We start from the raw sequence: 144,179 nt of genomic DNA on the forward strand, positions 1-144,179 counted from the left end.
TTCCTAGATTAAATTATTTCTATGAGCAATAACTCACACCAAATTTCGTGAAGATATGTAGTAAAATTCGGAAGTTTTCCATACAAGCCCTTGATTCCAATCGTTCAGTTGCAGCTTCATGATATCGGCATTTCCGACAAATGAGCAGCTTCACTGCATCTGCAAAATTTCAAAACGATATCTTAAACACTGAAGGACTAGTTCGTATATATACAGACAGACAGACGGACGGACAGAAAGACAGACGGACGGACAGACTCAGTTCAACATACTGATCATTTATATCTCTACTTTATAGGGCCTCCGACGCTTCCTTCTGTCCTTTCCCTTTTAATACTAAAATATGGCTATATTACTTCATAACCATGTTTGATAACGACTACTGATTTCCTTAGGTTTCATTGGTTTCGACCAAGCCAAGCTTTTATTAATTAGTTATTATATGTACATAAAATTATATACTTAATTGCTATTGTTTCCAAGAGCCTAAAAAATTATTTCGACCAAATTTTTACTACATAAATCAAAGAAAAGTCAGAATATGACACTTATAAAATTTTATAATCGTCATAATTTGAGTTATGCAATAGTTAATAATCTTAGTTTCACTACTACGATTTTTTCATGTCTGAGACATTTTAATCAAACTACAAAAATCTATATTTTTATCATATGATAAGGTAATATAAACCAATAGCGATAATTTTTACTACCGAATATTATAATGATAATTGAACTTTTCTTGGTTAATTTTACTGAAGCATCTTCTATTCAGAAACATGTACTACAAACTCAAGCAAAGGGACGGAGAATAATATATTGGGTATGTTAGGTGAAATTGACTAATATAATAGTATCCATATATTAGAAATATGACTTGATGGAATTCTGCACCAATTGTATACCTTTTATAAAAATAAAGACATATTTTGATGCAATTTCTTTCACCCATTCTTAATTTCATTAAGATATTTCACAAATTGATCCAATTTAAGTTGCAACATGATATCAAAATTTGTAATTTAGTTTTTGCTTACACTGAAAAACCGAAACGGACAGACAGACCTACGGAATTCAATAGATAACTCAATATAAAAACAGTGAACGAGGATGTGGTTTTAAGTTTCTAATTTTAAATAAAATGTTTTTAGTTAGATACTTTCATCGAGATTAATATAAATGGGATCTCAAATATGCCATCCTTATGTGAATGCAAAAAGTTAGAGGACTTAGACTATAGTGACTACGAAAGACAATTGTCGTTTTTAATACAAGAAAGCTGATGACAGTAGTAAAATTATATTTATTCTTAAACACATCTTTATGTGAACTTTGTACTTATTACTTTCAGCTTTGTTAGCGATAAGTAGAGTATGTAATTTCAGTAACAACGACAAACTAATTTATCATCAATTTAATGAACAAATACAAACTATAAACTCGATATTATATAAAATCGCTCTTGTGTTGCAAGAAGATAAAAAATGTTGAGCATATGTTGGCGTTTTTAATACTGGAACAGCACTAACAATGCATATGAAAGAAAAACAAATAATTTTTGAACAACACAAGAAATAGTTATAATCGTTATTTTAGTTGCGTTTCAATAATAAAACGATATTTACGGGCATTATCCTGTGGCGACTGCACAAAAGAGGCATATTTCACATGATAGATAATTAAAAACATAAAAAGTGTATAAAAACGTATGATATAATAAATTGATTATGAAGATGAAAGCTGTTGAGTGCAACAAGCAAACACCTGCATGCTAGAGATTATACATACATACAAACGTACATACATGCATGTGTATGCACGCTTCAGAGATGGAAAAGTTAATGGTGAATGCTCATGATAAAACTTAAATATCTAAGATAAACTCAACAGTGTAACATTTTTTTATGCACATCAACCATACCATACCACACCACCATCACCATACAAACAGACACACTCACACACACACATGTACAAAAATTAGTTATTACTGCAGCAGCACATCGTCACAAACGCGTACAAACTTTCGGTTGTCACCATTGTCGGCGGCGAGGGCGTATGAGCAACTTCCCACCCACGACGACAAGCAGTGAAAATCACCGCTGGAAATTTGAGCCAATGGCAATGCTGCCTATTTCCTTCCAGCATCCAGCGCTGAGTTCGTTCGTTCCATATAAAAGGACGTATCCTGTTGCTGTAAACATCATTCAAACAAGTGTGCTTCTACGATACAGTTGCAAAAGCCAAATACCATCTACATTCAATACACTCTTTGTACGTGTCAAACACAAGTGACAGTTATTTTTGAATTAATTTCAGTGAAACTCACAGCACAAAAAAGCAACAGGTGCGTAGAATACAAGTTGGAGTACTAGTTTTTAAGGTGTAAGCGTGTAAAATTGTGTGTTTTCAAACTGTTTTTAAAATAATGTTTACAGTAAATAAATGTTGGTTAGCGGTATTTTTTTCATAATTTTGTTTTTGTTTTTTTGTAGTAATACAATTTCGTAATAAAAAGTGTGAATTGTGTAAGAGTTGTGCAAATACCAAACTAAAATTGATATATAGCTTGAAATTAAACTTGTTTACACAAATTACTACTAAGGATCCACTTGATTTAGTGTAATATGCGTGTGAAAAATTTAAATATCCTTAATTTTTAACATAAATTTGTGAAGAAAGTAAATATGGTTTAGAACAGTGCTACATAGTTATATCAAAAAAATATGAAATAGTACTAAACATACACATTTACTATCTTTATGTGTATAAATAATAGTTAGTTATTTAAACTTAATTTTTTTGAATACATTTTAAAATATCTATTTACACTATTCAGTATTGACAGCTGAGACTTTTTTATTCTATATCGCACCGCTTACTCTAGAGACCACTTACACTTGGCTTCAGATTTCACATTTTGAAGTTTAAAAAAGCTTTAGCAATAATTGAAAAATTAAAAATAGTTAAAAAAGTATTTTGATAAATAACTTATGTTTAAGTGTTTAAAAAACATTAGCTGTCTACACTTTACTGACTTTTGAAGAGAGGTGAATCGAACAAACAACTGGTATAAAATGACATAATAAAATGTCGATAGATTAGCAAATAGTATAACAATATAAGGATAAATAAAAAATAATTTGAAATTATTGGAATTAAAAGTTCATACTTTTTATTCAAGTAACTTTTTATTTTTAGAAGTATGCAGAAATTACTTTTTTACAGTAAAATTACTAAATGGTTGTGTAAATTTTAGTATTTTAATCTAAAACAGATAACTTTCCATCCAAAAACTTTTGTCGATTTTTTTTTTATGTGCTCCTTATTCTTTTTACATTACTTAACTTAAAGAAATTAAAAAAAACTTGTTTCCTTTTTAATTTTTTTTTTTCAATTTTTTTATTTTTATTTTATTTTATTTATTAATTTTTAATTTTAGAGATTTACAGATTGAAATTAATAATAAAACAATTTTTTATTTACCTTTAGATTCAAAAATTTATAATCCTCACGGAAAAATATACAGTAAAAGTTGAAGTAATTTAATTACTTACAATTTAATACATAATTTATTTTAAACAGCTTAACAATGTTACAAATTTCAAACCTTTGCCACTTTCTTTATTGGTTTTACAAATGTTACCTCAAAAAGTTTGGAGATTTCGTACTAATCAACCTATTTTACACCGGAATTCGCCTTAAATTGTACAATTACAATTAATTTTCTCTAATACATACATTTATATTAATATTTGTCTACATATGTACTGCACGTGCTGTGGGGTACCACACATATTGTAACGTTTTAGCAGAAATTGCTATGTAAGCTTCATTAAACAAAGATGCTCGTGCTGCGTATGCAACTGAGTAAACCTCATGTACGCTGAACTATAGGAATTTATGCAGGTGTCTTTCACACACACACACACACACACGTGCATATATATATATTGAAATATCATATATTTGCGTGTGCGCAAATTTCATTCTAAACGTGACAAATGCCTATGAGGCGTCAAACATCACAACAGTCAATATGCGTCTAACCCTTTTTCCGGCAATTATAACACGCATGGGGGATGGGGTCATATGTAGAAGTTCACGCAAGTGAGGAAAGTTTCTGATTGCCATTCACTTGGGAGTGGCCAGGAACGATTCTTTTGCATATGACTCAAGCAGCTCACGACTTCCGGTTTTAGACCAAGTATCCCCTGGGTAGCTAACAGACATCCGTTTGGAGGCGAGCTAAAGTGAGAAGGCGAAGCCCGCTTGTGCGGTTGTGCGTAGGGCTTGGGACCCACCACATAAAAACGAATAACCAGTGAATAAGAAACACAGGCCTCGGATGAGAAACCCCCCTTTTGATGACGACCACGGCAAACGTATAAAGGACTATGATTTGAGGGCATGCACCTGGAATGTCCGGACTCTTAATTGGGAAGGTGCCTCTGCCCAGCTGGTTGATGTCCTCATACAACTAAAGGCTGACATCACCGCCGTCCAAGAAGTGCGATGGACGGGACAAGGACGGAAGAAGGTGGGTCCTTGTGACATCTACTACAGCGGCCATATAAAGGAGCGCAAATTCGGTGTTGGATTTGTGGTGGGAGAGAGACTACGTCGCCGAGTCCTGGCATTCACCCCGGGGGATGAGCGTCTTGCCACAATCCGCATCAAAGCGAGGTTCTTCAACATATCGCTGATTTGCGCCCACGCCCCAACGGAAGAGAAGGACGATGCGACCAAAGATGCTTTCTATGAGCGCCTAGAACGCATCTATGAGCGCTGCCCCCGCCACGATGTCAAAATCGTGCTTGGCGATTTTAACGCCAGGGTGGGTAAAGAAGGTGTCTTTGGCACAACAGTCGGAAAATTCAGCCTCCATGACGAAACATCGCCAAACGGCCTGAGGCTGATCGACTTCGCTGGGGCCCGAAATATGGTTGTCTGTAGTACCAGATTCCAGCATAAAAAAATTCATCAAGCAACGTGGCTGTCCCCTGATCGAAACACGCGCAATCAAATCGATCACGTTGTGATAGACGGAAGACATGTCTCCAGTGTTTTAGATGTGCGTACGCTCCGAGGACCAAACATTGACTCGGACCATTATCTAGTAGCAGCAAAGATACGCACTCGCCTCTGTGCAGCAAAGAACGCCCGTCAACAAACACAAGGAAGGTTCGACGTCGAAAAGCTGCAATCACAACCGACAGCCGAACGATTTTCTACTCGACTTGCACTCCTGCTCTCGGAGAGCACTCATCAGCATCTCGATATAAGGGAGCTGTGGAACGGCATCTCAAACTCATTGCATACCGCTGCAGCCGAAACAATTGGTCTCCGGCAACGCCAAAAAACCAGTTGGTACGATGAGAATTGCCGTTCCGCAGTGGAGAGAAAACAGACTGCCTACCTCGCAACGTTGCGATCGACCACAACACGTTCGGGGTGGGATAGATATCGAGAACTGAAGAGGGAAGCGAGACGCATTTGCAGACGTAAAAAGAAAGAGGCCGAAATGCGTGAGTATGAAAAGCTTGAAAAGCTGGCCGACATGGGTAATGCTCGAAAATTTTATGAAAAGATGAGGCGATTAACAGAAGGTTTCAAGACCGGAGCATTATCATGTAGGGACCGAGAAGGTAATCTGGTAACGGATGTCCAGAGCACACTGGGATTATGGAGGGAACACTTCTCCGACCTGCTCAATGGCAGTGAAAGTACAACACCAGGAGATGGCGAACCCGATTCCCCAATCGATGACGATGGAATAGATGTTCCATTACCCGACCATGAAGAAATTCGAATAGCAATTACCCGCTTGAAGAACAACAAAGCGGCGGGGGCCGATGGATTACCGGCCGAGCTATTCAAATACGGCGGCGAAGAACTGATAAGGTGCATGCATCAGCTTCTTTGTAGAATATGGTCGGAAGAAAGCATGCCTGACGATTGGTATCTTAGTGTGCTCTGCCCAATCCATAAGAAGGGAGACCCCACAATCTGCGCCAACTACCGTGGTATAAGTCTCCTCAATATCGCATATAAGGTTTTGTCGAGCGTATTGTGTGAAAGACTAAAGCCCACCGTCAACGAACTGATTGGACCTTATCAGTGTGGCTTTAGACCTGGAAAATCTACAATGGACCAGATATTCACCATGCGCCAAATCTTGGAAAAGACCCGAGAGAGAAGAATCGATACCCACCATCTTTTTATCGATTTTAAAGCTGCCTTCGATAGCACGAAAAGGAGCTGCCTTTATGCCGCGATGTCTGAATTTGGTATCCCTGCAAAACTAATACGGCTATGTAAGCTGACGTTGAGCAACACCAAAAGCTCCGTCAGGATCGGGAAGGACCTCTCCGAGCCGTTCGATACCAAACGAGGCTTCAGACAGGGTGACTCACTATCGTGCGACTTCTTCAATCTATTGCTGGAAAAAATAATACGAGCTGCAGAACTAAATAGAGAGGGTACAATCTTCTACAAGAGTGTACAGCTCCTGGCGTATGCCGATGATATTGATATCATCGGAAGCAACAACCGCGCCGTTTGTTCTGCGTTTTCCAGACTAGATAAAGAAGCGAAGCGTATGGGTCTGGTGGTGAATGAGGACAAGACGAAATATCTCCTGTCATCAAACAAACAGTCAGCGCACTCGCGTCTTGGCTCCCACGTCACTGTTGACAGTCATAACTTTGAAGTTGTAGATAATTTCGTTTATCTGGGAACCAGCATTAACAACACCAACAATGTCAGCCTTGAAATCCAACGCAGAATCACTCTTGCCAACAGGTGCTACTTTGGACTGAGTAGGCAATTGAAAAGTAAAGTCCTCTCTCGACGAACCAAAATCAAACTCTATAAGTCGCTCATTATTCCCGTCCTGATGTATGGCGCTGAAGCGTGGACGATGACAACATCCGATGAGACGACTCTTGGGGTTTTCGAGAGAAAGGTTTTGCGCAAGATTTATGGTCCTCTAAACATTGGCAACGGCGAATACCGCAGACGATGGAACGATGAGCTGTACGATTTATACGACGACATTGACATAGTTCAGCGAATAAAAAGACAGCGGCTACGCTGGCTAGGTCATGTTGTACGGATGGAAGAAAACACTCCAGCTCTGAAAGTATTCGATGCAGTACCCGCTGGAGGAAGCCGCGGAAGAGGACGACCTCCACTCCGGTGGAAAGACCAAGTGCAAAGTGACCTGGCTTCACTTGGTGTTTCCAGTTGGCGCCAAAAAGCAAAAAGGAGGAATGAGTGGCGCGCTCTGGTGGATTCGGCTATAATCGCTTAAAGCGGTTCCTACGCCAAATATATATATATATATATAACACGCACTCAATCACGTGATCGCATAATTACGTGCATGTACATACATACATATGTATGGGGAAAGTGATTAAAAACCACGAAGTTGGTGTAATTAAAACTACCCACGGTTATTACTAGTGAAATTTGCTATAGTATTCCTAGAAATTTTGGCACACTGATATTATGCTAATTTTAAATCCATGATTAGCGGTGTTTATCGCTCAAAGATATGATATAATAAAACATTTTGAGTTTTAAGCACGAAAGGTAATCAAAATAATTAATATGTCACATTATGTTATAGCATTTGTATACATTTTGGATTTCCAGTACCAAATCATTAACTGAATTTCTGCTTACACTCTTATAAACACTTTACACAAATTTACAGTTAGAATTGCGTATGAGAACTGTTAGTGCAACGGGGCTTTGTTAAACTTTGAAATTTTTAATTAAATTATTCGTAAGAACGATTCGACATCCGTCGTAGGTGGGTGAGTTGATCAAATGACTGCCACTCGATGGTACATGAGTTGATTGAGTTGAAATATAATGTTTATCTTAAATTTTCCAGCAGTACTTTTGATATGAAAAGTCGTTTAATAGTATTCTAAAAGCTACAAGGAGTAGATTTAAAGCTTGTAAGATCCTACCTTTGTAGATTAACCATAAAGCACACATTAAAAGTAGCATAAGGAACCCGATGAAAGCTATAGCATAGGTACAATCGTCAAATAATCATCGTATTATTACATATTTCAGTTTAGTCCACCATTTATACGCATGCCCTTCGGCCTTTGAGCGACAGCTAATATTCATAATATAGTCAAAGTAAATCAAATTGCTCCCGTAAGTATGCAATACAATGTTGTGATCGCTAAGCAACCGATAATCACCTGCTAATGCGCCATAAAGTATGCAACACTTTCAACATTTCACACTACACCATACGCAAATCACGTGCCACTGCCTGTGGGGCACACTTCTTAAGAACCATACTTTATTACGATTATTGCAAAATTTAACTTTTCTTGCCTTGGCTTACTATTGTCATTAATGCTCGCCTTTCTTCTTGCTGGCCTCTTCGGCCGTTTCACAGCAATACCTGTGCTGTGTACAAACGGCAAAATTGATAGCGCGCAGATTTGCAAGATGCAATCGTGATGGTAATTTTTATCCATTATCCTATTATCCTACCAACTTAGTGCTGTTAGAAGTTAGTGCAGACGAGCGTACGCACTCATATGTATGGGTAGTGCGTCGTATGTCATTTGCTGGCTGTCAACGAAATACAACACGGTTGTTTGCCGGCAAGCAAATGCGTAGGGTATTTACGAGCATATGAAGAGTGTGTTGACTAAGTTGTTATAGTCCTTGCAGGGCAATAAACGGTAGTTTTTTTTTAGAAAAGAAGTAGAGTTTTCATGGCGAAAACGACCATAGCATAGAGTACTTACTTTTGTTGAGCTTATAATGAAAGAGCAGCTTTTTTGATCTGCCTGCTAAAGTTGTGAATTTTATTGCTATAATTTTATTACAAACTTTTATTGATATTTCTCGGTTGTTTTTAGGTACTGAATTTTTTCTATACCTTATAGCTTATGCAATCCAAAAAGGCATATAATTGATTACTTAGCTATTTATTTATTTTTGCACTAAAATTTAATTTATGTATTCATTGAAATTTCAAATACTCACTATGCTTACGAAATATATTTATAAGGCAGTGGAATACATAGTTTAGTTTCGAATTCTCCAATTTATAGGCAATATGCATAACATTATTACTCGTACATGCCATACATATTCATTTCCATATAAGCATATTACGAAATCAAATTTATGACGCGCTAGAAAGTGTCATCTATACATCATCTATAGGTGTATCTAACTGGTTAACACATTCTACTGGGTGCCTACTATGAATGTGTGTGCGCGTGGCACTGTTTGCTGCAGCTCCAACCTGCCTCAAATATATAGTCGCCTAAGTATATTTATTAGCCGACAATTTGCACCTTTGCTTATAAGTTCTTCGAAACTGCACTCTGTACCCACGATTGTGTGCAAGCATGCATACATATGCATGCCTTTGATTATTCGACTATGCATTGCGCACGTTGATGCGCTTGAAGTGTTGCTAGTTGCATTCACTATTTTTTTTCTTCTTGCATTTACCCACATGGGTGTAGTTGGCACCTACGTGCATAGGTGTGCAGACATTGTAATGGCACAAGCCTTGATTTGATGGATCTTTTGCACTTGCCTGTGTTGGCATTTGCTCTATTGACGACAGTTAATCCAATGCAAACAGACTGGAAAATTGCCAGCTAGGAAAAATATGTATTTTAAAATTGGACCTGTTCAACAGTAGTTTCGTATAAAATATAGGTAAAACCATATTTATTTTGCTATGCTGAAATTGACCCGTCATAGTGCTCGATATTTCTTAAACGCGCTTTAAAGTGCTTGTAAATGGTTTTATAATAAATTTAGATGTTAGACAAAATGGATGTCAGGCTATCATGAACTTTATAACCAAGCATTCGTTTAAATAAAGCTTTGTATCTAATACCAAATTTCATTTAGGATTTTAAATAAGTTGAAATTAAGCATACGAGTATACTTTAATACTTTGACATTCACTTTAATTTTAGGTTAGAACTATTAAGAATACTTATTGAAAAGAAAACCGACCATATGTTACTTGCTGGTCTTTTGTAAAGTACCACTAGATGGAATATCAGTAACTTTTTCTTACTGGGTTTTCAAAACAGTGGAATTTCGCAAATAACTTCCTTAGTTACTTCACATTGTGCGCCTTAAGTTAATATCCTTAGCTATTCAAAAAATATAATATGATTAGAGAAATATTTTAATACTGCAGTGAATGGCAGTGACTTTAATGTATGCTTAGAAATGGATCGATGACAAAAATCAGAGTTGTGAAATATGAAAAAACTGTACATTAACAGTTTATACATTTTTTATATATGAAATTTAAAGCCAGTCTACTTTCTTCGTACAAGTACAAAGATATTAAAGGTGTTTAACACTAAATTACTGCATTCGGTCTGCTGAATCTTCAATCAATGTCTAAATATCTATAGGTTTGTTTTTTCATCCATTAGATAAATGAGAACCTATAGTTTACTCATTTCTATTGTCTCTATCTCTGATTCGATATCCCTCGCTCTGCCTTTCAGTTGGATTTAATGTATAATATTAATAGACAGATATAACCTCTTGCTCTTGCTCTTCTGTTTGATTATGCCAATCTATTTGATTTATGCCAATTACGTGTTCCATTCGCCGTTCTCAAGGTACGGTGAATCGAAGACAACTATTAACATTTCTGCATATTAGCCTCACTGAATGCATAGCCAAGTCCATATGGAGATTAGTTGATTTATTGATGGTATATAATCAAAGGTCCGTTCGCAAACGACGCAGCACTGAATAGCATTTGTAATATATTGACATAATTAGTAGATATTGAGCAAAAAAATAATTACCATGAAGAAAAATTTGAAGAATTTAAAGCGCAAATAGTTTCAACCATAAAAACTGAATTAAATCTCTTTAACGTAGCTGGTTGAGAAGGGCGCTTACATACATTTACTATTTATTATGTTTTCATTTTAATTTCAAACTAAATCGAAGGGTAACGTTTCTGAAAGTTCAAATGCGAGCGCCATTTATTCCCAGCAGGAAAAAAGACAAATTGTTGGTTAGATACAATGGCGTGTAATGTTGTGCACCCTTTATGCAATGGAGAAGCAAGAAAAACAATACCCTTGTTGTACAAAGAAACTCAAAGCGTATCTATTGTGGTAGATTTTGAAGAACTAACACAAAGTATGCAAATAAAATATTAAAACAGACAAAGAAAAAGTTCGCTAAACGAAAATACGAAAGGGTGATGTTCATATCACATTACTGTTATACCGCAAGTATAATGGCTTACGATTTACTTATTCTATGTTGATAATTTGCTGCAATTTTTTCAAAATAAATAAATAAAGTTGAGAAGTGGCTTCAAACTACTAGGACCCTCAATTATTTGGTGACCATCAAAACACAGAAATATAAAAAGAAGCTCTCCTAACTATAAGCCAAGTTGAGGTTCAAGGTGAAGTAACAAAAGTAAAAGATCCTCTATTGATATTCAGTCAAGTAGATATTCAGTCGTTTTCATGTGCTACGAATAGTCTTGCTAGATTAAATACGCTGAGAAATCGACTCAACAAAAGCAGGATCAGCGTTATGGAGCAGATGTAAGCTATGCTTTGATAATTCAGAAATCGCTTAATTAAATATCACTAGCTTCTAACAAAAGAATATTAAATTCTCAAGAAGTCTATATGTGATCGAATCGATATCTGGTCTTACCGAGACGATGTTAATTGATCACTTCAGAGGTATGACTCAACTCTATTGTACATTTTATTTTTTGGGGGGCTTTGGAAATTATCAGTATGCAAAGAATTTTCAAACGATTCAGGCCTATACGGGACCTTTGAGTTCCAGAAAAATTTACTAATGATGAGAATAACCGAGGTAGGCACGTCCCAGGAATCTATAAATATGTACCTTATATTAACGTCTATATGTATCCTATATCGAATAGCATTGCTAAGCGCATTAGTTAATCTTAAAATTTTGCTCGAAACCATTATTCAAAAGAGAAACTACTTTCAATATTCCTTCAGCATGTCCAGCCAAATGTTCGCAATTCTCTGCTTCACCACCCTTCTTATCGCTGCTGCGCAATCCAGTAATGCCATGGCGGTGCCACCATTCTGTCAATCAGGCATGGTCGAAGATATGCCACCACACATCCAAAAGGTCTGCTCGGCACTCAACAATTCGGAACAATTGGCTACAGCGTTGAAATCGTATCTGAATAGCGAGGCCGCAGGTAAAATACCACAGTTTGAGATTTTGAAAAAATAAAAATATTTTTAATTGATAAATTCCCTCTATACATTAGCTCTGTTGACCGATCAGGCGCCACTCAAGCGCTCGGATGTTGATCACGTTTTCTTGCGTTTCGGCAAAAGGCGTTAAATTTTCGGCAATGCTACCAACCGTACAATGGATTCTATGATTTACAACACAAACACACACAGACACTCAAGCACGACCGCCATGTGAATAACCAACAACAACAACCGACAAATTAAAATTAAAAAATTCGCTTAATTTCAATTAAAATGATTTAACTATAAAATTTATTTAAAAAAATATAGCTTAATTTTATGGCAATTCGAAAAATATTGCAAATTTGCAAACAAAAATATTTTTAAATAAAAAATATATATATCGTTATATACAATTAATTAAGCATAAAAATATTTGTATGCATGTATAATACAAATGCTTAAGTTGATCTCTTTATAATGAATTACAATTGTCTGTACTTGTACATCTGGAATATATACTTATACATACGCGTATAAACACCAGAAATACATGGGAGCTTTTAAAAATTAAAAAAAAAATATTATAAAACAATTTTTAAAACTAATTGTTGTTTTTTATTATAATGTATAATTCTTGTTAGGCAAAAATAAACGAAAAATAAAACAATGCATAAAAACAAAACAAAAAAAGATAAATATAAATGTATTTATTAAAAATATTTAAAAAATACCACGAAGGAGCAGAGACAGCAGATATTTATAAATATATACATGTATATAAATATATCAATATTATTACTCAATATTAAAAGGCATCATTGAACACAAACAATTTTTACATTTAACATTTTTGGCGCATATAAGAAATATCTATTTAGTAATAAGTTATCGAAAAAAAATAATGCAGACCCGCAAATAAAGATGTATTTTGCAGCAATTAAACACATACATATGTATATATATAGTAAATGTAAAAAAAGCTATAATTTTCAATAAAGTGAATCGTTTCCTCTCAAATATTACATAAAATAAAAATATACTGTTTTTTCACTAGATCAATCAAGGATTCAAATATCTTATTACTAAAGACAGTGATTACTCGTCAGACAATATCGAATCAAAACACTCATATTAACTGGCAAGGCAAAATTGTTCATAAAATTTATCATCGTTAAACGGTAGCTCTACTCGGCTCATAACATCGAGATGATGGCGAAACAGTTTTATATACTGTTAAGAAGAAAATTTATATTATATCCATATTTTGGAGTTTTTATTAGCTATATCCTGTAATTCATAATAATACTTTTAATAAGTTATTTTTAAGGATAACTTCCAAGAACGAATTTTTTTGTTGAATATGTGTCAGGTGTAATTTCAGATACCTGGGATCGAAAATTAACCTATTAATCTTACCTTACACTTGCCAAAGATCTCGACACGTTTGAGGTACCTCGAACCGCACTGCGTAAAGTAAATAGGGGCACCCAGCAAGGAGTCGTCCTCTCTCCCTTGCTTTGAATCCTGGTGGTGAACGACCTACTGAAGGAACTAGACGAACAAGGCTGCTATGTGATAGCCTATATAGATGATGTTGCTCTTATGGTCAAAGAAAAATTTCTGGTGACCATTTATGAAGTAACCCAACGATATCTGCGGGTGGTTGCCAATTGGGCGAACAGATGCTGCTTAGCCGTTAATCCTAGTAAAACCGAATTGGTGTTATTTACGAGGAAAAACAGAATCCCGGATGTCCACCTCTCTCTGATAGGATTTCGGCTTAAACCTGTAGAAAAGATGAAATACTTGGGCCTCATTTTGGATATAAGGCTATCCTGAAGACCTAACATTGAAGAAAATATTAAGAAGGCATCGGTTGCCTTATACTGTTGCAGAGGAGCCATCGGGAAGATCGGGTGCCTCTCCCCAAAGGTTGTGGCCTGGCCCTACGAAACCATAGTCAAGCCAAAACGGTTTTCCGGAGTACCAGTCTGGCGGAAGCGTTCGGAAAGCGTACATTTGCTAAGAAGTTAGAATGTGTACAAAGAGCGGCTCTCATTAGCATATGCAGGCACTAAGAACTACACCGACACTGGTACGCAATGCCCTTCTACTTATGTATAGCATCGGTTGATATTACGTGTATTGCCGCAAAGATGGCTATTCGACTCAGAGAAGTTGGGTATACCAAAGGTCCCAAAAGTGGACATTCTGAAACTCTCGATCACTTGGACTTGGACTGGAAATCTGGATTATAGTTTTGCGGAGCCTCTATCCCCATTCCTACAAAAGAAATGTGAATGGGTCGTAGCCAAGCGGAGGCGGCCGCCAACTGATAGGTTACTCAGATGTGCTACCTCTGTCTAAGGAGGATCGCAGGAGATCCACTGAGCTATTAGCTCTTAGTAAGGTTTAGCTAGCAGTGATAATGGGAGTATATTGCTGGCCACTGCCCAATGAGGTTACATGCCGTGGGGCTAAATATTCTGACGGACGCAAATTGCCAAAGTTGCATGGATGAAGGGGATATTGAAACGTCAAGACACTTTCTCCTTCTTTGTCCAGCTTTCAGAACAAGCTTGGCAGAACAAACTTCGAAGAACCAGCTGAAGTGTCCCGACTACAAATTAGTTGCCTACACAAATTCGTGAAAGGCTCAAAGCGCTTTGTCATTACTTGAGTGTCTTGGACATCCATTTTGAGAAGTTTGCGCATCACAAAGGAGTAGCTTTAGTTATCCAAGTAAGATCTCTTGTTGCACAGGAGATCGGCCACTCTAACCTAACCTACCTTACACTAAAAATGTGATCGATCACTCTCACTATGAATTTCCTTAGATGTATCACATTTACTTGATTTCTTTACTTGGGCGGTGAAATTGAGGTGATGTCATTGACTCCTGGCAGGGAGGATGAAGGCTGTTATATATCTGATCATGGTGAAATTCTCCCGGTAAGTCACTGAAGATCTTTCTTAATGCTGTAGAATGTTTTACTGATAGCTGAAATCAGACTATGAACTGAAGAGTGAAATGCATTTTACAAAATCAATTGATGTCGAGGCGTATAAAAATATAAGAGAAATGTTTTATATCGCTGCAATAGCAACAACATTAGTATCTTAATACTTTTATCTACAAGTTAATGGATAGTGTTTCGCTGTTTTTATTGAGTTTTATCTGATGCACGAAATCTTACGTTTGAATACAAATATATTTATGTGATTATGTACTGAATTTGATTTTGATTAAATTATTATTTATAATTAATGTAAAACGTATAATTAAATACTTTTTAAGATTTGTCATTTAATTTCTCTGAACACGAGAAATACAATTTTTAACAACATGATTTATATATGTATATAATTTATCTATATTAATTATATAACTAAACTCCAATATATAGATGATAATATAATTATAATACACCTATGAATATATAAATACATCTAATACAATTTTACATACGCTTATTTCAAATATCTGTTAAGAATTTTAATAACATTTACGACTATGTATTAGGAATATTAATTTCAATTTGGAGATGACGACATCAACACAAACATAACCCATAAATGCAACAGGCCCACGTACATGAGCACAAATATGCGCATGAGTGGATAACGGCGAAGGAAGGCGCCTAAACGTATACCAGCAGAATCGAGTGAAGAGTAGACACGTTTAACACGTCGAGCCACACGGTTGTCGAAAGGATTCTCACGCATTAGAAGTGGGAATTGAGCTTTGACTACACAGATAAATAAAGTGTAATGTAGTATAGTATGAATGTATACAAATATATGTATATGTATTCGTGTACTTACTGTCATCAGTTGTGTTGGAGAGAAGTGAATTGCGCGAAACCGCTTTACCACTGTGTAAATTACTGTTATATGCATATTGCTGTTGCAGTTGATCTTGCATTTTCTCCAATTGTATACGCAGCGCATTCCGCTCGGTTGTGATGCGTTCTACAGTTTGCTGTTTATCCACCAAAGTTTGTGTGAGCGCCTTAATGCGTTCATCGAAACTATCCACCGTTGCACCATCGGTGGACTGCAACGTTGTCTTGCGCCGCAGCAATTCAGCACGTAGTTGTTCCAATTGGGTCTCCTTTTCTTGCAGACGCGTCGCAGATGCAGCCATTTGATTGCTGAGCTGCTGTCGTAACTTTGCCAACTCTTGCGCCTGTACACGTTGCTCTGACTCTGTTGCTAGCAAACGTTCGCGCTCTGTACGCAATTCTTTCCTTAATGTTTCTTCTGCAGCGCGTGAATTCGCCATATATGTGGTGTGTTGTTCATTGACCATTTGCCAATCGCGTCGTAAATCCTCTAATTGCATGCGCAATGTACTACTCTCTTCTAAGGTTTGTTGATGTTCATGTTTCAAAGTGTCCAACTCCATTTGTAACAAATGCGGTTCAGTTTCATCTTCATTTTTTGTTACTGTACCAGCCGGCACGCCGTTAGCCTTTAGTTCGGTTATAAGATTGTCTTTCATTTGTAGTGAGTACTGTGCTTTATGTCGATATTCTTGCAGCTCTTTACGGAGCTGTTCCGTTTCCTTCATTTGCATTTGCAGTTTCTGTGCCACCTCAAAATATTCTTGTTGTAGTTTAGCTAAATTCGTTTCGAGCTCTGAAATGGTGTGCGTATATGCACTGTTTGAATTTTGCGCTTTACCCAGTTCATTTTGTGCTTGATCACGCTCCTCAGTTAAACGCTGTAGTAGTGCTTCCAGTCCCTGTATTTTTGAAAGAAATGCTGCTTTCTCATTATCACGGTTTAGTTTTGCCAGTCGTGTCCTCAAATCGTCACGTTCGTTAGTTATTTCGTTTAAGGCAATTTTAAATGCCATCAATTCTTGACTTTCATGAGATGCAGTTAGAAAAGAACCTTCAGTAGCCACTTTTTTCAATATGTCATGTTTCGGAGTTGTTTCCTCCACTTCAATGGCCACAGCATCGGGACGTGAATTAATAGAACTACGTCGAGATGAGACAGCAGAGTTTATGTGCCATTCAACTTTTTCACTGGCTTCCACTGACTCCGGCAATGAAGTGTGAAATGATGGATTTAATACATTTGTATCACCCTCTACTGATTTACTCAGATTTGCACTACCAATAGTTCTTCCTTTTATTGGTGAAAACGATGATTTCAATGAGAGTTTGCTATTGGATAAGTTGCGTCGCATTGTTTCCAAGGCATTACTTTCGCTACTATCACCATCGCTCCCTGTAGTTGCTGCAACTTGCAAAGCTGTAGCGGCATTTTGATCTAGTTTGTTTAAAATAGTTTCGGCTTTGTCTGCTAAGCCAGATATCCACGCCATTTTTGTGTTGTCGTGGCGTTAATTTGTTTTTAATTGAAAGTAAACAAATATGTTTTTCGCTTCACAGTATATTTTTTTATTAATGGTTGAGGGGATATTTATGACAATCAGCTGATTACGGGAAATTTGTAATTTTGCCCTAATGGTGGAGTTACTTATTTACCATATACGCAATAGTCGTAGGAATCGTAGGAATATGGCAAAATTGCTAATTTATGTTGTTATAACTTAATTTGTTGGGACTCGGCTATACAGTTACCGGAATTGATTATATAAATTATCAGTGTAATGGGATCAGAAGAGGATTTATAATTTATAATTAAAGCTTTCGCTGTAACTACAGAACAGACTACACTGGCTACGGTTCTACGTAACCGCAACACAACGTTGACATCTAACGATATCTCCAAGAAGGGTTAGGAAATTGTTACACATTACTTTGTCCGTTTGTGCTTTAACAGCAAGAGCTTTAGGGTCCGACGTCATTAACGAATGTTTATATATCGTCATGTCGTGTGAATAGTGTCATAGAAGATAGAAATATGTTTCGTATGCAACAATCTTGTATGGACAAGAGCTTACTTGGTACACATAAACCTGTAAATATTACTCGGTCGTCTGGTCATTATACAACCGCTGCTGTCATAGTACTGAACACATTCTGTATTTCCATATATATGTCGATCGGTATCACTATTGTTTAGGAACTCCAACCGCTGTCCTGTCTATGGATTATTCCATTTTGCTTGAAGAGCACTTCGCCACAGTGATCAAATGCATCGTAAAGGTTTAGTTTCTGCAAAACTTGGCGAAAAATTTGACTTCTTTCGTCGATAAGCCAGTTTGAATCAATTAAGTTGATCTTTTTTGATCATTAATTATTATTAACAAGATGGAACATGATCAAGCCCTACCAAGGTGTAGATAGCATATATTAGTGTTATTATGAATGTGTTTAGGAAAAATGCTTACCTTAAAATGTTAGCAGTTGCTGGGAAGTCGCTTATAGGCTTTTAAAATATACATATATTATTTCAATTGATATAAAATTTATTAAAACCACGAAATTATTTTGTAAAAATATTTATTGTGTCAGCTGCAGTACAAGCGCTGGCTATTTTTTACACATAAACAGAAAATAGTAAAAAAAGGACTAAATAAAATAAACGACTCATAAGAACAAACAAAATTTTAACAAAGGAAATCAAATAAATTTCATTAGAAAAAATTAAAACAATAAAATATTCGTTTCAATCAGTATTTGTAAGTTTGTGTCGAAGCTCTTTGGTTTTTTCAACTTTTTCTTTTAATTTAATTATTTAATATAAATTTGTATATAAATCAGTCTTCATATTACTGCTTTTCTGTATTACTGAAGTTCTTTTGCTTTCATTAATTTCATGTAAAATATCACAAACATGTTTATTTTGATATCAAATCTAATATGATTTTTAGTCAATTAATATTTCTGTAGAAAATAGCGCTGATATTCAATCGAATAGAATTGTTCAAAATGTGCTTAATTTTAATTCGCGTTTTGTTATTATATATTATTTTTTGCTTTATTTCTGTTATGCATTTGTTTTGCAAGTTTTTTTAGTGCAAACTTTAAGAATATTTGTAGTTTTTTTTGTATTCTTTAAAAACTTTATCTAAGGAAGTGTTTCTTGACAATTTCAACATTGCATTGCATTGCATTTTAAACGTCTATTGGAATGTTTTTTATATTTTTTATGCATTATGTTTATTTTAATAGAAGCTTCGAGCTTTATATATATTTTTTTTTTGTATTTTTGCATTTGATAAATTTGGTGTTTTTATATTGCAATACTAAAATCAGGTTTCACTATATGCCTGATGTTCTTTTTAATGTGCTTATTCGCCAACATATTTTGCAGCAGATATTAATTGATTTTTCATTTTTAAATGTTCTTATTGAAAAATTCCGCTTGCATTAGCAAGTGTGTTGTAGAAATGCGTTTTCAGATTTTATTTTCACTCAACCATTACTTTGAGTTGGTTTTTATGTTTTGTAATGCATGTTTCATTCAACATTGGAACGCTGTTATTACTTCTCTCGTTATTTTCGTTTCTTAAATTTTCATTTTATCCATACTATTTATTTATTGCACTTATTTAATGGTCTTTTGTTGTTTGTTTTTACTTTAATTAAAAAATTATAAATTTTTAATAATAATAAATAAATGAGATACAAACAGAAATAGTTGTAAACTTATATATTGGTATAATATTAACAAAAATTAAACAATTTCAACAAAACATATAGTTATGTATGTATGTGATTCAAAGGAATTTAAAAATTACCATCCTTGGTTTATCCATTTGAATTCTTTCTTGCATCCGGGTTGAGCAAATCTTTATATTTTTTTTTTTTCATTTTTAATTTGTTTCTTTGTTTCATTTATTCGTTTACGTTTTTTATATCACTTATAACGCCTTTTCAGCCTGTAAAGCAGAGAACTAAACTAAGAAGTTATTTTCTTATATATATATGTATATGTAGGTTGCAATAATATATTCCTTTGTCAATGGCTTTGAGCATTGCGCACCTCAATTAATCACAGTAATATCACAATTTGTTATTAGCACTTACCATTCTTCACTTTCTATTAGTTAATATTTGTATCTGTTATCAAACTTAAATTTTAGTTGAGCGGTTTACGAATTACTTCTCAGCTCTTGGAGCTTCCATAATTGTTCATTTAAAAAATAATATGCATGTAACTCGTCATTGCACGAGTGAGCTAATAATTTAAAATAAAATAACTATTTTTTAGGCTGCACATATGGCTCATTTGAAGATGTTTGTTTTTGACATTTCATATTGTTCTAATATGTTTGAGTTTCAAATACTTTTGTCAGCTTTTTTCGGTAATATTTGATTATTAAATTAACCGTTTGCTGCATATTGACAACAAAAAATGTATACCCTTTTCTACATTTATATATAGATATCTAATTCAATTATTATTTTACAATTTGACTTCTTTCCACGAATTTTATACTGTAATAATAATATAAAGTGGCTTAAGTTGATTTAAGCAAAGATAAGAAATTTGATATCTCGTAAATATTAAAAATATTCATAAAATCAATATGTACACTTCCCCGTGTTTAAAATTGTCTTTGATTTTTTTTTTTATATTTTGAAATCTTGTCTTCTGAACAAGAAATAACTTTTTATCGCAAATTGTCGCTTATTGCCTACTGAACAAAAAATAACTCTTCATCGCATATTTAGTTACTGTATGATATCAATTTGAGTGATTTTTTTTAATTTTATGTTATCACTGAAACAAATTTCTTGTGGCATTCATTAACGTTGCAAATGTGTTTTAGACTGTTTGAAGTATTTATAAAATACATATTTTTTAGTTCATCAGCCTAGGATTGTGTATTACTCATGAAAACTTTTTGAAAAAGTTCAGTTATAATGTTCGCATGCCATAAATATTGCAACGTTTAATTATTAAGTTAATTATTAAAATCGACGCTTAACACCCCCAATATAAAGAATTTAAATAATAATTAAAAGAAAAATAAGTTTACAGTCAAATAAATAATTTCGTCGTTACTTTAGATTCTTTAAAAACTTTTGATGTTAGTTTATCTACTATATAACAGTAGTGGCTAAGTTTTCACTACTTCTCTTTTTTAAGTTTTTTTTTGTGTTCTAAGCATTGCACTTGTACAAAATTTTTAAAATTTTGTTTATACCAAAATTGGCTTTTAGTAAAATTTCACTAATAAAGGTCAACGTGCCTTTTTGCCTAAAACAAATTTAAAGGTATTTCAACTGTATTTGTTTTTAGTTTTTTTTTTTTGAGTCACGCTGATATTCATTTTTAAAGTTAAACTATTTTGTATACTTTTATCACAGTTGCAGTTAAATCTTTTCAATTACTTATACTAAAACTTGATATCACACTTTAGTTGCAATATAAAATTAAAATAAAACAAAATTAACATAAGTTTAAAACAGAATGTTGTGAAACTTTTTTTTTTTGTTGTGTTCACTCTTTTAGCTGTTGCGAAAGCGAATTATTGCCGCTGTATTCACAAACATTATTGCATATATTAATTGCTTATTGTTGTTTTTTGTTTTGTTTTAAAATATATATCTGTAATTTGGAGTAAAATTAATCAGTTACAACAATTTGGGTACTACTAGCATTTTATTGAATTTTAGTATTTATCTTTTATGTATTTTTCGTAGTTAATATTTGATGTACCAACTTGCAGCATTGCTAAACATGAATTCTCCATTTTAGTAAGTAAAATAGTTACTAAAATGTTCTAGAATGCGTTTATATGTTTTGAAGTGTGCTTGTTTGATATATATTTTTCATATGATATATGTTTTTAGTAATACGCGTATGTATGTATATTTAGTTTTACAGTGTATTATCAAATATATTTTTTTTTTGTTGAAAATAAATTGTTTATTTCATTGTACAAGACAAGTTCTATTTTATATAAAATATGTGTAATTTGTTAAGCCATTAAACAAAAATAAAGTATAAGTTTGTCCAATTCTCGTAAAATATACAATTTTCTTAACATTTCGGCGCATGAGAATATCAGTTTGAGCTTAATACTAAATATCTATCGCAATTTTGCAGTATGCAATTTGGTGGCTACTACAATTATGAACTAAACTACTGGTTTCTTAAATTTTACGATCATGCTTTTGCCGGAAGTCGTTAAATACTTTTGCTTTTTCTCTTTTACATTGCCTGCTCTGAATTATAAAAACAATAATAATATAATTTTTGCTGCTTGCAAATTAAAAATAATGAGTTTTAGTGCAATTCATTTGTTATTTATTGCATAGTCAATCAATAAACTTTATTCTAGTCAAATTTTTAAAATATAAATCGAAAGTCAATAGTCAATAGTTAGCCTTAAATATAAGCTAAAATAATTCGCCCGAATTATGTGAATATTTGCATAGCAAGTTACTTCTTTTGTCCGTTTAGTTTTTGCTTTATTTTCGTGTTTTTAACCGTGTGTGAGGGGATTCTTGTGATTGATTGGGACGCTAATGGAGGGAGGAGTTACGGGACAAAATTCGCTTTTATTATGTATTAATTTATGGCAAAAAAAAATTGTTTACTTTTCTTGCTTAACATTAAACATTTAGTGGTTCAAATGGATTATATATTATGCTCCACATACGTATGATATCTTAGTGCACGTGTATGTCAATATATTTTTGCTTTTCAGTTTACTCAGAACTTTGAATTTTTGTATGTTTCACCAGCAATTTCTTTCAACGAACTATTGTATAATCAACCATCTACACGTAGACTTTTCATTTTCAAATCTTACTTAAATCTATACTTTAAATATTGAAATTAATTTATATGCTCTTCGTATTTGGCGTAAACTCTTAAAATTTTCACTTTCACTTTTTATTCACACAACAATTGCAACAGTTACTGACTCCTTCCTGCATTTCACTTTAATTTGGAAGTTTTTTACGCACAGCGTTGAATTGTGTCCCATCGTAAAGCAGGTTTACATTTCTCTTTTAATAATATCCAGCTGCATTTGAATAACCTTGCTGGTACTGTGAATCTGTTTTTAGATGAATTGGGAAAAATTGGCAATAGAGTTAGAAATCTTAAAAAATTATGTCCAAATTCAAATTAAATAAGACTTTCTACTATAAATGTTCTCTACAAGAAACTATTACTCGAATTGTATGATTGGCAGTATATTATACTTAAAAAAACGTAATTGGCACTTACCATAACCAGCGTAAGCGCGCTCATCATAAGCTTGCTGTCCATGTTGGGAATAGTCTGCCTGTGGTGCTGTATTGTAATCAACAGCTGGCGCACCATACTGTTGCGTATAATCTTGGCCGTACGTTTGGTAACGCGTATCCTGTTGTGTGCCATAGCTACTAGAACTGAACAAATAAATAAAAATATAGTTACACAAAATCTTCATTGCAAATAACTAAATAATTTATACCTATAGGTCTGATATTGGCTTTGATCGTATTCAGTGCCCTGTGTGGAATAAGCGCTACTAGCCTGTGGTGCCGCTTGTGCATGTGTTGCATACCCACTTTGTCCATAACCATTGTAAGATGATTGTGCTGCTGGTGCAGCATACGATTGAGCATATGGATCAACAGCTTGTGATTGATCATGTGTTGCATAACTATGATGGCTATAGACGTATATTAACAATATTTTTAAGTTTTATTAATTGTACAATTACAATAATATACCTTTGTTGTTGATGGTGACTAGGTGGAGCACCGTAATTGGCTGGTGGAGCCATCGGAGCTGCGTGTTGCATTGGCTGGTGATACTTTGGCACCATTGGTCGTTGTGAATAGGGACCACCATCGTAACGACCACGCTTTGGTCCCGGCGGACCACCTGGTGCACCACGTTTCAATGATGGTACTGGTGCAATTTGTGTATTTGCACTATGCGGTTGTGAATGCATAGGAGATCGAGAAATCGATTGGCCGTAGCCACCACGTCCACGCGGTGGACCTCCGCGACGCATCGACATTTGACCATGTTCACCACCAGGACCCATGCCGTGCATTCCACCATTCATGTGTGGATTATATCCACCACGTCCACGAGAGAAGGATCCACGTCCACGAGGTGGTCCGCGGGGTGGTAAACTACTTACACTACCATTGGAACTAACTGCAACTGGCGCTGCAGCAACGACTTCAGGTGTTGTAGCGCTACCATTGCTTGCTGCTGCCATTTCTGGGGCGGCGCCATCAGCTGCTGGGGCTGGAGTGGCTGAGCTTGCTGTTGGTACAGGTGAAACTGTTTTATTGTTTTCAGCACCCGTATGTTGCTTTGCTATTGTGTGTGTATTGTGAAATGTTCATTGATATAAACAAAAATCTAAAACAAACGCTTATACTTACGTTGAGCATATATGGGTGGTCGGCCACCGCGCATTGGTGGGCCACCTCCGCGTGGCATATAACTTCCTCGACCCTGGTAACCTGAACCTCTTGGTGCACGCATACCACGTCCACCTGGACCCATACCTTGAGGTGGGGGTCCACCACCGCCCATCATACCACCACCACGACCCATATAATGACCCCTACCCATGCCTCTTCCGCGACCGCGTTCAAAACTTCCACGCATTGGTCCACCTCTGCCGCGATATCCACCACCACGTGGTGCTGGTGGACCTGATGGCGCGACCATACCTGATGGGGGTGCTTCCATTTTAAATGTACTTCAATTTTGCTTCGACAAAAGCTTCAAACGATTATTTTTAAAACAAATATTTTCTTTTATATCTTCTTTTATGAATACTATGTACATTCAACCCGGCAGACGTACTGAATAAAAAATTTCTTATGCAATTATATCTTTTTTAAATTACTTGCTTGCGCACTTTTTACTTATGATGCTAAGGTATACACTTATATTGATGTTTATTATAATTTCATATTATTTTCTGCACTTTTTTCCACAAAATTTTCAATTTTATTGGCAGAAAAATTTACACCATTCAAGAACTTTGTGAAAAAATATGGCGTCGCATTTGATATCGATTTTTGGTCATCAGGGATGTATTTAGTGTACGAAAATAGCCTCTTGTTATGGTTGCCACGACTAGAACAATCCACAAAAGACAGTCAACATTAATTAAAAAATATACAATATTTTTATTTTCAATGATTCTGAATGTTTGTACGTATATTTTTTTCACCAGTTTTTTTAAATTATTTCTTAATTAACTCTTTAATAAATGTATTATATAAAGTTTACAAACAGTGCGAATATACAATATTTTCCTACATGGGCGTCTTTACTGTTCTCAGTTTTGACAGCTTTTATTAAATATTTTGAGAACAGTATGAATAGATTTTCCTCACAATAAATTTCCGTGTTAAAAGGAGGTGCAGTCTTTTTTTAATTTATTAAAATTTGTGCTAATAGTTTCTAAAATATTCACATTTTCTCATTTTAGAAAACCGAGGGTTTCCGCAACATAATAAAGACACTGGTTGTTGTTGGCATACATTGCTGGAAAGAAAGGAATTGAATTGAATTGAGGACTGCCAGCAACGTGTGTTATATCGTTCGCCAAAATTCAGAACCACTAGTGTCTGTATGTGTGTGTAATATAAATTTAAATCAGTCAGGAGGCGGGGGAGCACCAGCAGTGATAGTCAGCAGCTGTTAAAATGCCAGGCAAAGTCGGTGTAAAAATTAAAGCTGGGCGCAACTTGCCCGTAATGGATAGAAGTAGTGACACCACCGACGCATATGTGGAAATAAAATTGGGCAATGTTACCCATAAAACAGATGTCTGTCGTAAAAGTTTAAATCCACAATGGAATACTGATTGGTAAGTGGACATTGCAAGTGACACGCGGGCTATATGAATTTTGCGCTTTGTGTCAGTTTTAAAGTATGTTGTCACTATGATTAAAATTGATAATAACTTGACAAGATAAGCTGGACTAAGTAGCAGAAGAGATATGATGCCAATTGTGTTATTCTTTTGTATTGATTAAACGTTAAATAACTAAAATTATACATTTATTGATAACTTCAACTAATTTAATTTTAATTAAATCATTAAAATAGGTTCCGTTTCGAAGTGGACGATGCTGAACTACAAGATGAACCATTGCAGATACGTTTGATGGACTATGACACATACTCAGCTAACGATGCCATTGGAAAAGTGAATATAAGTTTAAATCCTTTATGCTTGGAAATGTCGGGACCAACAACGCATGGAAAGGGTACAGTCTTATCCGGCTGGATACCAGTTTTCGATACAATGCACGGCATACGCGGGGAAGTTAATGTGATAGTCAAAGTAGACTTATTTTCCGATTTAAACAAATTTCGACAGAGCTCATGCGGAATACCATTCTTCCATTGTAAGCTAAATTGATGTGAAGTCTTTGAACTGATATTTAAGATATATTTTAATTTATAGCGCAATGTATACCCTATGGTTATCGCGCCCAGATGATACATGGTTTTGTGGAGGAACTTGTCGTTAACGACGATCCAGAATATCAGTGGATAGATAAAATACGTACCCCGCGTGCTTCCAATGAAGCTAGACAAGTGGTATTTCTCAAATTGTCGGGACAAGTAAGTGTCAACTAAAATAAAATAGAATTTTACAAAGTTATTTGAGTTTCTGTTATATGACTAAAATTTCGTTTTTGCAAAGGTGCAACGTAAAATGGGCCTAAAAGCTATAAATATGGGTGCAAATGCCGTTATTGGCTATACGCAATGCTTTGACTTGGAGGGCGATGTAGGTGTGGTGGCGCGTGGAATTGGCACTGCAGTGACCTTGATCAAAGATACAAGCAGCAGCCAAACAGCGGCAGGTACCGCAGATAATGCGCTAATTGAAGAGTGAGTATTACCTTTTATAGATGTTGTATGTCTATTTTAATAGAAATACGTTTATCTTCATACATACAGATATGTATACTATATTTTTTTCTACGTATCTATGTTCAATACATGTGTGTTTATATGTGCATGACCCATTGTTGTGTTTGTAGCAACATAAAGCGTTCATAAAAAATTGCCGCTGCCAACGCTGCTGATGATATAAGTTTATGAACAAACAAAAGTGTACGCACACAGTTACCTACAAACACACACATTGAGATGTTTATGCAGTTATTTTTGCTATAGAATGCATGGACAGACCGAACACAAAATTACATTTTGTACACATATGCATAAAAGAGGCCAAGGACATGCATATACAGATGCGTCTTATTAAAATTATGAAAAAAGCGGCAATAGGGAAATAAGAAATTAAGCAACGAATATGCTTTGATATCTATGAAACACATTTATACGCATACATATAGCAAAATAGGCTCCGCGTCGTATAAGTAACATGATTAAGGGGCACACCTAGTGTAATGGCCTAAAAAAAAGGTGATTTTTGGGAATTTTTATTAAAAAAAAATACTTTATCAATTATTTCAAAATTTGAAGAATATTTTTATACATGTTTCAAGAATATACAGTGAAATTTTTGAAGAAAAAAATTAAATATTTTTTAAAACTAGATAATATTGTCTGTACGATACGATAAAAAAATCAAAAATTGACAATATGGCGGCGTTTTAAAAAAAATAGTCGAATTTTACCCAAAATTTTGGTCGTTTTTGGCCTGCTAAAATTCGATTTTTTGATAAGATCAAAAATCGATAGCTCATTGTACGGAGAACTATATATGTAAAAAAAAATTCGATAGTGATCGGATCATTTGTTTGTGAGTAATCACTGCAGCAAATTCGGAAAATGCTGTTTCGAGAAAAACGCGTTTAAAAATAAAATGATCGTTTTCATTGTTACCGAGCGGCTGCTCTTTAAATTGCTATAACTCAAAAACTATTTGAAATTTTAATATGTCATTTTTTTTGTAATTTACCAAAATATGAAAAAAAAAACAAAAAATCGATTTTTTTGAAATTTCAAACTAGGTGTGCCCCTTAATGAAGTAAGGCATGTGCATATGATTATGTGCTGTTCGATTTGTAGATTTATTTTTTCATAATTAATTAAAGTGATGCTATATACTCGGAACATGAAAGTTAACTATATTCTATGCTAGTTAACACCTTAAATATTGTGACGTGTTTAATATTGTATGTTATGTTGTCTACGTACGTGTGTGTATCTATCAAAGACTATACTATATATTTATTAATATATTTTACAATATATTATATATATGTACAAGCACAACTGTGATATTAAATTTATTAATATCTTTTCCCTCTCCTTTAAAACCACCAAAACCAAAACAAACAAATTTCTTCTCACTCCAATCATTTTGTGCGCTGCTAATACAATTCTTTAACGTTGTATGTATGTAAATAAATTCAAATCATATAATTCTACTTATCAACTATCAATATTAAACTCGAATAACTTTCATCAATGTACAAATAAAACGCGATAAACTGTTTGCAACTACTTGTTTATAACATCAAATTGAATTTTGTTTTATAAAATTAAAAATTCGTTTGTTATGTTGTATTTGTAAACCCCTAATGGCACTGCGTACGCAAAACCTATGTGTTTTTTTGCGCTTGCGTACATATGTACATATGATCATTTAAACTCCACGTACTCTTTGTTCGTTTTTCGTTAACGTTACGCATTACGTTCTGCTCAATAACAAAAATTACACCACCTGCCCTTACCCCCGCGCCTGTATTAAATGATATTGCCAACAAATTGCATTTGAAATGATACGTTGTTGTTGTTGGTGGGTGGCAGACGTACCATGAAGTACATAGAATTTCTGACAGGTTCGCACATCAATCTGGCCGAACAGCCACGTCCTTGCGAGTTGCAAATACGCAAATCTCGCTCAACGACACTATTCGATCTGCAGCACGCCAATACGGGCGCTATGGAAGATAATGAAATAATGCATGACCTTATGCGCCAGGAAGATGGGCGCGGTGAAAAGCCGGCAAAAAAGTTACGCCATCAAATGAAACGATTTACACACTCCTCACGCAATATGCTTAACGAAAAGTATAATGCATTCATGCGTAAATTTGGTGAGAGCGTTGAATCCAAGTCGCCAAGCAGCACTTCACGTTCGTTAAGCAGCCTCTGCGCCAGCGGCGGTCTGATCAAAGATGACGCAACTAGCTCAGCTTCGTCGGGTCGCAGTTCAACGGGCACCGCTTACGATATGCGCCGACGTCCCAGTTTCAAGGCTAAATATAAGATGTTTGGCGTTGTGACAACCAAACCGTTCTTGCAGCGCCAAACGACGGTGAAGCGTAGCAGTGGGAGCGGCAGCACAAGTGGTAGTGCTGCTGTCAATCCATATGCCATCCTGCGTTCGGTGAGCGCCGAATATAACGCGCCGTGCAAGACGGGCTCACCGATAATCGCGTCGATATCCGAGTATTCGGATAGTACACGCTCCTCGCCAAACATTTGCGGCGATGGCCACGACGATTTCGATTACGACGAAGAGCAGTTAGCGGCAATGCTTGAGTTGCAGCGTGCGCATGGGCAGCAAACCCAGTTCTATGGTAATAAGCATTACGATTACAACACATCATCACTGGCGAGTGGTAGCTGTGATCGTAGCGATAGTAGTAGCTGTGTGGATGTGGTGGCCGCCATCGGTGGCTATCATCCATTTGACGAATTCACGCAGCACCAGCCGCATCAGCTACAGCTGAACGTAGACGATACAGCCACGATTCATTCATGTTCGCCGCATGCGTTTTCGCTAAACAACTCAGACAGTTCTGGGTCGGAGGCAGATTTGGCGCGTGAATTGGCGCGAGGCGAGGCGGAGGAACATGTGAAAATGCAGAAATATCTGAAGATATGCAAGGATACCGAAGAAGTCGATGCCAAGTGGATACAGCCAAGCGAATTTGAATTTGATGATAGTTTAACTGATTTGACACCACGGCGCTCATTGCTGCGCGACCTGAAGATTTTGTCGCAACATGTGCAGGTGCCCCCAACTGCGTGAATATAGTAAAAATATATTTCCCAAAAACTTTTAATACTTGTTTTTTAACATTAGAAAGCTCGGTGATTGAATATAAGATTTTAAGAATTATTAATTTAGCGCCAAATTTTATACTTATTTATAAAAACTAGTGCGCAGAAAAGTATGCAATAACACAATTTCATTGCCTACAATTAGGCGTTATATTAAACATTTGCACCTATCGGTATAACGAAGTTCTTGCAATGATATAAATTAGTTGTAATAAACTTTTCCACTTCTAATTTGAATATTAAAAGTTTTCGGGAGATATTCTTTGGAGTTTTCACTGATTTCTCGAAATCTCCTCTAATCACATCCGTTCAAAGTCAACTGCTTACTTGCCCTGCTGCTTATATTCCAGGATTTTATACACTCAAAGCCTAAGAAAGTTGAACAATCACCAATGCCATCGCCACAACAACAACGTCGCACTGCAGCGCCTTCTCAGGGAAATAAAAATTTGCTCCTAAAACCGCCTTCAGAGGAGAGTAAAGCATATTATTCCTCACAACCGGAGATTTGTCTAAATTGGGATGGCGATATGTGCGCACCAGCATCACCAACTACACTCATTGCCCATTCACGTTCGCTAATCAATCTTAGACGCAGCGACTCCAATTCGCCAACAACAACAGTTAACAAGGCTAATGGGCCAGAGCTTGACTTAACCACCACCAAAGATGATATGTACGCTACTAATGCCTATGCCTATGGTTATGTTTCGGACTCGGATTGTAGCTCTGCTTATCTGCCAGTCACTGTTAAATCATTCGCTAATAATGCCAATTGTCCTGTATTTAAAATTTGTCCCTCTACCCCTTCACCTTCGGAAACTGATTTGAAGATACCCTTTATAGAAGACGATGCTTCGACTGTGGTGGATGACAGCGGCTCAGAGACCACCGACATACCCACACCGATCTTAGGCAACAGCACACTTAGCATAGCTACCGTTAGCGCTGCAACGCCGCTAGACGTTACTGATTCTATTGCCAATTCCCCTATAACTAACAGAAAGTACGTAGTAGGCAATACATCTTGTAGTAGTATTAGTAGTCCACAGCGCTCCCCTAGTACTCCCAATGTTCCCAATCCCAATTCTATAAATACATATAAAAAATCTACTAATCATAATAGTAATAATAATGTAAATTCACACTTGCTTGCACCACCGCCATTGCCATTGCCATTACCATTGCCGTCATCGCCCACGCTATCATCATCGCGTACGCTAACGTCAACGCAAACGCTCGTAAATGCGCCCGTGCCGCCTACCTCATCGCCATGCACACCGCTACTTTGCACCAAAAATCGTCAACACCGTCCGCGCGAACATCATCATCCGCATCATCATAGGTCATTGAATGAGGTGAATGCAGCAGTGGCGTCCAACAATGCCTTGGTGGCAGCAGCGGCCGCCGCCTCGTCCGGCATCACAGACAGTCCCAGTTTGAAGCGGTTCGCATCACCGGCACAGGCCGCAGTGGTGGCAGCAGCCGCCGCACAGCCCAGCGCCAACACTTTAGCCAGTGCACCGTCATCAGCATCACTTGTAGCGGGAGCCAACAGCAACGCGGCTCGTACCAAACTCGCCGCAAGCCCGTCGAAGCTTGCATTGAATAATGTGGCTACTGCTGCCTCAAGCAATGCAACAACAACTGCGGCTACTGCACTCAACATGAGTATTTCATCAACGGCGTCGACCGTAGACGGTGGTGCGACTAACTCAATACCAGCACCAGCGATTGCGTCGAAGGAATCGTTGCCGACCGAAATGTGTCGACGCTCGTCCGACTCAGACTTGAGCATAACGCCAAAAGGTAAGTTTGATTTTCTTTTTCTCACCAACACTATTGATTATAATGATTAGAGCTTTGCAGTGCAGTGTGTGGTGAGTTTCAAAATGTGTGTAGTGTGCCTGAAAGTATGCTATTTATATTTATTTCATATATTCAACACCGATAGTATTATATAGCGAAAAATATTAACTGTATAAAGCAATTACCGAGTCATCTCATCATTCATACTTTTTCAAAACAGACTTTAATACAGCATAGTTAGGTGTATGTGTTAGAAATAATATATTGTCTTTCACTCTAATTTTCGAAGCATTATTTCTATGACTTTGTTGGTCTTATATCCAGTAAGGCTCAAAACACACCGGATTAGTCAAGACGTCTTGTCTTGTCTGACACGACAACATCCAATAGCTTCATATGTGTCAACCCACATCGAATAAGACGAGACAGAAAACAAAATATGTTTAAAGACATCACTGACGTCTGACAATCTCGCGAAAGTCCTCAGTCTCTTTTTTACTTCTACGCATATACGAAAGCCCTTTGATAACTACTAAGCCTACAAAAAAGTATCAATTCTCAATCAATTTATTTCACAACATAGTCTGTCTAGATACATTCACGCGACAATGCTCCAATTCCTTAAACCCGTCTGAAAATACGTAACGCATAGCTCTTTGGCATCTTTTAGCAGAATCCCAGAGAACAGTGGCCATCATCTTTTCGGCTGCGTTTCCTGCGTGTGAGCCATCTTTGTGCCACCTGATCTTGGTTTATCATATACCGACGTGAATCCACATTAAATCTCGTTAAACCAATTTTTGACGATCGCCTTTGAAGGAGAAGAGATACCGTATGAGACTACACAATAATAATAAATGTCTTTGGACTAGCTAGATCCAATCCAAACCTTGTTCGTGGTTCTTATGTTGGAAAACGATTTCCGTGACTCCATTAAATTAGTCATAAATTGATTCACTAGAACAGCTCGATGCTTTCCTTTATAACATTCCGTAGGGGATGATGTTTTGTCCCACTTTCAAAATAAAGTAAAATAATAATAATTATGATAATATTATGATTACATTAGGGCCTGAAACATAATTCCTTAAAAGGTATAATACATATTGTAAACAAATCAAAAATTAATTATAATTCCTACAATATATTTCATGAATAAACCCTGCTAACTGACCTTATTAACAGAGGTTTAAATTCATATACTCGTACTCTTATTGAAATAACCCCCGTCATTTGTTCTCTCCTCATGCTAACCGCACAAAAACTAACATTTGAAAATAAAAACAGTTTTACATCGCAAAAGTAAGTAAAAATTAAAAAAAAACAGTATGGTCTTGTGCCTCTCTAATTTTTGTCTCTTTGTCTTTGCGCTCGCTCTATTTTACCCTTAATTAATATTATTGATGTAGTGTGTAATTAATTTTTGCTGTACTGTAATACCAATACAAAAAACGTAATCGTAATTTTTGTATAAGGCTACGTGCATAGTAGAGCTGCGAGGCGTGCGTCGATTTGTTCGTAATTTATTAAAGACAATTTTGATTGATCATTTTAATTGTTTATCTCTAAAAATATTTCTAATCATTTTTCATCACGTCTACTATGCTCTTGGCTTTATGCTAATAATTATCGATCTTCAAAAGATTTTATCGATAAAAAGTTGGTGTTTACATTTTCCATATTCGCTGCTCTCCTTAAATGTTGTTCATTGTTCTTTCTCTTCTTTATATTTTGTAGGAGAATGTAGGAATGGGCATTACATACAGTTTGCCACCAAAAAACCGTACAAAACCTTGAAATCAATTTTTTTAAATAGCTGGAATCGCTTATTTTGTCTAGTTTCCCCCTTTCGGTTCACTTAAGAGCATTTTCTTTTATCTCAAGTGTTAAATGGTGTATACGGACTCCAGAGGCTCTAAACGGAGTAAAAAATGTTATTAAAAGAGTAGTACCAAAGATTTCAAAATCTTTTTCACTAGCAACTTGAACTAATAAGCCAAGTAATTTATATAATAATCGAGATAAAAGATTTCCTAAAATTGAACCTGTTATTTGATATTTTCTTTCAATAGCCTCGTTTTCGTGGAGCTCTTTACTGAGTGTTTTCCTGTACTTACTGTCATTTTTTTCCCCCATTCTTCTTTGTGTAATTTAAGAACACAAAAAATATTCCAAAAAATACATAAAATCTTAAATTTTATTATTCGATTTCTTATTGTTTATCGTTTTAGTAACGATGATTAATCGATACAATTTCGACAACACTAAGGTTAAAATGTATACAGCCCAACAATTTTAAATCTGCAAATTAACGAAGGGGTTTTAGTAATTTAGTTTCGAAAACCAATACTGGGATTTGTGCGGCAATTTAATTGAGTTCTACTTGTCGTTGTTAGTTTTTGAAAAACTAATAAAAAGTGACTGTTTATTATTGTATTTGGTATGAATGTGGCATGTTGATTATTATATCTGCATACATATATAAATATATCTCCTCAGAGCATGTGCATACATTATAGTTTTAAAGACATTAATTCACATCAATTTAACTGTCCATACAATGTTTTTACACATACAAAAAATAAAATACATACATACAAGCATATTTGTATGCATATTTGTATACATATTAAAAAATATTATGAAACACATAAAATTTACCTATGAAATTCGAAAAAAAACCATTACGTACTTACATTCTTTTTTACCGAATATCAGAGTGAATTAATTAAAATAAGACAAGTAAGGAAAGGCTAAGTTCGGGAGCAACAAACATACTCACGCAATTTATTCATTTAGTTTTATTAAGATAACGCACAAATTTACCCATAAATTCGGCATAAAGTTCAATAGAAAAACGAAAATCATCATATATATGTAGTATATGAGGGCTGAGGTAATTCCTGAACCGATTTCGCTCATTTTCACCACCCAGGTACACTATATCCAAGACTATAAGTTCACTTACTTTTCCTAAGATATCTCACACTAGGGGGATGGGGTCATATGTAGAAGTTCACGCAAGTGAGGAAAGTTTCTGATTGCCATTCACTTGGGAGTGGCCAGGAACGATTCTTTTGCATATGACTTAAGCAGCTCACGACTTCCGGTTTTAGACCAAGTATCCCCTGGGTAGCTAACAGACATCCGTTTGGAGGCGAGCTAAAGTGAGAAGGCGAAACCCGCTTGTGCGGTTGTGCGTAGGGCTTGGGACCCACCACATAAAAAAAATCTCCCCAATGAAAACATTAATCGATATATGCGGAATAAATCCCACCGTATTTTTGAAAAACCTATAATTAGGTATATGAGAGCTAGGGAAAGTTATGAGCCGATTTTAACCATTTTTGGTACAGAGATACACTATTAGAAGAATAATATTCCCTCTGAATTAAATGAATATATATGAGAGATTTACCGATATTTTCGGTGAAAAACTACCCTTAAGCACTGAGTTCTTTATGGTCGATATCAGGGACCTTGAAATTGTGTAGTCCGATCTCGACAAATGTTCCACAAGTGTTACCTCAACTCAAATACAGCATTTGTGTAATTTTTTATTCCGCCATCTTCATTGGTTCTTAATGTATATATTATAAACTGAAGGAATCAGATGGAATACAAAATTGAGTTACATGGGAAGTAAGCACGGTTTTGAACCGATTTCGCCCATATTCCATCCGTGTCATCAGGGTGTCAAGAAAATATTATGTACCGAATTTCACTGAAATGGGTCAAGTGGTTACTGAGATATGGTTTTTGACCGATAAGTTTTTTCTATTTAAAAAAACAATCTGATTGCAACCTTCCTCTACATATCTTCTGTAAAATTTAGTGTTTCTGATGTTTTTCGTTAATGAGTTAACGCATTAAATTACATCTAAATATGCCCCTCCCTAGTGAGATCCTCTGTACCAAATACTACTTTCATAACTTTATTTATGGCTTAGTTATTACACAATATTGGTTTTCTGTTTTCGACATTTTATGGGCGTGGCAGTGGTCCGATTTCGCCCATTTACCACCAACCTTCTTATGGTGTCAAGAAACACGTGTACCAAATTTTATCAAGATATCTCAATTTTTACTCAAGTTATCACTTGCATGGTCGGACGGACATATAGCCGTCCGGATTTCAAATCAAAGATTTAGTATAATTAATAGGCTAGAAGAATCTGAACATCTGGATTCAGATGAAGTTCTGTAATTGGAAGACATTGTAGTGCCCTGTGACCATCTTGTGAATCTCATAATCATCTTTTGGTCTCATATTATAGTCTTCGCCTTCTTTGAAACATATTGTTCCATTGTCTCTGGTGTGAATTTCTTCTTCTTGACTAGCGTAGACACCGCTTACGTGGTTATAGCCGACCACAACAGCGCGCCACGCTTTTGGCAGTTTGGCGCCAATTGGTAATACCAAGTGAAGACAGGTCCTTCTCCACCTTGTCCTTCCATCGGAATGGAGGCCTCCCTCTTCCTCGGCTTCCACCAGCGGGTAGTGCATCTGGTATGAACTAGTGGATCCATATATCCATTGGTTATGAAACAACGCAGCAATTTTTGGATCATACTTAACCTTGTTGTCCAGAGGCCCCTTTCCTCCCATTCCACCCATCCTCCCAACAGTGTTTTTCTAATCGGGCCTACGTATCTAATATTTATAGTTATGATCCTTGGTAGAAAAAAATGGTAAACGTATTGAAGCATTGTTTCATCGATACAAACTCTTCATTTCATCTATCTATTGATGTGTATGTATGTATTTATGTAAGTCGATGGTGTAACTTTATAACTGAACATCAATGTACCTGTCTAACGCCGCATACAAACACCTACACAGACACACCAACACATTGTCCTAGAATCTCTGGTATATGTTGATGAATATATTTATATCATTTTACATATTATTTATGAAATACAACTTGTTAACTGTGCTTGCTTTCCCTTCGTTTAGGAAATTCATTGTGTGTGGCCAGTGAACGCTTGGTAGCCGCTACAGCGTTGATGCGTCTCAATCAACCGTTAGGCGGTAAAAATGCCAACACGGACGCCATGGATGGCCTATTGGAGTATCCCTTCCTAACCATGACAAAATATCCACCTGGTTTCATATTGCATCTGGGTGCCACCGTAGCCGCGCGTTCCGTGAAATTGCTGGAGCGTGTGCCCAATCCCGATGAGCCTGAGGTGCGCGATTCTTGGTGGACGGAATTGCGCATGGAAATACGTTCGCATGCGCGTGCGCTGGGTTGTAATGTAGTGCTGGGTTACTCGGAAGCGACGACCATATCGTAAGTGGTCATTCTAAAGTATATTCGTATATCTCTTATATCCAATCTGTTTTGATCTAACCATTACAATACTGTGGATGTGTATATGTTCCCCTTATTGATTTGTCCTACTCTAATATTTTGTTTCTCAATTCCAGCGACGATGTTTGTGTGCTCTCCGCAACGGGCACAGCGGCTGTTATTAATATGGCCTACAACCGTTCCGTATCCCAAACTGATATACTCAACGCAGCTGTGAAGCCGGTCGGTATCGGCATTGGCATGAGCAGCACAGGTGGCGCAATGTCAGCATCGCTAGAAGAACGCGAAACGCTCAAAGATGTGCGTAACGGCATTGCAAACGAAGCGATTTCATCGCTCACGAAGGAAACAACGATGTCCTCATCACTTGGAACGTCAATACATGGTTCAGCGGGTAAGAGAAATGCCATATCGGCGGCAAGTATGGGTGTAGTGAAAGGTTCCCCATGTAGTGTATGTCATGTGCCGTACAATTTGGCGTCGGTGCCGTTCAATGTGAAAATGAAAAAATGCGCCATCTGTCGGAAAGGACGTGTACCAGATGTGCTGTTGGCGACACTCGAGGTGCCGGAGCGACTGCATGTCACCGGGCGTGGTTGTTTCATGCAGGCGCAGGTAGTACGTGCTAAAAAAGACCTACGATCAGAGCTTAATGCTAAAGAGATATCGGATGGCTTGCCATTTCTGGAGTATGAATTGCATCGTGTACTAATCAATAAGTTGAAGGCGAAGGGTATGAATGCCATTTTCGGTTTGAGAGCGCAGGTGGCCATTGGTGAGCGCATGATAGCGCTCATAGCGACGGGCACAGCGCTTTTCCTGAGTGCGCTGCCGGTCCCGCAGGTGCCGAAGATAGTGGCTGGCAATTCGTGGACGGACAAACAGAAATTGAATGAATTGCAAAAGAAATTGCAGGAGACATTCGAACGCAATCAGGAAGTTTATCAGCTCAAATGTATAGATCCAGATTTAATAGGCAGCGGTGTGGCAACGCTGGACAAACAATCCGATACCGATGACTCGGATGATGAAGTGATCGAGATCGATTTGAATTGTGGCAATAAAGACACCTGTGTGCTGGAGGTAGACGATATTGAGGATTTGGAAATAATTTCTTTGCTCATGGAAACTTATCCGCCAGAAGGTTTCCACGTCGTCAACACGCAAAGCGTGCCGGGCATGCTGGAAATGGAGGCGGTGAAGAATCTGCAGATGTTCTCGCAAGTATGGCGCGCCAAATTGGATGTCAGCCAAAACATTAGTGGCTTCCCCAAACACTTTCAGCGGTGCGCACTCAAATTGATTATATTATGAGTCAATAGAAAAATATTCGAAATAATATTTATTTCTTTTCCAGAATTTTGCAGACAATTTACTTTAAATTGCGCACAATGATACCCTGTGCCATTTGTGATCTGAGATTCCGACTCGATTTACCGGAGAGTGTAAGTATTGCTTTACAATAACTACAACCTTCTTCTCACAAAATTTCAAAATTATATAATTAATAACATTTCAAACCTACAGGATCAGATACAGCTGCTGGTGACTGGCATGGCAATCGGTCTTGATGATGCAAATAAATTCAAATATCGTCGTAAGGCGGCCGCAACCGCTTTTACGAATGGCACAGCCGCCGATGCGCCCGATACGAATGGTTTAAATGCAGGCAATAAGCGTACGCTACAAGAGGAAGATTACATTTTCCCGCTGGACGAAGATCAAATGGTGGAGACACCAACACCTACATCAAATCTTCCGCCTTACGGCTTAAATAGCTTTAAATTGGCGAAAACTTCACCCTCACGACAGCAGAGCAAGAAAGGCACTCTTGTTAGTCGCAACAATTACGTGAGTGTTTAGTTTCTGTTTACTATTTTGGCTAAAAATTGTAAAATAAATTTATTTCTGTTTTCAGTTCCCATTACGCGATCGCTATGGCGTAGATATTTCACCACTTAGCTTTGTGCCAGGTGGACGCATTGACAAGTATCTCGGTAATTTGAACTTCTTTTTCATACGTGAAACAACTTCAATACGAGAGACTGGCGGTATTAGCGGTTTTGTGCATTCGTTCATAACGGAGGTAAGAAAGATTTTGGTGAAATGCCGTCAAAAATATATTGAGATATTACATTTTGTTAATTATACTCTCGCAACAAAGGGGCAATTTTGATGTAATTTTTTTGGGAAAGTAGCGTGGCCCGCCCCCAAAAATGTTTTTTGTATATATCTCGCAAACCAATAAAGCTACATAAACCAAACCCCCCTTTAGTACTCCATTACACACCATAAAAATAGTTGAAATCGGATAATCACGCCCACCTCTCATACAAAGGTTATGTTGTTGTTGTTGTTGCTAAAAGTGTGTTCACTCACTAACGGAATTTTACAAAAGAGATGGCAGAAATAAGCTGCACTCAGATTTAAAAATACATGCATACTTGTAGAACAATTGTCGAAATCGGACTATAACTTATCAAGGTCCCTGATACCGAACATGAAAAACTCAGTGCCTAAGGGTAATTTTTCACCGAAAATATCTGCAAATCTCTCAGATAATTTAATGTAATTCAGAGTGAATCTATTTCTTCTAATTATGAATCTATTTCTTCTAATTGTTTGACTCTGAACCAAAAATTGTTAAAATCGGGTCATAACTTTCCCTAGCTACCATATGTCTAATTATAGGTTTTTCAAAAATACGGTGGGATTTATTCCGCATATATCGATTAATATGTGAGATATCTTAGCCCAAATAAGCGAGCGTGTAGTCTTTTATACAGCGTCTCTTGGTGGTGAAATATACTATACTATATATGATGATTTTCGTTATTCTATTGGACTTTATACCGAATACACGGTTCAAATTGTATGTTATCTTAATAAAAATATTTCAATACATTGCGAGTATATAAAATGTTCGGTTGTACCCGAACTTACCCTTTCCTTACTTGTTTTTTTTATAACCTATATTTTATTATTTTAACATACAAACAAACATGATCTATTTATAAATATAAAAATTCTTTCTATACATTCGAACTATGCCACTTTTCAGTTACTGGCGGTGGTTCGTGCACACATATCAGCGCTCGGCGGCAATGCCATGGTATCTTTCTATATGAGTGAACTGATATTAGTCGATAATCAGCATAAAAATCAAGTAAATACCAGTCAACCTCATCTATGTTATAACATCATTATTTTGATTGCTTTCATATTTTCCAGGGTCAATGTTTGATCAGCATCGGTGGTGATGCTGTCTACGTTTCCTATCATACCGATGACTGATACACGCGTCTTAAAGGCATATAGCGATTATTTTTCACCAATCGACCAAAAAGTCTATACTATTAAGCGCCACTGGCCGTGGGGGAAAATGACAAAAAGCTCAATAGCAAAATGAATACATTTTAAATGTTATTTAGTTGCTAATCAAAACAAACTACATCAAATGGCAAAACTATACTTTTTATCTGAATAATGCCATGCGTGTGTATTAAATTTGAAGCTTTAGTTTACCTATACAATTACCTATAATTTTGGTTTGCAGTAGACGGAAAGGATTTAAGAGAAATATTAGCGCGATTTTTAAAGCAAAAAATACTGAAATCAAAAATAGTAAAAAGTGCAAACAAATTTTTAAATAACTAAGCTAAAAATATATATGAACGCTCTCCATTGGAAATGCAGGCTCTCTCCAAGAATAAAGTGAAATTTTAAAATAATAGAGTTAGAATAAGAACTGTTATGGATTTGCATGCTGTTTGTTTGCTTGTTTTGTTGTAATAGGTATGAAACCTTTATGCATTGCAATAATTTTTGTACTTAGATTGTGAAATGCAAGCATTTTAAAAATTTCATAGTAAAAACTGAAGTTATTGCAAAAGATCTTGTTTGATTAAGCATTGTAAATAGCCAAACTGAAATGAGCTACTAAACATACAGTGTTTATTGTTGCGTAAATGCTTTAAAAACTTATGTTACAAAAAATAAATTCAATTAAAATCAAAATAATAGACATTTTAGACTCGACCACGCAATATATAGGAAATAAAAAGGGAAAATTATACTTGCAATCAACTTATACTCACCACATGGTGTATAAATAAAAATAAAAAAAAAATATATAAAAATCAATAATAAACAACCCTAAAACGATATTATAATGTACTTAGATATGCTCGTATAAATTATGCGGAATTATATAAATTATGAATTTGTTTTTATAGACTTGTATGTAACTGTTTATTGATTTGTTTATATTTATGAAAGACATTTTTTCATATCCCATTTATTTTATGCAATAAAGAAATTAATTAAATAAAAAAATATTTAATGTAGTTAAAACTTCTCCAAATCATATGAGAATAACAATAATATCTACTTTAATGGTTCTCAAACCATATTGTTGTTCATCTAATATTACAAATTTCTTGCTTGATCGCGTATAGGAAATAATTTATTTACAATAAGTAATCAACTAAGAGCACAGCCTTTTACTTAATATACTAGAAGGAACAGGTAAACAGCCAAGTTAGCTGAAGGTCCTCAAAGTATCTTCTCTTACGATATTTAAACATAACTAAACTACTACTCAGTCTACTTAGCTCATGCTATTTGCCAATGCAAAAATCTTTGAATACCACATCCAAAATGTCATCAGAACTAACATGTCCCGTTATACGTTCAATACATTTGAGTGCATTTCGTAGTTTTTGTGCTGAAATTGCAGTATCTGGAAAAATATCGGGCGCATATTCATTTAGGAAAATTTGTATGTGTTCAATGCAGCGTTCTAGCTGTTGGCGATAACGCGCGTGCGTAATGCGTGGATGTTCAGCCGTTGGTTGACCGCAGCTTTGGGGGAATAGAAAAAAAGGAAAATCTTTAAAAAATATATAATATATTTATAATATGCATTAAAACGTACAGTTCGCATAGTAGTTTTTCGAAGTGTGCTAAAAATGGTTGTGCAACGTCGGCTGATGGTTGTTTGGAAGTAATTGTCAGTACATTATCAATTTGCGTCAACTTTTGCAGTTCCGCCGATGAGAGTAAATCAATTTTGTTCGCTATCAGTTGTATACGCTTACCAACTAATTTATTGGCATCCAAGTCTAATTGTTGTAAATAGGTAGACTGATAATTTTGTGCCGATTGCTCGTTAGTGGAAATATTTTGAAGCAATTCGCGTGCATCTGTTAGTAGTAGTATTAAATCGGAATTCTGCAAGCATTCTTTTGCTCTGCTTATACCTTCCAACTCAACAACATCCTTCGTGTGTTTACGCAAACCGGCTGTGTCTGCAAAAACAACGGGGTAGCCACCAAAATTGTGTGTACTCTCTATGATATCACGAGTTGTGCCTGCTATTGGCGTTACAATGGCGATTTCTCGCTGACAAATCATATTTAGGAAACTGCTTTTGCCAACGTTTGGTGCACCGACAATAGCGGTACGCACACCATTCCTCAGCATTTCACCTTGACGTTGATCGTTTAAATGGACAGTTATTTCGGTTATGATAAGACGCAACTCTTTGGTTAACTGTAACACCACATCATCCTCAATATTTTCTTCTTCGGCAAAATCAATATAAGCCTCTAAATGCGCAGCGCAACGTATGAGTCGTTTGCGCCAATTGTCATAAACACGTGAAAGAGCGCCTGTACTTTGTAACATTGCCTATTAATATGTAATGAAATTAGTATATGGAATGGTGCATATAAAAATATTTAACAACCTGCTTTCGTTGTGCTTCTGTTTCAGCATGTATTAGATCAGCTAAACCTTCCACCTCAGTTAAATCAATTTTGCCACCATAAAATGCACGTTTAGTGAACTCACCAGCCGTTGCTGGCCGCAGACCGGGCACTTTGCCTAACGCATCCAACATTGCCGCTACTACAGCCAAAGAGCCATGCACCTGAAATTCACATGAATCTTCACCGGTGAAAGAAGCTGGCGCTGGAAACCAAAGCACTAAACCTTTGTCAATTATTTCTTTAGTAACTGGATGATAGATAGACTTTAAATATGCATAACGAGCTTTTAATTCATGCCGGTTACCGACTAATGTTTGTAGAGCATGACTGGTACGCGGTCCAGAAACGCGAATTACAGAGACTCCACACTTGCCATAGCCTATATAAAGAAATTTTGTTAGTGTCATATGTTATTTGCTCGCAGAAAACTACACAAACCTGAACTTAAGCTAAATATAGTGGAATCAGCAAGTGCATTTGTTATATTGCTCGAACAACGTGTAAAATATTTACAAGACCTTGTAATTTTATAGACGTGATTCATTTTCAAACAATTGAATTAATAGAGCCAGATACAAATATTTTTAATGCATATGCCTGACAAAAAGTAAACATTCGAACACAAATTTACAAACTTATAAATGCACAGCTGATTAGAGTAGAATGTTGCAAACTGCATTTTTATCGATAAAGTTCGATTATTTTATAGTTGTATTCACAATAGTATTTAGAGGTAGGCAGATAATTGCTAATTAGAATTTTTGCTGTTCACCCCAAAATATATATCCATTTCAAATTAAATATAAATTTTATGTAAACTAATGTAATATAATATTAATGTACAGTATAATGTATAATTTTTATTATTTATAATAATTTAACTCATGGCATGACAAAAAGTCTGAAATTATTCCATAGCAAGATATGATTTCATTAAATATTTTCAGTTAGAGTTTAATCAAGGTTTGTTTTTTCTATAGACTACATCTTTTGCTATTAATGAATAATGAATGTAAATCAATGAAAGCCGTTTTATAGTTTATTTAATTTATTAGAGACTTTAGGAATTTCATAAATTTTATGGCAACACAATTTTTTCGATTCCTTTTTGCTCCAATTAGCCTTTCGAAAGTTACTGTCAGACGGTGTGTATGCGTAAGCAGTCACACAGAAATATTCGCGGCGTGGAGAAAAATAAAATTTAACACTTTAAAAGGTGAAAAACGCAGTGTGTTTTGAAAATTATATAAAAAGTTGAACGTGGTTACTTGTGCCTGTGTTATATGATATCAAATTGTGTGAAATTAATATGCATTTAGTGGAAATCAATTTCCGCAATGCATTGAATTAGTGACCTACGATAGTGTTGGTCTAAAATGGCGTCGAACTTCATGGAAAGTTAAATGGCGTCCCAGTAAAAAGAACGGAAAAGTACACATTGTATAAAGCAAGAAAGAAAATTCTAATACATAATTTTCCACGTTTTTCTGTGTATATAATTTGTGTATTATACATTGAAATAGTAAAAACGAAAAGAAAGTTTTTATGATATTTCAGAATATGGTGCAATATTTGTAAGCAAAAGGTGTAAAAAAGGAAGAGTGAGGAAGGAAGGTGTTACGAGAATTGTAAAAATCAAATGACTCGTCGTAATCACAATCGTTGGCTTCGTCGCAATCGCCGTAGTTTGTGTATGTGTGTTTCGTACGTTTTTGAAAAGCGATGCTAGTAGTAAATGTGAACAAAAAGAACAGAGAAAATAAGCAAGTGAATAACTAAAACGTACATGTAAAAGTTGAAAAGGCGACTTGTTAACGTCATCGTATCATACTGGTAATTGAAAATTTTTATTAAAAGTATATTTATATACGTTTATGTTTATATGTGACCGGATGGCAAATTGGCTGTGGTTATTGCGAATACGATCATCCGACAGATGTATGGGAATCAGAGGCTAGTTAGAATTTTATTTTCATACGGCAATCAAACTGACAACCTTGGAAGTTTTGTCTGAGGTTCATGCTGCCAGACCAAATATTTTTACCGGAAATAATTTTAAAAACTACCGAAGTGTTTTTTGTCCAATGAAAATACTTATAACTTCCGAGGGTTGAAATTGGATAGAATCTTGTTCGCACATTAGAATTGGTAGGAGGATTTCGCGGGATTTACAAGTTTGGGAAGCTGATTAAAACTTTGTTTGTTTTACATTTAGACGTAACCTGGCAGCACTTTTTTAATCTTTCTATTATTATTATTATTTAATCATACATCGTATTTTCGAAATATTTTTTTCTACACTGATTTCGATTGCTTTTAAGGAATATGTGTGTGTGTGTGTGTGCCTGTCGTCTGTTCTCTGTCTGGTATTTGTTGGTGTTTATCATATTCGTTCGTGCGACCATTCCCATGTCGGTCTATGTATGCGTGTGCCTTTTCTTATTTTTTATTTGCCAATTTTTGCACATAGTATATATTTGTTGTTACGAACGCAACAGAATTTCGTATTTGCTACGGTGCGGTGTGGTATGTGGGGCGCGGTCGTCGGTAGAGGACAACCTTACAGGTAGACGGTATATTAATAAAAAGAAAAACATTGCAAAAAACGGGGAAGGGTACGAGAAATAATGCAATGTGGCGCTTGAAAATCTTTAAAAATAAAATAAGGTTTGTGTTGTGTCGCCACCACAGTCGCCGGTATTTTCTACAAGTATTGCATTATCTTAATTAAATTTATTTGCTCTACAATCTAACTAATTTCTTGTTTTTATTTTGTGCTTCGATATTTGTTAGAATTGATGTCTGCTAAATGATCTTACTTGCTGTTCGAAAGCGAATTTTCATTTATTTTTACACATGTTCAATATATGCAAAGATTTTTTTCTTAACATACATAATATGTGTCTACAAATCTTTAGGAGAGAAACGCGCGATGAAGAGAAATGTCTGATGAAGTACATTAGGAAATTAAAGCTAATAAATAAATGATTTTATGATGACAAAAAATGAAGAAACATTAAAAAATGCAGGCAGTCTAGACTGCAATATTAATGTATTTGAAATTAATATACAATGAATTTATGTGTGCAAATTTATATTAGGATACACATATGTAGATACATATGTATTTAATTCCAAAACATTTTTGATTTTGTGTAATAATATATACTAATATGCAGCTGTGTTCAAAATAATAATGTGCTTGTTCAAATTAGTAGTATTTTTAAAAAAGTATAGTATCTCAAACATAAGTAAATCTAAAAATGATGTATAGATACAAAAAAATATTGTTCACTATTTGGTCGAAAAGCCCCTATTATATAAATCTGCCTTACAGGGACGCGGCATATAGTTGAGTAGCCTGGTTTGGCTTAATCTCCAGATAGGATATTTCTGGAATTGAGGTCGGATCATTAGGCTGCGCAATGGTATGACCTTAATCCCTGTGATACGAAACCACTTCTTGGCTAACCGAATTATATCCCTTTCAGACCGTGATGCATCAATTGTGCGGTCAAGTTTCAATGTCAAGATCTCTACTATTTATGCACGTATATTAAAAAGGCCGAAATGCATCGATTGTGCTGATTATTGTATACCTTTTCTTTTTGCACTGAAATTGAAACACAAAAGTTTAGATGGCCAATATGTTTTATATCACATAAAGACTGTATGTTCTAAAAATGAGGGAAAAAAATTCAGTAGTTTAGGGTCAGGTCTGAAAGGGGTATGTTTCGGGTCATTATCCTGCTGGAAGACCCATTTTAGAGGCAAAACGTCGTATTCAGTATAAGGTAATAAGGTATTATTCAAAATATCAACATAGACACATTGATCCATGACAGTCCACAACCAAAATAAAAGACAAGCCCAAATTAATATTTTATTAATATTTTTGATATGCCCATACTGTCGCGAACCTGTGTCTCCAAAAAGAACTGCTTCACTTTCGTCTGCCCATAATATTATATATTTCTTCTATTTTCCAATTTCAATGAGAAGATTCTAACACATGCACCATTATTATTTTGAACACAACTATATAAAACCAAAGGTAGATTAAGAGCAATATACATATGTATGCGTCATGTATAAAAATTGTAAAAAAAATACTATGATGTTATTCTCTTACTGTTATGGATATTTTTTCAATAATAAAGGATTAATAAGCCTGCAAGCCAAGTCAAATTACAAATATTAAAACTTTTATTATAAATTCATAAATGTATGTATGTATGTATGTTATTGGCGTTCAACCGTTTAGCCGTTTATAGCCGAATCGATGAGAGCGCGCCACTATTCTCTTTCCTTCGCAGTTTGAGGCCAGTTGGAGATTCCAAGTGTAACCAGGTCGCTCTCCACCTGGTCCCTCCAACGGAATGGAGGCCTTCCCCTTTCTCGGCTTCCTCCGGCGGGTACTGCATCGAACACTTTCAGGGCTGGAGTGTTTTCGTCCATTCGGACAACATGACCTAGCCAGCGTAGCCGCTGTCTTTTGATTCGCTGAACTATGTCAATGTCGTCGTATAACTCGTTCAGCTCATCGTTCCATCGTCTGCGGTATTCGCCGTTGCCAATGTTCAAAATTTTCCTCTCGAAAACTCCTAGTGTCGTCTCATCTGATGTTGACATCGTCCAAGCTTCTGCACCATAAAGCAGGACAGGAATGATAAGCGACTTGTAGAGTTTGATTTTGGTTCGTCGAGAGAGGACTTGACTGTTCAATTGCCTACTCAGTCCAAAGTAGCACCTGTTGGCAAGAGTGATTCTGCGCTTGATTTCGAGGCTGACATTGTTGGTGTTGTTGATACTGGTTCCCAGGTATACGAAATTATCTGCGACTTCGAAGTTATGACTGTCAACAGTGACGTGGGAGCCAAGACGCTAGTGCGCTGACTGTTTGCTTGATGACAGGAGATATTTCGTCTTGTCCTCATTCACCTCCAGACTCATTCGCTTCGCCTCCTTATCCATGCGGGAAAAAGCAGAACAAACGGCGCGGTTGTTGCTTCCGATGATATCAATATCATCGGCGTACGCCAGGAGCTGTACACTCTTGTAGAAGATTGTACCTTCTCTATTTAGCTCTGCAGCTTGTATTATTTTCTCCAGCATCAAGTTAAAGAAGTCGCACGATAGTGAGTCACCTTGTCTGAAACCTCGTTTGGTATCGAACGGCTCGGAGAGGTCCTTCCCAATCATGACGTAGCTTTTGGTGTTGCTCAACGTCAACTTACACAGCCGTATTAGTTTTGCGGGGATACCAAATTCAGACATCGCGGCATAAAGGCAGCTCCTTTTCGTGCTGTCGAAAGCAGCTTTAAAATCGACAAAAAGGTGGAGTGTTTCGATTCTATTTTCACGGGTCTTTTCCAAGATTTGGCGCTTGGTGAATATCTGGTCGGTTGTTGATTAACCTTAAAGGCGATATTTATTAGGCTTATCCCACGGTAATTGGCACAGTTTGTGGGATCTTCCTTTTTATGGATTGGGCAGAGCACACTGAGATTCCAATCGTCGGGCATGCTTTCTTCCGACCATATTTTGCAAAGAAGCTGATGCATGCACCTTACCAGTTCTTCGCCGCCGTATTTGAATAGCTCAGGCGGTAATCTATCGGCCCTGCCGCTTTGTTGTTCTTCAGGCGGGTAATTGCTATTCGAATTTCTGCATGGTCGGGCAATGGAATATCTATTCCATCGTCATCGATTGGGGAATCGGGTTCGCCATCTCCTGGTGTTGTACTTTCACTGCCATTCAGCAGATCGGAGAAGTGTTCCCTCCATAATCCCAGATATATAAATATATATATCTAATCGTTTAGTTTTAGGTGTTACAAATTATATGAATAAACACTGATATCTTAAAAGCCTCGAATTAAGGCCTCTAAAATCATATTGTTAATGTATATTATTTTTCTTGAGTAAAATTGCACATTATAGGCTAATGACAAACGTTTTTATGAAAAGATAATTCAATACACATTCGCATTTCTATATTATTATATTTTCGAAATTTTTTTAATATTATTTGTGAATTGCTATTAACTATTTGTACTAATTTTTATATTTGGATATTTAGTTTAATTTGCTCCATTTTTTATTTAAAATTAAATTGCGCGTTATTCATTTGACCTGCAGACGCCCAGTAGAAAAAAATAAAAAAGTAAAAATATCATAACGAATTCCAAATGTATACAAAACTGTATAATGTATTGTACATACAATGTTGCAATGTCGTGTCGAGTAACATTTCTGTGTTTTTTTTTCCTATTGCGGCGCCAATAATACATCTCGCGGTCCGCTTTAGTGCACTTCAATGGCTATGTCTATGTCTGTGCATTTGGTGCTCACTTTTTTATTTTCTTTATATTTATTTTCTGCAGTCTGTGAAATTCGAAATTGCTTGACTTGGCCTGACTGCTTGCTGAATGTTTGGATGATTCGTTCTTTGTTAATGTTAATGGGGGAGCGTCTCGTAAACATAAGACAAGACATTTTCCTTACTCGCCTCTCCCCCTCCCAAACTATTTAAGGTCTATTTTATTTGTTCCTTCTTTTTATTTGAGTATATATATTGGTATTTTAAAAGTGGGTTTCTCCCATATGATTGGCAAGCTAGCTAGCTTGGCTGGCCGGCTGGTTGGCTTGTTGGATGACTGGCTACGTTCGGTGTGTCTCATTCGTATGTGCCAGCACATAGTGAATTACCAAATGCACTTTAAGGAATCATGAAGCGTCGCCGCCTTGCGTTTTTTGGGTGTTTGCGTGCTATTGTGGCGATTTCAATTGCTGCAAAGAGTCAACCACCACATATGCACACGGGAGTGTATATGTATGTAAGCCTTTAGACATAAATGTGGTGCAAGTTGCCAATGAGTGCATCCATTGATGCAACTTTTCGCTTTGCCATTCGTGTAATGTTTCGCTTTGACCAGCTCTACTTTGCTTTGCTCTGGTCTGATCTATTCTGGTGGGCATCTTAGTCTGGCGGTGTCTGCAACACCATATCTTAATAGTGTTTAGCGCGGCAAATTTTTCAAGAAAATAAAACAAAAATATGCATAAGTGTACAACAACTTTTTTCTTTAGTACAGTTTCTTTTTTTCCTTTTTTCCTTTTTTCTTTTTCCTTTAGTACAGTTGATTGCGAATTTCAGAATTTTACGATGTTTTGACGTGATGCTGATATGCTTGCCATTGCAATAAATGAAAACCAACTGTGCATGTAACTAACTTCTCCATTTTATTTATGCTTGGTGCTTTAAGTTAACCAATAACAACTGATTCGTTGTGTATTGACCACTAAAGCAACGGCGGCAGCTGTGATGCAGGCCTCCTTTAATATACAAGAAAATCGATTTTTTTATATTTCCAATAAATATTAACGGGTTTAAAAGTTTGTAATTGCTTTGTTGACGTATCCGTGGGCTTTACGTACTCTTCACAAAGTTGCCATACCGAAATGTGTAAGACTTCTGCTCCACTGAATTTCTAAGTTAATTTATATTCAAATTAAAAATATTGCATATGTTAGTTGTTACTTTGTATTTCTTTATAAACTTGGTTCCTACAAAGATTCATCAAAAATGTAGATCTTACCATTATTTGCTTCTCAAAACCGAAAAAAAAAACAATATTAATTTTATAATGTACAAAAATTGGTGTTAAAAACATTTGTATTAATTTAAAAACTTAAACTCCAAAGTCGTCGAACATCTTTTCTAACATTTTACTTTTTCTCCTTTAATAGTGTTAGTCGAGCAACGGGAAGAACTTATGCTGGAATTTAATATCGTTTGATATAGGTCGACAGAAACGCATATTCACTCTTTCGTGTGGAATTAATAAAAAATGTTATTGTTTTAATTTTGATGGAATGTTATTTATTTCAAATTTTTGTTCGAAAATTCTATACATTTCGGTGAATTATGATTAAAAATTTAAACTACAATCAACACAGAAATTCAAAAACAAAAACACTTAATTTCTTTCTCGAAATGAACTTAAGTCATGAAAAAATTGTTATCTTTTCTGGGAAACGTTTTTGATAATTATTATTAAATAATGTTATAATTATTTCGAGAAATTCGGGTTTTGATTATAAATATGTAAGTGCATGTATAAAGTAAATTCAACACATAGTTTCTTTTTTGTTTTTTATTTTATGTGAAATTATAAAATTTATACATAAACATGTTCACATTTCCGCTTATTTAGTAGTAAACAAACATTTTTGATAATGACTAAAAATTGCAGAATCTGTTATCAATAGGAGTTATATGCAATATATATTTGTATTTCGTATTTATATATGTATGTATCTTTCTGCAAATTTAAGTAAATACATATATTTTAAAATGTTATTAAATTTTCATAAATTACTATTATTTTTATTAATTATTACTAATTGTATTTTTATTATTTTTTTAATTTTTATTTATTATTATTTATTATTATTATTATTTGTACTTATTATTATTATTTTCATTTATTATTATTATTTTTATTTATTATTATTATTTCTTTTATTATTATTATTTAACATATGGCATCACTACGTTTGACGCTTCGGTAGACGTACTGGAATTGTTGCTTTCGCTCATTCTGTCAAAACTGCCATTGCACTACACTGTTGACTTTGTTTATGTTTCTGTTTACTTCGCTCATGCAATATTTATGATTTTAACTTTATGTGAAACTATTTTACTGATTTATTTCGGCGGGCAAGGGCATTTTAAACTTTGAAACAGGCTGAATTCGTTGAAAGTGTTAATGGCCGCATTGAAAACCATAAAGATGGTAAGCCCTTCGAACGCACATACTTACATGTGTACAATTGCAGAAGACAGTTACTGTCTGTGGCACTTGCAAGTTAAACTTCCCTTTTTCGACGGTTACTCCTTCTTACTATTTGTTTACATCAAAATACGCAAATAAGTGTGGCTTAGTTGATTGAGTTTCAAGCGAAAATTGTAGTTGTTGTGTAGAGTATTATTATTGATATTCAAGGAGATGTAAACTATGCGGAGGAGCGCGTTTGGTGCTTCCAATCAGTTGTGCTCTAAAATTGGTGGTTTGTTGTAACTTTTTAATTAATTGATTATATTTATTTGTGTTTTGTGATCTCGGTTTATTGTGTCGAATTGATTTGTTATTCTTAAAATTTGTCTGTTCTTCAAGTTTATTTACACATTGTGGTCATGCATTGATACATACATATCGCTCATTTACTTTAATAGTGTCATAACTAAAAAACACTATTTTTGAGTTGAGTATGCAGAAATGTGCGCAATTTCATCGTCCATATTATATAAAAATTTCATTCTGATGCGTAGAAAAATAAACCGTGATATAAGAATGTGCCGTTCTTAAACTTGGTATGTTGCGTTAGTTTTTAACCACAATAACGAAACTTCTCAGTTGTGCCAGAATTAGTTAAATTTTTTTTTTTTACAAAATAACGACATATTTTGTGTTCCAACACATATTGTGAAAGGTGAATTTGATATTCTTTTCAGAACGACACATTTCGTATTACAACGATATTGGTAAAAAATTAATTAAATTTTTCATATTGCTTTTTTCAGCAAAAACGACACATTTGACTTATGACGGCGAAATTGATTTATATTTTTCACAAATGACGACATAATTCAAAGTGGGTCACATTAAGAAAAAGCATTAGTACACTATATTTGGTCCATTTATGCTCAACATTGTATTTAATATATTACAGGCCACTAGATGTGTCAATAAACTGATGGCATTTTTCTATATTTGCTAAATAATAGTCAATTGAAAACTTTAAATCGCTCTCCTGAAAAATCGATTTTTTTGAGTTGTGACACTATTCAAGTAAATGAGCGATATGTACATGTACATATACTTGAAAGTTTTCAATTTGGATTTCTTAAATCCATTATCTATCCTTATAAATAAATTAAATTTCTGCCGTTCTGCCGTGCCAATTATAAAATTATCACTTTAAACTTAAAAGATTCGCACGCTGTGTCTGACGTACATGATGATGACGATTAAGTTTTAGTGTCTACTGTGCCACCGTTTGTGTTGATTGCACAGGGCAGTATACTGATTATTTTTTAATTAGTGGTAAGGCTTTTGTATTGTTGTTAAGAAAAGTAGACAGTTTGCTTAGTCGCCTTATTAATTGGCTTCTAAGCTGTACTTTTTGTTTTTTATACTCTCGCAACAACAAAGTTGCTAGAGAGTATTATAGTTTTGTTCACATAACGGTTGTTTGTAACACCCAAAACTAAACGAGTTAGATATAGAGTCATATATACCAAAGTGATCAGGGTGACGAGTAGATTTGAAATCCGGATGTCTGTCCGTCTGTGCAAGCTGTAACTTGAGTAAAAATTAAGATATCTTGACGAAACTTGGCACAAATATTCCTTGGCACCATAAGAAGATCAAGTTCGAAAATGGGCAGAATCGGACCATTGCCACGCCCGCAAAATAGCGAAAACCAAAAACACATAAAGGGTCATAACTAAGCCATAAATGAAGTTATAAAAGTAAAATTTGGAATAAAGGATCACACTAGGAGGGGACATATTTGGATGTAATTTTTTTGGGGAAGTGGGCGTGGCCCCGCCCACAAATCGGTTATTTGTATTTAACTCGCAAACCAATAAAGCTATATAAACCAAACTTTCTGCAGTCGGTTCTCTTATGTACCTTACCACACACTATGAAAATAGTTGAAATCGGATAATAACCACGCCCACCTCCCATACAAAGGTTAGGTTGAAAATTACTAAAAGTGGGTTAACTAACTAACGAAAAACGTCAGAAACACTAAATTTTGCAGAAGAAATAGCAGAAGGGAGCTGTACTCAGATTTTTTTACAAAATGGAAAATGGGCGTGGCATCGCCCACTTATAGGTCAAAAACCATATCTCAGGAACTACTCGACCAATTCGAATGAAATTCGGTATATAATATTTTCTTGACACCCTGATAACACGGACAAAAAATGGGCGAAATCGGTTTACAACCACGACTACTTTCCTTATAACTCAATTTTTAATTCAATCTTATTCCTTCACTTTATAATGCAAACATAAGGAACCAATAAAGATAGCGGAATAAAACTTTACACAAATAGTGCATATCATCTCTGGCTTCATTTGCGAAAAAATTGTCGAAAACGGATCATAACTTTTCAATGCCCCAGATATCGAACATGTTAAATGGTAAATCTCTCAGATATCTCAATTTAATTCAGAGGAAATTGTTTTCTTCTAATAGTGTGTCTCTTTTCCAAAAATTATTAAAATCGGGTCATAACATCTCCATATACCTCATATTAGGTTTTTCAAAAGTATCTTCTCCTAGCTCCCATATACCTAATTATAGGTTTTTCAAAAATACGGTGAGCTTTATTCCGCATATATGTATTGGTTAATATGTGAGCTATCTTAGCAAAATTAAGTGAGCGTATCGTCTTGGATATAGTGTACCTTGCTGATGAAAATGAATGAAATCGGTTCAGGAATTATCTCAGCCCTCATATACTATATATGACGATTTATGGGTTAATTTGTATGTTATCTTAATAAAATTTCTTCAATAAATTGCGAGAGTATAAAATGTTCGGTTGCACCCGAACTTAGCCTTTCCTTACTTGTTACACATGTAAATGTACAATATAAACTTCGTAGGTGGCATTGTTTGCTGTAATTTAATCTAATAATTATCAATTTAACTCGCCGTTGTTATTTTAGCATTCGGCACATCAATAATTAATGATAGAATTCTATCAATTGGTTAATAATTAACTACAAAGTCTCCCACTGAGGTGTAGTAATAACAGCGAAATCATTATCCACAGCAACGAGTGTGCATATACACATTATCAAAAAAGTTATCACAAGACGTTGTTAGGTATTAAATATTTTCTAAAATGGATAAAATTGTTATTTTTTGTTTAAATTAAAGCTCAAATTTGCGAAATGTTATTATTTAAACACAGGCAGTTAATGCTAATTTAAATATGATAATTTCATTAGAAGAAGTACGGAAGGATAATTATCCATTTGTACAAAACAAAATTTTCAATTAGATATATTGCAGTACTACACGTTTCCTAATCTAAAAAAATAGTATTGTTGACCTATATATTCTTTATTTGAGCTTGCATTACTCAATTGCGTTCAAGTGCAAAATATCAATGTTTGATGGACAAATCGGCTGGCGCGTCGATCAAACGCAGACCAGCACATACACACACACACACACGGCATATACATATGTACATCTACATATAGATATTTAGGTATGTATGTACATCCGTACACGGTCGTTGTCGTCAGGGCGTTCTACTTTAGCTTCTAAAATCGCCCCCTTCACTTCAACAATCCCACATATTGCATTGTGTTTGTTGTTGTTCTTGTTTACTGTCATCACCTACATTCGTATTACTCCCTGATGACAATTCGCACAACAATGCAATGCAATTCAGGTGCAATCGAAAGCGATTTTCGCGTACGCTTTGCCTCGTGCCACATATTTAACGTGTTTTTGTAATAAACAAAAACAATGACAATTGCTTTGTGCCGTGCAGTAACGAATAAACAAGCGGCGTGTGAATTGAAAAGCGATAAAAGAAAACAACAAAAATTACGCATAGTTGTTTTTTATATTAAAAGCAAAAATGCACCCGCGCTCACCGAATCATCGACTCACCGGCACCAACACCAGCACCAGCGTCAATTGTGACTGTTGTAAACAAAGTGATAAATGCACGTAGGAGCGTTCGCTGATAAGTAGCGCTGCAGCGGTGCTGAAGTCGAGGCGACTGACGAAAATGTTCATACACATTACCTACTTTTAAATAACAAATATATAGATATTCAGGTGTACTATAGGAAATCAGTTAGATTAATTACTGGGTTTATGGAATTTCTTATTACATACTTATGTATACATAGGTACATACATATCGCATAAATTTATTTGCACTGTTTCGTTCGCTATTCGTTTTAGGGTTGATAAACTGTTATTCTATATTCATTGTGAAATTGTATACCTTAACTTTGCCCACAACGCCAGCAAAAAAAAAACAACAATTAATAATATAAATAAAACTATTAAGTGTTGACAGTGACGATTTTAGCCATATTTTCAATTATATTTATTGTTGATTTAATATTTTCCGCTTTGCTGATAGTGACGATAAAGACGAAGCGACAAGAACTACCGATCGTTTTACGGCCATACTATATACACTCATCATATATCTTCATACACACGTGTGTACGTACATATTTACTTGGCGAGAATGGGGGCGCCATTAAAGGGTATATTGTTGTTGTTGCTATGTTATTGTAATATACACCTTTGTTTTTGTGATGAACAGTTGTGTTCATGAGCACTACTATAAAAAGTTAGGGGTCGGTTAGACGAGGAAAAAAGTGTTTTCTGAATATTAAATTGCGGATTGTAATGAAAGTATTGAGGTTATAATTTCACAAAAACCATACAAAAAGCGCAAACTGTCATGTTATATATTTAGTACTATTAATTTGCAAGTGTAGTTAAACTAGGCAGCGGCACTTTTTTACTTTTAAAAAATATTTTATCCGCTCCATTGATTGCCGACACACTTTTCTAAATACCGAAATTTTTCTGTCCAACGAAAGAAATACGTTAATTCTATAAAGCTTTTTCAATATTGTGTATGAAACAAGGCAAAAACCCTTTGAAATTACTTTTTGTTTGAAATAGAAAGTATTTCGCTTTCATTGTAATAATAATAGGGACGGATAATTTTAGCATAGTTTTTTGTATTTTTTCGTTTCTTTTTCTAGATGAACTAAAGCACTAGATTGGCACATATATCCATCAGAATGCTATAGCAAGGTTCTTGTATATTTTCCCACATTTGGTCCTTATTTGTGTACTAGTAAGCTTCTAAAGATCGCTATAGAACAATTTAAAGGTGTTCTATGGGTTACATAGTTTAAACTTGGTTTCGTCTGAGCCTTTGCTGTACATTGAGTTTGCACAAAAAGGGTACCTTTCTAGCATTTCTTCCAACTAATCAATTTTTTTTTGAAAATTTTCCTGGACCGTACGTATTAGAATTGCAGCATTAAATTATTTTTTCAAGTCATTGGAAGTTTCAAGTGGATATTCATGTACGTGATATGCCAACAGCTTGTTGAAACGGGTTGCAATTTTGTTCTTCCTTCCTCCTGTTTTGAGGTTTTTCGTGTGGAGAAAGGCGTTAAATAACTTTATTCTTAGAAGTAGTCCATGATGTTAGCGATTTACATCGTACTTTCCCTTTCATGTATAGTTTCGCCTTTATTTTCCGATCAAAAGAGTCGCCGGGCAGGGCGCGGCCCATATTCTACTTTTATTCTTTTAATTTTCAACTTACTTATTTATTTATAATTAATTTATCTATTCAACCGAAATATTAATACCCTCTTTGTTTCGATATTTTATTTTTTTTAAACAAATTTACGTATAGCATCCCTATTATTTTTGCCAACTTAAAACGCTGACAACTGAAACAAAATATATATAATATTAACGCAGTTACTCTAGAAATAAATGAGAGAATACGCACTAAACATAAATAACTGTTAACAAACTTCGTTGTACAGTAACTTTTGATTCGAAACTATGTTGATAAAAACTTTTTTTTGGCGCTATGAAATTAGTCGATGGGCTCGTCCCTATTATTTCTGCCATCATTGTAAGTTCGTTGTCATATTGTATGCAATGTTCACTATGCAACGATACTTAAGAAAGCAATATAAAATATTTCCATACATTTAATTTGAGTATGACGACAACAATTACACAGTCACACAAGTTTCGAATGGAAAAATTGCGCAAAAACTAAATAAATAAATAAAAACAATTTACATGTGGAAACTTCACGGTTTGATTCGCTGTCAACGTAACGAAAGCAAATGACAAGCTGCACGCGCATGAAATACATACGGGTACATACTAAACACGTACATACATATGTATACATATCACTATAGTTTATGCATTTTTTAATTGTGCCCATATGCGACAGGTGTTTTCCAAGAATGCAAAGTATGACTTTTTCAGTGATATCGTTTCAACTAATAGATTAAGTTATGTATATTTTTGTCAAATATAAGTTAGTGTGAAAGAAAACATGACACAATTCCGATTACTATGGCGCCGCGATCTGATTACACCGTTGGAAAGAGGACGTCCTCCCGATTCAAAAATATATAGGGTAATAGGTACCGCAGACGCCTAGTTTTCGAGATATTCCGCTTTAAAGATAAAAACATCAAAATTTTCAACTAGCTATTTCACACAATTTAATACACTTTAACACATTTTACGCATTTTTTTCACCTCAAATATATTAAATAAAACTGTAGGCGTTGCATTAAATGTACATTTTACTTTTATTATATAATTTTAAAGTTAGAATTATATGTTTCAAAAATCACTTTTCACTCTCAAATTTATGTGTTTACAATTATGCGGAAAACGAGCGCTGCCACATTGTAGATACCATATATAAATTCATCCATAAATTCCTCTTTTTGTGAAAATTCCTCTTTTTTACCAAAATTCCTCTTTTATTTAACAAAATAAATTTTTAAAAATCATATCGAGGACAGCCGTTTATTTTGCTAACACTTGTATTGGCTTGACCAGAAAGGAGTTCTACGCGAAAAAACTTCGAACACACCTGGTGTTGGATCGATGAGGGTAATTTTTTTAAAGCGCGGCCGAAGGCCGCCTCTGCAGAAAGAAGTTCTACGAGAAAAAACTTCGAAAACCCCCGGTGTTGGATCGATGAGGGTAATTTTTTTAAAGCGCGGCCGAAGGCCGCCTCTGCAGAAAGAAGTTCTACGCGAAAAAACTTCGAATACCCCCGGTGTTGGATCGATGAGGGTAATTTTTTTTAAAGTGCGGCCGAAGGCCGCCCGTGCAGAAAGGAATTATACGCGAAAAAACTTCGAACACACCTGGTGTTGGATCGATGAGGGTAATTTTTTTAAAGCGCGGCCGAAGGCCGCCTCTGCAGAAAGAAGTTCTACGAGAAAAAAACTTCGAAAACCCCCGGTGTTGGATCGATGAGGGTAATTTTTATAAAGCGCGGCCGAAGGCCGCCTCTGCAGAAAGAAGTTCTACGCGAAAAAACTTCGAATACCCCCGGTGTTGGATCGATGAGGGTAATTTTTTTTAAAGTGCGGCCGAAGGCCTCCCGTGCAGAAAGGAATTCTACGCGAAAAATCTTCGGACACCCCCGGTTTTGGCCCAACCAGGGTATTTTTTTTTTGAAGCGCGGCCGAAGGCCGCCTGTGCAGAAAGAAATTCTACTCGAAAAAAATTCGGACAACCCCGGTCTTGGCTCCACCAGGGAGCGGACGAAGGTCCCCAATGATGTAAGGAGTTCTACACGAAAAAAACTTTGGATATCCCTGGAAAGATTTTTTATATACATCCTTGATGCAGAAGAGAGTTCTACGACAAAAAACTATGATATGCTAATAAATAAAACACAGTCATTAAAAAATCTATCATCTATAGTTTCTAACATGTGGCAACGCTCGTTTTCCACATAATTGTAAAAACAGAAACCTTTTCAGCTATTAGTGTGCTAAGTGATTTTTGAAATAAGTAATTTTTCCTTAAAAAATCTTAATTAAAGGCGAAATTTGTATTAAATTCAATGTTAAAAGTGTAATTATCAATATGTGAATTGAAAAATATGGGAAAATTGCGTTAAAGTGTGTGAAATAGCATGTGCAACTCATAGAAAAAAATGGAAATTTAAACACGAATATTTAATAAACTATATATCCGATCAATAATATTTATATATATTCCTGCTCTGGAGATCCTCCTCTTTCACCCGATACCCCATTTATACCGATCGGAGTTGTCAAACCCCGACCGCCAAAGTAATCGGAATCGTGCCGAAAACATTCACAACATAATTCGGAGAAAACGCAATTAAGTTGTGAAAGGCGCTATGTAAATAGTGGCAAACGCCTCCCGAGAAGTCACCATAATATAAGGAGGGGGGATTATTGGTTATAAGAAGGACACATTTCATTCAGTCTATTAACAGTTTATCTTAGGATACAAATTATTTACCAATTTCAGGATTTTTAACAAATAATTTATTTTTTCAACATTGGCCTAACCTTTTACTTTTACTATAAATGTAAGAATTAATTATTATAAAAATATAAATATAATAACTCTTTATTTAATATTAAATTTAATATTAAATTTAATGGTGCAACTGCAAAATACAGTTAATAATATTATATTGTTATATGTAGTTTAGTTTATGACTTACCTCAAAGTAGCCATATATGTACATACTATGTATCTAAAATATCGTGCCTTTACTTTTCAAATAAATATGATTTGAAGCACCCTGCTTACATTTAACACGCTCCGTTTCGGCACTGCCGTAACAATTGAAACAAAACTAGCTCTGTATGTACATAAGAAATGAACTCTTTATAAACACAGTTCCATGGAACAGATGCATTGACAGTTTTACCTAAAATTAATCCAACAGCAAGTTATTTGCATTTTACAAAAATTACTGGTTGTGTGTGTAGCAAATTTTGTATTAGCTCTTGACCTTTCAACGAAGGTCGTCAGCCACTACACAGAAACAAAGAAGACAATAAAATGGTGTACATTTAACTAAAATTTTCGCTGATGTTTCTTGGTATGAAAACTGGTTTTTGCAATTTCTTAGAACAATAACACGTTGCGGGAGTGCTGTTGCATATTGAAAGGGAAAAGGTTAAATTTACGCTGAATCCAACCTTTGTTTATATGTCATGCACTGTATTTATTTAGAAAGTCGGGTTGCACTTTTCTGCCTGTGGCTTGGTTTGGTTCAATGAAAGTGGGCGTAATTAAATACTCATTTCGTAGTATTGTTGTATGCACGCCTGCAGAAGTGAGTTAATATACTTTTTAGATATTCCGATTTCTATTGGAGTTTAGACTCAATCTATTTTTATGCCTCTTAAACGAATTTGTTGAATCTTTAAATAGATTTTTTTTTAAATAGTTCTAAAACACAATTTAATTAATCAATATAATTTACATACATATAGTAATTACAAAGTGTTAATAATTCATAAAATCAATACTACAGTTACTTTTCGTAATCAGGTTGAAAAAATCGTATGTGTGTTTTTTATTATTTCTGTCTGACGTCTTCCACATTGAAATTTTTGCATCGACAAATATTTGTGCTTTGCATATTAATAAGTATATATTTTCAAATGTAGGAAGACCCTACTTTGTCATTACTCGGCTTTATGGTGAATATGCAGCTTGATGTAATGAAAAAGTTGGTTTACGCTGACGATAATTTCATAAAGCCAAATTTGTAAAAATTGGCAGCATTCACTAGTTTAATTATTTCTGCGAAATTATTGCATATTTTCCAATATGTATTTTTTCTATAAGTTAAAAATATCATGAAAGCAATACAGTCCTAAGCTAAAGTATAAAAAAGGATGAATAAAATTAATCAAAACAGTATGTGGTTTTTACAATGAAAATACATAAGCGATAAAACCGATATCGTTTTGCGGTTGCATTCAATGTACACCAAAGCAAATGGCAACACAGCGGTGATGAAATTGTTATTGCGCGGACGGGCGGTTAGGTGCAGATGTGGCACTGCAGTTGCCAACGATCGCATCCGATCAGCGGCACTTTATGACTTTTGTGTTGGCGCATGGTGGCTTTACGGCGACTGCCTTTTGGCGACTGGTGCTGACGGCCATTTGGTTTTTTGTTGGGAGTGTGGTTCGTCAACAGTTTGTTTGTGTGGTTTGTCTGCTAATACATATGTACATATGTAGCTGGTGATGGTGGTGGTGTTGTCGGCGTTTTCGATGCGATGTCGGTGATGGTGCCGTCAGCGCGGTGGCACCGCTATGCTACGCCGAGTATTTTTGCGCCATGAATCATTTGCGACATTTTAGACTTTACGCGTTGCGCATAGTAATGTGTATGTGTGCTTGACTTATGAGCTGTTTTGCAATTGTTCTTGTTACTGTTGTAGTTCACTGTTTGCCATTGTGATGTGTACAAGTAGGTACCTACATGTCAGTGTGCAGTATTGTTCGCTCATAAACTTACGCGCTCAGCGGTTCGGCGGGAAAGCTAGTACTCGTAAGGCACTAATATTTGTTTGTTGGTTTGTTGTTGTTGTCATGTGTTGACTTTTCTGTAGTGTGCAATTTAATTTTGTTTACCATTTTGGTAGCGTGACAGACTCTTCAACTAATAACGTTTCTTCATTTTCATTTCAGAAACCGAAGTGCACTGAACGAACAAACGCATAGTCGCTTTATATGACTCGCTTGGTAAATGACGTATATATGTAACTACGCGCATGCACATATGCACATCGAAATTTTTTTTGGAGGTTCAATAATGCATGCAGATGAAGTGTAATTAAACAAAATTAAATCAGGAAAATAAAGTAACACGCCGAATACGAATGAGACTAGTGCGAACAAGTTGAGAGAAACAAGTTACAACAATTCAACAGTGTCGCTGGAAAATCTCTACGTTTTTGTGGTGGTTGTGATAATAAAGCACCAATTAGTCAGTGAGTGAGGCCAGGCCGCGTTTGCACAAGCTGTGCTTGTTTACATTGCGGTGCCGGTGTCGGTGTCGTTGTTTTCGCCAAAGTTTTCGCTACTTTTATATTTACCGTATCGTATCAACGTTGTTTGTTGTTATTCTGCGTTTGTTTTTTCATTTATTATTCCTATTCGTTTGTATTGCATTCCGTTTTGTTCAATTCTCGATTTGAATGCCAACATAATCATTTGTGTGATAAGTCAACGCGTTATTATCAAAATACATATATATTTTTTGTTATTTGTGTTTATTGGAAAAGGCTTCACCACGAATTACCTGACGTTCTCATCGTCGCGGCGGTCAACTGTAGTCGCAACAAGTGGTGGCAAAACACCGGCCGTTAGCACCACCGCGCTAGCCACTTCAGCAGGAACTGCCTCTGCCTCATCGAGTGTTTCGTCGTCCTCGTCCGCGCTTGGATTGTTGAGTTCGAGTTTCGTTGCCACATTTTCAAATCCTTTCAGCAGCAGCAGCAGTAGTAGTACTAACAGTAATAGCAATACCAACAACACCAATAGTAGTAATATATTTAGCAACAACACTGCCGCTTATCCGAGCATTGAAGACCCGGCAATAATAAGAGAAACAGCTAATTTTTCTTTGCCACCAACATCATACTACACAAAACCACAACAACAAAAGCAAACACCAAATCGCTCGACAACTGCATCTGCAACAACTACGAGTACTTATTTTCAGCACACGCCAAACAGTAGTGGCAGCATACAACGTGCAACAATGGCTGCTAGTGGCACAGCTGCACCGAATAGCAGCAGCAGCACAGCTGCGCTCGGCCTATCGCCCACATATGAACCGCTAGGCGGTGGTCCACACGCTACTATCGTTAAGGAGGGTTGGCTACAGAAGCGTGGCGAACACATTAAAACCTGGCGTTCACGATATTTTATACTGCGCGACGACGGCACCTTGATGGGCTATAAAAGCCCGCCGGTGAATAATGCACCCGCTGATCCATTAAATAATTTCACAGTACGCGGCTGTCAAATTATGACAGTCGATCGTCCCAAACCGTTCACTTTTATTATACGCGGTCTGCAGTGGACCAATGTTATCGAGCGCACATTTTGTGTGGAAAAAGAGATCGAAAGGCAACAGTGGACCGATGCCATCAGGTGAGTACAGCTAACGCGAGTATTATGTCTCCTCGCTCATATTGTCTAATATTTATTTTTGTACTCTCGCAACAAAGTTGCCAAAGAGAGTATTATAGTTTTGTTCACATAACGGTTGTTTGTGTCACCAAGAAATAAAAGAGTTAGATATGGGGTTATATATATATATAAATGATCAGGATGACGAGTGGAATTGAAATCCCGATGTCTGTTCGTCCGTCTGTCCGTGCAAGTGATAAGTTTAGTAAACATTTAGATATCTTAATGAAACTTCGAACACATGTTCCTTGGGATCGTAAGAGGGTTGCTTTCGGACCATTGTCACGCCCACAAAATGGCGAAAACCAAAAAATATAAAGGTTCATAACTAAGCTATAAATATCAGTAAAATTTGGAATAAAGGATCGCACTAGGATGAGGCATATTTGGATGTAATTTTTTTTGGGGAAGTGGGCATGGCCCCGCCCCCAAATCGGTTATTTGTATATATCTCGCAAACCAATGAAGCAACATAAACCATTCTGCAGTCGATTCTCTTACGTACCTCACCACACACCATTAAAATAGTTGAAATCGGATAATAACCACGCCCACCTCCCATACAAAGGTTAGGTTGAAAATTACTAAAAGTGAGTTTACTCGCTTACTCGAAAAACGTCAGAAACACTAAATTTTACAGAAGAAATAGCAGAAGGAAGCTGCACTCAGATTTTTTTACAAAATGGAAAATGGGCGTGGCATCGCCCACTTATTGATGAAAAACCATATCTCAGTAACTACTCCACAGATTTCAATGAAATTCTGTACATAATACCTTCTTGACACCCTGATGACACATGTGACAAAGTGGATGAAATCGGTTCATAACCACCACAACTTCCCATATAACTCAATTGTGAATTCCATCTGATTTAAAACTTTACACAAATAGTGCATATCATCTCTGGCTTCACTTCAAATTGTCGAAAGCGGACAATAACTTTTCAAGGTCCCTGTTATAGAACATGTTGAACTCCGCGCTTAAGGGTAAATTTTAACCGAAAATATGGGTAAATCTCTCAGATAATTTAATATAATTCAGAGGTAATTGTTTTCTTCTAATAGTGTTCTGTTCCAAAAGTTATTAAAACATATACCTAATTATAGGTTTTTCAAAAATACGGTGGGCTTTATTCCGCATATATGTATTGGATAATATCTGAGATACATAGCTTAGCAAAATTAAGTGAACGTATAGTCTTGAATATAGTGCACCTTGCTGGTGAAATTTAATGAAATCGGTTCAGGCATTACCTCAGCCCTCATATACCATATATGACGATTTTCATTATTCTATTATTAAATTTGTTTGTTATGGAAATAAAATTTCTTCAATAAATTGCGAGAGTATAAAATGTTCGATTACATCCGAACTTAGCCCTTCCTTACTTGTTATATTTTTATTCCACTCTACAGAACTGTAGCGAGTCGCTTGAGTGAGCTGGGCGAAACGGCTATGTCACCTTCGACCTCAACAGACATGACTGATGTGGATATGGCATCTATTGCCGAAGTGGAACTGCGTAACAGTTTTTCAGTGCAGGGCACAACGAAACGCAGTAGTGGCGGCGTTAAAAAAGTCGTAAGTATTGGAGATATTTTTATATATGTTTAAATATGCATTAATTAAATGTTGCTATTTTGACTCGAAAATGAATATTTTAGTAGTTTACTTTGCAAAAAAATAAGTTGAGATATATAAAAAGCTTAATTTAGGTGGTATATTTACATTTCATTTATTTTAACATAACCCCAAAATTTAAATTTTTAGTAGTTTACGAAAAAAAAGATTAAATCTCGTTTATTATTTGCACGATTTTCGCAACAAGTCTGTAAAAATATTGTCGTCATTACAATTTATTTTCACGATATTCGGTCGAGTTATGGAAACATTTTGCGTCATTATTTTCACGATATTCAGTCGAGTCAGGAGAAATGTTTTGCGTCATAAACGATTTACTGTCACGTTTTTGACTACAAATAAAATCGTTACAAAATCATTAAATAATATAGCTTTATACAATTAGAATCACAAAAAGTTTGGAACACAATCTCATTGATATTTGGATTCGAAGATCGAAAAAAGGACTTAAAAAAAGTTATTAATTAGAGCATATAACTATTAAAAAATTCAAAATATAGACAAAATCTAAAATTTCTTAATTTAATTCAATAAAAGATCAAATTTTGACTCTACATAGCATCTAGCTTGACTAAATAATTGTTTACATCATTGAATTAAGAGGATATTTTGGTTTTTTTGGTAACCATATTCAGTACTAATAATAACAATTTAAAAAAGGCTTTTTTTCGATCTTCAAAACGAACTAACTTCGAAAATCGAAGAATACACTTTTTTATTTAGGACTCAGTTTTACGGAAAAATTTTTGTTTGGTCCAATACCCAGAAGTCGATTTTGCCGTAAATTGTTATCTAAGAAATACATTATTTGTTTCGTTTCTTTTTTTGCAGACGCTTGAAAATTTCGAGTTTATAAAAGTGTTAGGCAAAGGCACATTCGGCAAAGTGATCCTGTGTCGTGAGAAGGCCACTGCAAAGCTGTATGCAATTAAAATTCTCAAAAAAGAGGTGATCATACAAAAAGATGAGATCGCGCACACCATCACCGAGAGTCGTGTGCTGCAAACTACGAATCATCCCTTCCTAATTGTAAGTTGACAAATGAAGCAAATTGAGCAACAAGTAAATTTTAATAATAAACACTTTATTTGCTCTCTTTCTTTGCAGTCACTTAAATATTCATTTCAAACAAACGATCGTCTGTGTTTTGTGATGCAATACGTAAATGGCGGGGAATTATTCTTTCACTTGAGCCGTGAACGTATTTTCAGCGAGGATCGTACGCGATTCTATGGTGCTGAAATAATATCCGCCTTGGGTTATCTACACTCTCAGGGCATTATATATCGTGATTTAAAGCTGGAAAATTTATTGCTAGACAAAGATGGACATATTAAGATCGCTGACTTTGGGCTGTGTAAAGAGGATATCACGTATGGTCGTACAACGAAGACGTTCTGCGGTACGCCCGAATATCTGGCGCCTGAAGTATTAGAGGACAACGATTATGGGCATGCAGTCGATTGGTGGGGCACCGGTGTCGTCATGTATGAGATGGTGCGTACGCATATTTGACGCCGTAAAATAATTTACATAGCTAAATTTTAATATTTCAATATTATATTTTATTTTAATTTTGTTATTATATTTGTAATTTTTTATATTTTAAAATAGTATTTTTTTTATTTTTTATTTTTTTTTTTAATTTTATTATTATTTTTTATTGTATTTGCAATCTTTTATATTTTAAAATTGTATTAATTTTTTATATTTTTCTATTTACTTCACAACAGATATGTGGACGTCTTCCATTCTTTAATCAAGATCATGATGTACTCTTTACACTTATCTTAATGGAGGAGGTGCGATTCCCCCGCACAATTTCGGATGAGGCGCGCAGTTTACTTGCCGGCCTTTTGGCTAAGGATCCACGTCAACGTTTGGGCGGTGGACAAGATGATGTCAAAGAGATACAAGCACATCCCTTCTTTGCGAGTATTAATTGGACGGATTTAGTGAATAAGAGGGTATGCCGTTGAAACAATGGATTTTTTGTTCATAAAAATATAAAATTTGTTTTTTGTTTTAATTTCTTTTAGATAACACCCCCTTTTAAACCACAAGTAGTGTCCGATACGGATACACGTTACTTCGATACAGAGTTCACAGGTGAAAGTGTGGAATTGACGCCGCCAGATCCTGCTGGTACATTGGGTTCCATAGCCGAAGAGCCACTTTTCGCGCAGGTGAGTTTGCGGGGAAAAGTGAAGCGAGAGTAACCGGAATTTTTTATTTTATTTCACCGAAAAATATTATTTTCTTCACTAATTGAAAATCCTTCTTGTTTTTCATGCGTACAGTTCAGCTACCAGGACATGGCATCCACATTAGGTAATTCATCGCACATCAGCAGCTCGGCTGGTCTTGCATCGATGCAATAGAATCGAATAAAATGCGTATGACGTTGTAATCAACAACGTCGTCACCAATATGTTGATCGTCCTTATGATCATTACTGCCATCATTGTCATCAGCATCATCGTCATCCATATTTTGAGAAGCAAAAGGAACAACAACAAAAACAACTGCAATACAACAAACAAACAAGCAAAGCAAGTGATGCAGCCACAACTGCTATCGAAAGTAGTTTCTGCAACGCTGTTACTGCCACAGTCCAAGTCACCGCCACAACACCGACACCAAAGCCCACATACAGACAACAGAAACAATATTGTTTTGGCGTTATCAAAGCTGTAGCGCTTGTTTAGTTTGCGCTTGTGTTAACACTTACAGAAAAACAGCATGTTTTTACTACTAAGGCAACATGAAACTTTTGCATCATGATAATAGACTCGAACGCACTTGCCGTTGCGGCGGTGACTGCAGCACTTTTTCAGATACGCACTGTGACAACAACAAGAAAATAGTAAAGAAAAAAAACTAAAAATATATAGCAATGGCAGTAGTGGACGTAATGGCGCGCACAGTCGCATCAGTGAAATGAACAGCATGATAATGAAAAAAATTAATAATAATAATACAAGTTAAAAGTAAAAGTAATAAAAAACAGCTTAAACCGCTAAAATACATATACATATACATACATCATATATATATATAAATAAAATTATAATAATGAACAGCAACAATTACTGCTACAACTACCAATATTAGTACATATTGCAACTACAACTACTACTATTAAATACAACTAAAAAAAAGTAAAAATAAAAAAATGCAAACCAATAAATAAACATAATTTATTTTTTACACTACAGTTACAATTGCAACTACAATAAAAATAACTGAAAATTAAATTAAATAAAAAAAGAAACAACAAGCGATAACATAATAAGTGCAAATAATAAGTGCATACATACTACAATTTATTATTATATACATATATACAAAAAAAATGCAAAACAAAAAAATAAAACTAAAAAAGTAAAAATAAAATTGATAACTACACAAATGGTTAAAGTTAGTTATAAACAATTTATATATACATACATACATACTACTATTATAACAATTATAAAAGCAACAATATAAATAAAATAATTAGTTAATTTAAAGACTCTTTCTGTGCTGCACTATTATAATTTAATTTCCGTTTTCTCAAAATAATTATGCAACTAATGTACAAAATCCAAAACAACAACAACCATAAAATTATAAACACACGTATATACATACATACATGCGCGCATACTTTTTGTATACACTACATATTATTATTATATTGTTTTTGTTCCGTTTTGTTTGTCGCAAAAAAAGATTTTGTTTATACTTTTACATGTAACGGTTTTGTGCTGTGCGCTTTAAATTAGAAATTTATAGAGGATTTTTATGTTTCTTACACAACATTTTCTCCAAGTTCAGTTACCATGTAACATTAATGAGTGTTCACACAAGATAATAAGTAAAAAAAACCAACAATAACAACAACAAAAACAAAGCAAAAGCAGTTATGTATAAAGTTGCCAAGGCAGTAGAAATAGAAAAGCAAAAAATAAACGATGCTATTACAAAAAAAAAAAAAAAAAACAATGTAAATTATTTTGAAATTTGTTATACATTTTTGTAATATTTAAAGCAACAAAAAAGCACTCAAAATGACCGACACCCAAATCAATGCAGGAACGTCAATTTATTGCCATGTTGCAACGTGATATTTTAATAAAAAGACTGAATGCGGCGCGTTCCAAGCACTTTATTGGGGCGAAGTAAGCTCTAAACATTTTTTACAACTTTCTTCACATGCAACGCCAAATTCAGTTTAACGCGGCAATGAGTCGATATTACAACATTGTTTGGGTTGTGGGTTTTCGAAAGCAAGCATATACAGTTATTGCGATAGCATGAAAAAACAAAAATAAAAACAAAAAATTAAAAACTTTTTTAGCAAACATAATGTACAAACAGCGAAAATATATAATTTAATTAAGACCATGCCGCATGCATAGTTAAATATCAACTAAAGTAAAAATAGGTTATCTATTGTGTAATTTGTTTGAATCAAGAAAAAATACAATAATAAAATGTGAAATAAAAAAACTCCCAAAAAACTCAAATGTTTAAACGTTCACAGTTGTAAATGTCTGTTAGTTATTTGTTTGTTTCTTTTCATTACGCTCATTTCATCGCATACATATGTACATGTATACATAGGTACATACAATTTGAAAATAGTTACAGCGATTTTGTGCAAATTTTGAAAAATATTCTTTTAAGAAAAACAAATTATAAAATAACAGCCATTCTTTCAAAATTGTTGAATTTCCACTATTTTGCGATGCAACATAACCATATTTATTTGTTTTCAATGTTCTTTAAAATTATATATCTATATTTAGATATGATCAATTTCGAAAACAACCCACATATTTTACGAATTGGTAATTATTTTTTAATTTCAAACTCGTGTTCAAAAATGTGTAAAACAATATATTTTAATGTAAAATTAAACAAATATTAAAAAGGACTGAATAATTTCTGTTTATTAAATGTCGTTAAAACTAACCTCAAATTATTTCCGACTAATTTTAAATGATTTTTTATCAATATTAAACATAGTTCTAAACTAAATTGAGTACTGTTATTTTGTTTGTTGAATTAAAGAAGAAAACTTTACAAATCAAAGCAGCTGAAGAAGCAAATTGCAGTTGAAAGCACCAAACCATAAAACATATAGTCTTCGCATATTATTAAAAACGAAAAAACATAAACAATTAACTTTATCATGCGCAGAAAAACGAAAAATTAAAAAAAAAATATTTGTATGAGATTCAAAAAATAAAAATGAAGCAACTTTTTTGATATTTTTATACACGCAATGAATTAAAAAATTAAAAATTGCATTATAAATGAATAAAAAACTGAATTAAAGCAAATTAAGTGAACAAAAATTTGATTAACAGAAAAAACAAATTGAAGGAAGCGTTGAAGGGAGATAATGCTAGCAGTAAATTTTGTGAAAATCGGGCAGAAATTGATATTGAAATGCTTGATGGCGAAAGAAAAAATCTTATAGCAGTAATTAAACTTAATTCATAAATTAATAATATTTAATAACTGATGTGTTTAATGCTGAGTACTAGCGTAGATATTGCAGCGTGAAAAAATTGCAAAAAACAAAAATACATTTTGGCTTAAATTTAAGATAAATTAAAAACCCAAATTTTGACATTACGCTTAGCGTAAACGAAAGAAAGTAGGAAAAAGAGCGAATAAACTGAAAATAAAACGCGCAAAATATTTACATAGACGATATAGTAAAGGCAAAGAAAAATTAAAACAAAAAAAAAAGATACGAAATGCTTTAAAAATAACTTGAGAAGGTGCGGTAAATATACAGAAAAAGTATGAATTTCGAAAATCGATCACAGTAGTATACAAAGTTTTTCGAAAATAACTAAATAATAAGTATGTATTGCTTTGGGCTAAAAGAAAAAAATAAATATATATTTTTTGGGTAAGTGTGGTAAATTAATATAAAAAGATGAATTTTGAAAATTCAAACTAGTTTGGTACAGCAGTTTTTGGAAATAAAATTAATAGAAATCGAAGTAATTTTTTTAAAGATAAATCCTAATTATTTTTTAACCAGTAAATTTGGAAAGTGTATAAATGTGTTTGTCAAAATTCGACTAAAAAATGTGTCTTAACAAATGTTATTTTCAAAAATGTTTATTTACACATAAATGATTTTCTAAAATAATCAGGGTTGTTGTGGAATCTGACAGTTGTCGGAATCAGAATTCAAACCGACAAAAAATTCTGGTTCGTGTCATGAATTCTGATATTATTGGTTTGATGTTCGAATCAGAAATTCTATTGGTTTTAGGTGTCATGGAAACCAATTTTATCGGTTTAACTATCAGAAACAAACCAAGAGCTTCAGGGCTGACAGATTTGAGACATTTTGTTCAAATTTATTTTGATTCGCCCTTAAAACGCTTTGGAAAAAATATAATTATTATTAAAAAATTAGATAAGAACGCTAAATGACGTAATTATTGAATTCAATGGAAAAAAATAAAATATACTAAGAATTTTACAAAATAAGTTATTCAGATTAGATCATGGAAATATCTAAATTTTTATATAAAAGTTAAACAATATACATTGGAACTTCCATAACTCGAAGATCGCCATTACTTGAACTTTTAAATTGGCAATAGCGTTTAAAATCAAATTCCATACAAATTTCCTTACATAACTCGAATTTCTATAACTCAAAGTTCTCCATAACTCGAACTCTTGAAGTGAATTGAAAGGCAATTCCATACAAATTTCCTCGAAGTTTTTTTGTAGATTATGGTGATGCGAGTTAGAGAAGTTCCTCTGTATATATACACTTAAATATGTACATTTTTACATAAACATAATTACTATTTTTGACTTCCTTTGAGCATAAAGCGAATTACTGTGATTCCTTAAAAATTTCATTTTTTCGCGCTACTTTCATTGCCAAATAAAATAAAAGCTGAAATAATGTATCATTTTAATTATATTTTTTGGGTTTAATGAATATTTTGAACTAATTAATTATGATTACAATTCCAAAACATGTCTTGCTAATTTTTCCCCATGAATAAATAGCAGAACAGCTGATTCGAATATTGGTTTGCTTATATTCGAAAAGACGAAAATCTAATCAGATTCTGTGACACCAATGAAAATCAGAATTGGTTTGCCATTCTGACATTCAGCAAATCTGTCTTGGATTCCACAATACCCCTGAATGTTTTTTTCGAAATAGATAACAGATTTTTGAAGGCACATTTTTATTTTTTTGATAAAGAAAAATTAAAAAAAAATTATTTTTGACATTTCAGAAATAGAATACTGCAAGACCTTACACCAAAAATATTTAAAAAAGTTTTTAACCAATCGTTTTTAGTCGAAGAATTTAGAGTTTTTAATATCAAAAAGACAGCTGTCAATCCAAAAATATTTTTTCAGAGATTTAAACTTCGAAAAAGTTGTAAAACTATATTTTTAAAATGCAGTTTAGTTGTCGTTTTAAAAATAATGTTTTAACTAAAAAAGCGTAATTTTATTGATTTCAAAAACCAAGTTTCACTTACTAAAAAGTGACTGTCAACTTTTAACACACTATTTAGACGTGAGCAGCTGCAATTTAAACACGTGTATTTTTGTTGTTCTACACGCTCCCCTCCTATATACCTTAACTCTCACGAACTCTAAATAAATTTCGAGCATCTACCATAAGTTGAAGAAAAGTCTAGTTCAGTAAGTTTTACTTGTTTTAAATTTGAAAATATTTATTTTAAGTAATGTAAAGAATGCATTAACAAAAGAACCAAATTTTGTATAATTGCAAAGTATTGGAATACAGATCAAATAAAAATCGAAGTACGAAGTTCGAAAAAAATTTTAAGTGAAAGTATAAATGATAATGTAACAACAACAATGCAATGCATTTAGAAAATGTGTTGTAATATTTGATATTTCAATTGAAATTTAGGAACGAGCAAATACGAGCGTATGCCGAAAGTGTGTGGGTAATAAATTGTCTGCATATTTATTTATACATAATACCAATTATACATGTATACATACCTACATATGTATATATATATATAATATATAAGATAATTATGACAATTAAATATATTATACAATAAAAACAACAATAACATAATACAACGGAAAGAAAATGAAGCGTATATATATAGAAATAAATCTTAACAACTAAGAAAAGCAAATAAATTAATGAAATTGCGTAAAAAGTAATAAAAATACAAAACACAAATAAAAATTGTAATAAAAACAACAACAATGTTGATTATATTGTTTATGTTGCGTTTAAGGCGTTTAGTTTCGAAATATCAGTTTGACGTTAGCGGGTTTTAATGGAGGGTTCAGCGGATATTTCAAATGGTTAAGCCATTTAAATCTCGTCTTTGAAAATCGATAGACGTTTTTACTGATTGCACAAAATTTATCTGGCTGTTGTGGTAACGGTAATATCAACACAACAAACAACAAGTCTTTGACTCGCTTAAACTTTTTTATCGATGCACCATGAAAACTAATCGAAAAACTTAAATTCTCATAATGCGCTAAGATATGGAACAATAACATAAACATTTCAAAATCACGTTTTTTGCGTTTTACAGCTTAAAGCTTTCAATTTTATTTCAATCTTATTGAATTAGTAACCATACAGCAATTTAGAATTTAAACCATGTACCGTTCTACGCCAAGAGCATACCTTTGGCTACGTCTTTGGCTTTATCAGAGCCAGTCAATACTTCAGCCAATTTTAAACCGAAATCAAAAGCTGTACCAGGACCACGGCTTGTGATCAAATTGCCATCCTGCACTACATTCTGGTCGTCAATGTATCTATGCAATATGATATATTTTTTATATTAATTTTCTTCTTACTTTCAAATTTCAAGCTTTAAACTTACTTGTATGCATCCTTCAATTTGCCCTTAACTGAAGGATATGCAGTCAAATTTTTGCCACTACCAATGCCATGTGCCAAGAGGGCAGTGGGTGCCGCACAAATCGCTGCTACAATACGTCCGGCCGCTTCTTGCTCTTTGAGCAGTGCACCAAGTTCAGCACTCTCAGACATTGCTTTGGCGCCACCAAGCCCACCCGGTAAAACAATGGCATCGTAAATACCGCCTTTCGCTATATCAAACGATGTGTCTGGCACAATGCAGACATCGCGTGAGCATTTTACTGCATCAACACCACTCAAGCCGGCAACGGTGACCTTAACCTTTGTGTAAAGTGCAAGATATATGTTTAAAAATAAAACTACACTTTATTTTTTGTACCGTTTTACTTACCCCGGCACGTCGCAAGACATCGGCGGCTATAACGAATTCCATTTCTTCGGAGCCGGGTGCTAGTATAACCAATGCTGTTTTAGACATGTTGCAGGAGTTGCTGTAGCTGAGATTCAGTTGAGTTTGACTTGACAAGACACACAAATAGGGCTTTGTTGTTGCACTCGGTTTGATTGGAAACGGTATATAAATTTTGTTTAATTTGCGATTATTAAATAATGACCTTCGCAGGGCGACAAACATTTGTTTTTATTTGGTGAAAAAAATTTAGACCAGTCAAACTGACATAAACAACTGGTTTTGGGATATTTTCTTAGAGCATTGCCAGTTGTAAATAATATGTGTCTTCAAAGGTTTGTGTCTTCACTGATGAAGAAAATATTGCCGAAACATATGGCCACTGCAACATTATGTGTGTTTAGCAACATAAATGCTGAAACATGTTTACCAGCAGCGAGATTATTATTATAGAATCACATTGTTGAGAGTATATGTTGGTACACTTAATAATCTTATAAATGTTTGTTACAATAAAGCAGAAATAGCAAATAAGCTGACTATTTTATATTTAATTTTATTTAATTTATATTCGATAGAACAAATATAGTCTTGATGGATTCAATGATAAATTTTCTTGTTAGTACAACAAATTTATATCTATAACTTATACTACTATTATAAAGAAGAAATATTTGTGTGTATGTTTGTAATGAATAAACTCAAAAACTACTGTGCCGATTTCAAAAATTCTTTCACCATTGGAAAGCTACATTCGATCCCGAGTAACATAGGCTATATTTATTGCTAGAATCTCAACTTTCTGGAAATAGTTCCCAGGTGAGGGTATCAAAAAAGCTCCGTGATGGAGAACCTTAATCTGAAATTGAAAATTGTTTTGCAAGTCACTCTTTTCGCTCCGCAATCGCATGCCAGTGAGTCGAGTCGAGAGGTCGTAACAAAGTTTGAGCTCATTGCAAATAAAATATAATTTCCTGTTACTTCATTTTACTTTTTTAAAAGGAACCCACGCAAGAAACTGGAAAGTACATACATATGAATGGGAAAGTGTGTATAAGTGTGTAAAAACTTATAACTTTTGAAATGTTTGTTTAAACCCGTGCGAAGCCGGAGCGGTCTGCTAGTATACTACATACATACATACATGTTTATAGTATCGTAGATATGTTTTAATACTCTCTGAAAATTAGTTTAGGAGTGCCTTATTCTTTTTATTAACATTCTTAAGTATCTATATATGCTCTTTCTACATTGTAAACTAAATGTTCTATCTCAAATCTGTTGACTTCAAACAAATCGATGAAATTGATTTTGATGACATTTTTATGCATGTAATTATTGACTTAATTGAATTTAAGTCTCATTAATTTTACTTTTAACTGTCTCTCTTTATCAGCTTTGTCGATCAGCTTCGACTTTCACGACATTGGTCTCCAATAGTTCTGAGCATGTGTCCAGCGCCTTCGGTTATTATGTCAAACACCTTTGACATTTTGACTGATGCAGTGATTGATTGATGGCTAGATGCAGCGCTTGCTATGAAGTAAGCGCTGCACATTTTTATTTACAAATTGAATTTATACAATTTTTAACAAGAAACTGATGTTGAAAGGAGAAATTAAGTGAAAAATGTCCTCACTATTTCGATCTTTCTATTTTTTATTACGGCAAAGGTGGTGGATTTCTGTCATTGGTAGTCATCTAGGGTGAGGCCAAGGAAACGTGCTGCTTCGATGGGGTCGGATTACAGGGCGAGGGCTGTTAGATTTATGTACATATGTATGTAGTTGGCGTAGGAATCGTTTATCCGAATAAAGTCGCATCGATAATAGCGCGCCATTCTTCTCTTTCCCTCGTAATTCGACGCCAAATAGTAATACCAAGTGAAGCCAGGTCCTTCTCCACCTGGTTCTTCCAACAGAGTGGCGGACTTTTCCTTCCTCGTCTTCCACCAGCGGGTACTGCATCGAACACTTTCAGAGGGCCATAAATCTTTCTGCACCATAAAGCAGGAGAGGGACTTATAGAGTTAGGTTTTTGTTCGTCGAGAGGGGACTTTGCTTTTCAATTGCCCACTCAGTCTAAAGTTGCAACTGTTGTCAAGATTTATTATTATTAATTATTTTTTCCAGCATCAGGTTAAAAAAATCGCACGAGATAATGTCACCTTGTCTGAAATCTTTACACAGCCGTATTAGAGCCGTATTAGTTTTGCCTAGGGCATAAGGCAGCTCCTTTTCGTGTTGTCAAAAGCAGCTTTAAAATCGACGTAAAAGTGGTGTGTGTCGATCCTCTTTTCACGGGTCTTCTCCAAGATTTGGCACATAGTGAATATCTGGTGAGTTGCTGATTTTCCAGGACCAAAGCCACACTGATTAGGTCCAATCAGTTTGTTGACGGAGGACATTAGTCTCTCACACAGTACTCTCGATAGAACCTTATACGAGATATTTAGGAAGTTTATCTCACGGTAATTGGCACAGATGGGTGGATGATAATTAGGCATGCAAAGTCGAGATTGATGTAATGCAAGAACACCTTATAAACATGTTGGTTATGCCAGGGTCTAGTCTGGAAAAGTATGAGTTTAATCTACCACAGTATCCAAAACAAAGTTGAATGAAGTTCACTCTAGTTTCGCGAGGCAACCTGAGCTCTGCAAAGAGTGGGAGCAGGCGTGATTTCTGCGAAAACGTGCCAACTGAAATCGCTTGGAGAGCATATATCGAGAGAGAGAGAAGGCGGGCTGCATATACGTTCTCTACTGGCGGTAAACGCTTAAACAGGTGGACGTGCTAGCAATGTGTAATCGTCAACATTTGTTTGGATGGGTCGTGATGTATGTATTTGTTGTAGAGATCTTCTTGTACTCAGCCAGACATACCTTTCTCTAGTGATAGGGATTTTGATTGATTGATGATGCTCTGACTGGTGATACAGTAATCTCTTTAATAATTCAGGTGAATTATTTGACCGGCTCCGGGCGCTTCCACTTTATTTTCAGTACTGAAAATGTACATTCCCAAAGTTGTCTATATATCTTCTTCTTCTTAACTGGCGTAGAAACCGCTTACGCGGTTATAGCCGAGTCCACAACAGTGCGCCACGCATCTCTCCTTTTGGCGGTTTGGCGCCAATTGGTAATACCAAGTGAAGACAGGTCCTTCTCCACCTGGTCCTTCCACCGGAGTGGAGGTCTCCCTCTTCCTCGGCTTCCACCAGCGGGTACTGCATCGAAAACTTTCAGAGCTGGGGCACTTTCATCCATTCGAACAACATGACCCAGCCAGCGTAGCCGCTGTCTTTTTATTCGCTGGACTATGTCTATGTCGTCGAACAACACATACAGCTCATCATTCCATCTTCTGCGGTATTCGCCGTTGCCAATGTTTAAGGGACCGTAAATCTTCCGCAAAACCTTTCTCTCGAAAACTCCTAGTGCCGTCTCATCGGATGTTGACACCGTCCACGCTTCTGCACCATAAAGTAGGACGGGAATGATGAGGGACTTGTAGAGTTTAGTTTTTGTTCGTCGAGAGAGGACTTTACTTTTCAATTGCCTACTCAGTCCATAGTAGCACCTGTTGGCAAGAGTGATTCTGCGTTGGATTTCAAGGCTGACATTATTATCGGTGTTAATGTTGGTTCCTAGGTATACGAAATTATCTACAACTTCAAAGTTATGACTGTCAACAGTGACGTGGGAGCCAAGACGCGAATGCGCTGACTGTTTGTTTGATGACAGGAGATATTTCGTCTTGTCCTCGTTCACCACCAGACCCATTCGCTTCGCTTCCTTATCCAGGCGGGAAAAAGCAAAACTAACGGCGCGGGTGTTGTTTCCGATGATATCAATATCATCGGCGTACGCCAGGAGCTGTACACTCTTGTAGAAGATTGTACCTTCTCTATTTAGCTCTGCAGCTCTTATAATTTTCTCCAGCATCAAGTTAAAGAAGTCGCACGATAGCGAGTCACCTTGTCTGAAACCTCGTTTGGTATCGAACGGCTCGGAGAGGTCCTTCCCGATCCTGACGGAGCTTTTGGTGTTGCTCAACGTCAACTTACACAGCCGTATTAGTTTTGCGGGGATACCAAATTCAGACATCGCGGCATAAAGGCAGCTCCTTTTCGTGCTGTCGAAAGCAGCTTTAAAGTCGACAAATAGATGGTGTGTGTCGATCCTTTTTTCACGGGTCTTCTCCAAGATTTGGCGCATGGTGAATATCTGGTCAGTTGTTGATTTTCCAGGTCTAAAGCCACACTGATAAGGTCCAATCAGTTTGTTGACGGTGGGCTTTAGTCTTTCACACAGTACGCTCGATAGAACCTTATAAGCGATGTTAAGGAGGCTTATCCCACGATAGTTGGCGCAGATTGTGGGGTCTCCCTTTTTGTGGATTGGGCAGAGTACACTGAGATTCCAATCGTCGGGCATGCTTTCTTCCGACCATATTTCGCAAAGAAGCTGATGCATGCACCTTATCAGCTCTTCGCCGCCATATTTGAATAGCTCGGCCGGCAATCCATCGGCCCCCGCCGCCTTGTTGTTCTTCAAGCGGGTAATTGCTATTCTTATTTCTTCACGGTCGGGCAATGGAACATCTGTTCCATCGTCGTCGATTGGGGAATCGGGTTCGCCATCTCCTGGTGTTGTACTTTCACTGCCATTCAGCAGGCTGGAGAAGTGTTCCCTCCACAAACACAGTATACTCTGGTCATCAACCACTAGATCACCGCTGGGGGTCCTACAGGAGTGTGCTCCGGTCTTGAAACCTTCAGTTAGTCGCCGGATCTTTTCGTAAAATTTTCGAGCATTACCCCTGTCGGCCAGCTTGTCAAGCTCTTCATACTCACGCATTTCTGCCTCTTTCTTTCTTTTTCTGCAAATGCGTCTCGCTTCCCTCATCAGCTCTCGGTATCTTTCCCATCCCGCTCGTGTTGCGGTCGATCGCAACATTGCGAGGTAGGCAGTCTGTTTTCTCTCCACTGCGAGACGACAATCCTCATCATACCAGCTGTTTTTTTGGCTTTTCCGAAAGCCAATGGTTTCGGTTGCAGCTGTACGCAAGGAGTTTGATATGCCGTCCCACAGCTCCCTTATACCGAGATGCTGATGAGTGCTCTCAGAGAGCAGGAGTGCAAGTCTAGTAGAAAATCGTTCGGCTGTCGGTTGTGATTGCAGCTTCTCGATGTCGAACCTTCCTTGTGTTTGTTGACGTGTGCGCTTTTCTACACAGAGGCGGGTGCGTATCTTAGCTGCTACAAGATAGTGGTCTGAGTCGATGTTGGGACCACGAAGCGTACGCACATCAAAAACACTGGAGACATGTCGTCCATCTATCACAACATGATCGATCTGGTTGCGAGTGATTCGATCCGGGGACAGCCAAGTAGCTTGATGGATTTTCTTATGCTGGAATCTAGTGCTACAGATGACCATATTTCGGGCCCCGGCGAAGTCGATCAGCCTCAGACCGTTTGGTGATGTTTCGTCATGGAGGCTGAATTTTCCGACTGTTGTGCCAAAGACACCTTCTTTACCCACCCTAGCGTTGAAATCGCCAAGCACGATTTTGACATCGTGGCGGGGGCAGCGCTCATAGGTACGTTCTAGGCGCTCATAGAAGGTATCTTTGGTCACTTCGTCCTTCTCTTCCGTCGGGGCGTGGGCGCAAATCAGCGATATGTTGAAGAACCTCGCTTTGATGCGGATTGTGGCTAGACGTTCATCCACCGGGGTGAATGCCAGGACTCGACGACGGAGTCTCTCTCCCACCACGAATCCCACACCGAATTTGCGCTCCTTTATATGGCCGCTGTAGTAGATGTCACAAGGACCCACCTTCTTCCGTCCTTGTCCCGTCCATCGCATTTCTTGGATTGCGGTGATGTCAGCCTTTACTCTTACGAGGACATCAACCAGCTGGGCAGAGGCACCTTCCCAATTAAGGGTCCGGACATTCCAGGTGCATGCCCTTACATCATAGTCCTTTATACGTTTGCCGTGGTCGTCATCAAAAGGGGGGTTTCTCATCCGAGGCCTGTGTTTCTTATTCACTGGTTATTCGTTTTTATGTGGTGGGTCCCAAGCCCTACGCACAACCGCATAAGCGGGATTCGCCTTCTCACTTTAGCTCGCTTCCAGACGGATGTCTGTTGGCTACCCAGAGGATACTTGGTCTAAGACCGGAAGTTGTGAGCTGCTTGAGCCACATGTAAAAGAATCGTTCCTGGCCACTCCCAAGTGAATGGCAGTCAGAAACTTTCCTCACTTACGTGAACTTCTACATATGACTCCATCCTCTATATATGAACATTAAGAATCTGATTTAATAACACTATCTAACTTATTTTACAAACAGTTTATTAAAAAAAAATATATATAGCGACCAAAAATGTGAGGTTATGTTATTGTGTCGCGCGTTATTCCAACGTGTCCGCTTACTGCACACTGCTTGATTCGCGTGATTGCTTTGATTGATCGATTGCATACTGTTATGCTACTGACACATCGTGCGCGCCGCAGTGCGTTCGGTGACAACTGTTGCAAGTAATAGTTGCGATAGATTGGGTTACTTGGTCATTGATAGACTTAAACGAATATCAAACGGCCGGAGAGCATAGGTGCGGCTGAAATGTGAATCAAACGTCGATTTGAAAAGCGCAATGAATTGAAATGCAATATGAAGTGGAAAGCAATAATCAAAGTGGGGCTAATAATCAAGGAAAAGGCTGTGTGATCAACTGTGTGGAGAATGTCGAAAGAACGAGTGCGGAGAATAGAGCAATTAATTAATAAGGAAAAGTAAACAGAGTTCGCCTTCTTCCCAAAATGTGGTACCAGGGTACTTCACATGCGTATCGACAGCAATTGTGGAAAATTGCATACAATTGCATACAATTGCGGTATTAAGCGCTAATTAAGGTACGAAATGCCCGAGGGAAGAAGCGTCAAAACGTGCACAGGCAATAAAAAAGTAATAAAAATAAAAAAATAAACACATTCAAAATGCGTACGAGTACATTGATCGTACTGCGCCTCACCATCTCAACACCGTACAGAAACAAAATAAGATTAATCAAAAATGTGGGAAGCCGAAACTTGTGTGTACCGACTGCAGGTTGCATACGCCACTAAATTTCGGCCACTAATTGGCCATAATATTATGTTGTCAGTGTTCGGGTCGAGATAACTTGACATGACAGCAATAGGTGGAGCATAAGCGGCAGTAGGCTGGAATGCGTGGTTAACCCTATCGAGCGACCAAATTGGCGTGGCCCGAAAAGCAGTAAAATGTGCTGAAAAAACAATAACAAGTACAACAGCAATAATAAGAATAACAAAAACAACAATAGAACGCCAAGCAAAAATGCCGAAATAATCGGCAGAAGAATCGCAGAAATCAACACAGCACGCAGCAAGAATTTTTTCATTGGAACTTAATCAACAGCCGCATCAGTAGTCAGTGCAGCGAAAGTCCGAAAATGTCGAAACTGCAGAAATGGGCCGAAAACGGCGAGCCACAATGCAGCGAGCGGTGTAAAAGTGTCCAAGGCAATTGCCAAAAATGCATGTAAAACTGCCATAAAAGCAGCGAAAAACGGGAAAGAAAAAAGTTACGAAAAAATGTAAGGGACATTTGAGTTCACGCGGTGCCAAAATTCAAAAGCTTTCGAAATTTTTCCTTATTGCAAGAGTGTGTATCATTTCAAGTCAGTTAAAATTTGGCACGAAAAATAATTTCACTAAATGTTATTAGATGAATTTTTGAAGTGATTACGTCCTCTTGGGCATAAATTTAACTTATCGTAACCTAGTTTCTTTAAGATATGTCGCTAATGTTCGAAATACGTATTAAGGTCTATTGAACTAACTATTGGCCGATTTTATTCTTGCTTTTTCTGAATCTGCTAAAAGAAACATATGCATCTTACTTTGTTTAGATATCAATCCTGATCTACACGTATGGTATCAAGTCAATGAGCGGTATATTAAGACTCGTTGAAGGTATGAACCCGATTTACTCTGGATGGCTCTTACTTTATTCAATTATTTCATATATTGATCAGTGTACAAGTCCAGCAAGGTGTTATTACATAGGGTATGGCTATATATTGACTGGGGGAAGATGTAGACCGATTTCATCCATTTGGGATATCAATTAAATTCTTTATTCTTGTGAAAGTACATTTGATGCTATTATGCGTGGAACCCGATTTCTTCCAAATTGCAACGGTTTTCAAACATAAATCGTCAGATACTTCTGCAATTGTATACTGTGCCTGTGGATTAAAATTTTTCCACTAGACGCTCAATAGTTAATATGGCAGGACGATTATGACGACCTAAAATTGGATGAAACGATCTTAAAGTTGAGGTCACTGACTCCAAATTTCGGAAGTAAATTTTAATAATTTCGACTTGTTGTTGAATTATATCGTATGAAATGGCAAACCTTACTAAATAAAAATGTCAAAAGAGTCCCTATCGGTCTACTTGTGTAGCGTAGCTATTGGAAAACTTTTTATATTAGAGTTTCTATCGACTTCATTAACGAGGCTTAAGTCATCTATGGTAAGTTCAAATAATCTGATGGGATTCATAATGGCCTTATTAGTACATATGTATGTAAAAGAAGTAGGCGTAGTTGTGGACCGATTTTTGGCCGACTGACCTAAAAGGACACCTTTAGAGTTTGCAATTAAATTTGGTTCAAATTGGTCAAGTAGTTTGTGAAAAAAGAAATTTCTTTCAAAAGTAGGTGGTATCATGTCCATTGGTAACTTATTTATGTATCTAGTATTAAACGTGAGACATTTGTCAAAGTTGTACGGTTAAATCCATATATCGGACGGACATCACCAATCGTTAATTTCTTCATTATTATCACACTCATACAAGTCTTTCTATATAACTTTATAACGATTCCAAACAACCGTTATGTGAACAAAGCAATTATTCTTTGTGCAACATGTTGCATTAGTATAAACAAAAACAACAAACAACAACAAAATGTAGGTTTGCATGCGAAAACAATCAAAGAGGTCCATTAAAGGTGGCGGTTAATGTGTGTGCATTGATTGCCGTTTGCTGTGGCAAGTTCTTGTTGCTGCTGCGGCAAGTTGTTCATTTCAAAAATGATGACTGATTATGTAACTAACAAATGTACAGCACGATAAGCGTGCAACATTCACGTATGCATGTGGGCTGGCACAAAACAGTCCACCTTTGCTTGGCTTCCATTGCCTTAGGTTACTTTCGTTCGGCCCTTGAGGAATTTTTGGCGAATTAACAGAATTGTTATCGAACGGCCACTAACAGCAGACAATGTAGTATAATGAATCGCTGAAAGCGTTGCACACTGATTTCTTACTCTTTACCGAGTATATGCCGTGATTAAATAGATTAAATTACAATGAGAGGTGTGTTAGTCAAAAACATTGCTTTTGATATTTGTTGAAGAATGTCTTTTATAACATCTATTAACATTTGCTTTTAACTTTAAGGGTTTTTAAGCAATTCATAGTTCCGATCTTTTCAGTTTTCAGGAGTGTCTTGATATCTGACAGTAGTTTTGGAGAAGACATCTACCGAACTTGATCACGAAAGTTACGCATTATGGAAATCTAGTGTTCATCAGTAAGTTTCGAAGCCAACGAAGTATCATTTCGAACACGAAGCATCATATAAGTTCATATTTTCATTGTATGGAATGCGAGAGATGCTTTCGGTATTACATCTGTTGTTATGGTAACGCACCTCTAATTGGAAACATTGTTACCTGTTAATTTGGTTCAATCAGCTGTTATATGGATATGGTTATGGTGCCTTTAAGTTAACCTTTAACCAACGATCTATATGAAAGATTTAACCTCTACTAAAATTTGATCTTTCGATATGTTACTAAAACTAAACTGAGGCCTCTTCATTCGGAATGCCTGAATAATGAAGAGATATGCAGAATGACATTAACATGTTGATCAGTTCCATTCGAATTACGAAGACAACTCTCTATAATTTAATATAAGATACGTTGATTGTCATTTACAAAGGTGCAAGAACTAGGAGGTATGTTCAACCAATAACGGTTTACGAAAAAAAACTATTTATTCATTCGTCTACATCATTGTTGTCGACCACACGGAGTCATGTTTGGCAAATATGGAGGCTGGGGCATCGTTACAGTGTTGTCTTTGGCCAAGATTTCACGAACAAGCAACGAAATTCGCCAAGATCATGAAAAAAAGCCTAACTATAGTGGTTACTACAGACAAAGTAGACAATGGATACCGCTGGAAATTGTAAGGTATTAGGTTCACCACTTTGTTCCCGCCATTTTCCAATAGATGTCTCAAGGGTCAAGCACTAGTCGATTAAATCGATTTTTTTATATCGATCTTGGACATTTGTGTCAACATTAATCCAATAAAATATTTGTACAGATCTGTTTGCATTCCAAACTTATTCTCAACTGAAAATGTCACTTTTTGAGCCGAATTCTCGACATTTACGGGAAATTTTGCTTTTCTTTTTTAATTCCAAGAATAGTGCGGCTGAGGCTCATCGAATGCTTTCGGATACGTACGGTGAGGCTGTCCTAAGGGGAAAAAGCCTTAAATTTACAAAAAACGGCGGAGGCAAAGTTGGCGTGGTTGTGAATCGATTTGGCCTATTTTCACAACATATCATTGGGATGCAAGGGAAATGTTACAAACTGAATTTTATTGAAATTGGTCGAGTAGTTTCGGAGATATTTGACCCATAAATGGGCGGAACCACGCCCATTTCAAATTTTGTATACCATTTTGAGTGCAGCTCTTCTGTACCTTCTTTATAATGAAATTTAAGGTTTCTGTTGGTTTTCCTTACTGAATTAAAGTATTTTTAGTAGTTTTAAACATAACCTTTGTATGGGAGGTAGTCGTGGTTATAATCCGATTTCCTCCATTTTTGGACTATATAAGAAAAACGACTCCAGAAAGTTTCGTTTATATACTTTTAGTAGTTATACTTTTAGTAGATATGTACCAAAAACTCAGTAGGGGCGGGGCCACTCCCACTTTCTCAAACAATTAAATTGGAAATTAAATTAAATTACATCCACATCTGCCCCTTCATAGTGCGATCCTTCATACCAAATTTAACATTCATAGCTTAATTTATGGTTAGTTATAGCTCTTTATGTGTTTTCGGTTATCGCCATTTTGTGGGCGTGGCAATGGTCCGATTCCGCCCATTAAGATATCTCAATTTTTACTCAAGTTACAGCTTGCACGGATGGACAGACAGACATCCGGATTTGAACTTTACTCGTCACTCTGATCCCTTTGGTATGTATGACCCTATATCAAACTCGTTTAGTTTTAGGAAACAACCGTTATGTGGACAAAACTATAATACTATCTTTACCAACTTTGGTTGCGAGAGTATAAAAATTTTGGCAGTTGGACTTTCCAAACCCGTGGAATTTTAAATTTTACAATTTCCGTTATTTCCTGAACATACCAACTAAGACGCCCAGGAAAGAACTTTTTAATTATGTCTTAAATTTCAATGAAACTTATTCGAATGAAAATTGTGTTTTTTTAATTTTTGCATGGTCTTTCACCTTGTGCCATTTTTCAAGCAATATCATTGTGTTTTTTTTGACATTTTCTCCTTTTTGTTTTTTTTTTTGCAGTTTCGCTTTTTCCCGCCTTTGCAACAGTACAATGACTTATGTGGCAACTTTGACATTTATAGTTTTGCTGAAAAAGAAGTACAAAATAAACAAAACATGAAAAGCAGAAGAAGCAGTCATATTGTGGCCTTACAAATTCTCGCAAAAACAATTGATGAACGAAGGGTATTGACGTAAAAAGTGATAGATTGCTACTTAGTTTAATCGCGCTGCAAGTTTACAACATTTTACTTGCCTACAAATCAACCGTTGCTGTTTTCTTATTGTTGTTATGCATAGTGAGAGTGAGAGTACGCCATTCAATGACAATGGAGGAAAAACTTGAATGCATGAATATGTATTTTTTGCCTTGCCTTTTCGTTCGTTGCTAGGCAGCTGTGTGGAAATGAGGCTATGAAAACTGAAAGGGAAAATGTTGAATTCATAATTGTCATTACTTAAGACACAATTTTATTATTATTACTATTAATAAATAAATTTATAGCAAGGGAAATGTGGAAAGATGAAGCTTTGGAGGAAAGCGATTATGTTGCAAATATTTAGCTTGGCAATTTGGTAGGTTAGGTTAAGGGTTAGATGTCCGCAGTTGCAAATAATCTCACTTAGATAGATTCGACTGTCCTTTGGACACCCGGAAAACTCAAAATGGATCACTACGACCCTTATGATACGACAAAGCGCTTGGACTCTGTGATAAAGTTCTTCACTGTGTTCGGCGAAGATTTGCCTACCGAGGTGCTTTAACCCAAGTCTGGCAAATGCTGCACATTAGAGTAAGAAGTGCTTGGATGATTCCTCTTCGCCATTCCTCCAAACAGCTTTGGCAACTAGCGTCTGACTTAATACCTAGCCTCACCGCGTGTGTGACTATTGGGCGATGACCTGTAAGCACACCAATGATTGCGGAGAGATTAGCCTTACTAAGCGACAGCAGCTGTAAGGACGGTTTTGGATCCACTGGTGGCCAGAAAGACCTCGATACTGCGCAGGTGCCTTTTGTTCTCCAGCGTTTGACGATCTCACTCGAAGTCTGTGTGTCCAGCGCCCTAGCGCAAGTGGACCACGGAATACCTATACGTTTCCACTCCGGCATTAATGTTGCTAAGGTATCTTTTGAGAGTTTATTGATAGCTCCCGACAGAAAACTATATTATCATTAAATTGAGCATTGTAGGATATATGTCATTTCATGGGTCCGCTGATACACACCAGAGTCCAAGCAATAGACGAAACGGTGGATTTCACCCGGAATATCTGGGTTGATTTTACCTTTTTAGGTTAAGCTTTACAATTTACTGAAAACGAGTTTTGGCATCAAATAGACAATTTTATTCCGGGAGTCTAAATTAAAATCAAAAAAAGTAATAATCAGTTCATCATGAAGAAGCCCAAACATCGTTGCTTGAGTGTGATTTCTTGGTCAAAAATAATACTGTAATGATGCCCCAGACTCCATAGTAACCAGACATGACTCGAGTTTTAAAAATATTTACGTAATATGGAATTGGGACAATTTTAAAGGCGAGAGCAGAATTACTAAATAAATATTAAACAAAAAATCCGTTTTTCTTTTTTTACACACCTCGTATATATCTGACGCTTGTTTGAAGTCTCTTAGTATGAAGCTGTATACTATGTACTGCATTCTAAGTAGCTGAGAAAATCCTTTTTACGTATCTAAATGTGAGGGTGCAAATAATATGGGTTTTCAAACAAATTTAGCCCTTTTCAACTCCCTTCTACAAAAATTTCACATAATTCACACAACCCACAAAGTATGACACTAACAAACTCAATAGAAAGTGCAAGTATGAGTTGCGAATAAAATATGATGCATAAACATATTAACACATGTATAGTTATATGAAGAAATGCATATTCGCCGACTTATCACAGAAAGCGACAATAATTTTGTGAAAGTGTTTACAATGCAATTGCAATATTGCAAACAACACGTTACACCCTGCACACCTAAAACATACACAGACACAATTGAAAAATGAAAATATACATATATATATATATATGTATGTGCGTGTGTAAATTTACCTACCGCTATGTGAACTATGTTGGCCTGTTGGCCCATATTGTGCGCAAGCGCTACGATCAGACACCAGAGAGAACAATGCATGTATGCAACAACAAAAATAAAACACCAAATTTCGATATAATGTCTATATTGTTTTTGTTGTGCATTGTTGCACTAGCTGTTGCGCCCAGCTGGTATAAATCATCTTGCTATTAAAAGTGACAATTCCGACGTACGCACACTCTCGTGCCCGTGCCTTTGCCAAGTGCAAGTTCGTTGCTTAAGTCTTTTATTTGAACATACACTGAGATGCTGAGCATAATAATGAGCAGCTACTTGTTACTACCTAGTGTTACTTAGCTTAGTGTTGTTGTGTTGAGCGTTGAAAATATTTTCGTTTTGTATTACATGTGTATAAACAACTTTGAGAAATTCCAGTAAAAATAACAATAACAACAAAAGTACTTGTAAGTGATACGAAAGCTTGCGCCGGACTAAATGGGAAGGAAAAAAAATTACAAAGAAATTGTTTAACCGAAAATAAAGCATCGTCACACAGTTGCAATGCGGCAATTAATCATGCGTACTTACTTAGCGGGAAATGTTAAGCCGTTTTCAGCTTGTTAACTGTCACATGCATGGCACGCAGGTTGGCGGGGGCTTATGTGGCAAGCAGCTGTTTTGCTGTATTGTCGCCCAAAAAATGTTTGCATTAGTTGACAAAAATATATAGAAAAAAACTTAAAAAGAAAATTTAGATAAAAAAATTTAAATAGAAACTTAAATACAAATTAAAGAAAAAAACAACTTAAAATAATAAAATAATAGATAAAAAATAAAAATAATAAACATAAAAGTCAAAAAATACATAATTTGACAAAAAAAAAGAAACGTAAGTAGTTAAAGGTATGTAAAAGCCGGAAAATTCATTTGTGGCACTCTTGTTCATTTAGTCATTAAGTCAAGCGCATACGGCTGTTAGCAAGAGCAACAAAAGTCCATCTGAAGCGGTCTAAAGCTGCAATTTTTTAAATGTCATATTTATAAAGGAAAACAGAAGCATGTTATTTTCTAGGTTAGAATAATATTCTTTCATTTAAAAAAATATGTATTCTTTGAAAGTTTGATCTTTCAGTGGAATGATAAAATCTATTTATATATAGATACATACATATGTGTATATAAAATTATTATAAAACAAGTAAGGAAAGGCTAAGTTCGGGTGCAACCGAACATTTTATACTCTCGCAATTTATTGCTATATTTTTATTAAGATAACACACAATTTTACCCATATATTCGGCATAAAGTTTAATAGAATAACGAAAATCGTCATATATAGATACATATGAGGGATGAGGTAATTTTTGAACCGATTTCATTAATTTTCACCAGCAAGGTACACTATATCCAAGACTATGCGCTCACTTAATTTTGCTAAGATATCTCACATATTAACCAATACATATATGCGGAATAAATCTCAACGTATTTTTGAAAAACCTATAATTAGGTACATGTATGGGAGCTACGAGATGTTATGACCCGATTTTAATAATTTTTGGAACAAATACACAGTATTAGAAGAAAGCAATTTTCTCTGAATTACATTAAATTATCTGAGAGATTTACCCATATTTTCGGTTAAAATTTACCCTTAGGCGCTGAGTTCAACATGTTCGATATCTGGGGCCTTGAAAAGTTATAGTACGTTTTCGACAATTTTTTCACAAGTGAAGTCAGAGATGGTATGTACTATTTGTGTAAAGTTTTATTCCACTATCTAAAGTGAAAGAAATCAGATGGAATTCAAAATTAAGTTATAAGGAAAGTAGTCGTTTTTAGCCGTGTTATCAGGGTGACAAGAAAATATTATATACCGAATTTCATTGAAATTGGTCGCGTAGTTCCTGAGATTTGTTTTTTGACCCATAAGTGGGCGACGCCACGCGCATTTTCCATTTTGTAAAAAAATCTGAGTGCAGCTTCTTTCTGCCATTTCTTCTGTAAAATTTAGTGTTTCTGATGTTTTCCGTTAGTGAGTTAGCGCACTTTTAGTAATTTTAAACCTAACCTTTGTATGGGAGGTGGGCGTGGTTATTATCCCATTATATCAATTTTTATGGTGTGTAATGGAGTACGTAAAAGAAATGGCTGCAGAAAGTTTGGTTTATATAGCTTTATTGGTTTGAGAGATATATACAAAAAACTTATTTGTGGGCGTGGTCACGCCCACTTTCCCAAAAAAATTAAACCAAAACATGCCCCTCCCTAATGTGCTAATCGGTACCAAATTTTACTTTCATAACTTTATTTATGGCTTAGTTATGACACTTTATAGGTATTCGGTTTTCGCCATTTTGTGGGCGTGGCAGTGTACCAATTTCGCCCATTTTCAATGCCAACCTCCTCAGTGTGCCAAGGAATATGTGTACCAAGTTTCATTAAGATATCTCAAGTTATCGCTTGCACGGACAGACGGACAGACAGACGGATGGATAGACATCCGGATTTCGAATCAACTCGTCATCCTGATCATTTATATATATATGTATATATAACCCCAAATATAACTCTTTTGTTTCTGGGTGATACAAGCAACCGTTATGTGAACAAAACTATTATATTATACTCTCTTTAGCAACTTTGTTGCGATAGTATAAAAAGTTGCATTACGATATTTTTGCTGTGTTAAAATGTTCACTGTTGCCCTTGCATTTAGTATTAAATTGTTCTTAAATGATTTCTAATTACTTCGGCGCATCTGGAGTGAATGGAATCCAAAAAAGCACGGCATGTTGAGAGGGGTATATTTTCAATGGTATTTTTTACAATATTAAAAATTCTTGGAAATTTTTTGGTTTCGAGTCTTTTACATCTTTTTTCACATCCATCCAATTGTATTAAACTCCTGGTACTACAACGACTAAGCCATTAGATCAATATTTTTGCTACGAAAACACGTTTTCGAAAGCATGTTTTCGGTCATTTTCTTAATGATAGGCTCACCACAATTGCAGATGTTCTTCGACAAAAGGTAGGACAATAGACCCCAGATTGTTATTAATACAATAAATGGCGGCCATAATTCCTATGGTGCTTACCAGAGACCTGGCAACACTCCATTAGGGCATACCAATAACATCAGCTTAAGGTCTCCATGATTCATAGTACTAATTGTATATTTAGAGTTTAATTTCTGATTATAGGATTTACTTATATTGATGTAGTATTGTTTTTCCTCACTAGAGTCGAAATAAACAATATTTGTCTCATCGATCTATAGAATATTATGTCAAACTTACACAGGTTCTTTCATAAAATTTCAAATTGAAGTTACCGTTCTATGCGCATACTATTCAGTAAAAGTCCGTTTTTTGGCTTCATGCTTTCGGGTTAGCAGATAACAACCCTTTTCTCGTTGATGAAGTTAATATTGGCAGTTTAATTAAATTTAATTTTTTTCTCGCCCGTACGCCCCTAAACCGGCGACTTTTAACGATTCTTGTGATGAGTTCATCCTTTTTATCTGAAGTTTTTTTGTGGCTTCCCCTTTATTAAGCTTTCAGCAACTAACTTTTACAGTTCAATATTATTCAGTTTGAAAATACCATAAATTACCTTAAATAGACAATATTTTTTTTACCACAATCGATTTTTAATCAAATTCTTTCCATTTTAAAGGAAATTTGCATTCAGATGAAATAATTAGAATAATTATTATTAAAATTTGTATAACCAAATTCCAAGAATCAAATGTCGATAACAGGAGATAAACCGCCTACTTGATTTTGTTCTTATTTTTTCGAACTGCCTATTCGGGTTCAAACTAACAAAAAAGGCTGTAAAAAAATTAAATGTGCGAATATAAGCAAAGTTTTATATTTTTTAAAAACTAGATCCTTATACAAATGTTGGTCGAAAAAAAGTTTTAATAAAAATCTTTTACAACAAAATTATTCGTCGATTTATATGCTCACTTTTCTTATTATTTCGAACACGTCTGTACATATGTATATATAAAATCATTATAAAATGAAGAAAAAGTCGCTGGGTATCAGCCATAAGTAATTTTCATGCTATTTTGAGATCGTTAACTCGAGCGAGATATGATGACTTTGTATATATATATGAATAATGACAAAAGTTGATGGAGTCCAGAGCATACATGCAAAAAACTGCAAATCTGGTTGCGAATTTTTTTCAACATTCTCTCTCACACTGAATACTTCGAAATTGAAATTTTTAACCTTTCCTGATTACCCGATGAAAAAATAAATATATTTCAAGCAACTGAGAAAATATGTTTCATTGTCTTTAAACACAGCTATAATAGAAAGATACTAAAAGAATTGAGTTGCTTCTTATTCATTGGTTGGAAGATGGAATGATGAGCTGTATGTGCTGTTCGACGACATAGACATAGTCCAGCGAATAAAAAGACAGCGGCTACGCTGGCTGGGTCATGTTGTTCGAATGGACGAAAGTGCCCCAGCTCTGAAAGTATTCGATGCAGTACCCGCTGGTGGAAGCCGAGGAAGAGGGAGACCTCCACTCCGATGCAAGGACCAGGTGGAGAAGGACCTGTCTTCACTTGGTATTACCAATTGGCGCCAAACTGCCAAAAGGAGAGATGCGTGGTGCGCTGTTGTGGACTCGGCTCATATTGAATTTATATAGAAGGTTGTTATCTAACTAGCTAAGCGGTATAGAAAATAACGCACGTAGGAACCAATATATGAAGTAGTAGCTGCATTTTATATAGAATAGGTATATTGAGTTCAAACCCCATGTATTGTTGATTATTCACATTCTTTGGATGGCTTTAGACTGTAAAACATGGTAGAGAGACATTTATTACGGGAAACCCAAAAAATTGACTGTAACTGATTCTCCAAATACAAATCGAGAACATAAGGTTTTAAATGCTTTCTCCGGGTGGTATGGGGAAGTGTGCCACTGCTTGTAGAATAAAGCGCTAACGGTATTCGATAAACTAAGCACTGCATATTTTAAAGAATTATTATTAAAGTAACAAGATATATGATACGTCTACGAAATGATCAAATCCAATCAAACGTCGGTTGAGAACAAAACTTAATATCAAGGAGATACGTCATTCTTCGGCATTCCATTCTGATTCTGATTTTAAAATCAACATTTTTCCTTAACTTCAAAAGGCAGGCGAAAATTGAAGAATACATGAACTTATATGAACATGTACGATTGCATGGACGCACGTAGTCTGTTGAATATGACGCTCTTTAAACGGTATCCGTAAAAAAGCGTCCCTTCCACTTATTTCATTTTATTGTCATCATTTTCGACTACAATTCGCGTTAATTTCTCAACACCTGCCTGGATTTTGGGTGCAACATTTACATAAAAGCTCTTGCATGTGAGTTATTTTGCTCAGCTGTCAAAAGTGCGCTGCGCACGCGCCTACTTTCGCTTTCAATTAAAAGGTGCTATAACTTTATACACACTCACACACACACACACAAAGGAAAGCTAAGAAGCTACACCGTTTTATAGCGCGTACGTAATTTTTATTGTTGTTGCATTTTATTGCCATTCCATGTCGTGTGTGTGTCGCTGTCAATTTGCTTACAAGCTGATGTAACTGACATTTCTTTTCGCGATTACACAGAGCCGCCAACTGTTGCTGTCGCGCATTTTCGCTTTGTTTTAGCTTTATTTATTTATATTTTTTCGTTTTTATTGCCACATTTTCAATTGCTTGCACAGTTCATGCGACATGTTGTTGCATATTGCACGTTTAATCGGTTTAAGTCGCGCTGATTTTCGCTTCTTCTAAAGCAGCTTTTGTCTCGTGTTGTGTTGTATTGTAGTTGTTTTACAACAGCAATTTGGAGAGTCACCAGCGCGCTTAATTAATTTGTGCACCAATGCCTGCTAACACACACATACATATACATATATATATCTCTGTATTATCTATATATATGTATATATATATATATATATATACATTTGCTATATACATATATATATATATATATATTTAAAATATCCAGTTGTAGTTGGTGCGTGTTGCTTTCTTATGCTTGTTTGAGTTTAATACTTTTACTGCGCATGCGTTTGGTGTCATCTTGTCACGTGTCTTTTAACAGCATTGTTTTTGTTTTGGTTAAATATTTTTTTACTGTTATCGTTTTCCATGTTATTTGTTTTTATACGATAAGTAATACACCAAAAATTCGTAAGTGGAAAACTTGATTGGTGGTATTAACGGTATTTTTTGACGCTCCGTTTTCTAGGGGTACAAGGAATGCATGAGGCCATTGTTGCATAATTCGTGCCTGCATTTATTTTAACAAGCCAGTCAAAGCGAATACAGAACTTAATGTTGCTTCACAAACACAACAGGGAAGAAGTGGTTGAAAAAAGTCGGATCATTTAAGTCTACAATGTGTAGAGTCGTTTGCACCTCAATGAAATGCTGAAATTAAAAACTGGAAATATATAGATGTTATGGCAACGCTTAAAGAAATGAGTCGTTGAGCAAGTCAAAAGAGGACTAAATCCAATGGTCCTATTGCGAGTGCCGACTGGCAGCAGATAATCGACTGCTGAGCTATTATCGACTACCGGTGCTATTGTAAGTGTCAACAAAAATTTTTCAATCGTTAGAAATTTTTGAATTTTGTGGCTCAAGTTACACAATAACAAAATAAAATTTAATCGACACAATCGCCTGGAGTTCTATTCTACGCTCGCAATAGTGGTGTTAATATAATGACTATGTCAATTTTCATTGATGTGTCAATCCTGAGTTAAAATACCTGACAATTTAGATCTAGTAGGGAAGAAAGTTGAAGACAATTTTATATCAGAGAGCCTTATTTATTTATAAGATTTTATTTCAAAATGAAAATTTAGCGTAGAACCATCCTTGCCAAAGGTTTGTTCTTTTATAAGCTTTTCCTCAGTGCTATTAAAATATATGTGACGATGACATCATTCTAAGGGGTGGTGAATGGTATAATAAATTAAAGGCCGACGAACTAAATTCGATTCCGTCTTTCGAATTAAAGTAGGATAGACAAAACGTTAATGGATTGGGGCTCATTTGATATTTATAGACAAATTACGCCAATTTGTGGCATGGAAACGACGGATGTTGTTTGTTTGTTTTGTTTGATCTCAAATTATCGTTTAATATCACCAATAAAATATTACTTGTTGATGTTTTGTGGACCCTTTTTCAGTGTTAAACACACATACATGTATGAGAAAAAAGAAGTTTAGTTGACATTTAACTTGTGGGCTCTTGTGGCAACGCTCACATATAAAACAAAACTCAGTGGGCAACTTAGTATAAATGCATACTAAACTATATACATATATATATATATTTGGTTTAAAGTTTTTTAAACTACAACAATAGGTGGTGTGTTCAACATAAATTTCGTAAATTATTATAATTTGATTTGAAGGTTGGTAGTTAATTTAAGAAATTAACAGGCAATTATTTTTAATATAACTTCTAATCATAATTGGAATAATATCCTCTTCAAGCTAAAACATGTGCAATATTCGTTTAAAGATTATGTGAGAACTCACTGACTTAGCCAACTCCACAACTAGTCAAATATTTCTGTACTCCCACATACCTATTACAAGTTTTGACCTTGATTTTCACTTTTTATTGCTACCAACTCGCGCGTATGTGTGCGTACACTGTTTCCTTGTCTTGCCAAAATGTGACACGCATGCGCAATGACTTTAAGTACCGTGTGCCAACGAGTTAAGAATGGAAATCCACGGATAATTCACTGTTTATTCCCAATGTGCGGGAGTGTAGCAATGTTTTACATGCGCATAACAATGTAATAAATGGAATTATGTAAGCGAACAAAAAGGCGGATAATTGAAAGCAGCAAGTGAGTGCAAACAATCAGCCTATACAAATACATTCGAGTATATATATACGTTTGTCACAATGAAATTGTCAGCCAGCACGTACTTTAAGCGCATTCACATATGATTTGGGAGTTTCTGATATGTAAGTCACAATGAATGCAGCACATTGTTTTCAACCCAATTTCAGTTGTGTTGAGTCGGGATTGTCTAGAGTTTCAAGTGCGTGTTGACAAAACTGACTTTGTGTTCTGTGATTGTAGGTTGTTAATTGAAACTTTTGTTGGTGAAGGTCCACCCCAAGGTCAATTGTTTGGAATAATTGTCTTTTGGCATATTTCGGTATTTTCTTACATTATTTACTGGGGCAATTATTAAGAGTGCGTGAGATGTGAGATTTTTGTAAAATATTATACATATTATATTATAATATACATATATATAATCGTCAATCAGATTAAAAAGACTCGACTATCTTGGGAACAGGCCGCATATATCGTATTATTTGCTTTTTCTAATTGTCCTTCTCGATATCGATGAGTCTCTTCAATAAAGACAGAACCTCTTGTTTTTGGAACTTCAATAAACAAACAACATATACATATTGCAAGTGTTGGTAAATGCTTTCAGAGAAAGTAGTTCAGATTTTTTTCGTATATCAATTGAATACAGTTGGAAAAATAATTTGTTAACCCATTTAAATTATTTAAATAAAAAGCATAAAGTTCGTTTATGGCCCGCATATAAAAGTCAAGGAGCACTTTTATATATTTCGACAGCGTAGTGATTTTGTAGCCTATATATTTTCGTATACACATATAAAGATATGCATGCTTTACAGCGTGGAGAAATTTGAAACCAAATTTTATTCATTCACTGGATGAATCTAAATTAAGCAGCGCAGTGCAAATTAAATTGTGATCACACAACATTAAAAATGAGCAAAAAAAATGTATTATTGAGGAACTCCTACAACGGTACTTTAATTTCTTGAATACGGTTTATTGAAATTGGAAACGAAGTCATTTAACGATACTAAAAATATGGTTAAATAAATATATTATATATATCCATAGGTGTATATAGTTATTAAAATATTAATATAAATATAGGTTATATACCATACTTCGGTGTCTGTACTATGTATATTTGATATATATATTTCATAACTTGTAACTCGAGGTTAATCTTATTATATGAAAGATGTGAGGTGTGCGAAAGCTTTATGTATGGTCTCTTTCACAGGTTAAGAAGTTTTTGGTTTCGATAACCAACCAATATCGTCATATATTATTATAATACGACATATACACCTACATTTGCATATTTATATATGGATATGCGATAATCCACTGGAAAGGTTTTCGTCGGAAATTTGATTGACTCCAAAAGCGGCATACCCATAAAAATATTCAATGATCAAAAGTGGAATGAACGTAAATGGCCCAGATTGTATATAAGAAGGTTACCCAGTTCAAATGACTTTATTTCGACTAGTTCTAAGCCGCTTACCAATGACGAATAGCAAATAGAACAAACAATTCAATTGAATATTGCTATCATAATCTTTCCTCAACAAGTATTTATCTATGAAGGTATATTATAAATGGGTTTCACAAGTGTATGTTTATATAATAAAAAGGAGTAAGAACTTTCCAACTTAATCAAATCTCAGATAGTATGGTTCAGAAATATTTGCGTTAACTCCAACAAATTTTCTGTTACCCGGTAATACTTTCCACAAATGATAAACATCCTGTTTCAACATGGTTTCGGAACTGTTTTGATGAGATATTGGTTCCTATGTTTATAACGGCAATCATTTTCTCCAAAACTCGCCCAAAATAATACGATATCTGATACTTATTGGACTTACTCGCTTTGTCACTTAACATTTAAAATGGTTGATCGTGGTCGGTTATAAATAGATTTCAGTAAAGAGCAGATAGTTTTAATCGGTTCAAGATATATACAATCCGTATAGAGAAACCTCACATTCTTAATATCAACGAGGTTCTAAGAACTTTTTGTTCCCAAACAAAATATCAGAAGACGTCTAATTAGCACTTCCTTCTACTTTAATGCAGTTATGCCACCTGCGATGAGGCGGTGCAATATGGGCATATACCTAAAAAGATCCACCTATACCAGAACTAGTAAACGATCAATGTTATTGTAAACAACGAAAGAAAGAAAACTAAAAAATAGTGTGAGTAAGTGGCCGAATAGAGAACTAAAGGTGACTTGCAAAAGTCGAAAACAATAGATTGAAGCTAAGAAAAAAGGCTAAAGTAACAGAGTATAAGTGTTCTATGGGGCTTTTGCACTGTAATACCCACATTATTACTTAAGTATGTATGCTTTTAGATCTTCACGAGATACGTTTTTGCCATAGTCAGCCTGCGTTCAACCCATTGACGGTCGAATGGCCAGGTGGCGTTTAAGTGATTTTCGCTGGTGGTCTATTAAACCGACTGACCGAGTGGCAGTTAAGAAAAAACACAGACACACACAGTTGTCTGCGCTGGGTTGGTAGGTGGCCGAATAGGCGTTTAGGCAATAAATGTTGGCGATTAAATTTTCCTGTTTTTGCCTCACACTTTTCGCTCAGTCATAGAAGTGTGGCATATGTGCTGCAAAGTGTTTACGGAAATGTATTAAAATTAATGCTGCAAGTCTATTATGATTGGTGGTTTTTTAATATCTCTTAATTGAGTAGAATGGATGTGATGTTTGTTATATCTGGGAAGAAGGCGTTAAGGCAGGAGTAGGATATGAGAGTTCATTAAAAATTTAGATAGTAGTCCTATAGTAAATGTTTTCATTGGTTTGGATGTGATTGTCATTGAATTTGGCATAGTCTACACCACACTTAATGAAGGAACTGTAATGAGCAATTATATCAGAATAAAACAATTCTTCCGGCATATAATAAAGCTCTGTGATCTTCTAGTTTGTGGATAAATATGAAGGCTCGTTCCAGACATTTTTCAATTTGCACACGTTTTTATTGTTGTTATTTATATCTAAGATTTAAAAATGACTGTTTATTTCTAAAATAGGTAGACTCTATAATAAATTATAAAAAATTGCACTGACGTTAATTTGTTTCTTTTTTTGGTTTATCTTCGTTTTATGCTTTTTTTGCCCAATTAATTGGAAACCGGCAAATCAGTAAACATACAACGCGATCGTCACGTATAAAATTGTTTACCTCATGTGCAAATATATACTTACGCGATTATGAATAAATATATACATACATACATATTTACAGAGTATCTATTAATATTCGCCGATTTTATTTTATGGGTTGCTAAGGCAAAGACTCTGAATAAATCAGCTGATATTTCTGCAGTGTTACGCACGTGTTTATACATTTTTCAAATACAAAATTTGTTTTTTAGGCCATTCATTTAAATTTATAATTTTATCACGTTAGAAGACTCAGGTGATCTGAGTAACTTACATAACGTGCTCAAGTTATTTAAGTAGTCCATTGGAAAAGTAGGCGTGTCATTTAAGACAATGTTTGTCCGTCTGCTTAATTAGGCGTCTACTTACATAGACAGCTGTCGTTCCGTTAACTTCAAATTTCCTTTATATCAATTGTACTCTAGTCAGTTACGTAAGAAAAACCGATTAGGACTTATATTACCGGTCAAGTACTCCTATCACTTCGATATACTGAAAACTTTTTACGAAGTGTTTTATTCGGTTTAGATATGAACAGTAAAAATATCTCTCCCACCTGTTGGAGATGCTTTGCTGTGCAACCTTCTCCATTAGTCCTCACATTACATTAATCACCTTTGGAAAAATGCCAGGTATTCCCGAGGAATTGCGAATCAGTTATCTTATTTAAGGTGAGAATCATTTGTGAAGAAATTCTACGATTAACTTTTTTAACAACTAGAGTCTTAGGGCTAATTAATGTTGTTAAATTAGATACAATTTAAATCTGCTTATACTTTCGCCATCTAGTCTTTATTTCCTTGAATGTTAAGTGTGGGAACTCAGAGCTCTTCCTCATCTAGACCTTGGCGTCTGCTGTATCTACCAATTAAAATTATTCGAGAGAACTTTCGTAGTTTACATCTTTGGTTTGCAAGACCAGATATATGGCAGCATTGAAGAGTCTCAGGTAACTAATACTAACCTCGTATGTTTCTTCGTTGAACTCGAAAAGCATTAGATTAATAGCTTATAATCACGCCCGCTTTACTGATATCTATATATTTCACTTATGACTCATTAGATTTAATTGATATATGAATTCGAAAGCGAAGCATGTGAGTTATTTGAGCGAGGAAGGAACTCTTATTACAAAGGGGCTTGCAAGATTTCCTGCAGGGAAAGTGGTTTGCATGATTTTCTACAGGGCATATTTTCACATTTGTTTAAAAATCATTTTTTGCTTTACAAAAACAAGCACATGGAAATTTACTGTGAAGAAAAAAAAACAATTTGGGATTCACCTAAGTTTCGATCTAAAGTAGTTTGTCGACTTTCGTAGATTGTACATAAGCAAATTATGAAGTTTGCCCCTTTTTTCAATTGATATCATTTCTGTTTAGCTCTATTATACATTCGCAATAAAAGCCGCTTATCTGGCAGATGAAAATTCATAATCAGCTTGTCGTTTGGTGTGTGCTGTCATACTTGATCTTGAGAAATAAACAATGAAAGTCTTCGCCTTAATCGTTGCAGGTAACTGATTTCGTTTAAATAAACAATTTAATGTAATTTTAATTCAGTCTTTAATAGTATTCTAATTAAATTACTATATTTTTCTTGTATTTTCAGCTGTGCTCATGCTCGCCGCTGTTTCCGCTCAGCGCAATTGTGCTACTATTTGCCCACAAAATTATAATCCCGTGTGCGGCTTCAATGGTCAGTGCTATCAGAAATTCGGTAATCCCTGTGAATTGCAATCGGAGGCTTGCACCAGTGGAAGAAGTGAGTACTCTTTTGCTTTTGTAACTTTAATGAGGCCCGTACATATAATATTAATTTCGTCTTCTTGCTTTCACAGATATCCGCAGTGTAGGCTTGAACGAATGCGAAGGACGCGGTGCACGTCTTTGCCGCAGGGCCGCCTTCACCGTTGGTTAAAAATGTCTTATAAAATAATATGATGGTTAATAAATTATAATTTTTTACTTTTTGAATGGCACATTAACATATTTTATTTGATTTTTTTTTTTGCTAATTTTAAAAGCTCAAGAATATAATTTTAAAATTATTTTTAAAGTATAAATAAGAAGTATTAAAAGAAAAATTTTGTATTTTTTGTTATTGTTAACTAAAGCTTCACCCATAACTTTGATATTATTTCAGCAAAAATTTCAGTTTTGTCGAAAGCTTTTTTTAAAAGCTCAGCAAAGTTATGAAAGCTTTAAAATATTGTAAATTAAATATTGTTAAATGAATCTGTATGACATGACTCTGACAGAAAAGCCAATTATAGTATACTAATTATATGCTAGATTCTTGAATCTGTTCAAAAAATCAAAAACTGCAGATATTAACGCCTTCTATGAGCGCTATTGACTCGATTTAATTCATTGGCGTCGACTCTCGGTAGAGTTTCATTACTTAGCGTTTAAAACAGAGGGTTTAACTCGGAATTGATCTATAATAACGGGTGATTTTTTTGAGGTTAGGATTTTCATGCATTAGTATTTGACAGATCACGTGGGATTTCAGACATGGTGTCAAAGAGAAAGATGCTCAGTATGCTTTGACATTTCATCATGAATAGACTTACTAACGAGCAACGCTTGCAAATCATTGAATTTTATTACCAAAATCAGTGTTCGGTTCGAAATGTGAAATCCGCTTTTTTATCGACAAATTTTGTTCAGCGATGAGGCTCATTTCTGGTTGAATGGCTACGTAAATAAGCAAAATTGCCGCATTTGGGGTGAAGAGCAACCAGAAGCCGTTCAAGAACTGCCCATGCATCCCGAAAAATGCACTGTTTGGTGTGGTTTGTATGCTGGTGGAATCATTGGACCGTATTTTTTCAAAGATGCTGTTGGACGCAACGTTACGGTGAATGGCGATCGCTATCGTTCGATGCTAACAAACTTTTTGTTGCCAAAAATGGAAGAACTGAACTTGGTTGACATGTGGTTTCAACAAGATGGCGCTACATGCCACACAGCTCGCGATTCTATGGCCATTTTGAGGGAAAACTTCGGAGAACAATTCATCTCAAGAAATGGACCCGTAAGTTGGCCACCAAGATCATGCGATTTAACGCCTTTAGACTATTTTTTGTGGGGCTACGTCAAGTCTAAAGTCTACAGAAATAAGCCAGCAACTATTCCAGCTTTGGAAGACAACATTTCCGAAGAAATTCGGGCTATTCCGGCCGAAATGCTCGAAAAAGTTGCCCAAAATTGGACTTTCCGAATGGACCACCTAAGACGCAGCCGCGGTCAACATTTAAATGAAATTATCTTCAAAAAGTAAATGTCATGAACCAATCTAACGTTTCAAATAAAGAACCGATGAGATTTTGCAAATTTTATGCGTTTTTTTTTTTAAAAAAGTTATCAAGCTCTTAAAAAATCACCCTTTATATAACTGTATTTAGATAATTATCTACTACGCTATAGATATCTGGGTATTTTGCTAAATTTCTGGAAAACATTTTGTTGCTATGGAGGTGTGTCTTTCTGGTTCCAAAACTTCCTCACGGCAATACTAATACTTCTAATAGGTTATTAATTTCCATGGTGATTTCGGGCAAGCATTTCTTTACACTGGATCTAGAGATAGAGAAAGAAACCATACTTCTTGGGTATGAAGAACTAGAAACACAGTTCGACGTGAATTATTTTAAAACAAAATATTTGGATAATATTTTGTCATATATTACGTACATACGCACGTATTTATACCAAAAAAACCGTTTTTGTTAGCTCAAATGGAGTAATCATTGAAATTATTCAATAATTCAATTATTCAATAATCAATAATTATTGAATTAGTGTTGAGGGCGTTGCAGCCACGTCTTTGCAACGGTACTGGGTGTTGCTTGTGTTTGCTATGTATTGTCTGGCTATTACTACTATTGTTGGTGTTGCCTTTTGTTGTTGCTGTATTGCGATGATGAGCAACATCAGTTCTTACTTTGTAGTTGCAACGGCATTGCCATTGCTGGTTTTTTATTTGTTTTTGATTATTTGCTCAGTGAGTGTAAACGTTGCGCAAGCGTTTATACAGTTTACAAAAAAAAAAACAATTTTTGAGTCCATTATTCGCACACGGAAAACGTGATGTTGCATAATGCAGGTGCAGAGGTAAAGCCGGAAACACTCACACACGCATATTGCAAGATTTCAGCGGGGATTCACTTGTTGGTAGAACTTTTTTCACTTGAGTCTTAATTGTAGATATCGCAGTTAATATTCTAGAGATCATTTTGTCTATATACATATATCTGCTGCATGCTGCGTGGATTATAAAAAAGTATTAGAAAATTAAGAAATTGTCCGACTATCTTTAAAAGCTTAAAACCTTAACCTTTTATTATTGGGAGTTCAAAAAATAACGGGAATTGTAAAATTTCACGGGTCAGACGAGTTTTTTTGATCTTGACTTTTTCGTTATTTAAAATCTCACATATCGTTGCTTGTTCGTGAATTCTTGGTCTAAAACAATACTGTAACGATGCCCCAGCCACCATATTCGCCAGATTTTAAATCCAAAAATAAAGAGAACCTTGACCGTTTTACAAGTATACGATAGAGAGAAATATAGAGCGCTTTCGGTCACGTCTGAAGAAGAGATAGATTTTGAATGTAATACTTTGTTCCACTTCAGCTTATTTCCTGATTTTGAAATCATCATGTAACTTAGTGCAGACTTGAACGTTTATAGTTTGAATTATGCCAAATGGAACATTCCAGCCAGTGTTACAATACAGTTGACCAAAAAAGCTCCTTGGGATCATATCATATCTATTTAGACTTTTTTATAAAGGAATTTAATCACATATACATATATAGAAACGTCGTATTTCTTATCGGTTTCCTAACTCAAATAGTTGACGTAATTCGCATTTAATAGGTTATCACTCACATCACACGTAGGTATACGCCCTAAAAATAATGCATTGGTTTCTTCAGCTCTGTGCCTCCTGAAGTATCCATGTGATGTTGTGTGCATAGACAAGAGAGATAGCCTGTTTATCATATGAGAGTGTTTAGATAAGACATTATTTTCAGAATTTGTTGTTCGGTTTTATGAGCTCAATTCGAAAGGATTGTTTATATAACACGTTCTTCTGAAAAAGCTTACTGTCTCTTGACTTATATTGTTTTCTGATAGTTTTGTATTTTATCCATGGTTATCATGTTCTTGGAAACGCAAAATTTTTAACCACTAATATTATTGTCAAATATTTTCAGTGAATAGACTTACAATCTCAGCTCTCTTCCGCTATTCATCCAATATTAATTTTCGGAGATTTTATCGTTTTAACGTCTTTTAGGTGTCCCGAATATTTGTCTACCATTTCACTTGTGCGAACATAATATAATATGTTTTTTGAAGAATATGTCTTAAGAGCTGTGATCAAAATGATTTGACTGATATTAGGAAAAAGTTCTTTCGAACATTAGGTTCGGGCTGCCATACAACTTCAATAAGTTTAAGTAGTCTTTCTTAATGGCAACAATGTCAGGTGGTTTGGTGGGTTGTGAGTTGAAATAATTTAAGGAATTAAGGTCCTATTTTGTTTTATCCAAATGTTATTGACGATTGAAGATCAGTCGCAGTTAATCTAATCAAACTTAAGGAAAGACCAAACGTTCAGTTTAACGATTGAAACGAGCTCTACAAAGTTTTGATCAGAGCCGAAAAACAATTTTGTAGGTGAACACGACCGTAAGAGAGATTGGGTTAATGATGGTGACAACTAGAGTGACTAGCGTTACATTTAAAGTAAAAAGTAGATACGCGTCTATCCAACCCTCCTCCTATGTTAACATTTATATATATTTTGCGCTGTGCACTATTATGACTTACCTCCTTTGCCTAACAGAAAGCATGCGGTGCTGCATTTTAGCTGCCGCAATGTGTGGCTTGAGTTGTGGTGGACATTGGTTAAGGCCAGCGGTGGGTCTACGCAAAGCTATTCCTTTTTTCTTTTTATTATATTTTATTTCGTTAAGACTTATTTTTTATGGTATTTTTTTTGTATAAATGTGTATAAATATACGCTTGCATATGTATGGTTGATGTTATTTAGTTGCCTACGCCATATTTGGTGCCACATCTGCATATTGTTCGTCAACTGCGCATGTGCATGTTTGGCTATGCTTTTCATTTTTGCAACTTTTCTATTTTATTTTCCCATTTCCCTTCAAGCTTTGTTTTTGTAAAGGAATTGTGGCAACTTAAATATTGCCGTTTACGCCATGTGCGTGACATTTGTGGCAAGGCTGTTTGTGGGCCACATTAAAGTGGCTTAGTTCGTTAGCCTTATGTTCGTTGGTTTGTTCTTCGCTCGCCATATAACTGCACTCCTTTAATGCCACATTTAAAATGGTCAGTAAATTTTGTAATATCGCTTGCTTTTACCATATTTGTATTAGTTGGACATTATTTTTGTCAAGTGGATATGAATAAGAGTTATGTAAATTTAAATTATGGCTCTTTTCGAGGTCACTGGGTTGTTGTACCCGCTTCTACTCGTATAAGGTAAATACCGTTTTTCTGATTGCCAAAAATTGTGTCATACATTTGACATTATGCAATCAAATTGTGTTGGAATTTTTCGTATGCAAAAAGTCATAATCTTATTTAAATTATTCGAGGAAGAAATGCTTCTGCTCTTGCAGCTTCGGTGATATGTAGTCAATCGTACGGCGTACGTCGATGATATTGATATCATTGGAAGCAACAACCGCGCCGTTAGTTATGTATTTTCCATATTGGATGACGAAGCGCAGCCAAAGGGTCTGGAGGTGAATGAGGACAAGACGAAATATCTCCTGTCATCAAACAAACAGTCAGCGCCCTCTCGTCTTGGCTCTTATATCAATGTTGACAGCCATAACTTTGAAGTTGTACATCATTTCGTATACCTAGGCACCAGCAACAACAACGCCAACAGTGTCAGCCTCGAAATCCAAGTGCTACTTTGGACTGAGTGAAGTGAAAAGTAAAGCCCTCTCTCGACGAACCCAAAAACAAAATCTACAAGTCGCTTATTATTACCGTCCTGTTCATGGTGTAGATGCGTGGACCATGTTAACATCTGATGAGTCGACACTAGGAGTTTTTGAGAGGAAAAATTTGCGCAAGATTTATGGTCCTCTGAACATTGGCGAACAGGCGATTGAATGATGAGCTGTACGTGTTATATGACGACATTGATATAGTTCAGCGAATAAAAAATTAACGGCTGGCTAGGTCATGTTGTTCGAATGGACGAAAACATTCCAGCTTTGAAAGTGTTCGATGCAGTACCCGGCGGTGGAAGTAGAGGAAGAGGAAGACCTCCATTCCAGAAGAGCGACCTGATTACACTTGGGCTTTCCAACTGGCTTCGAATTGTGAAAGAGAGAGAAAAGAATGACGCGTTATTATCAATTAGGCTATAATCGGGTAAACAGTTTCTACGCCAATTACACACATACAATAGACTAATGCACACTTATATATAATTACTAAACATTGCTCTCAAAGTGGGGATTTGGCCCTGTTGAAGTCGAGCAACCTCAATTCGTTAACAGAAGTTACGAAAATATGTATGTAATTGGCGTTGAACCGTTTAGCCGGTTATAGCCGAATCGATGAGAACGCGCCACTCCTCTCTTTTCTTCGCAGTTCGTCGTCAGTTGGAGATTCCAAGTGTAACTAGGTCGCTCTCCTCCTGGTCCCTCCAACGGAGTGGAGGCCTTTCCCTTCCTCGGCTTCCTCCGGGGGTACTGCATAGAACACTTTCAGAGCTGGAGTTTTTTCGTCCATTCGGACAACATGACATAGCCAGCGTAGCCGTCGTCGTATAGCTCGTACGTTCCATCGTCTGCGGTATTCGCCGTTGCCAATGTTCTGAGAACCATAAATCTTGCGCAAATTTTTCCTCTTGAAAACTCCTAGTGTCGTCTCATCTAATGTTGACATCGTCCAAGTTTGATTTTGGTTCGTCGAGAGCGGACTTTACTTTTCAATTGTCTACTCAGTCCAAAGTAGCACCTGTTGGCAAGAGTGATTCTGAGCTGGAATTCGAGGCTGACATTGTTGGAGTTGTTGATCAGGTATACGAAATTATCTACGACTTCGAAGTTATGACTGTCAACATGACGGAGCTTTTGGTGTTGCTCAACGTCAACTTACATAGCCGTATTAGTTTTGCGGGGATACCAAATTCAGACATCGCCCCGTAAAGGCAGCTCCTTTTCGTGCTATCGAAAGCAGCTTTAAAATCGACAAAAAGGTGGTGTGTATCGATCCTCTTTTCACGGGTCTTCTCTAAGATTTGGCGCATGGTGAATATCTGGTCAGTTGTGGACTTTTCAGGTCTAAATCCACACTGATAAGGTCCAATCAGTTTGTTGACGGTGGATTTAGTCTTTCACACAGTACGCTCGATAGAACCTTATAGACGATATTTAGGAGGCTTATCCCACGGTAATTGGCACAGATTGTGGGATCTCCCTAAAATATGTACTTTGGTTAAAATCCTTTATCTAACTTCAATATCAATGATTTCAAATATCATCATCTAAAGTGCTGGCTGAAAGCTCTGTAGCCCTCAAAATGGGTCACGATCGTAAGCTCCTTAGCTTTCTTGCATGATGGGTTTTAACAACATCACAACCATCTTCTTTTAGTCTGAAAATGTGCGTTTTAGCCGACAGAGATGTGAGTATTTGCATAAGTACTGCAAGGGAAATAAATTATATGGAAGAGTCACATGAAAGTGCCGCCAATAAGAAATTGTGAAAAACTTTCAATTTTTTCATGTCACTGCATTTTAGTTATTCGGCTTGTCGACATTTACGTACCTTACATTATTTTAGTTATTTCTCTTTACTGTTGTTGTTGCCAACACACTCTTTGCAGCCTCCACTCTGCAGCTTGAACCAGCGCTTGCCTGCAACTTAATTATTTAACACTGTCAAAGCAAGCGCCGAAATATTTAGGCACGGCCTATCCATCAACAAACCCATCAGTTGCAGTTGTACGTCAATTTTCGTTTTGCTTACCTTGTCTCCTCAGCAACCTGCTGCCTCTGCGAGTAAATATTGAACATTATTATTGGCATGCACTTGCTGCAAGTAAAAGTGTGCTAGTAAACAAATAAAAGGAAAATAAGAGAAAAAATAGAAAAAATAATAATAAGCAAATGGAGGTGGAGAAGTAGAAGAAAAATAAACAAACGAATAAAAACGAACATTTAACTTGAATGCAACTCACAGTTATGTGTCTGAATGCTATTGCAATTGCATATCGCAAATGAAAATGAAATGGAAATGCAAATGTTAATGGAATTGTTAATGGTGATGATGATGCCATGTGAAGGTAGAGCGAGCAAAAAAGCAACAATATTGATGTCACTGCCCGCAGTTGGTTGATTGTTGTTATTGTTGCAGCGGAGCGCATCTCTGTTGCCACCTGTTATTGCCGTCTGTCAGCAAGTTGTTCTTAATTTCTATGCATATTAGCTTTTTTCTTCTTCTCTTCATTATTTGCCAAAGAAATTAGTGAAAATGTTGAAAAAGTGAAATTTATTAAATGCTTGAACAGTGAAGAAACTTTGAAAGAGCTGGTGTGTTTTTTGGGTTCCTATTATTGTATGAGGATTACTATATGTATCCTCATAATTTCTAAGTAAATATTGTCCGAGTACTCAGTGATTGCTATAACTCATTCGATTGCTGACTCCATATAATGGTATCTATTCTGTTGTATTTCTTGTAATATTGATTATGTTGTTGTCTTTTTTGTCTTCATGGCATTTTGTTCATTGATACTTGTTGCAATTGTCATTAGCACTGATTAAATGCGTGCGCATTACAAGTATCGTTTCATTAATATGGGTATACCTACATACGAAATAGGTAAATACCCTGTAGGAAAATTGTTATAGTTTAAATCGATTTCATTTATAGTGTTCCAAACAATATATTTGTTCTTGCTCATGCTCCTCTCCATAGAAGCTAATATGTAACCGTGTGATGACCCAATGCCCAAGATAAAGTTAAGTGATTCACTTCGAATATAAAGGGTAATCTATTTCGAGGTTCACTACTTTTCTTAAGAAAAAAAAAGAAAAATTCAAATTTAATGAAGGAATGTTTATTATCATTTGAAAGAACATTCTTTGGCATTTATTTTTTAAAGATTATCTAAAATGTTGGCCGCGGCTAAGTCGCAGATGGTTCATCTGTTGAGTCCAATTTTCGATGACTCGTCCCAGCATTTCGACTCGTAAATGGCGATTGACATGCGTGATGTTTTGCTCCAAGGTCTGAATCGAACCGGGATTTTCCGCATAGACTTTCAATTTTACACTTCCCCACAGGAAAAAGTCTAACGGTGTGATATCACACGATCTTGGTAGCCAATCGACTGGCCCAAAACGTGAAATTATCTGCTCACCGAAGTGTTATCTCAATAAATGCATTGATTGATGCCGCTTTGTTGAAACCAAATGTTATCGAGATCACGAGTTTCAATTTCAGGTATCAAATATTTGGTTCTCATTGCCGGTTACGTTATCACCGGCATCATTTTTGAAGAAATATGGATCTCTGATTCAATCTTCTGGAACTTTCCGAAAGAATATAACGATGTTGCTTGGGAAGGTTGACCGCTCGAGCCGTTCTTGCTCAAGATGTATTTTGTACTCTTTTTATACTCTCGCAACAAAAGTTGCTAAGAGAGTATTATAGTTTTGTTCACATAACGGTTGTTTGTAAGTCATAAAACTAAACGAGTTAGATATAGGGTTATATATATCAAAATGATCAGTGTGACGAGATTAGTCAAAAGCAGAATGTCTGTCCGTCCGTCCGTCCTTAGGTGCAACGGATAACTTGAGTAAAAATTGAGATATCTTGATGAAACTTGGAACACACGTTCCTTGGGACCGTGATAGGGTTGCTTTCGAATGGGCAAAATCGGACCACTGCCACGCCCACAAAATGGCGAAAACCGAAAACAGAAAAAGTGTCATAACTAAGCCATAAATAAAGTTATAAAAGTAAAATTTGGAACAGAGGATCGCACTAGGAAGGTGCATATTTGGATGTAATTTTTTTGGGGAAGTGGGCGTGGCCCCGCCCCAAATCGGTTATTTGTATATATCTCGCAAACCAATAAAGCTATATAAACCAAACTTTCTGCAGCCGTTTTTTTGAAAGAAATCGGATAATAACCACGCCCACCTCCCATACAAAGGTTAGGTTGAAAATTACTAAAAGTGAGTTAACTCAGTAACGAAAAACGCCAGAAACACTAAATTTCACATAAGAAATGGCAGATGGAAGCTGCACTCAGATTTTTTTACTAAATGGAAAATGGGCGTGGCATCGCCCACTTATGGGTTAAAAACCATATCTCAGGAACTATTCGACCAATTTCAATGAAACTTGGTTTATAATAGTTTTCTTACATCCCAATAATATGTTGTGAAAATAGGCCAAATCGATTCACAACCACACCTACGTGAAACACATTCTTTACAGAACGTGAATTTTCGTAATAAAGTTGTACAATTTGTAAACGGTGTTCAGGCGTAAGTCTTTCCATGATAAAATGCCAAACAATACTGAACAAAAATAACATGACAGCTTGACACGACTCATGCATGATCTGTCAAAAAAGGCTATTCAAAAAAGTTCCTTTACTTGGATCACCCAAAACAAGGCCTATAATGAATATTTTAGGTCTTAAGCCGGTTCTAAGCACTGTGCCTCTAAAGATTTACTGGTCCTCAAAAGTTATAGTCCGATTTTAATCATTCTTAAATAAAGTGGTTCGGTGCGATCTTTAGATTTTCATCCCATCTAGGTCCAGGCTCTAGTAATTTCATTCAAAAGAAGCGTCATCTTAGAAAAATAATTAAGAATGCACTTGACTATTTATCGCTATAAATTATAAATTTATGAAATATATTTGATAAAATTTAGAATGAATTAGAACTTAACTTAGCTTAGAATTTCTCCTCTCGAATGTACGTTCACTATTGTACTTAAATTTCCACTAACTGCAGAATATCGAAGTGTTCCAAACTTGCAGCGAAAGCCATGTCTCACTAATTGCAATTATTTTATTTGACAACATTTTGTTTCACCGATTAAATATAGATGCAGTCAAGGTTTGTTGTGATATGACAAAACTTTGCTCAATTTGCACAACATTTCTCAACAACAATAACAACAACATTTCACGTAAATAATTTATATTTTTGTTGTTGTTTTTATTTTCAAGACATTTCAGTGCCTTTACTTGGATCAGTGCCAGACAACAGGAGCGCGACTTAAAGTCACCAGGCCACCAGGTAGCTGCCACAATTTTACCATTGCCAACCAATAAATAGGTGCAACAAAAACAACGAGTAGCTCCAAAAGAAAAGTGTAACCAGCCTGCATTGTAGTTCAATCGGTCGGCGGCCAAGCTGTGAGGGTAAACTTACCACAAGCGTGGTAAAAACAATGGTGACAACATGCTGCACAGTCGAATACGTAGTATCAGAGCAATTGTTGGTGAAACATAACAACAACAATGATGTGGAAGCAATAAAGGAAAACAATAACTATGTAAGAAGAGAAGGCGGACAAAGAATGCTGTCAACATGTACACGAAGTTTGGCACACACATGTCTGCCAAACAAGGCGAAAAGTCATTGTGACTGCAGTAGCTACAACAACAAACAACTACTGTGGGTTATGGTAGAGTGCAAAAAAAAACTCCTAAAAATGCAATTTTTTCTTCAGCTGTTCCATATGTATGTATGTGCAATGAAGTGATGCAAAAATAGATCAGTGTTACATGAAACATGCTCCAGCTACCTTTAAAGGCCGCCAACAACTACTATTGTTTGCTGTTGGTGTTTTTGTTATTGTACAATACTCAATCGGTGAGTGAGTGTCGCAGCGTCTATGAGACAATACAGAATTGATGGTCTTCATCGAAGAGTATAAAAAAAAATTGATATATATATGTATATATGTATATGTACCGTTACAGGAATTAGTTTCTTTTTTAATACAGTTGAACTCGTTCTGTGCTTTACAAGATTTTGACAGATATTAACTTCAAGGTCTCATCTTGGTCAAAGATCTAATACAGTCAATATAGTACAAGTATGCCCTTTACTATTTATATCCTCTAGAGTATTAATCACCAAATTGTATAAATCTACCGATTTTTTGTTGAACTTTAACTTGTCTTGATCATACCTCTGTTTTCAGTTTTGAGTGGGAACTTTCACTTTTTTATATAAATACAATATATACTTATAATATATAGACCTAATATATCGGCTTTTTTGTAGATATGCCTCTACTTGCGAGAGGGATTCCACTTTAACATTGGACAGTTAAACAAGCTTGACTTCGAGTGTGCTATATTCAGATCTCATTCACCAGACACGTTGATTACATCATTTGCTTCCTCTTTTGGCTTCAATTCTTTCATACGATATCTCTTTCCTTATAAACTATTTCGTAATTCTTCTTAGTTGTTCAATAATTTTTCTAGTGATGGGAAATGATTCGAAAATACAGATTATTATTATTTTTCAATTGTACCTAGTATACAATGATTAAATACTATCAACAATTCAATTCTAATAAGTTAAAAATTATAATTGCCTTGCTAAGTCTGAAGACCTCTTACGTTTTAGCGGTTACAATACACTTTTGATTTGAGCAACCCCATAGTTGAGCTCCATAGGCCCAAATTGGCTTTAGTACTTCATTATATATAAACAGCTTGTTTTCGATTGAAAGCGTGGATCTCCTACCGACTAGATGGTAAAACTCAGCAAATTTTAAATCAAAAACAAAAATTTAAATCCTTAAGCTTAGCATCTAGGGTGATTCCTAGGTACTTAGCATTATTGTGATGTGGTATAGGAGTACCATTTATATAAATGGTATGATGGTTTTTTAGTAAAGTCTACGTGCATTGATTTGGAATCGTTTAATTTAATGCGCCACTTGGAAAATACAGATGACAATACAGGAATACAAGGTTGTTATTATATATCGGTATATTCGTTCAGTTCAATCTTTTGTTGTTGATTATTTTATTTTGACATTTTGTTCACTTTATTACGAGGGCTGCTATATATATTTCTGGCCTAATAACGAAAATAGGAATATTTATCAACGAAAATGGTTTTATTGTTTTTCAAAATATTCTCCATCAAGATTTATACACTTTTGCATGCGCTCAAACCAATTTTCGAAGCACTATTTTTGAGCCTTTTTTTGAGCGATTGTTAAATTGTGCGGGATCCAACGAGAACAAACCTTTTTACGGCCAGGTGTTCATGCAATATCGAATGTATGCTGGTGGGATGCATAGGCATGCCTCTATCTGAAAGTATGTTACATGACGGTCTTGAATTATCAGTTCACACAGTTCACTGGCACAACGGCTGTTTTTGGACGACCTTCACGGAATTCGTCTTTGAGCGAGCGTCGGTCACGATTGAATTCGTTGTACCAGTTTTTCACAGTGCTATAGGATGGTGCTTCATAGCCATACAAAGATTTTAGTTCATCGATGCACTCTTGTCGCGATAATCCACGTCGAAAGTTGTGAAAAATGATCACACAAAAATGTGCACGAGTTAATTCCATTTTTTGGCCGAGATGAATTTTTTAATTCCCTGCAAATAAAACAATTCACGATTAAATGACAAAACGTTCTGAGTGATGTTATGCTAAACAAGTAAGGAAGGTCCGATTTCGGCGATTTTTAGAATGGGGCTGCCACACTATAAACATAGTATTTGTGCAAAGTTCTGTACCGATATCTTTACTAGTGCTTACTTTATAAATTGTAATGTAAACGATTCAGATCGTCTTCAAAGTTCTGGTATATTGGAAGTAGGCGTGGATGTGAAGCGATTTGGCCTATTTTCACCACATATCATCGGGATGTAAGGAAACTATTACAACCTAAGTTTCATTGAAATCGGTCGAGTAGTTCCTGAGATATGGTTTTTGACCCATAAGTAAGCGGCGCCACGCCCATTTTCCATTTTGTAAAAAAATATGAGTGCAGCTTCCATCTGCCATTTCTTATGTGAAATTTAGTGTTTCTGACGTATTTCGTTAGTGAGTTAACTCACTTTTAGAAATTTTCAACCTAACCTTTGTATGGGAGGTGGGCGTGGTTATTATCCGATTTCGTTCATTTTTGGACTGTATTAAGAAGTGTCTAAAAAACGGCTGCAGAAAGTTTGGTTTATATAGCTCTATCGGTTTCCGAGATATGTACAAAAAACCTATTTGGGGGCAAGGCCACGCCCACCTCCCTAAAAAAATTACATCCAAATATGCCCCTTCATAGTGCGATCCTTCATACCAAATTTTATTTTCATAGCTTTATTTATGCCTTAGTTATGGCCCTTTTCGGTTTTCGCCATTTTGTGGGCGTGGCAGTGGACCGATTTGCTCATTTTCGAAAGCAATCTTCCTATGGTGCCAAGAAATAAGTGTGCCAAGTTTCATCAAGATATCTTAATTTTTACTCAAGTTACAGCTTGCACACACGGACGGACGGACGGACAGACAAACTTTCGGATTTGAACTCCACTCTTCACCCTGATCACTTTGGTATATAATCTAATCTTTGGTATATAATCTATATCTAACTCGTTTAGTTTTGGGTGTTACAAACAACCGTTAGGTGAACAAAACTATAATACTCTCTAGCAACTTTGTTGCGAGATTATAAAAATGTTAAACTTTCCAATGGAAATGTCAGATTGCACCTGGCAACACTTAGTGTTACCTAGGCCAGAAATATATATAGCAGCCCTCGTATAAACCTATAATACTAGTTCGTTAGAACAACATTAAATAAAACAAATTTTGATGCTTTTTCGTTAAAGATAGAATAGAGATTATGCATTTTAGCTATAAAGAAGGCGCTATCGTTTGGTATTCGGAATGCTGGAGTGTTCCTAGAAGAAACTTATACAACATGGGCATTTTTTGCTATCTTATGTCACTGATTTGTTGGATCTGATGATACCAGCTGTATGTGGCATTTGCCCGGTAGGATGTTTTCAAGAGAGACTAACTTGCTATATAAGACATAAGTTGTTCTTAAAGGGCTATTCCAGTGTAACCCATGAAAAATTAGGCGATTTTCGTGATTTTCGGACATAATAAGGTATATAATAGGTATATTTCAGCTATATTTTAAGATTTTTTTTAGAAAAATATCGAAAAAAACGGAGTTATGTGCTGTCTTCGGATGTGCAAAACAAAAGTTTTCCAACCGCTGACATGATTCCGGCCGAATGTGTAGTTTAAACAAAAAAATTCAAAAATTCCGCTTTCACAGGATATTTTTGAAAGTATAAACTATCGGAAAACGGAAAAAAATTGATTTTATGAAACACACTGGTATTGCCCATTAACAGAATTTTTCTCAATTGTTTTATGATGTTTGCTGATGCGTCGACTTCGTGGTCAGTTCCATATAACATAAAGACATAAATATAGGTAAACGCTTAATAGTTGTTGACTTCAGCGATCTGAATTCAGTGATCAGTGAATTTTTTTATGATTACAATGTCAGTCCAGAGTAAAGCTCAACTTTTTAAGAGACATTAAGCAGCACTATCTTCCTTTTAGCAGAATCGGATTAACAATTCCAGGTTATATATATGTATATTGTTTAGGGTACTTTCGAGATTGGATCAAATATCGATATCGTGGGAACATTTCCTAAATTTTAAAAAGTTGGAAGATTTGTATTTTTGTGCCTTAGAATTTTTGTTTTATTACCTCTATATTTCTAAGTCATATCAAGTAATTGTATCGAACTTGAAATGCCGATAGATGCCTATGTTGCAGCATTTCCACACATGCGCAACAATAAACACATGGAAACATGTACCTTGTTGTGTCCACATAATTCATTTCAGAATTTTTGTGCATCATTACTCCTTGTTGTTGTTGCTGTTTTTCTTTTTAAATTGTTGCCAAGTGCGTGCGTGAGAATACACAATGAAACAATTATCTTGCAACAATTTGTTGCTCAGCAACATTTTGTTAGTTGGTCATAACAACAACAGCAAAAATTTAAACGAACAAAATTTGTGCAGCAAAAATATTTAGGTCACCAGCTGTACCGTCAACCACACTCACACATACTCAATTCAGCATGCGCCTTGTTGTTGTTATTGTTGTTGCTGTATGCCTGTTGTGATGTTGCTGCTGATTATTGGCGTTTATTATTGCCGGTCGCGTTGATGACTTTAATAGGTGATCGGCGTAAAGGAAAATGCGCACACGCCTTTTGCTGAACTTTTGTTGTTGTTGTAGTTCTCACGAAGCGAGGTTAAACTACTTTTTTTATGAAAAAAATGTATGAAAATATTAAGTAGCATACAAAATTGCAGTCAGAGAAAATAAATTGGAGAGGATAAAATTTCATGCATTCTCTTAATGGGTAACGTGGGACACTCGTATACCAGCTTAAGCTACTTTCGTTGAATTCTTACAATTTATTGCGTGTTGAAAATGGGTTGGTCAAACAGAGTTAACTTAAGTAAGAAGGTCGTTTTGAGTAATGTCCCTTTGGAATATTTATATACGCGCATATATACATATATACTCGTTTACATAAACAAAACTGCACTTACATTTTGAGGTTATATTGGTTCATAAAATGTCTTGCATCGCACATCATCTCTTCTTCCATTTTGTTGGGGCACAGATCTATTGTGAGACCATTTATTTAACTATTTCATTCGAAGTATCTTTAGCTGGTTAAAGGGATCTAGGGGTTAATATGAGCAAGAAACTCCTTTTACTTGTATAGGGTCCAGTCAGGTCCTAAAAAATGGAAGCTTGCCCCATGCGAATTGTCAAAGACTAAATATAAGGTTCCCAAGCCATCAGGTGTCATTCAAGTAGACTGCACGCGATAAGCCCAATCCGAGGCGAGGGTTAGCAAGTACCCAGAAGATAGCATGGATCTAATAAGAACAGAGTAAAAGTGGGATCAGTGGAGTGGATAGATCTTACATTGGCGGGAAACAAAATTTCCAAAAATAGTGAAGTGAAATTGGTCTTCGTTGAAATATAAGTTCTGTCTTTGGTAAGCTATAGACTTATCATTAACTAAAGGCATTATAAAATATCCCGGAACATTTTACACGGTCACAAATTCATTCGCTTCCATAATGTCTTAAATCTGTTCAAGGGTATATAATTTAAAAGACAAACAACTAAGCAGCACTTCCTGAGAATTTATGACTTTTCTGACCATTGGAGCGTGTATTTGTACGCATGCGTGCGCACTTTTATTGCACGTGACCTAATTTGCTGCAGAAATGTTGCAGCTGCCAAATAATGTGCAACACACATGCGCATCGTTGGCTAATTTCAATGCAGTTTGCCAAACAAAACAAGTAAGGAAGGGCTAAGTTCGGGTGTAACCGAACATTTTATACTCTCGCAAATTTATTTATTTAACTTAATTAATATTATATAATACACAATTTGACCCACATATTCGTCATATATATTGTATAAAGTCCATTGAAAGTTGGAAACCCTAATATTAGGTTAGAAGCACCGAGGTCCTCATGTTCGATATATGGGGCCTTGAAAACCTATGGTCCGATTTCGGTGATTTTTAGAAATGGGCTGCCACACTATTAACATAGTATTTGTGCAAAGTTCTGCACCGATATCTTCACTAGTGCTTACTTTATACATTGTAAAGTAAACGATTCAGATCATCTTCAAAGTTCTGGTATATAGGAAGTAGGCGTGGATGTGAAGCGATTTGGCCTATTTTCACAACATATCATTGGGATGTAAGGAAACTATTACAAACTAAGTTTCATTGAAATCGGTGGTGTAGTTCCTGAGGTATGGTTTTCGACCCATAAGTGGGCGACGCCACGCCCATTTTCCATTTTGTAAAAAAATCTGAGTGCAGCTTTTATCTGCCATTTCTAATGTGAAATTTAGTGTTTTTGACGTTTTTCGTTAGTGAGTTAACGCATTTTTATTCATTTTCAACCTAACCTTTGTATTGGAGGTGGGCGTGGTTAATATCCGATTTCTTTCATTTTTGGACTGTATTAAGAAGTGGCTAAAATAACGACTGCAGAAAGTTTGGTTTATATAGCTTCATTGGTTTGCGAGATATATACAAATAACTTATTTGGGGGCGGGACCACGCCCACTTCCCAAAAAAAATTACATCCAAATATGCCCCTTCATAGTGCGATCCTTCATACCAAATTTTATTTCCATAGCTTTATTTATGGCTTAGTTATGACACTTTATGTGTTTTTGGTTTTCGCCATTTTGTGGGCGTGGCAGTGAACCCTCTCACGGTCCAAAGGAACATGTGTTCCAAGTTTCATCAAGATATCTCAATTTTTACTCAAGTTATCGCTTGCACGGACGGACGGACGGACAGACATCCGGATTTCAACTCCACTCGTCATCCTGATCATTTATGTATAGGTGACCCCATATCTAACTCTTTCATTTCTTGGTGACACAAACAACCGTTATGTGAACAAAACTATAATACTCTGTGCAACGGGTTGCGAGAGTATAAAAAAAATATTTTAAATGAATTTAAAATAACAATTTATGACGAGCCTCACTCTTTTTACTGATGACTTTCGATGTCGGAAATACAATTGATGACCTAAAAATATGATAATCTTGCCAAAATCGCCAATTTTCGAATGAAGAAATATCAGTTTTAATGAGCCGCGAACGTCGAGTTCAAGTGATTGAAGATTTGGTTGCTGCGTCGACTCAATCAGTCTCATTTAACTGCTGATCGATTTGGCATGCTATGAATTGTAAAAATTTCTTTCGATTTGTGGGCTTTTCATGCAACGACATGAAATTGTACCACTTCAAAAACGCATGCGCATCCAAGCAACAGTAAAATATGTACATATGTACATATGTGTTGCTTAAAATAATTCAGTTGGCTGGTTACGTGTTTGGTTGGATGCTTGGCCGCCTGCAGCTTTTTGTGCAGCTTATAAATATTTATGTGTACGTATTTATATATGTTTGTATGCGCTGTTTACTCAGTACATTACATTTTCGGTTGACCACAATTGGCGCATGCACCGGCGTTTACGGTTAATTCCCGCCGCCAGTTGCATTATTTTAAATTTCAAATTCCTAACCTAAAAATGTGGCAGTAGAGTAGAAGAACAGTATGCAGCCTGCGTACATTGTAGCAGAGATATCTACAGTGGCTGCTACAGCTTAAAGCGCCTTTTATTCTAAAATGTGAAACTTTGTTATTTTTGGTTTGATTTCCTTTGAGAACTCCATCTGTAAAATGAAGTGAGGAGCATGAGCATTTGTTTTACTACGTATGAGTGCATCTCTAAGCAAATTAAAGAAAAAATAGTATTCATGTGATTGTAACTGTTAGGTACAAACTATGTTGGAGTCTTGAATTTTGCCTTCAATAAACTCCTCCAACTAAAGGATCTAAAAATGCCGTTCATAATGAGATGTTAGACAGTTATATAAGCACACTATTTAGTAAGGCCAACATTCATATAATTACTCGAAATATTGCTATAAAATGTTATGAGTGTATAGCTGGAAATATCTCCTGTCATCAAACAAACAGTCAGCGTATTCGCGTCTTGGCTCCCACGTCACTGTTGACAGTCATAACTTCGAAGTCGTAGATAATTTCGTATACCTGGGAACCAGCATCAACAACACCAACAATGTCAGCCTCGAAATTCAGCGCAGAATCACTCTTGCCAACAGGTGGTACTTTGGACTGAGTAGGCAATTGAAAAGTAAAGTCCTCTTTCGACGAACCAAAATCAAACTCTACAAGTCGCTTATCATTCCCGTTCTGCTTTATGGTGCAGAAGCTTGAACGATGTCAACATCAGATGAGACGACACTAGGAGTTTTGAGAGGAAAATTTTGCGCAAGATTTATGGTCCTCAGAACATTGGTAACGGCGAATACCGCAGACGATGGAACGATGAGCTGTACGAGTTATACGATTTTTTATTATTATTACAATTGTGGCTAGTATACAATGATTAAATACTAACAACAATTCAATTCTAATAAGTGCCGATGAGACTGGATGCCTCTTCATTTACATGCTGTATAAGCCTCATTTCTAACATATCAAGTAGCATTAACTATACTTCTTAGTACCTTATTTTGGAAGCGCTGAATGCAGGCAATACAGTTTTGACTTGAGCAACCCCATAGTTGAGCTCCATAGGCCCAAATTAGCTTTAGTACTTGATTATATATAAACAGCTTGTTTGCGATTGAAAGCGTGGATCTCCTACTGACCAGATGGTAAAACTTAGCAAATTTTAAAGTTATACGAGTTGCACGATGACATTGAAATAGTTCAGCGAATAAAAAGACAGCGGACCAGGTGGAGAGCGACCTGGTTACACTTGGGATCTCCAACCGAACTGCGAAGGTGAGACAGAAGTGGCGCACTATCATCGATTCGGCTATAACCGGCTAAACGGTTGCAACGCCAATAACTTACAATTATTAAAAGAAATCCTGCCTTCCATCGTAAATATGTATGTATTCCTATTTCGAATGGAAGGACAAATCTAAAAATTTTAATATAAACGAAGAGAGAACAGCAGGTTTGAGGTCAAGTTATTTCCTTATAACATAAAATTTGTAGAGCTTATGTTGTTCTCCTTTCTACTCTATTATATATCTATCATATACTCGTACTCTCGCAACATATTGCAAAGAGTTTATAATGGTATTGTTCACATAACGCTTATTTGTAAAACCTAAAAGTAAACAGTTAGATGCAGAAAAAAGTGATGAGAGGATTTGGAATCCGGAATACGGATGTCTGAACTTGAAAGCAACTTAACTTGAGTATTGAGATATCTTGAAAAGTGTACCAACGTGCCACGCTAACTCGTAAACTACATAATCTATATCTAAAAAACTTTATGGACTCATTTTCTTTAGGTACTTCATTATTCGCAATGATTATTAATAAAATCGTATTATAACCACGCCTACTTCCCATACTAGTGATAAGCGATATTCCGCTATCGGTGATTTTTTCACTGTGATGGAATAAACGCATATAGCAGCTGCGATTACTTTTTGAAAGTAGCGGTGAATTCTGTGAATTACAATCGCAATATCAGTTCAATACCTTGAGTTCGATCATAGCAGTTCATTGATTGATTACAGTAGCAATTTTAGTTGCGCTTTCGATAATTTTGGGTACAGTGATTACAAAAGCAGGTAAATTTTGGGTATTGTTAAAATTAATAAATATGAAAATCTTATGAATTTTATAAAATAAATATAGAGTCGATATTCTCATAAAATCGTTTTTTTATAGTTGCGATCCCAATAGCAATATAAAATCGCAGTGATTTAAAAATTATAATCGGAATATCTCTCATCACTATGTCATACAAAGGTTATGTTGAAAACTACTAAAAATGCTTTAATTTAGTAAGAAGAACACCACAAACCTTAAATTCTATGGTTAAGATGGTAGAGAAGAGATAAACGCAAATTTGTATAGAAAATTTCAAATGGGCTTGGCTCTGCCCACTTATGGGTCAAAAACCATTTTTCAGAAACTAGTTTCTCAATTTCAACGAAATTCGGTTCCTAACATTTCCTTGGCATCCTAATATTGGTCTACAACTTTGCTTCCGCCGTTTTTATGTAAACTTAATATTTTAATTCGGCTCAAAAAGTGACATTTTCAGTTGAGAATAAGTTTGGGATGCAAACAGATCTCTACAAATGTCCAAGATCGATATAAAAAAAATCGATTTAATCGACCAGCGCTTGACCCTGGAGACATCTATTGGAAAACGGCTGGAACATAGTGGTGGACCTAATAATATAGTTTTAAAATGGACTTAATCGATATTATGGGTTACCAAATATAAGGTATGTATTTATATTAATAAATAATATTCGTTACTTTTTATTTTACTTATAAAAGAATACATTATTACTTCTAAAATAACAGACTTCGAAACTTCCGAAACTATTTTGCTAGAGATTCCAGGGAGATTAAAGACATTCACGACTTGTTGAATGTGTAAAGTAGACTTTTAATATATTATATTAGGACAATAACGGTATATCGATCAATAAACTTTTATTAGTAAATGTATAAATCACAAGTCTAATTGTATTCCGAACTCACTGACCATACAGTTTTAGCACTTCAACACGTCAAAAGCGCTTTAGACGCGAATCGAGGTAGAACCAAACCAAATATACCCGCACGAGTAATTAAAGCATAATTAAAACACCCACACACTGCGCTAGTAAACTAACAAGGCGCACTTCAAACAGAATCGTGACAGTAATGGGCCAAATTGCGGGAGTTCCAGCTAAGTGATGGGAGAAGAAAAGCACCAAAAAATAAAATAAATAAATAAACAACAAATAAGAAATGGACTGGCGTGAGCAGCGAGGCATTACAAGCACTGCAACAACAACTACACTAAAGTAATTTACTATGGTTGCAATAGAAATGCAATAAAATAAAAATTAAGTCGGGCGATTAACTGCGAATGCAGACTAACGGTATAAATTGCCGAAAACTAATGCACAGCATTGGAGTGAAAAACGCTGCAAAAAAGGGAGCGCAAAGCGGCCTAGTCGGTGTAGCGTTTGGTGTTGAGAGGTGCAGGCGTAGGCAGTTAGACCCGGCACGCCTGGACGCATACAACAACACACATAAATATAGAGAATTAGCCGGCAGCTGTGTGGACACATTGCGTGCAAAGTGCGATGGATCAGTGGTCTTTCTCTAATTTTGTGCTCAACAGCACAAATTGGTCAGTGAGCATTACAGGTACTTAAGCACCCAGAGCACTCAATAAAAAGAACACAAACACCCATATATTAAGAAATACATATATAATGCAGCAGTAGCGACAAGAATAAATTCGCATACAAAATAAATTACTATGCTTACAATGTTGTAGGAGTTTTTTGTTGTAGTGCAATTAAATGTGGGCGCTTGCATTAAATTACGCGAAATAAAAATAAAAACAAAGCTCGACTCCTGAATAATATATAAGGCGTGCCTTGAAAATGCATTTATTGCGAAGTGGGAGTTTTGTTGGTAATTAGGTTGGATTAAGCTAATAATTGACTTACTAAAGGGTGCTACAATCGGAGTGAATTACTACATCGGCTGTTCCACGGTGGATACATGTTTTGTCCTGGGTTAATCTTATATATCATGGCGAAGGAGGGAAGTATTCACTATTCAATAAAATAAATAAATAATAATAATGGGGAATGTTTATTATAATTCGAAAGACAAATAACGGCATTTATTTTTTAAAACTTATCTCTTTCAAATGTTGGCCTAGTCTCAGATGGTCCATCCGTTGAGTAAATTTTTCGATGACTCGTTTGGTTACTGGCGAATTACAAGCGTGATGTTTCGCTCCAAGGCCTGAATTGAAGCGAGACTTTAGACTTTACTTATACCCACAGGGAAAAATCTAATGTTGTGATATCACACGATCTTGGTGACCAATCGACCGACCCAAGTTCTCTCAATAAATCCATTGATTGATGAGATGTGTGTGAAGTGGCACCGTCTTGTTGAAAGCAAATGTCGCCGAGATCACGAGCTTTAATTTCAGGCATCAAGTAGTCGGTTATCGGCGCGAAAACGGTCGCCATGGACGGTTCTACGTTCTCATTGACTCTGCACGGTTGCTATGGCTGCTATATTTTCTCCACTGCGTGCTGGACGCGGTCTAATAAGTCGAATATTATGCAATAATGAAAGCTGGGTCTCAAGATGGGTGGGTGCGAAACTCGAGATAATACTGAGATCTTATAACAAGTTATTTCTCCTCTTTACAATTTTGTTCTTGAATAAATTTGAAGTTCATCCAAGACGTACACCAAGACGTTTTTTTCCCTAGAACGTCGTTCCTTTATGATTATGATTCCATGATTATGGCAATGAGAAGACGAAATGCAATGGGAATTCTTCTCATCATCTGTTTTCCTACTATTGATCGTTTGGTAGTCTGACCAGCCATTATTGTCGACGAGATCAAATATGTTTTAAGATCTTTAGATGGCATTATTCATTCTTCGCTCTCACCTTAAATAAATCATGTGAGATACCGTTCAGTTTACAGTAGACGCCTTTCACAAGTCTTTAAACACTAATTTATGTGAGTCAACATCACACAACAAAGTAATTTTTTTTTTACATAAGGCTACACGTATTCAATATGGATTTGCAAAATGTTTGTTATTTACCTATGCAACTCCTTATTTGATTATGTACATATGTATGTTATTGCTATTTGTTCACAGCAGCATTGCTGTTACTCTCTTTCTTCCATTGAAGTCAACTACTTCTTTTCACTTAGAGCTGTTGCTGCTAATGATTTAACAACGTATATGTCATTCAACCTTTAGAACACAAATCCATTACATGCCACAATCACTTAGCCAGCAGCATGACGGACCCGAAAGATACGTACATATGTACGAGTATGTATGTATATACATATGTTCAAGTGAGTACAAACCATCTCGAGCCATCGAGCGATTTGTCACATTTTTTGTGTAATCTTTTGGTCGCCACAGCAGCGCGAGAATTCCGCGTTATGCCACCGTCACAAACATGCAACATTCTAATGTTGCCACACCATTCCAATATGTATACATTCAATCACGAATGCATTTGACGTGAACGCAAATATATATTGTCGCTAAATAGTATACGGAGACATACCCTCTAGGAAAATTTGGAATCAATTTACAAGTGATATTACTTCATTTTACGGCATATAGCATAGTCGAGTGATTTTGTAGAATACGCAAGATATACGATCCGGCTCAAAAATCGGATGTCATAGATGTTGATCGATTCAGCTTTTAATGAAATCATATATGGTTTTAGAACAAATATCAGTTAGGTTATATTACTCGTATCACGATAAGTAAGTCGGTCAACTCGTTCCCTGATTTGATATTTCTTAAGAGATCGTTGTGGGATTCAACATAATTTCTTTGGTTATAGTGTACATATCTGTCCAAATAATGGAGAGGAACTAGACCTTTAAGAAATGTGTTTTGATAACATCGAGAGAGAGAGGTAGAGCGCATTCTTGTGCTATTTCCTGTCGAATAATGGATATTACCAAGACCAGTTCTGTTCCAACAGCCACATTTTAGCGCAATCAGCAATATGTGGCAAATCCACGTCTCCACATGCCTCAGGTGGTAATAACCCAGTGTAGGCCGCTTGATTTTGCTCAATCGCGCAAACGCGTCTCATGCCATCTGGCAATTAATTGATGACGTAAAATGTACCTTATTTAATTTCTCAAGTATTTGGTTACATATAAACATTTTTTTTTTTTAATTATAGTGCTTAAATACGTATGAGAAAAATTGAATAATTCGTGTTGGTAATAAATAGCATATACGAGTATGTGATTTTAATATTGTTGTTGTTATAACACTTCTTCAACTCTGTAAATATATAATTGCCCGCCAGCTAGTCGCATTATTTGGCCTAACGAAGTGTGAAGTGCTTCAGATTCTCCTTTTTTTTCTACGAAATACGTTTTTTCTTTGGAAATTACACGCCGGCAATGCACTCTTACGTGCTTATGTTGTTGTAAGAATAAGCTATGAACGAAAAAATACAGAAATTGCTTGCAATAAAAATACTGTGCATTGCATTGGTTAGCCATTCATCTAACAGCCTATCCGTCCGCCCGTCCGTCCAGTGCGCTAGTTGAGTGGCCGCAGCGGCGGCGCGACTAGACAAAAATCTTTACGCTTCAGCGGCACGCTGGTTAGTTCATTCAGCGATTCTCCATGCACTCGCTCGCTCACTGAGCGCAGTGTACATGCAACAAATATTTATAAATATATTTAATTATTCGCCTGTGTGTGTGTGCTGTGTGCAGCGAGTAATTCATTAATAATAAAAAATAGGTCATAAACCTAATAGTTATTATTATTTGATTATAATATTTTCTTAAAGTGGTTTAATTGTTGGTGAGGAAATGCGAGGAAAAATTGTGCAAATAAAATTCTTACTGTAAATTACACAGTATACTAAATGGTAATGTGTTCGTGTGGCATGTGTTGTAGAAAGTAGACTCATTATCAAAATTTTTGTTTCCAATATTTTAGTAAAACTTTCGCAAATTGTGTGCCCAATGAACTAATAAGATGCTTATGGGTTAGATAGGTTAAGGCTGGATCTAAGCTTTTGCATATTCAATCAACTCTTCTATTTGCAATGAACTATATATCACACTAGCTTCAAAGGGTTAGGCCAGTCTAACTTTTTCAAAAAATAATTTCATTCACCAAATTTTCTTAAGGGGCTATACCAGTGTGACATTTTTTTGCATATTCGATAGTTTATACTTTCAAAAATATCCCGTAAAAGCGGTAAGGTCGTATCTTGAATAGTTTTTGAATGACTGCGTTCTAAAGAGCGATCACTCGAAGATATTCTAAGCTTCTATAGTCGAAACTTTAAACGCGTTTTCCTCGAAACGACATTTCTCAAAATTGCTGACATCATAACTCAATGAGAAATTGACCGATCGACTTCAAATTTAAAACGAGTAATCTTGAATATATTTACTATACATGACATACGATCTTTTTGATTCGTTGAAAATTGTCAATTTGGCATGAAGGGGCCATCCATAAATTACGTCACACGAATTTAAGGACTTTTGTACCCCTCCCCCCTCCTTGTCACAAGTTGTCACATTTTGAACTCACCCATATATTATAATTTGAATCAGCTGGTCAATCAGCTCATGAGTATCGATATGTAAGGTATCTTCATATATTTCTATGTCGATAGATATGTACTATATTCATATACATATAGAGAAATGGTCAACCATTTTCGGTATAAATGGAAAACTTTGACCAACTCTGGTAACCAAATATTTATGTATGCTCCCGTATGTGCCTTTCTTTCTGTGGCAAGAGTCAGGGCCAGAAAGTGACCGATTTGTTGTTGACTTGTCGCAGTTGTTAAGTCACTTTGTCACATAAATATGTCACATGATTGTACTGCTACTCACACACACACCTACCAGGCATACATAAAAATGCAAAAGTCCCAACTTGAATACTTAAACAGCTGCACGAGCTTAGTGTGCCATCTGCAACACGCTATAAAGCCTGTTTATGCTGCACCATATTTGTATAGTTATACATATGTATATGTGTGTATGAGAACTTGATTTGCAAATTTCTTCAATGAAAATCTGCTTACAGCGGCTGTGACGAAGCTTTATAGAATTTGTTACCGTTTAGGCTTTGACAACTACTGAAATTTGATGAGATGCTCGATCGTATTTGGATTTAGGAACGCATGTGCTAAATCTCTATATATTCATTCATGTAACATTCATATATCGTCTTGCTATTGAATTCGATAGCCTATTGTCCAGAATGAATAAACAGCAATCAAAAAGGTTAAGATCTCCGAATGATCCCTACTCTCTGCCTTTCTTAACTTACCAACTTACCAACTAACTCGGACGTCAAGCGAGGTATGCATATGTATACCGTTTCGTTTTTATTGGTTATATCTCATCCGATCTCAGATAATTAAAGGGCTATACCAGTGTAACCCATGAAAAATTAGACGATTTTCGTATAAGCATAATAAGGTATATTTTCAGCTATACTTTAAGATTTTTTTTTACAAAAATATCAAAAAATTACGGAGTTATGTGGTGACTTCGAATGTGCCAAAAAAAAACTACTGAAATGATTGCGGCCGAATGAGTTGCTGAATCAAAATAATTTAAAAGGGGTTATTAAAGTTGAAGGTATTTCCTATATGGGATCATGTGGGATCATGTCCACGTAAGTGAGGAAGGTTCTTGATTGTCATTCACTTGGGAGTGGCCAGAAACGATTCTTCTCCATATGATTCAAGCAGACTAAAGGCTGACATCACCGACATCCAAGAAGTGCGATGGACGGGACAAGGACGGAATAAGGTGGGTCCTTGTGACATCTACTACAGCGGTCATATAAAGGAGCGCAAATTTGGTGGTTGATTTGTGGTGGGAGAGAGACTCCGTCGACGAGTCCTGGTGGATGAACGTCTAGCCACAATCCGCATAAAAGCGAGGTTCTTCAATATATCGCTTATTTGCGCCGACGCCCCAACGGTAGAGAAGGACGATGTGATTAAAGATGCTTTCTATGAGCGCCTGGAACGCACCTATGAGCGCTGCCCCCGCCACGATGTCAAAATCGTGCTTGGCGATTTTAACGCCAGGGTGGGTAAAGAAGGTGTCTTTGGCATAACAGTCGGAAAATTCAGCCTCCATGACGAAACATCGCCAAACGGCCTGAGGCTGATCGACTTCGCTGGGGCCCGAAATTTGGTCCTCTGTAGTACCAGATTCCAACATAAGAAAATACATCAAGCTACTTGGCTGTTTCCTGATCGAAACACGCGTAACCAAATCGATCATGTTGTGATAGACGGAAGACATGTATCCAGTGTTTTAGACGTGCGTACGCTCCGAGGACCAAATATAGACTCGGACCATTATCTGGTTGCAGCGAAGATACGCACCTGCCTCTGTGCAGCAAAGAACGCCCGTCAACAAACACACGGAAGGTTCGACGTCGAAAAGTTGCAATCGCAACAGACAGCCACGAAATACTCTACTCGACTTGCACTCCTGCTCTCTGAGAGCACTCATCAGCATCTCGGTATAAGGGAACTGTGGGACGGCATCTCAAACTCACTGCGTACCGCTGCAACCGAAACCATTGGCTTTCGGAAAAGTAAAAAAAAAGAACAGCTGGTACGATGAGGAATGCCGTCTCGCAGCAGAGAGAAAACAGACTGCCTACCTCGCAATGTTGCGATCGACCGCAACACGAGCGGGATGGGATAGATACCAAGAGCTGAAAAGGGAAGCGAGACGCATCTGCAGACAAAAAAAAAGAAAGAGTTTGAGAAGCTGGCAGACAGAGGGAATGCTCGAAAATTTTATGAAAAAATGAAGCGACTTAACGAAGGTTTTAAGACCGGAGCATCCTCATGTAGAGACCAAGGTGGTAATCTGGTAACCGATGTCCAGGGCATACTGGAATTATGGAGGGAACACTTTTCCGACCTGCTGAATGGCAGTGAAAGTACAACACCAGGAGTTGGCGAACCCGATTCCACCAATCGATGACGATGGAATAGATGTTCCATTAGCCGACCATGAAGAAATTCGAATAGCAATTACCCGCCTGAAGTACAACAAAGCGGCAGGGGCCGATAGATTACCGGCTGAGCTATTCAAATACGGCGGCGAAGAACTGATAAGGTGCATGCATCAGCTTCTTTGCAAAATATGGTCGGAAGAAAGCATGCCTGACGATTGGATTCTCAGTATGCTCTGCCTAATCCATAAAAAGGGAGATCCCACAAACTGTGCCAATTACCATGGGATAAGCCTCCTAAATATCGCCTATAAGGTTCTATCGAGCGTACTGTGTGAAAGAATTAAACCCACCGTCAACAAACTGATTGGACCTTATCAGTGTGGCTTTAGACCTGGAAAGTCCACCATGGACCAGATATTCACCATGCGCCAAATCTTGGAGAAGACCCGTGAAAAGAGGATCGACACACACCACCTTTTGTCGATTTCAAAGCTGCTTTCGACAGCACGAAAAGGAGCTGCATTTATGCCACGATGTCTGAATTTGGTATCCCCGCAAAACTAATACGGCTGTGTAATGATTGGGAAGGACCTCCCCGAGCCGTTCGATACCAAACGAGGTTTCAGACAAGGTGACTCACTATCGTGCTACTTCTTTAACTTGATGCTGGAAAAAATTATACGAGCTGCAGAGCTAAATAGAGAAGGTACAATCTTCTACAAGAGTGTGCAGCTCCTGGCGTACGCCGATGATATTGATATCATCGGAAGCAACAACCGCGCCGTTTGTTTTGTTTTTTCCCGTATGGATAAGGAGGTGAAGCGAATGGGTCTGGAGGTGAATGAAGACAAGACGAAATATCTCCTGTCATTTAAAAAACAGTCGGCACACTCGCGTCTTGGCTCCCACGTCACTGCTGACAGTCATAACTTTGAAGTTGTAGATAATTTCGTATACCTGGGAACCAGTATCAACAACACCAACAATGTCAGCCTCGAAATCCAGCGCAGAATCTCTGTTGCCAACTTTGGACTGAGTAGGCAATTGAACAGTAGAGTCCTCTCTCGACGAACAAAAATCAAACTCTACAAGTCGCTTACCATTCCCGTCCTGTTTTATGGTGCAGAAGCTTGGACGATGCCAACATCAGATGAGACGACACTAGGAGTTTTCGAGAGGAAAATTTTGCGAAAGATTTATGGTCCTCAGAACATTGGCAACGGCGAATACCGCAGACGATGGAACGATGAGCTGTACGAGTTATACGACGACATTGACATAGTTCAGCGAATAAAAAGACAGCGGCTACGCTGGCAAGGTCATATTGTCCGAATGGACGAAAACACTCCAGCTCTGAAAGTGTTCGATGCAGTACCCGCCGGAGGAAGCCGAGGAAGGGGAAGGCCTCCACTCCTTTGGAGGGACCAGGTGGAGAGCGACCTGGTTACACTTGGAATCCCCAACTGGCGCCGAACTGCGAAGGAAAGAGAGGAGTGGGGCGCTCTCATCGATTCGGCTATAACCGGCTAAACGGTTGAACGCCAATCACATAAATACATACATTTCCTATACAATGACCTACGATTATTGAAAATTATCAAAAATTAACAAAATGGAGTAGTTCTGAAAAAAATGTCGTTTTTTATGCCAAATTGACAATGTTCAACAATTCAAAAATGTCATTGCTTAGTAAATATATTAAAGAATACTCAGTTAGAATTTGAAGTCGATCGGTAAATTTCGATCGATCTCAGCAATTTTGAAAAATATAGTTTCGAGAAAAACGCTTTTATAGTTTCGACTATAGCAGCTTATACTTGCGAGCTGTCGCACTTTAGACTATTCAAGACATTTTTGAAAATATAAACTATTGAATAAGCAAAACATAAAAAAAATCCATTTTTGGAAAATTTGACACTGGTACAGATATAGCCCCTTAAGAGATGCGATAAACTTTGAAATTCACGACAGATATAGAGAGTGCGGGAAACAGAAAAATATATACAAACTGAGAGCGATGAAGGGGAGAGATCTAGATTACTAGTAACGGGCACAGATGTACTATAAAGGGAATATATTTGGGGCAAAATAGCCTAAGAAATCTGGAAAGGACTATATACAATAATAGGTTATTCAGTAAATATAATTGTGACAAGAAAACCAGTTTAGCTTTTTTTTAGATCTGGAAAGGACTATATACCATAATAGGTTATTCAGTAAATATAATTGTGACAAGAAAACCAGTTTAGCTTTTTTTGGTGTTTTGATCCTTAGTTATATAGCCAGTTTATATTAAAAGCTTTGACAGTGGTTTGAAAGCTCTCCAAAAATTTGAAATTAAATATAAATCGTTGGAAGATTTCGTTAAATACACCGATATTTTTGGTCTCAAAACCCTGTAAAACAAAATATCCAAACGGTACGCTATATCTTTATGAGACTAAAAGCATAAACAAGGCGGACCACTTGAGCCATAAGATTATCTTAAAGGTTTGAATCGAAAACAAAATTCCGATCCTTTCATAAAGAAGCTTTCAAACTGGGTAGTTTCTACACTTTTATAATATTCTTGAGAGATTTTGAGGATAAGTTCCTCCAGATGTGAAGAGTAAGAAACTTTCACACTGTTCTTGGGAAAAGAAATATTATGAACCCTGTAGAGGATAAAACTGAAATTAGTTCCACGTCACCCACTGTTTCATCACCTTTCTATTTGCATTGCGCTACATATACGTACATAGGTATATGTATTTACAAACACCCGGTCGGCCATTTGTTGCATAAATGCTACGTGCCATTATGATTTCTGTGATTTGTTGTTGTTGCAGTTTTTGTTAAATTTCTTTTGTGTCTGCAACATGTTGCCGTTGTTTGCTCTAAGCTCGCCTATTATGTGGTGACTGCCACTGTTGCAGCAGCAGCACAACAGCAACAACATCGTCATTTACAACTGCAGCAGCTGTTGCGCGCCAGCGACGACGTTGCACGTATTGCGTTGCAGCAAATTCTCACACTCACTCCCATTTTACGCGCCATTGTTGCAACATTTAATTCTCACAGCAAATATGCGAGTTGCAAGAAAATATGAAAAAGCGAAGAACTTAACGTGCAAGATAAATGAGTTTGGCTGTGTGAGGAACCTGCTGGCAGCAGACCGAATGCTATTTGTTTGCTGCTGCCACCGCCGCTGCTGTTGCTGCTGGCACTGTTGCAAGTGCGTTGCTGGTTGAGTTGTATTGCAATTTAGAATTTTTTACGCTCGTTTCTTCGTTGTGCTACCACAAGTACGCTGCGCTGCTTTGCGGCAGCCAATATTTGCGCTTAGATGCAACTTGTAGAGCACCAGCCGGAGCAGCTGTTCGCTATGTTGCATCGCGCCATCTATGTCTGCACACATTTGTAACTGGTATTCTCGGCTTGTTCGGCATTTTTCTGCTGCTTTGGCGTTTTTGCCTCGTAATTTCTGCAACATTGAATCACTCAGTTGTGGACGACGTATGCGAATCGTGCTGGCAAAGCGTTGCATATGCACTAACCACAAGTAGTGAGGGCCAACCGAAACAATAAAAGCAAAATTCTACTAATAGAATCAGCAAACAGTTGACGTCGACAGCATTCACGGCGGTGTGCTGCTAATAGTATTCTAGTGCAGCTGCGCCGTAGCCGCCGCCGAAGCGCGTGTGTGCAACACGCGCCCGCGCGCTCACTTCAAATGCGACTGATCGATGCCGATCGAGTTAGTTTAGTTAAGATCGCGTTTATGGCAAGTGCAACACCAACTTAAGTTGTTGCAACAAGCAGCCAACGTTTGAAAAGTTCTTAATAAAACAAAAGGAATCGACGCCGTGCTGGCAAAAACCAAGCAGCGTCCAGTTAAACTCTATCGAATCCAGCGCGAAGGCCGGTTTAAGTGTTGATTTCAATTGTGGCGCAGTTAATTAATTTTCGCTCGACGTGTTTAATTGTTTAGTGGGGATTTTATTCTGTAAATTATTACAAAGTGCCGATATTATACTGGTAAAATTGTTTTTCTTTTTATTATTTCGTTTATGTTGCAACTTTTGAGAACCGAATTGCGATATCTCTCTAGAAATAGCAAAATGTAGGTCAGGATTAAAAAGTGATTAAATTTGTCACAAATGTTTTAATTATGGAAAGTGTTGCTTTTGTTAGCGGCCGGTCTACGACAGGTAGTGACTCCAAGTATTCATGTAAACGATGATCCATTTCGAGGTTCCCTACTTATTTAAAGAAAAAAAAACGGGGAATGTTTATTACCAATCGAAAGAATATTCTTTGCTATTTAATTTTTAAATATTATATTTTTCAAACGTTTTGACTGGTGAATGGCGAATGACATGAGTGAGGTTTTGCTCCAATCGAAGCGGGATTGTTCACATAGACTTTTGACTTTATATATCACCACAAAAATATTCTTGGTGGCCAATCGACCGGCCTAAAACGTGAACTAATCGTATATAAAACGTGCCAAGTCGTTCCATACGTCAGTCCGAGTAGGTGCAAATGGCACTGGATCGATTCTCCACGGTCTTCGTATATACTCTCAGCTACGGCTGCTATATTTTCTTCACCGCGTGTTGGACTTGGTCTATTCATTCGAATATTATCCAATAATTAATGATGGATCTCAAGATGAGTGATGGTGTTGCGAATAGTACGCACAGTAGGCCGATTATGTTGATCATGCCATGTGTTGATCGAAGCGCAGGAAACACATTCTTTAATTTATTAAGGTGAATTTTCGTTAAAAATTGAATTGAAAAGGCTATTGAAAAAAGTATCTCTACTTGGATCACACGATAATATGGAAAAGTTCTTTTTATAAAAAAACAAAAACCATTTATGGTTCGGATCTGCTATTTTTACGATGAAAGTATACTCAATATTCAACTTATGAGATTTAGATTTTCGTTATTTCCTGACTCTCTTTTTCAACAGTGCTCTATAAATGCGCCTAGTTTTAGTCTTCTTTTTAAGACTTCAAAATACTTATTATATTTACAATTTCGACGATATCAACATAAATATATATGCGTGCTCGTAGTGCCCCAAAATAATTATCTTAGAAACCATAATTCATATTAGTTGGTTCTCCACCATGTTAAACTTTACTAGCTTCTGTTGTTGTAGGGTTATTTTTTTAATAGTTCGGATCTATTAATAAAGTTTGGATCATATTTAAAATATCAAGATTGTTTATGAAAGAATTTGGTCAGCCTTGCTCATAGGCCACATGACAACAGCAATTTTAGGCCCTTTCATGCGACAGTCGGTTCTCCGTAACCGGAATGGACATATATTCTGGCTAAGTACTATCTCTCGGCAGCATTCCAAAATATTATTTGGGGAATATCTTCTGCCGTTACAGGAATTTTAGTCTATTGACAGCAAAAAAATGTCTAAGGGATTCTGAGATTTTATACAAGAGGAATCACCCTCAATAATATTCCGTTTCAAATATTTGAGAAAATAATTGTTTGTAATATGAGCTTACTGTAAAATAAAAACTCGGATCACCACTGGTTGTCTTCTATGATGGCCATAATGGCATAGTTTAAAATATTAATGTTATAAGATTTGTTTTGAGATGCTAAATATATAGGACCTAGAGTTATGCTTTATTTAAAATTTCAGCAAGAAAATATTAAATGAGGTGAGAATAGTTACTGGTTGATTTCTTTGACATTATGTCACAAATTACACATTTCGACCTAGTCAAATTCTTCTCATCTCTAAAGAAAAAAAAACAGAGTACTTAGATAATCGTGTGCTCCTTTTTAGAACTCAAAGCAACCACATAGCAGCGCGTAGTTTCAAATGAAGAAAAAATACTTCCAATTCAATTACCCAGTGATTTCTCATGGAGCATGGAATAGTTGAAAACGGATCAATTTATTTTCACGTCTTTGCCCGCAAGTGGGCCGCTGATAACCTATTCGAATGCCGTAAATCGTATTGAGTTGAAAAACGGTAGCAATGACCATACATCCTTTTCGGCACCACTGAGTTCGGCGTACATTTGCTTTGCAGCAGTAACGCCTCAATTAGCGCCAAACAGCAAAGTGGGCATTTTAGGTGTGGGCTTGCCGACTTTTTATCGCCTAAGCTTTGAGCGCCTTATTTATCGACCACTTGAAATACGAAATTAATGTGAAATCTGCGCCGCGTTCATTAGTTGTGCGATTAACAAAAATGTAAAATATATGCGCATGTGCAGCACAGATACATACTCGTAAGTGCTTTGTGAAATAATACTAAAAATTGGAATAAAAAAGTATAGAAGAAAAGTTGATTCACTTAACGGAGGCGTACGCATGCGCAAACTCAGAGCTAACGGTAAACTACTTTATCAGTTGAAAAGATCACACTAAACGAGCAAATAGCAAATATACATATGTATATGTGGATTGTGAAAATGAAAATATCAATAAACCTCATATAATTTAATATTTATTAAATCCGGCGCAGTGCAACTAAAAAGTTTGAAGTAACTTTTCTTTTCGTTAAACTTTCATTTCTTTGTACTTTTTAACGCTTCGAAGGCGCATTGACCGTGAAGTGAAAATTGAAAACAAAATAAAAATATAATGATGATAATAGTTTTTAATAAATCGATGTGAAAAAGCTGTGCATGAGAGCGAAATGGTAGCGCTATAAAAGTTATTCGTCCGTCTTTACTGGTAAGTTATAAAAATACCATAAAGTTTATAAAAATTTGAGTGCTACTGCCGGTCTAGAAAGTTACTTTCAACCAAACGGAAGTTTTATGGACTCCCTCACATACATGTTTACATATATTTGAGGATTTCCAACCAAGTTGAATGAACTTTTCTTGTGACACGTTGTGTATCGGCGACGCTACCGTTACCAGATCATCTTCAGGATTATGAATCTTTTTTTATCAAACTAAAAGTAGCGCTCCATAAGGGAGCCAAATTACATACATATTTGGAATAAATTTAATATTTAACCCTAACGGATACAACTCTGGACCTTTGTCTCGTATTCTTATACCACTAGCCTCCACTATGTGTAGAGACTGACATGTTGGTATAAAATTTCATCTTTTGTCCTTAACAGCGTTGTTTTCAGAAGCGTTGATGTAACTTGACCATCTTTGAATATAGTTTAGTCTAGTCTATGGTCCTTTATTATGTAAGAAGATTGTCTCGGTTTCATGTATGATGGCGAGTTAGTATGAGATGGATACCACTAAGTAAGTAAGTAGGTAGGTAAAGTGGGTGTCGTACGACGCACTTAGAACTTTAGGAGACCCATTATGACTCCACCGGGACTAAAATACTAGAATCTCTCTCACTACCATGTCTTCTCTTGATAAAGTTGTTCAATTGAATGAGTTTTATATAAGCAAACTTGGGAGAGATCGCCATGAAAATTGTGACCAATCGTCGTCTTTCTTTTCCTGTGCAAAGCCTAGCTCGTTGTTTCTTTTAAATTTCAATACACGGCATGTGCGGCCCTTGACCTATTCAGGCCACGTTTGTTTTCATGTTGAGCAAGTCAGGGATTGTTTACACCGAGACTCGGCTATGTCTATGACATATTTGTCGCTTAAATATCTACAAGTCGCAAGAGGCAGAGTATATTCCCTCTTTATAAGAGTTTATTTGTAAGGTGGTACCGAGGCTGGCTAGTAGATCCTCTTCACAGTTTCTTGGAATGTCACTGAGTCCTCAAGTGCAAGTTTATCGTGAAATAGTCAGATAGTCCCATTAATAGCTCAATACATTCTTTCACTATATACGATGAGACTCTAAGAGACTTTAGTGATTTCAAGACCGGCTTGCTGTCTGTAAAAATAAATATATCTCTTGTTGTTAGCAATCTCTTTGTTAGAGAGAGTATGCCTTCTTAGATTGTAGTAATATCTGCTTGGAAAACACTAAAGTAATCTGGAAGTCAAAAAGTGATTTTGATGTCTAATTTTTCTGAAAAGATACCACTTCCAACTCATTCCTCTAGTTTTTTATCCAACTGTATATATACTTATCCCTTCATTTTTATCAACCTCAGTCCTCTGTAGTGGGAAAGGCAATGAGCGGTTTTCTCAAGTTTTTTAAGATTTTTACCGAAGGTCGCACTTCTTCCAGCAGTCGTGATTTTAGTCAGTCATGTCTTCAAAGAAAATCCATTTATTACTATTATGATCTGAGAAAGGTCCATTTCAGAATAATTCCTTCGAGACGGTTCTTTTAGGCATTCGATTTTCTTAAGCTTTGCTAAGGAAACTAGAGTGTTTTTGCGAGATAAAAAAAATTCACATTAGATTTTCTTTTTTTTGTATATTTTAACTTCTTCTATGATTCTAAGCCTGAAAATCGGTGACGATTCTACATAAGTAAGTGTTGAAAGAAGTAATTGAAAAAAAATAATCTATGACTTTTGTAACTTCCACGAAATTAGGCCAGAAGAGAAGAATCTTGCGGTTGCATATATTATACAGACGAGTATGTGTGTATGAATTCGTTGGCTCGGTGTCACGGCGTGGCTGACCAACTTATTTAACCTCAAGTGAGTTGCTAAGCGCACATAATCCGTGTGTGCTTTTGTAATGTGTAAATGCGCTTACAGCAACATACATATATATTATTTACTTTACTAGTTAATTTGTTCGACTATTTCGGTCCATATATCCAGGTGTAGGCATGTGTGTATGTGTGTATGAGAGGGTCGATTTGTCTGCAGCTTGGCTGAGTGTCGTCGTCGTTCGTTGCAGTCGTCGCACATAACAATCGGGTCAGTCACTTGACATATGATTGTTGTTGTTAGCGCTATTGCGGCCTGTTAGTTATGCGGCTGGACTTGTTGCCACCGTTTACGCGCACAACCAAAGCTGCTGCGTCGCACTCTCGCACATACACGCACATACAAACAAATATGTGCATTTTCCTGCTGTTGCAAATGTTCACTTGTTTTCCCAGCAGTCAGGCCGTGGCTGTGGCCGAGCCCGAGATCGAGACCGTAAAGTTGTTAGCGACGTAGGCGAGCGCAGCAGCAGCAGCAGCTGTTTGTGGCCGGTCACGTTTCTCATTGCAACATTCCCTGATGCGATGGATCATGCATGGAATGCGGTCTGGATAGAATGCTGAAAAGCACACAGGCAACAACTACAACAAATATACGTATATAAAAACTATATAAATAATAATAATAAAATTGACAGCAGCAAAAGTTGCAACACCGCATATGAAGCAAGCAGTCTATGAATTATGTTTTTCTATTTGTAGTAGGCACTCGTATTGCTGCCGCATCGCTTGTTGTTGTTGTAAACGCATAAGTGGTTTTATAAGGCATAAATGCATTGCATAAATGTGAGAACGCAAGCTGTAATAGATATTTATATCCAGAAACAACGCATACAAACCTACATATAAATGGTCCTTCGTTACCACGCAGTGAATTGTACTAAATATTTTCGAGACAAAGCTAGAACTTCTTACAATCCCTGACCTTTTTCGAAATTCTATCAATTTCTCTGCCAATTCGATCATCGTATTTTGAAATTAATAGATTCTGATTGGCTTTTATGTGGAAAAACAGTTCGGAATTTTTGGACTGCTTCTGATCTACTTTATGGTTATTGTTGTAGCCTGCTTGACAATCTCTTCCCGAAAAGAGAATCCATTCCTGTTACATAATCCCGATTCTCATGTGAAGGTTTTCAGATCAGCGGTTCCTAGGTTTGGCAATTGTGACCATACGAGATTTTTCGAGGTCTATTGAGGTCTAGACTCTTATGTTTCGACTCTTTTCATTCTTCGTTTTCTCAAGAGACTTTCATACATACATATATAAGACTTAATAGTTATGCAAAAATCAGAACTTATCTTTGGAATTGTTACTCAGTTTACATAGAACACCGTTATTGTGGATGAAGCTTAAATGTTAAGATTAAAATAAAAACCTTTAGTCAGAATACTTTTTCTTGCTGATGACTAAAGTGTATGTACATATATTCGATAATTTAATAAAAAGCCTAACATATCCTAACACTAGTCTAATACGGCCTTGAATTACATCAACAACGTGCAGTACATATTCCTTTAATTTTAATTTTTACTTTAACAAATCATTTCTCTAAGAAAACTGTATTACCTTAGGTATATTATATTTCTCACTAGTACTGCTACACAACCAAAAACCATACTTTTTGAACTAGTGCATTACCCAGTTCGCACTTGTTAAACAGTATAGGGTTGCCCTACAAGAAGACTTACACGAATGTCTAAGTACACAGTTGTTTGTATAGTGTAAGATGAGATTTATCTCTGGTAGCAGTTGCAACACAACATATTATACAATTTTTTTCTTGCTACAGACTAAGCGTCAATTGTGTGGCACAAGCACTTAGCGCGGCTTGTTGCCACATACTAAATGTTGGACTGATTCTTCATTTGTTCGCTGGTGTTCACCGCCGCCCAGTGTTTTAATTGATGTTTGTGGAATTGTTGTGACCATTTTTGTCATTACCCGGAGTGATGAAGTGCTCAGTGGAATTAAGAATAGATTGTGATTCTTACATACATACATATATACAGGTGTACTTAGTTTACATTAGTTGATACATTGAAAAATTTATAATATTTACATAGTTTTGCCATTACACCCATTCTACGTAGAAATGATTTGTATTTAGAGATGTATACTTATATTTGTAAGTATGTTCAACTAAATTCCTACCCAAGTAATTTCATTTCCTATTTAAGAGTTTCTACATTTGCTTCGTGGAGATCTCAGGTGTTGAAATTATTGAAGAATAGTTATGGCGAAAAAATAAAATAGAAATGAGGCTTCTAGACTAAGAAAGCTATGTGTTATGTATTATATACAAAATGGGAATTTGTACTCACCAGAAGTCAATCTACGCCAGATGGTTATTAGGACTTCAATTTACAGACCTATTCTGACGTCATAAAAATACCTCTGCCAATCTTTCAGTAATTCATATTTACGTATTTTATTATTAGACATTTTTTCGAAATATACATATATACATAGATAATAATCGCCATGTGAGAGTGCCTAACGTTAGAATAAGTCTTAAGGTCAGATTGGTTCTTTATACAGATCTGATGCGACAAATCGTAGGTATTTTAAAACCACATGTCGTCTAGTTCGAACCAAATTATATAGCTTATAACAATTCGGTAAGACCCGTAGTTCGTTTTTATACGTCTTAAGAAATAATCGAAGAAGCTAGATTCCTCTAACTTTATAAAGGTATACTGATGAAGGTTTTCGAGGTTTCCTGTGGGGTACTCTGTAAAGATGATGAGTCCAATCCATAATTTATAGAAGTCTTCTATTACCTTCTGATCTGGAACATGGAATTCGAGCTGCAGAAGAAATCAAAATTCTAAACTTGATGATTACTATATCAAGACTAAAATAAATATCTAACCAATAATTAAAATTTTAAATAAATTAAATAATATTGAGTTATACTGAGGAGATCTGATACCGGGTTATCCTCATTTGATTTTGTGATTTCTTCCTTTTTTGTTTCTGAATACTTTGGTTGGTTGCTGTAACTACCGGTGCTGGTACATCTGGTAGTACTCTTCATCGTCTTCTGACTGAATACGCATAGGTTATCCTCAACGGATTCCCTTATTGGATTCCGATATGTATATTAGAGTTGGTCCTGTAATCGTCAAACTCTTCGTTATTGTTGTTGTCGTATCTAGTCTCTATATATGTACTCTATATATGTATATATGTATGTACATATGTCTTGTGCCACAGCAATAACTATTGCGACTGCTAATAGTGATTGATGTCCCTGCCTACGAAGAGAGCAATTTCCCTATGCCACAACTTTTCAATTATTCGCTTAACTCTTTTCTTTAATGTTATTGTTATTGTTTTTGCTATTGCTGGCCGGAATTTCAACATTTCCAGTAATTTTTATTGCTAATGAAAATGCAAGAACAATTCATATTAATACATACATATGTATATGTGTCTTTAGCTAAGCGAGCAGCAGCAGATGGCAGACAACAGCCAGCGGTCGCAGCTAGCAATCGGGAATGCCAGCTGTCTGCAACACGCTTCTCGGCCATTTATCTTCATTTTCAGAGTTGCTTGTTTGCTGTAAAGGGGAGACGGGTAAAGAACAACAACATTGGAATAAAATGAAAAATCTCAAACCAAATTCTTATAACAGAAATAAAAACACCAACAGACAGTCGGCGCAGACACAGCAGCCGCCGCTTGGCCGCGAAGCGTCAGCAACGACAGCAAAGAAAATCAATTCAAATTGCAATGAAATGAAAACCAATAAACGGCGCGACTCGGTGACTTAATCGATTGACTATTGCTTGCCGGCATTGCCAGTGCTTGTGCTAGTGGCAGTGGCAGTGGCAATGGCATTGGCATTCACAGCCAACTCCAGGATTTGGGTTGAACTTGTTCGTGTTATTCGTAGGCCACTTGCCATATGATGAAGATATGGTAGCTAGTTGGACTGCTATAGTGTTTGTACCAGGTTATCCAGTAGGAAATTCGTAATTTTTTTTTTTCAAATTACCTCGTGCCGAAAGTTACAGAAACATCTGAATCGTGTGAAAATCGTCGAATATCACCATAGATTAACAGGGTAACATATCCATCCATTCCTCTTTTATAGGCGTTCATCTAGAGGATATCACATCTTTAATTATTTTATGATCTCTCATGGATTGTATCGCAATCTGATTTCTCGACAAATATAAAAGAATATATAATATACCTCTAGATATTATGATTGGGACTAATGCTCCTGAAGCGGAAACATTCATTTTCGAATTGTTAAGCATATATGAATATTTATTATCCGAAGTTAAAAATGGATTCTCTATGTAGAGGATAAAAGGTCCGTATTATCATTATTGATTTAATTTTATCATTTTAGTTCAGGCATAATAGGGTTCAGTAATTAAGAAGAAACAAAAACTGCAGATCCCATAGATTATCTCATCTCTAGACCAATAGGAAGAGTTGGATCTATACATTTTGGTGTTAACTATAAGTAATATGAATTTTTAAGTCGAATATAACAGTTCCAACAGATATTTATAACCCCGAAGAGAGTGTTATCAAACCTTCAAAAATGAATACACAGGTTTCACCGTTGTGCACCTTTAGTAAACTTTATCTTTAACCATGAAATGCAATCAATTTTCCTACACGCCACTCACGATTATGTTATATGAGTGTCGGCAATTGTCCATATTCGCGCGCTTGTATTGTGTATATTTAATTACCGGCATTCACTCGTCTATCGATTGCTTTTTCAATTCACCGACGTCGTTGTTTTGCCAATTGCCGCAACAAGTTTTTGATTTTCTCTGCACCATCAATACACCCCACTCGCTGCCCACTAGTTGGTACCATAGTTATGCTTGATTTTATTGAATTTTTCTTCATTTTTTTCTCAGCTTTACCAATCGCTTTATTTTGGCTTCTATTTAATTTTAAATTATTATTTAGTGTTTGTGTAAGAATTTTCATTACACCGTTGCATAGGTGTTGCATGCAACACATGTCGCAAATTGCATATGCTGTCCAGTTATTTCGATGCTTGCAATATGCTATGCTTCTATGTCCACATTTCGTCGTAAGGATTGTGTTGCTGTTGTTGCAAGGAAAATTGTATAATAAATTTGTTTGGTGAATGTTTGCGTAATTTAATTTTCTTTGCTGCAAATTGAATCCAAACGGTAGAGCGGAAATGTTGGAGCGCACAGTAATTGTCTAAAAATAACACTAGTGTGTATGTAATTATGTTTAATTTTAGAATATAGTAGTCGTGAGTAATATTGCTTGTGTGGCAAGCTTGTGAGGTCACTAGTAGCGCTATCTTGATATAACTTGATTTGTGAAATGTTCGTTATATGTTTTTTTTAGAAGGAATCTCAAAGTGAAACAGGTGCGTTTGTGCTACGGAATTACCACTAGAACCTCAAGCATAGAAATGCTGACCGCTACATATGATATAAAGTCGACCGGAAAATTGAGAATCCGATAGGAAATATTGACCTACTTTTGTCCATTTTTGGCACAGAGGCACACTATTATAAGAAACACTTCCCCTTTCGATTCCTTTCGAATATCTGAGAGATTTTCCGATATTTTCTGTAGACGCACTGAGGTCCTCATGTTCGATTTATGGGGTCTTGAAAGTTATAGTCCATTTTCTGCAAATTTTAGATTTAATTTTAGACGGGTAATGTCAGACTAGAAACGGAGTATTTGTGCAAAATTTTGTTCCGATGTCTTCA

General features: G+C 35.9%; 8 protein-coding genes across 12 annotated transcripts; 4 read left to right on the forward strand and 4 right to left on the reverse strand.

Annotated features, from left to right (window-relative positions):
• Positions 1-2,186: 2,186 nt before the first annotated feature.
• On the forward strand, positions 2,187-13,265 carry Dms (dromyosuppressin). Of its 2 annotated transcripts, none has more exons than XM_011189977.3 (3): positions 2,187-2,347; positions 12,042-12,250; positions 12,323-13,265. In XM_011189977.3, the coding sequence occupies exons 2-3, from the start codon at positions 12,043-12,045 to the stop codon at positions 12,397-12,399; spliced, it is 285 nt and encodes a 94-aa protein (XP_011188279.1). In that variant the 5' UTR covers positions 2,187-2,347; position 12,042; the 3' UTR covers positions 12,400-13,265. The 2 variants fall into 2 exon arrangements, with proteins under 2 accessions (XP_011188279.1, XP_054081983.1); XM_054226008.1 differs by lacking the exon at positions 2,187-2,347 and adding an exon at positions 11,376-11,750.
• A 379-nt stretch (positions 13,266-13,644) lies between these two features.
• On the reverse strand, positions 13,645-17,688 carry LOC105215825 (golgin-84). Its single transcript, XM_054226006.1, has 3 exons — positions 16,080-17,688; positions 15,786-16,003; positions 13,645-15,727 (listed from the first exon to the last, which is right to left on the reverse strand). Exons 1-2 carry the CDS (start codon positions 17,590-17,592, stop codon positions 15,789-15,791), a joined length of 1,728 nt encoding a protein of 575 aa, XP_054081981.1. The 5' UTR covers positions 17,593-17,688; the 3' UTR covers positions 13,645-15,727; positions 15,786-15,788.
• Positions 17,689-19,335: 1,647 nt separating this feature from the next.
• On the reverse strand, positions 19,336-25,175 carry LOC105215828 (protein pygopus). Of its 2 annotated transcripts, none has more exons than XM_011189980.3 (5): positions 24,527-25,175; positions 23,858-24,404; positions 23,596-23,796; positions 23,367-23,530; positions 19,336-23,193 (listed from the first exon to the last, which is right to left on the reverse strand). In XM_011189980.3, exons 1-5 carry the CDS (start codon positions 24,837-24,839, stop codon positions 23,147-23,149), a joined length of 1,272 nt encoding a protein of 423 aa, XP_011188282.2. In that variant the 5' UTR covers positions 24,840-25,175; the 3' UTR covers positions 19,336-23,146. The 2 variants fall into 2 exon arrangements, with proteins under 2 accessions (XP_011188282.2, XP_011188281.2); XM_011189979.3 differs by having other exon boundaries at positions 23,858-24,458; positions 24,527-25,173.
• Positions 25,176-25,364: 189 nt separating this feature from the next.
• Positions 25,365-41,628, forward strand: LOC105215827 (C2 domain-containing protein 5). 2 transcript variants are annotated; one of them, XM_029042625.2, is made up of 14 exons: positions 25,365-25,519; positions 25,591-25,971; positions 26,214-26,515; positions 26,575-26,735; positions 26,818-27,008; positions 28,902-30,114; positions 30,515-31,973; positions 36,934-37,270; positions 37,408-38,577; positions 38,649-38,736; positions 38,819-39,142; positions 39,210-39,377; positions 40,353-40,457; positions 40,523-41,628. In XM_029042625.2, exons 2-14 carry the CDS (start codon positions 25,808-25,810, stop codon positions 40,583-40,585), a joined length of 5,745 nt encoding a protein of 1,914 aa, XP_028898458.2. In that variant the 5' UTR covers positions 25,365-25,519; positions 25,591-25,807; the 3' UTR covers positions 40,586-41,628. The 2 variants fall into 2 exon arrangements, with proteins under 2 accessions (XP_028898458.2, XP_011188280.1); XM_011189978.3 differs by lacking the exon at positions 28,902-30,114 and having other exon boundaries at positions 25,368-25,519; positions 31,510-31,973.
• Positions 41,514-43,806, reverse strand: LOC105215830 (tRNA modification GTPase GTPBP3, mitochondrial). Of its 2 annotated transcripts, XM_029042627.2 has the most exons (5): positions 43,501-43,806; positions 43,367-43,441; positions 43,041-43,309; positions 42,228-42,982; positions 41,514-42,154 (listed from the first exon to the last, which is right to left on the reverse strand). In XM_029042627.2, exons 1-5 carry the CDS (start codon positions 43,604-43,606, stop codon positions 41,911-41,913), a joined length of 1,449 nt encoding a protein of 482 aa, XP_028898460.2. In that variant the 5' UTR covers positions 43,607-43,806; the 3' UTR covers positions 41,514-41,910. The 2 variants fall into 2 exon arrangements, with proteins under 2 accessions (XP_028898460.2, XP_011188283.2); XM_011189981.3 differs by having other exon boundaries at positions 43,041-43,441; positions 43,501-43,801.
• A 321-nt stretch (positions 43,807-44,127) lies between these two features.
• On the forward strand, positions 44,128-69,542 carry Akt1_0 (RAC serine/threonine-protein kinase). The gene is made up of 8 exons (XM_054225176.1): positions 44,128-44,278; positions 62,998-63,871; positions 65,327-65,492; positions 66,384-66,581; positions 66,660-67,049; positions 67,286-67,519; positions 67,592-67,738; positions 67,853-69,542. Exons 1-8 carry the CDS (start codon positions 44,143-44,145, stop codon positions 67,931-67,933), a joined length of 2,226 nt encoding a protein of 741 aa, XP_054081151.1. The 5' UTR covers positions 44,128-44,142; the 3' UTR covers positions 67,934-69,542.
• A 3,981-nt stretch (positions 69,543-73,523) lies between these two features.
• LOC105215831 (protein dj-1beta) lies at positions 73,524-75,112 on the reverse strand. The gene is made up of 3 exons (XM_011189982.3): positions 74,828-75,112; positions 74,438-74,757; positions 73,524-74,369 (listed from the first exon to the last, which is right to left on the reverse strand). The coding sequence occupies exons 1-3, from the start codon at positions 75,068-75,070 to the stop codon at positions 74,219-74,221; spliced, it is 714 nt and encodes a 237-aa protein (XP_011188284.2). The 5' UTR covers positions 75,071-75,112; the 3' UTR covers positions 73,524-74,218.
• A 25,898-nt stretch (positions 75,113-101,010) lies between these two features.
• Positions 101,011-101,723, forward strand: LOC105215833 (turripeptide OL11-like). Its single transcript, XM_011189992.3, has 3 exons — positions 101,011-101,152; positions 101,249-101,401; positions 101,478-101,723. The coding sequence occupies exons 1-3, from the start codon at positions 101,125-101,127 to the stop codon at positions 101,555-101,557; spliced, it is 261 nt and encodes an 86-aa protein (XP_011188294.2). The 5' UTR covers positions 101,011-101,124; the 3' UTR covers positions 101,558-101,723.
• Positions 101,724-144,179: the final 42,456 nt, after the last annotated feature.

Source organism: Zeugodacus cucurbitae, chromosome 2 (genome assembly GCF_028554725.1).
Source record: "Zeugodacus cucurbitae isolate PBARC_wt_2022May chromosome 2, idZeuCucr1.2, whole genome shotgun sequence".
Classification (NCBI taxonomy): domain Eukaryota; kingdom Metazoa; phylum Arthropoda; class Insecta; order Diptera; family Tephritidae; genus Zeugodacus; species Zeugodacus cucurbitae.

Bases quoted from the DNA above. Each gene is read 5' to 3' on its own strand.
- Dms (XM_011189977.3), top strand. From the start codon at position 12,043: ATGTCCAGCCAAATGTTCGCAATTCTCTGCTTCACCACCCTTCTTATC. The intron at 12,251-12,322 runs GTAAAATACCAC...TCTATACATTAG, and splicing joins TCTGAATAGCGAGGCCGCAG to CTCTGTTGACCGATCAGGCG.
- LOC105215825 (XM_054226006.1), bottom strand. From the start codon at position 17,592: ATGGCGTGGATATCTGGCTTAGCAGACAAAGCCGAAACTATTTTAAAC. The intron at 16,004-16,079 runs GTAAGTACACGA...TTATCTGTGTAG, and splicing joins CTCCAACACAACTGATGACA to TCAAAGCTCAATTCCCACTT.
- LOC105215828 (XM_011189979.3), bottom strand. From the start codon at position 24,839: ATGGAAGCACCCCCATCAGGTATGGTCGCGCCATCAGGTCCACCAGCA. The intron at 24,459-24,526 runs GTAAGTATAAGC...CACACACAATAG, and splicing joins ACCACCCATATATGCTCAAC to CAAAGCAACATACGGGTGCT. The intron at 23,531-23,595 runs GTATAAATTATT...TTATTTGTTCAG, and splicing joins AGCCAATATCAGACCTATAG to TTCTAGTAGCTATGGCACAC.
- LOC105215827 (XM_029042625.2), top strand. From the start codon at position 25,808: ATGCCAGGCAAAGTCGGTGTAAAAATTAAAGCTGGGCGCAACTTGCCC. The intron at 26,736-26,817 runs GTAAGTGTCAAC...GTTTTTGCAAAG, and splicing joins TTCTCAAATTGTCGGGACAA to GTGCAACGTAAAATGGGCCT. The intron at 40,458-40,522 runs GTAAATACCAGT...CATATTTTCCAG, and splicing joins ATAATCAGCATAAAAATCAA to GGTCAATGTTTGATCAGCAT.
- LOC105215830 (XM_011189981.3), bottom strand. From the start codon at position 43,606: ATGAATCACGTCTATAAAATTACAAGGTCTTGTAAATATTTTACACGT. The intron at 42,983-43,040 runs GTTGTTAAATAT...ACATATTAATAG, and splicing joins CAGAAGCACAACGAAAGCAG to GCAATGTTACAAAGTACAGG. The intron at 42,155-42,227 runs GTACGTTTTAAT...ATTCCCCCAAAG, and splicing joins GAAAAACTACTATGCGAACT to CTGCGGTCAACCAACGGCTG.
- Akt1_0 (XM_054225176.1), top strand. From the start codon at position 44,143: ATGGCAACACAATTTTTTCGATTCCTTTTTGCTCCAATTAGCCTTTCG. The intron at 63,872-65,326 runs GTGAGTACAGCT...TCCACTCTACAG, and splicing joins CAGTGGACCGATGCCATCAG to AACTGTAGCGAGTCGCTTGA. The intron at 67,050-67,285 runs GTGCGTACGCAT...ACTTCACAACAG, and splicing joins GTGTCGTCATGTATGAGATG to ATATGTGGACGTCTTCCATT.
- LOC105215831 (XM_011189982.3), bottom strand. From the start codon at position 75,070: ATGTTTGTCGCCCTGCGAAGGTCATTATTTAATAATCGCAAATTAAAC. The intron at 74,758-74,827 runs GTAAGTAAAACG...CTTTACACAAAG, and splicing joins ATGTCTTGCGACGTGCCGGG to GTTAAGGTCACCGTTGCCGG. The intron at 74,370-74,437 runs GTAAGTTTAAAG...CATATTGCATAG, and splicing joins AAATTGAAGGATGCATACAA to ATACATTGACGACCAGAATG.
- LOC105215833 (XM_011189992.3), top strand. From the start codon at position 101,125: ATGAAAGTCTTCGCCTTAATCGTTGCAG. The intron at 101,153-101,248 runs GTAACTGATTTC...TTGTATTTTCAG, and splicing joins CTTCGCCTTAATCGTTGCAG to CTGTGCTCATGCTCGCCGCT. The intron at 101,402-101,477 runs GTGAGTACTCTT...TTGCTTTCACAG, and splicing joins GGCTTGCACCAGTGGAAGAA to ATATCCGCAGTGTAGGCTTG.